Source organism: Gavia stellata, chromosome 23, assembly GCF_030936135.1.
Source record: "Gavia stellata isolate bGavSte3 chromosome 23, bGavSte3.hap2, whole genome shotgun sequence".
Lineage (NCBI taxonomy): Eukaryota > Metazoa > Chordata > Aves > Gaviiformes > Gaviidae > Gavia > Gavia stellata.
This window is the reverse complement of record NC_082616.1, coordinates 2,180,692-2,324,103: the sequence shown is the minus strand read 5'-3', so window position 1 is coordinate 2,324,103 and position 143,412 is coordinate 2,180,692. Positions and strand designations below refer to the sequence as shown.

Genomic DNA, 143,412 nt, shown 5'->3' with positions numbered 1-143,412 from the left:
TAGGACTTTGTGTGGCTTTTGCTTGGCGCGAGAAGTGCCTTTGCTGCACGTGCTTTTTCTTTCCAGAGCTGCCTTTGGCCGGGCAAAGCATCCCTGCAGCCCCAGCAGAGAGCGAGCAGCAGGCAGAAGCCTTGCCGCAGGCCCCCCCCTCTCTGCTCGGGGGCCTCAACGGAGCTGGGGGAGATGCGGCGGCGGAGTCTGAAAGGGGAGAGGTATGTCAGGTCCCCAAACACCGGGACAGCGTGTCTGCTGGAGGAGGGGAGTTTCTGATGAGGCCAAGTCGCTGCGGTGCCTCTGCCTGGCAGCAGAGCTGGGGTGTGTTTGGGTCCTTCCTCCAGCCCCCGGGATGATACATAGCGAGGGAAACTGGCACGGTTCTTTCTCAAAGGCACTCGGCATGTGCCTCAGCAAGCCAAAGGCCCACAAAATGCCAAGCAAAAGACAGAGGGGCGGAGCTGTCAAGGCCAGAGGGCTTTTGCTCAGGTCCTACTTGGTCAGAGCCTCATGGAGTCTATTTTGGGGGGGCAGGGGGCCTGTGCGAAATGGGGCTGATGCAAAGCAGCCCAAGGGGTCTCCTCTGGAGAGGTGAGGTAGCGATTTGGCAAAGAGTGGCTTACCGCTCCAGGTTGTCCTTGCCACCTGCCAACTCCAACATTCCTGTCGTAGGCACCTCCAGCTTTGCCTCCAAGCACCCCCGAGAGCGCGGCAGACTCCTTGGGGCGCCCAGAAGAGCTGGCGAACCTTTCCAAGGAAACAAGGTAAAAGGAGTTCGCTTTGGTTCGAGCGCGAACTGGCTCCGGCGGATCGTGGCTTTCCCTAACTCATGCCACTGGGGGATGGAAAGGTTTGCAGGCTGTCCCCAGGAGAAGAGAAGAAATGGGAAGAGAAAACAGCCCTGGGGAGAGCAGAGGGAAAGCTGCATGGAAGCAAAGAGGAGGAAGAGAGAAGAAGTTTTGATGAATAAAGCGAAGAAATGCTGCAGGAAGGCGCAGAGGGCCAGGAAGCCCAGGTGTGTAGCAGGCGCCAGCGGCAGCCCGTAGCCAAGGCCAGCACCGTCTCTCTCTTCTGGGCTGCCAACAACTCCTTGTCTAGTGTGTTCCCAAAGAGAGGGGAACGACATCCTGCCCCTTCCTGCCTTTCTGGATTTCTCAGAGCTTTCTGACTCTCTCGTTGCAGGTGCTGATTCGTTTTGGCCGGCTGAAGCGCTGGGACTCCTCGGCCCCCGCAATAAAAGCACCTTTTCTCTCTTCTGCCTGTGTCTGCCCTAGGCTGTTGTGGAGTGGGGAGCTGGTGTTTTGGGATGAATCCTCGGGGAGGGGTTGGGGATCGTCCCTCGTCCCAGCATCCTTCTGAGCGGGCATGAGGGCCGAGTTGCGGTGCTTGAGGAGCGAAAGCCGAGCACAGGGTCCCACAGGAGGGCGGAGGCTGGAAGGGACCTGTGGAGGTCATCTGGTCCAACATGGCTCCAGCAGGCTCCTCCCCTGGAGCAGGTTGCCCAGGACCACGTCCTGGTGGGTTTTGGGGCTCTCCGGGGAGCGGCACCCCGAGGTCAGAGCGAGGGCGAGACGTGGGCAGAGCGCGGTGGCCAGGGAGGGCTAAAGCCCCTTCTGCAGCCAGCGTCCCCTGCAGCTCGCTGTCCCCTGCACCCGTCCTCCTTGCACACTGATGGTCGGGCAGTTTCCTCAGAGCCCACAAACTCAGGGCAATGGGAGAGATGAACTTCCACACCGGGTGGTAGAAACACCTCGGCTCACCCACAAAGCTTTTGAAGCGGCTCCAAGAGCAGGCGGACTGCTGAGGCTTTTGTGCGTCCCGGGCTGAGAGGGGGGACGCCCGCACCATGACGGAGGAGGAAGGACGAGCACTCTCACCATCAGCACTCTCAGCGTCAGTAGGTAACTCTTTTCCTCAGAAGTGCACTAGTTACAAGTTTTGAGTTAGAGATTGCTCGTTATGAATTATAGAACTTGTCAGTTCGAATCCTAATTAATTGAGTGCTGAATGAGTGAATTCATGTGTTAGATCAGTCTGTACAAAGGGGTTTGGTCTCTTCTCTGCCAGGGTTTTTTGCTTGTTTTCCTAATGAGCTCATAAAATATACTTGAATTTATAGAGTACCTTGTCCTGTAAATGTTAGAGATCCAAACAGACCGTGACACTGCTCAGTCCAGAAGAGGCTTCCTGTTGCTTTGCATGGTCAGTTTGTTTAGTATTTTGAGAAGTTCTACAGAAAATGTACGTCATCTGTACGTTGTAAGACCTGCCTTAATAGGTTGTTTTTACAGAGCTTGCTGCAAATGAATCCTGGAACATGGGATTCACATTTTTACATTTTATCTTCCAGCCCCAGCATTTAAAGTTATATGCAGAGCAAATTCTGCGCTCAATTATATGTGGGCAATGCAGTGCCTTTGTGTGTTTACTGGACATCACTAGTTGGTCCAAAGTGGTGTGCGTGTTTTGGTGCATTAGGAGCAGGGTCAGCATCTGACTGAGTCCCAAACATCTGCAGGTACAGCATAAGACTGACAACCGCCCTTCATCCTCCAACAGTGCCTTCAGATGACCCCAGTTCAGTCCGCACATCTGCCCAGATGGGGAACGAGGCCATTCCTGAGACGAAAAGGAGGGATGGAAACTGCTCTTGGTGGGTTTCACTGCCTGTGTACATTGGTTTCAGGTGCTGTATTCTCACGTGGGACTTGTTGCAGTCTGAACTTGTCTTTCCATCTGGATCATATGAGGTATCCTCCATTAGCGACACTTTGCTCTGACAGGCATCCTGCTGTGCATTGCAGCAATTCAGAGCTAAATAATTTATTTTGAAAGCACGTTTTGTACTTGACTTAGAAAATGGAAGAGAACAGGGATATTACAGCACTGAACTGTGGGGTGGACAAGTATGTTCTGCCCTATAGTCTCTAAGCATTACACTTTGCCATCCATTGTTTCAAAATTGCTTTCTCTCCCATAATTATCTTCAAAAGAGAAGGCTGATCCAAAGTGTTTTCTTTTTTTTTTTTCAGGGTGGTTCATTGATTTTTATTTTTAATAATAAAGGTGAATCAACAAAAGAAAAAAAAGCACGACCATATATTACCTAGCATTTAAAATAGAGAGAACGCGCATATGTGCCACAGCACACTTCATCTGTGGACATCAAAGTGTCTCACGGAGGTCATAATCCTCATTTCAAAGATGAGGAAACAGAGGTGCTGAGAGGGAAAGTGGCTTAGCAGGTCAGTGCCAAAGCGGGGCAAGAGTCTCCCGAACCTGTACTGCAGGCAGAGATGAGGGAGCAGAGGAGAACAAACCCGTCCTCACCTCATCAGGGCAGCCCGGGTCCCAAGTGCAATGAAGGCACAGCGACACTGCAGGAAGGGCAGCAAATCATACCACAAGCTGTGGAGCCAGCAAAGCCTGGTTTCCTCCGGTTTTGTGTCTGAAGGGTAGTCCGGGGGTTGTCTGATGTTGGCCTTTGATGGTGCAATCACGGGGTGCCACTGTGGCCTTTCCCTCACTAAGGGCACTGGTGGAGTCTGGTTCCTCAGCTTTGTTGTCTGTTGTCCCAAAACTTTTGGGTACTTGAGAATTTTTGAGCCTTTCTGTCAGGTGTGATCATCGTGAGCCAGTGGAGTCACAAAGAACACGTCGTTGCATGCACACACACATGCATGCACACAGAGACATGGCTGTCTTGGCATTGCAATATAGGGGGTACCTTATCCTATGGAACTATGCCATCAGTCAACATTTTAATATTGTAAATCTGCGCTTTTGAACTTTTTTTCTCTGTAACAGAGTTCTGAATGTGGATAAAGGGTGGTAGAGCAAGGATGTTCGTGATGTTCATTCAGTAGCCACTATTGTTTAACCTTACGGGAAAATGCTTCCCAAGGGGAGACACAAAATTGGACTTCCAGCTCAGTAGCTGCATCTTCTTTGAGCCCTGAGAGACTCACTACGAAGTGAGACTCATTCAGGTTATTCATTTGATGAATAACTTGAGTGAGAAGACTTTTTTATGCCTGCAGTCATGCTGCCTTGGGTCATGGTCCTTTCGTATCTCATTACCCAGAGAGGGAGAGGCTGAATGGGAATTTTGGTGTGAAATTCTGAAGTAGTGATTTTCAAGCTTTCTTGATTTGTGAGCTCTGAAAATACTTTGGGCGGCTGTTCAGCCTCCCTGATGGTAAACTGAAACTTACTGATAAGAGGTTGGTTTTCTTAGCTTTAATGGACCTGTTAAAGGTAGGCCATGGATGCCACAGGTCTGCTGGCCAAAAGTTGAAAACAATTGCTCTAAAGAACACCCCTGGTATTTCAGAAGTGCTTCTCGTGGCTCAGGAGAGAGCATCTTTCCCTCTGAGGACTAGAAGACAGCCGCTCCGTGAGTCTGTAGAGTTTCATGTCATGATGTGGCTATGAGTTAACTGAAGATCTTAAAGTGGTTTTCATAAAGGGATTTGCCTCTGAAAGGTAGACACAATTTGGGGAATTCTCCCTCTCTACCCATATTGTTGGAAGCAGCAAAATCAATGGGAGCCAGCACCCAAGATCAGAGAATCACAGCATCACTACAGTTGGAAAAGACCTGTAAGATCGTCAAGTCCATCCACCAACCCAACCCCACCATGCCCACTAAACCATATCCCACAATGCCACGTCCACACGTTCCTTGAACACCTCTAGTGATGGTGACTCCACCACCTCCCTGGGCAGCCTCTTCCAGTGCTTCACCAGAAGCTCTGTCTGTAGGAGAGCATCCATGCTCTGGTTGTGCATGCATGAAGACATCTGTCTGGGCTTGCCCCTCGCGCCTGTATGTGTGCAGGGTGCTGTTGGACATGCTGTCCTTGGGAGGTCAGCTCATGGCTCAGGGAACAGACTGTCCACCTTTGTCGCAAGCTGCGCTACACAGCTGGTGGTGACTGTTCATGATAACTGCTTTGAAATGGCTTGCGGTGTAACCTTCTGATTAACAGCGCATCCCTGTCTGCTTTCTGCTTCTTCGGACAGGAGTTACAAAAAGTGGGTGGTAGGGATAAGTTGCCTAGCTTTGACATTCACCCTTTTTGACCTTCAACTCTTTTTTCTTGATGAAGTCCATGTTACTCACCAATTAAATAGACACAGCATTGTTCTTAGCCCACAGGAGGGTTGTGAGAGTTTTAATTATAAACTCTTCTAGATCGTCAAGTGAAATGTGCAGGTTAATGTTACTAGAAAGCCTGCAGGTTCTTCGCCTTGTGTGTCTCTTCTGTGGTGTCTGCCAGCAGACCTGAATACATTTGCTGCTCAGATTACTAATCTCAGATGTAATTTATCAGCTGAACAGGCTTTTGTTCTTCGTGTTTTAAATATTACAGTGCATTGTATTATGCAACCTGTGATAATACTGTTTAACATCTCTGTTATTAGAGCATCTCTTCATACTTTTGTTGTTACAGGTCCCAGAGGCGTTGTTTATGGGCAGACCTCAAAGACCTGGTAGCACTTCATTTTTCCAGATAGGAAAACTGAGGCCCATTTTCCAAGCAAAAACTCTGAGTCAGTGGTGTAGAAACTGGGTCTCCTACCTCTCACATGTTTTTTCTCCAACCACTGAGAAACTGTGCTTTCAAAAGCACTGAAGTCTATAAATTACAGGACCTCAACACGGAGTTTGCAAGTGAAAGTGAGTTTGCTAAACAGAATTTTTTTCTCCCTCCACGTGCTGTGAGTGACACTTCCACTGGGAGCTGCAGCGGGTGGGGTCCCCCATGTGTCTGGTTACTCTTGGCGATTTATCTGGAGGGAAAAGCCCTCACCCATTAGGAATGGCTCCTACTCTACTGGTTGGATATTGAATGTTTTACATGCCCAGGTGCTTCACCAATATTCTTCTCTTAATGCCGAGGCTTTTCGCTGGTTACCAATATGTTCCTCGGAGCAGCAAGGCTTTACAGGCTGTTGTTCAAAAAGAGTTATTTGGAGAACATACAGAAATGGTGGTGGAGAAGGGATACCTGAAGATCCGTCTTCTTCACACCTTACCAGGAGAATATCCGTATTACTGGGCTAGGTGGTTCGGGTCCTCCATCTTTTCTGTTTCGTGAACCTAACGTTCCTCGCTGACCAATGGTCTGATGTCAAAATGAGACAAGAAATATTTCCCTCCCTCCAGCCAATGTGGGTGCTTTAAAAGGAGGTGCTGGCTTGATCTCTGTTAGACTGAAGATGACAATTCCATGTCTGCCTTGCCTTTGGTGAGTGTCCTGGTCCCCTTGGTTGATGCATCAAACTTTGGCATGGCAATGTGAGAGGTAAAGCAAGGAACAATCCTCTTTTGTGCCCACGTACCGGTGGGATTCACAGTCCACCTCAAGGAGGCAGGGGACCCTTTTCCTTAGCTTTCCTTATTGGCCATTTTATGTGTTAATTGCAATTACCCAGCAATTATGGCACCTCATATTGGAGGTGTAAGTGAGTAGCTGGGGTTTGGGCATTTCACTGCTGGAGCCAGGCACCTGGAAGGGAGGTGTTGGAGTTGCTGTCACCACACCTAAACCCTTTGTCAGTCTGGGGCCAGAGCGCCCAAGGTGAGTAATTGTTATTGATGGAGGAGATGCCTTGTTTGTCCACTGAATAAATAAAGCAGATTTTCCAGCTGTTCCCTCCTCCAAGTCTCTCACAGCTCCTTCCAACTTCCCCACATCACTCCCTTTTCCTAATCTCCCCATCTTTTCTCTGTGGCTTCCTCCTGCAGTTTCAGCTCTGGCGGGCAACTCCCAGGCTGGTACGGTCTTCCCAAGTGAAAAGGGCTTTCCAAGGGCAACCTGAACCTCCCGAACGATTGCCTGTACAACCCTCTTCCCAAAATTATCTGTGTCAAAAAGTGATGGTTTTGCCTTGTGTTGCAATGATCATATTTAATTGTTAGTTAAGTATCGAGGTCACCAGCCACTCCTATTCCTAAAGTAGCCTTTTAAATGAGCAGTGCTGGAGGGCAAGGGCATTTACTGACCAAACCATCTGCAGAAGAGTCGATCTTTCCATTTGCCCTTCAAGGCCAAGGTTGCCGTATTTTCCCAGAACCTGTGACCTGAATAGCAAATTAGTGTCCTGCTAGGGTGGCTGGTCCTGAGGTGCCCATGTTTCCTGCCACTTGTTTCAGTAACTGCAATGATTTCAGCATCCTTTTGAAAAACAATTCAGACAATCCGTCGGGTCTTTCCAAAAGCAGAAATGCAGCACGATGGGACACACCAAAACCCATTTTGAAAGTAGTACACTAGTTAAATGGACAGACCCCACGGACACTCTGGGTCAATATACAATAACAGCAGCGCTGTATGAAGCTTTTATTCCATCAGAGCAGCTCTATGACATTGATTTGTGCCAGAGAATAGCTGGGTGGCTTTTTTATGTGTAAATCCACTTCCTAACCTGGCAGGCTTTACAGCACAAAAGTGTCAGCAAGATATTGGTGCTTGTTTCTTCTTTGTGTTCTGACAGGGGTATGCGTCTGGTCCTCTTCGCCGAGGGTACAGCTCCTTTAGAAATGCTTTTTGTGGAAGAGCTTTACTTGGGGAAAGAGTTATTTTTAATGCCAGTTTTATGCCATTCCAATGTTAAAGTCTTTGCATAGCAGAGGTACATGTGGTTATTCTAGCATAAAAATGCGTGTGTTTGCATGGTTCTGGGAATCAGTATGAATTATGCTAGCAAGAACATGTTTTTTGTTTATATGTTGGGAAAGCCAGTACTGTAATTGAATATCACTCTAAACAAAATAAGCCTGGCACTGTTTTTCATTCACAGGCCACCCAATTGAAATATATCCTCACCATCACCATATCAACAAGGGCAACTGTGAGGGGTCAAGTGAGTTGGAGTCAGACTCATCTCACCACCTTCAGCTGTCCAACTCCAGCACCAACAACTTCATACTGGAGACTCTCTGTATAAAGGATTTTAGGATGGGATGAACCGTGGTCTAGAATAATCTGTTTCCATCTGCTGGGTTATAAAGGAGCACAGATCTGCCGCTTACCGTGTAAATATCCAGTATCGGCTAGATAAATCCTGTGTCTGACCCCTGAGATCCTCAGTAGGTCTCCAGACTGCCAGTCGCACCTCCCACTCACCTGGGCACAGTGCCCAGCAGGTATACGGCACCAGTCCCTGCTTAGCCTGTCTTAATTAAAAACAGCTTTTATTATCTGATCGGTACCGACAGAGTATAACCCGCGACACAGAAGGCTCCTGCCCTGAGGACGTTTCTCTGTAGACAGATGGCAAGCAGAAAATATGCCAGAAAAGCTCTGCCTTGGAAGGTTTGCGATTCCTTTCCCCTTCAGACGTAGCATCACTGCTGGCTGATGCAGGCTCTGGTTACAGAAGAGGTCTTCAAGGCTAAGGCAGCGTGGAAAGCCTGCAAGGGGAAAACGTGAAACCACGGGAGGGAAAAAGACCCAGCTAATTAGCATTCACCAGTGGGGATTTTATTTCAGCCCGTCCCTCTCCCTCTGTGCTTAGCACTGTACGTATACACCATGTAGGAGAGCAGCTCTGCCCAGGGAGGCGTAGCATCACACAGGCAGGAGAATGGGTGGGGGACAGCACGTACTCGGCTTAATTTTACAGACTCGAAACAGATTTTGCTAGCTGACGTCATGACTTGTACAGGGTTGGCAGGGATGTTGGCGACAGAGGCGGTAATTAAAGCCCTGGCATTCCAGCCCGAGGCACGGTCATGTCCTGCTTCATCTGAAGCAGAGTTGGTCTGACACAGCAGAAGCCTTACGGAACCAGGCCAGATTTTCATTTTCAGAGCAACAGTTTCAGAAGAACTACACACGCAGGATTTTTCGCTATTTATAAGCTGGAGAATGAGTGTACTTCTGACCCCTTCTGTCCCACACTTCGTTAGGTGGCATGCACGTCAGGGAACGAGGGCTCGTCTTCCAGCTCACTACGCAAAGCTTTAATTTGCATCCCCTCTTTGTTTTGCATTGGGATAGCAGAGGTTTGCACTGGCATGCGAGACATTTTCTTATTGCTTGTCTACAACCGCAGTCGCATTTCGGAAGCATTTTGGCACATTGCCCCGCTGGCAGCCAGCAATCGCAGTAGCAGCTTCTCAGGCTGAAATGTTTTTGTTGCAATGCATTAGCCCATCTCTCTTATTGCACAAGCTTTTCCTTTTCCTCTCATCTCTTTTGGCCATATCAGAAGGTGTGAACTCTTTTCACAGAATCACAGAATCACTGAGGTTGGAAAAGACCTGCAAGAGCATCAAGTCCAACTGTCAACCCAACTCCACCATGCCCACTAAACCATGTCCCGCAGTGCCACGTCCACATGTTCCTTGAACACCTCCAGGGATGGTGACCCCACCACCCCCCTGGGCAGCCTCTTCCAGTGCTTCACCACTCCCTCAGTAAGGAAATTTTTCCGAATATCCAGCCTAAACCTCCCATGTGGAGTGGGCCTGAATAAACACTTGTTAGGGAAAAACTCAATGGGAAAGACTCAGTGTGTTTCTCGGCTTATTATTTTGGCTGACACAATCTCTTGCAGATGCGGTATTACAATAACAACAGCGCAGCAATACACTTACAAGAGTATGGTGCGTGCAAACCGTGATTGGTTTCAGTGGGAAGAATTGCACCAATGTGCCTACCAACCCCTGATGTGTTCATTGCCTATCCTATGAGCATGCTTTTCTTGTAGACGCACTCACCCTGTGGTTTCCTAGAAAACAGAGGCTTAAAACTGATAGGCATTTTCTATCATCACCTGAATAACTCTTAAAACTGCGGGATAATTAAGGTCAAGTGCTTTAATCCATTGGTTCACTTTTCAGGCAAAACTGTTCATTCAACCAGAGTAAGGATAATAGTGAGTTCATCGGCTGTAAATCTAGGGTGCAAAGTAAAATAACCACGTCGTAAAACTTCTGCCCTGTTTCTTCCCACCTATTCTTTAGACTATTCATCTATTTTGGATAGCTTATTAGCTCAAGACTTTAAAATCATGGACTACATGGGGGGGCAAGTATGATATGCACATGCAGCACCTTGAGGTCTTGATATGAAGCAGGGGTGGGAAAGGCAAGACGTTGGCATCCTCGGTGAGGAATGAAGTGAGCTAGAGAGCAGCAGGCTGGGGGACAGGGCATGAATGGTTTGGGGATCACTGCCCAAGTTCAAAGCACTTAAGCCTTTAATTATGTATTTAAACCCAGACCCAAAGCAGTTAAATACCCGCACAAATGTAAAACTTGTGTCACCTAAACAGGTGGCTCTGTGCGTTGCTGAGTCAAAGCCTGCACGGTGAGGTGGGTTGTGGCAAGAGGATTTCTGGTCTATAGGCTGGCACTGACTGAGGCCAGCAGGTCAGAGCTGGTTGTAGAATCTCAGCTGCGAATGTCAAAGTGTGTAGAAGCTCAGTCGCCAATTAACATCTTTAATCTTGTTATCTCAAGCCTTTTATCTTCAAATTTTCTTGGCTGTTTGTTTGTTTTCTTTACATTTGTTTACATATACCGAACGGAAAGTTTTTCTGGAAATGCTGGTATGGCTTTTAACTGTAAGAATGATTCACTGAGAATAATTAATTCAAAGATCTTGGCATCTCTTTTCCTTGTAATCTGGCGGTGGATATTCTGTGATTTTCTTGGAAGGTTTTTCCCCCTGAATGTGCATGTTTACACTCACACCCACACAGACTCACACACATTTGCAAATGCAGACACTTCCCTCTTCTTCTTTTGGAGCTTTTACGTACTGGAGCAGCACATCTGACCTGTACGATTAACCATTTCTGCTATGTATCTCCTTCATTTGTGTCCGAAAGCACGATAGAGCTTTTGAGGTTTGTGGGACCCACCCTATAGGTTTTTGTCCATACCATAAACCCCCCTAAGCTTCCAGCGCAGAGCAGGCACACGCAAACCCTGCTTCAAGAAAGGTCTGTGCTCTGTGCTAACTCCTCCAGTTGTTCAGGCTCGATCTGGGAGACTGCTGCCCGGCCTGGGTCAAACCAGGCTTTTTTCCAAGGAATTACAGAGCACACATCTGCTCCCAGGGCCCAGGACTGTTCCCCAGCATTGCTGAATTTATTAAATAATGTTGCTGATATAGAGGTTATAGCTTGCTCACGTTTTAATATCTATTAGCAGCAAAAGCGGTGAGGTCTGCCTCAGACTTTGTAAGCCCTCAGGAGTATTACTTAGATAGAAAATTAAGCCTGGACCTTGCAGGCTGTGAAACAAGCTCATACAGAGCGTAAGGGGTAAGATTTCCCCCCGGTCCTGTACACGAAGTCCCTCATGAAACCCGGAGTGGCTCATCACTTTAAACATCAGTAATACTTGAACTATTTGCTTTGTAGAGCTCCCAGTTTCACTTGAAATTTAGGCACCTAAAGAGAAAACAGGGTGCTAAACACCTTTGAGGAGCAATAGCTTATTTTTTCCCTTTGTTCTGAAAAAGGTCATTTATTCAATGCCAGAATCCCTGTAGCTTAGTACTTGGCACTGTTATTTCAGAAGTTAAAAGCTATTACGGTGCTTTTTAATCACCAGTGCAGTGAGACAAAAAAACTAGTTGCTTTGCAGTGATGGTCATATCATTGCAATACTGACAGCTCCCTTAGGACCTGTGCAAGGTAACTAGCAGGCTGTAGGTGAGCTGGGTTTAGCCAAATAAATGCAATGTAAGGAGCCCGCAGCAGAATATAGAGCCACTCTGTAATTATGCTCCTGGTTTTTCTGCCTTGTCTATGAAACAGAGTCACTGGAACAGGACAACTTTTATAAATTCAGGGAGGGCCAAGATTATTATAACTAACTATAACAACACTTAGCTCTTTGAGGGCTTTTATCCAAATGTCTCCAAGCCCTTGCTCTTCACAAAGAGAGATAAACATAATTATCACACTTCTAAAGTGGGGAAAGCTGAGGCTTAATTAACTACTCATGGATATACAGCAAATCAGTAGCAGAGATGGGAACAGAAACCAGTTTTCCTGACTCCCGTTCGTGCCCTAGTCACTGGATCCTGGTGCCATCTCTATCAGTTAGCAACCGCAGCAGGATAAACACGACAAAAAGTCCCAATGGGATAAAGGTTGCGGTGGACTGAAGAGTACCCAGACAGCCCCGTGGCCATCTGAACCGGCTCCGGGATACACCTATTGCCTACGGTCTGGCATTTAGTGAACCTGGACCTGCATCAGGAACCTGCACGTTGTATGTGTGAGAGACCAGTTTGTTCCTCATAGTTTTGTCCTTGTAATAATCCTAAAGTTTGCTTGCGGGAAAGGGTTCCTGCTGCGGCATTGCCCACCCAGCTGCTCTCCGCCTCTCCACCACTGCAGCTGTGCTAACCTGGGACTCCTGGCTTTATCCCAGGCGGGAAAGTCAGTGGTCTAGGATGGAGCCACAGCGATATACACCCTCTGCCATCCATTTAGCCTTCTTGCTTTCCAACCTGTGTCACTTTTGTTCTGATCTGCCCCTCACCACCCATGCAGTCTCAGCTGAGACCTGTGGCTACCAAGACCTGTGACCACCAAGACCTGCGACCACCAAGACCTGCACTGGACAACTCCTTGTTCCTGAAAGCCGAGCCACGCACCTGGAAGAGGTGGTTGTACTAAGAGGTGCAGAGATGAGATAAGCCAGGCACCGATTCCTCAAAGGCACCATTTAGCCGTTGTTCTCCCAAAAGGCTGACGGCAGAGAAGGATAAGCCTTAAAATGTTCTATTCTGAATAAACAGTCCCAAAGCAGAGGAAGGGATCTCTCTTTCACCCCTCTTGCACTCCTGGGCACAGAGCTGTGCTGGGCTGTGTCCTCCCCATGCACCACCAGGTATCATAACAGCTCTAGAAGTCAAGCTGCTCGCGGCATCTCCACAGGCTCTCTGAAGGTCTTTCCACCCATCCGACTTAGCTTTTTTTTTAAATTACAGTTGTGATAGACGTTGTCTCAGCAAATGAGGAGAATTCATCGCTACACAAGGGACACCATTCCTGTTTTGGGTCAAAATGTAACCTTGAGTTTTTGCAATACATCAGACTCCTCTCCCTGCAGCTCCCCGCGCACAGTGGTGTGTGTCTGCAGCCATTTAGCTAACTCCAGGAAGCAATTCCAGTTAAAATGCCCACAATGAGATTTTTCTAGCATTTACCGATGCCATATTACATTGCAACAGTGAGGCTTTCAAAACAGGAAGGTATTTCTACTCCAGGCTGAAATAACATGCTTTAGCACAGCCAGCGGATAGCTGGCTGCTCACACCCCGGGCAATACCTGCTTTTGCTGAGAGTGGAAGTAGGTACAACCGCGGCAAGGGGTGACTCTGATGGCAGAGAGAAACCTGTAAATAGGAATCGTAGGTTTTGCTTCCAGCCACAAGCAGAAGACCTATTTAGCATTTGCTCAGCTTACTATAGGACGATGTAGTTGTCGTTTTTATCCCTAAAGCTGAAGGGTGAGTGAGGATGGGGCTCCAGCCAGGCACTGTACTGCAGGAGGAATACAGCCCCAAAGGCTTCCGCAGGAGAAACGCGGGATGGGGCAAAGGGACTAGCAGAAGCACAACACCACAAGGGCAGAAAATACGCACGTGCTGCTGTGCAGGGAATCAAAAAATGATAGAAAAGAAGGGAATTGGCTGCCTGTAGCAAGCTAGAAAAAAGTCAGAGGAGGGCTGGAGCTGAGACTCCGGTTAGAAAGGAGGTTCTCTGAGGCCACATCTATTCTAGTAAATCAATCACACCCAGGGCCTTTCTCTGGTGATGAGGTCAACTGGCAGAGAAACGCTTGTGTCCATACCGTTACACTCTCCCAGCTGTCAAAAGATGATGGCTGACTCCACACGGTCTCCTGGGAGCTCTTCCTGGCTTTTGTTAATTCAAGTCATGCCCAGAAACCTTCTGGATGAGCGTTAATTTGCACAAGCCAGAAACGTGCCAGGGACAGCCCTGACAATTGAATTTCAGTGCCCAGGTCCAGTATTGGTCTATGGTCATACAGGCAAAGCCTTTGCTGTGGCTTCCCTTGCCTGGATCCCATTAACTCCTTCCTGCGGGCAGCTGCCAGCCCCTCCGAACCACAGGGGTGGGAAAAGGCACCACGGGGATGCCTGCCTCGAGAGAGGCATGGGTTGGGTGCGCACATGCACACAGCTGAGGGGGGTTTCCCTGTGCACCTCTGGCGAGGGAGGGCTTCCGACGTGAAGGAAGGGTGGACTTGGCCAGGCCAAGCATTGAGTGTAGGCTACTCGTTGCAGCAGACTGATGGAGAGCGATCATAAGAGCCCTGGAAGCCGTGCTGGTGGTGTTGGAAGCAAGGTAAAGTAGCCCTTTCCTACAGCAACAGTCACTCGCCTCTGCCCATTTCACCAGCCAAAGCAGTAAGCCAACTTTCATCCTAGTCCCTCCTTCCACTCCTGACCAGATCCCAAAGGCAGCAACAATCAGTTCTGCCTCTATGGCCGACAAGCCGTGAGCTGTGTCTGGTTATGCCACCGTCACATGTTCTCCAGGACAGAAACGCATGTGGTGGACACTTCTGTTCCTGGTTTAAATGCACCTTTGAAAACTTGCTGTCTCAACTAGGTTGAGTCGAAGTGGTTATTGACATTTTTGGATGCTACATGCATATACATGCGTGTACATATATGTATCCCCGATTTAAGATTCTCCAGGGTGACTTTATATTCATGGCTTTCAGCTCAGATGGCACTTAAAGATACCCACGTGCTGTTTTTTGCCTCAAGTGCTTAAAGAGTGAAGCGGAGACTCTGGCTCCTTGTTCTGGTGGTAGCGCGCTCCGTCGCCCAGCTGCCTTCTCCAGAGAAGAAATCTCAAAAGAGAGGAGCTTGAGGAGCAACGTCCAGTAAAGGCGCTTATTTGTGAAAAACAGCCTGAAGACGGGAGGAAGGCGGCAACTGTCATCTGAAGGTGCTGTAAGTGGAGATGCTGCCGCAGCCCCCCTGCACCCCCTTCCACTGTGCAGCTGCCAACAGCTGTAAGAGGAGCCCTGAGCGTGGCATGGGTTTCACTGCCATCGCCAAATCCAGAAGCTATTCTTGAACACCACCTACTGGCATTTTCCCTATTAACTATTCTCAAGATGAGCAGCTGTGCAGGGTGTCGGCGTTATCCCAAGTCTGGAAGCAAAAAGACAAACCTGACCTTCCCAGACCTTTTCAATGAATGTCCTGCTTGTTTTTCTGAGAGTGAGGAACCGCCCCGGCGCCTTGTGAAAAGCTCCGTTGCGTAAGGGAGGGATTTTTACGTGGGACCAGGAAAGGGGATGCCGATGCCAAAAGAAGTGCCGTGAATGGAGGCAGGTGAAAGAAACAAGAAAAAAAGAATAAAAATAGGGAGAAAAAATGTCTGCAGGCGCTAGTGAGGAATAAACTGCAGGTCTTCCCTACCACAGCTCTGGGGGAGGGGGCATTTTATACCCATTGAGTGCTAGTCTAGATAGCCTTTCAAGACACGGAGTGTTTAATTCCATGATTTTTCTTTTATCATCAAGGTTTATGTGGCACTGAGAAAAAAAAAATCTTTTTCATTTTTGGCTGCAGCATTTTAAATCGGAAAAGAAGAGGAGGTACAGCTTCTGCCTGCTCTGCCTTTTGGCACCAATACCGAAAAACATAGTGCTGATGCTAATAATTCTTGACAGTCACAACAGCCAGACAAAAAAAAAGAACAAAGGGCCACAGTGGTCAGCCATCCTCATTTGCGCAGCGGGCAAGGGCCACGCTCGACCTCTGCATGGTGCTGCTGCATGCAATGGGAAGGAGCCTCCCAATTGCAATTGCTCCTCATGGAGGACACAATCCTGTTCTTCCTCCAGCTTCCTGGCCATGACCTGCTGCAGCTGTGGGGTTTCAGTAAAACAACCCAACAAACTCCCAGTGCACCCATGGGTCCTAATTGCTCTGACCAGCCTCAGCTGGGACCTCCACCCACACCCTCTGCCCAGCAGCTCTATTTAAGCTCAGCCTTGCAGCTGGGTTGGTGTCTGGTTTTGCTGTTTGGATGGGTCCTCTGGGGCTGTGCTGTAGCTTGTCTGCAGCCTCCTTCACTGACTGTGAACCCTGGACCTGGTGTGCCCCGTTGCCGTGTCTGGGGTGCTGATGGAAGCTGCTACCAGCACCCAGCTCTGCTCAGGGACTGTGGTTGAGGGCACTGCCTGTGCTGGGGTCTCTTTGTGTGGCAGTGCTGCTCTCTGACATAGGTAAATGCTATTGCTACTCTTCCACTTCTTGTCCTTGGATAACTATCTCCTCCAAGGTTTTCCAACAAAAGTTCCTCTTGTTACATCTGTATGTATTTTCCTGCTTGTATTTGTCTCAGAAGCCACCTTATCTAATATTTTCCTCTGGGGAACAGATCTAGATTTAAGATAACAAACTGTTTCATCTTCTCATAAGAAGAAGATGGAGAAGCCTATGATGCCATCATCTGCCCAAGGCCTGTTGAGGCTCCTTGTTGCCTACCACAGGGTTCCTGAGCCTGTTCACCTCCTTGCTGTCTGTTAGGTTTCTACCCACAAGCTGGTTTTTGCTTTCAGTTAAGTGAAGATTCAAGCCTGCTAATTTTCTTATATCTATATTCCTCTTTTGTTCTCGCAATGGTCTCACAGGTTTTCTTTTTTTAAGTGCTGTGGATGAGATGGTTTCTCTGAAGCATCTCTGCAAACTGTATTGACTGATGATGAAATCTTGCTGTCTGCGACTGCCATGAAAGAGTAGTTTTGAGCAACAAGCTGTATCTTTATCCAAGGCACAAAGATCCCCCAGTTAGTCTAGCCGGGGGGCCTTAGCTTAGCACTCATCCTTCGGGCATGGTCTGAGCTCTTTTCCAAGCTCTGTTGTTTTAAGAGACCAGTGACCTTTTGGGCATAAGTCTGACTCTTGCTGATGGTTGGGAGGGCAAAAATGTAGCAGGGCTGTTTTGGTGCTGAGCATCCAGGGGTCCGAGTGAACCACCAGTACCTGCAGAGATCCTGTTGGCATCTCTGGATCGCCTCCTGCTGACGGCCAGCATGGTGTAGGTAGGAGAGTCTGCTGAGGCTTTGAGGGGTTTTGTTTGGTTTTCAATATTAAAAATACCCATTTCCTTTTCTGTTGGATGTAGAAGTTGATGTAGAAAAGTTGTATCTGGCAGGTGGAGCAGCCTTTGGAAGTGGAGCTTCTTCAGTATGGTGCACGTAGGGTGTCATCCCAGAGCACAATGGCTTTAATATTAAAGAGTTTTATGAAGTGATCATGATACCTCTTCCTCCAGAAAAACTGGAATTCTCTTCCTTCAAACCCTTCCACTTCCTGTTGTATGGCATATTGCAAAAGAAGGCTTTCACTGCTGTGCTATACCACCCAGGGCTCTCCTTTCGGATGAATCCTGCCAAGTGAGAGATGCGTTCCTGGAAAACACTCAGATGTCTTGAGAGCAGGTCTCTGGCTCAATAGTGTTCTCTGATTGGGCAAGCGCTCTTCTTACGGTGAGTAAAATTGGAGGAGATTTATAGCCTACACTGACATAATGTTATCCAGCCATGACAGATAGTCCTTTTACCATAATGAATGGTGGATCTAGTTGTTATTACTTTGTGTTATTACTGTAACAGGTAGGTTTGAACTACACTTGCCACAAAGGATGAATGTGTTGGGAAGGAAAACACTGGAGTTGTTGTGGTTTAAACCCACTTAAGGAAAACTGTCTTGCATGTCATGTGTGGACTATTCTACATAGCAGAAAAAACCTTGCTGTTGGGGTTTGCTCTTTTCAGCATGCATTTCCTAATTTTAAAGGTGGAATTCATGTGTTCTGCTTCTTATATTGTTGGTGAGGTCTCTGAGAAAGTATCTGTGGTGAGAGTGAGTCTTTCAATAACTAATATTAGCCCTGATTCTCCTTGATTCCCAGTTGCTTACAGGTAGTTGTTCAAAGTGGGTCTTATATCTGCTGGTGTTTATACATAGGAGCTTTGCAGGGCCACGTGGTAGACTGGCAGATTATGTAGCCTATAAATAATCTGTTTTGCAGTAATAACTTATGTCTTTAAAAAAAAAATACACTTGGTGAGAATGATGTTGTGTAGACCTGACTCTGTCATTTCCACAGACTTTAAAACAAAATAAATCATTATGTGCCTCAACTTGTAAGACAGTCTGAGCTTCTAACACTGATGAGAGGGGTGTGGGGATTGACCGACCAGCCACCTGTATTATGTGTGGCCCACACTACATGCTGGTAACGTGCTTTAGACTGTGAGACTACCAAAGCCCTGTACTGATGGCCCTTTCAGACATTTAGAAACTAATGCAGAAGAAAAGGATGTTGTCATATTATCCAGAGAGCTGGCAGTTCAGCTGCGGGAGTGAGCTTGCATTGATGGCACTACTAAGGCTTTGTGGATTTTTGACTCCAGACAAGCCTCAACAGAGTAACCAGATCAAAACTGCTAACACCGTAAGTTTCACTAAAAATTAATTAGGAGGAAGGGCAGGCAGTGCTTTGAAGATTGAGTTGCAAAAAGTAACACCATGATAACCCTAAAGGGTGTTTGGACTAAGACAACGTGGGTTTTTGGTGTTCAGTGGAAAACATGGTAGGAGGCTGATGTTGCAGAGTTGATGCTGCTTTCCCAAGGTGCCCAGGGCTGGGAGTCTTGTTGCCTTTTTCTGACACTGTGGGAGCTCAGTCCTCATCAGTTTGCTGATAGTGGTTTTCAAAAGAGGTGGCTGATCTTGCTATTGACCCTTCTGGGCCCCTCACTCCAAGAAGGTGATGGAGCGTGTCCAGAGAAGGGCGATGGAGCTGGTGAGGGGTCTGGAGCACAAGTCTGAGGAGCGGCTGAGGGAGCTGGGGTTGTTCAGTCTGGAGAAGAGGAGGCTGAGGGGAGACCTCATTGCTCTCTACCACTACCTGGAGGGGGGTTGCAGAGAGGTGGGTGCTGGTCTCTTTTCCCAAATGCAAGAGACAGGACAAGAGGAAATGGCCTCTTGTTGCCCCAGGGGAAGTTTAGGCTGGATATTAGGAAAAATCTCTTTTCTGAGAGAGCAGTGAAGCATTGGAAGAGGCTGCCCAGGGAGGTGGTGGAGTCACCATCACTGGAGGTGTTCAAGGAATGTGTGGATGTGGCACTGTGGGACGCGGTTTAATGGGCATGGTGATGTTGGTTGATGGTTGGACCTGATGATCTTGCAGGTCTTTTCCAACTACTGATTCTGGATGCCTGTGCTTTAGGCACCTTACGTTACCTGAGGAAGGAACTCCAGTCCTTCCGAAGACCAAGCCTCTTCTAAGGCATCTCAAGTCCAAAAGAGAGGTTACCCCAAATCACCAGATGCACTGGGAGCAGGTCCTTATCTACACCTGTGGGAGTAGACAGGTCTCAAGTGTTCTGTGGTGGGACCTAGGAACCTTTGTAAGCTGAAAAAATCTTCTGTGAGAAGTTTTCACCTCCTTGAGATGTAAACCCCCTGTCTCTGGCTGGCTTTCCATGGGCGTGCTGGGTCTCCAGCTTGAATGAGAAAAACAGTCTCTTGTATGACCCTGGAGAGGCTGCAAAGCGTCCTGTGAGGCTCTAGATACGTGGATGCGCATATATGTGTCTTCATTAATAAATGCTTTTACTGTAGGCCAAAATGACAACATTGTTTGCAGTTTTGGCTTCCTTATGCTTCCTGCTAGAGCTCTCTTTCTTCACTTTTAACATAACCAAAATTTCTTCTTTGGCTGCAGTTTTCCGTTGTTGCTGCTGTTTTCCATTGTTTCTTGCTTGCCTTGGGCTTAGCTTTTTTTCCGAGAAGTTATAGTACAAAAGGTCTTGCTGTTTTTGACTAAGTTTACGAGGAAACTGATGTTTTGTCTTAAATTTCTGACTGAAATAGCTGTCTGATTATCTTAATGCTTCCATGTTCTGAAAGGTAGCCTGGAAATTTGGCTGGAAGATCAACCTGGAGTGAAGGGTGTGCTTTTGTGCCTTTGTGAAAAGTAGCCAAATAATTCCATCAAGTTACAGGTCTGTGAAAACCCTTATGCACATCCTTGTTGTGGGAGAGGAGAGGGTAGAGGCTGGCAGAAACAGCCTTTAGAAAAGGTATTTTCCCTAAAAGGGAGGAGATGGGGCAGTTGCGTGGAATGATGAGAACTGAGACAAGTGAGCGGATGCACAAGCAAGGGATATGGGAAAGAAGACGAATGAAGCTTGTATGGTAATGTATACATAGAGAACTAGTTAAAGGGACTGCTGCCTAAAATTTGCTGCAACATGCAGAAACCTTCGACCTCCCTATATCTGTATGGCCAGCCAAAAGCTGTGCAATTTGTTGCCAAGGTTGTCCCCTGCCCTGGTCCACAGAAAGTCAACAGTTTTCAACTTGTATTAGCTGTGCTAGGATCTCCTGTGGTTAAGACCTGCCTGATGTAGAGGTTTTTAACAGAAATACTAATACTGGTGTGAATGGAAATGCATGGCTGAAGCCACTCCTTTAACCCTTCATTTGCTGTTTTTCTAGTGTCATGTATTAATGGCTGCAGAGCCACCCCATGTGTTTCATGAAAATAACCAGAGGACAAAGAACAAACTGAAGCCTTAGAGATAAGGTGACAAGATGATGACTAACAGTACTGAAGCTGTGAAATACCCAAGTAAGGATAACAAAAGACTCAATTTTGCCTGAAACCCTTGAGGAGCGAGGCACAAGATACACTGCTAAAGGGTATAAAAGATGCAGCCAAAAATCAGGAGGAGCCCAGGAGATGCGACGAGGCCACGATGGTGTTATCCCATGTGCTTCTTGCTGCTCGCAGGTGGTCCTGGCCAGACTGATTCACACAGCTCTCTGCATGTGAGTATGTTGATGGGGGAGTGGGTAGAATCAACTCATTGGAGTCTTTTTTAATAAAAATCGCCTTCCCTGTCTGTAAGGTCTTGCAATGAATTTTGTTCCACTAATTTCCCACAGAGATGGAACTAAATGTTCCAGTTCTGCTAATGATTCGTGTAGGAGGTGATATATAGCCATGTTATATATATTGCAGTTGCCTTTAAAAAAATATCTAGACAATTAGATTGCAAAATTGCTATGTTAAATGAATATTCATGCCAAAGTCAGGCACTCAACTGCTGCAAATTGAAATTGTCTGTTTAAGCTTCATGCTGCCCTCTTGTAGGAAAACTACTGGAATCAAAATGTTTGCTGTGTTCCTCATTTTCTACATGCTCAGCTTGAGATGCACGTTGCCCATTTGAGAGATGAGTTGAATACTGTCAATTAGAGGTGACACTACTGCATTTAAACATATAAAGTGCCACAAAAAGGCTATAAAGAAAATCAGGCCACCCAAGTTACAAAGCAGGCTTTCTGCGTGAGAGGTTCTTGCTGACCTGGATGCTGCAGCTATAAAATGAAGGCAGCTCTCTGCTTTCCCAGAAGTCAGAAAAATGTGTGCTCTGACTGCTATCCAGGTGCTTTTTCTCCCTTTCTTTCTGTCTCTGTTCCTGACCGTGCTGGGTGGCCATGTGGGCTCTGCAAAATAGCTATCTAAACCACTGAGGGCTTATAGACATCTGCTGTGCTGCTGTCAGTGCAAGGGGCTTGTATCCTGGGTGCCTTTTCCTCTTTCTCATGGAGTTGTGGGAGGAAAAAAATAATGCTTGTGAAGAATTCAGGGGTGGTAGTGGTGAGGGCAGAGAAAAGCTGCCCAGGGGGCTAATGTGTCTGTATTCTTAAAATCAATAAGGATACAGAAGTGATGCTTGCCAAACAAAGTACTGAATGGATGCTGTGGGCTGTGTGTCACTCCTTCAGTGACACAGAGGAGGACGTGGGGAGTCCTGTGAGCAGCAATAGTGTTGTGTGATTAAATAAAGCTTACAGAAGGAAGCTATCCAGCCATATAAATGTGTCCTTGTTCATCCCTGCTTAACTCTGCTGGTTTTGCCATCTCTTCACAGTCACCCTGTTCGAAGGGGTGGGTTGCACAGGCCAGTTTCTGGTTTCTTGTACCTGTGTCTTGCCTGCCAGCTCCAGAAAGTGCTGCCTGATGCTGTGGTTGCTGCCTGCCAGATGCTGCTGCAGACTCTTGGGTTGCCCTTGAAGAAGACAAACCTCCCAATGCTTAACCAGTAAGTGAGAACATCTGGGGAAAATATTTTCTGTTTGTCTCATGAAGTTTAGCTTAAAGGCAGAAGTGCATTGTCTTTTTTCCCCTCTTTCTCCCACAAAAGTGGGGCAGGGGTTAGTTTTGTGTTACTTAAACATTTACAACAATGTTCTTGATCTAGAGTGCAAGGAAAAGATTTGGTGGAAATCAGTCAATGAATTTTAGCGTGGCAGTTGCTTTAAAGTCTGGTTGAAAATAAGTGGGTAGTAGATTCCTATTACTATTCTTGCTCTTTCAAACCTACAGAGTTTTCCCTGCTGCTGAAGGGTGGATCTGTTCTGTTCTTCAACAATAAAAAGCAGATTATTTTCCTTCTTAAAATACCCAAAGGGGATTGCTAACACAGATCCTCTTCACTCTGTGCCCATCCTAGTGTGCCCAGTCAAATCTCATCCCTTCTAGCAGCGTGGAAAGGCTAATCCCTGGCACCGAAGGCACCCGGATTAACCCACTGCAGGATTAGGATACTTGAGCTGTTGTTAGAAGATTAGTATATTTGGTTCTCAACATTTGCTGAACTTGGCCTGAAAATGATTTCCAATGAGGTCACTGACTCTTGGGTGCCGGTTTGCCTGGTGCATCAGGGAAGGCTGGAGTTAAAGCAAGTGGCCGTACAGATTAAGTGGGAGTGCTGAGTGTGCAGAATGTGTGTTGGATTTAAACCAACCATTGCTGCTGATGGGGACAAAAGGCTTTGGTCTGGTCCAGAGCTGCTGAGCCCCTGCCTCGCTGGGGAGTGTTCAGGGTAGCTGCGATGGCTGTCTTGCAGTTCAGCGTGGGTCAGAGGAAAGCGTTTCTGACTTGACCCAGGGATCCCTGCTGCTGGCTGTGTCTGGGACCCTCGCATCTGCATTTGGGACGCACACAGAGCTGCTCGTCAGGTCAGCTCTTCCTGCCCGTGCACATCCTTTGGTGTTGAGAGCTTCTTTTCATAGGCTATTTTTTATTTTGAGTTGCTTGGCTGGAAGGAAATATAACCACTACCTTGGCACTAGTTTTGTTCAACTATCTGTGCTGGTCTCCAGATGAGAGATAAACACTCTGTCCTAGGTGAGACTAGAGTCTTCCTTGGTGAAGAAAAGTACCTGTTAAATGGTTTTTCTGGAGCTTCCTGCTAATGAGAGTGTGTGCCATCAAGTGGGTGAGCTGCCCACAGATGAACTTGTCTCAGTTCCTGCACAGTGGAAAATGAGTTTATTTTGAGGGCAGGGCCTCCACAGTGGTACCTTTGGGTAGAAAGCAATTAGTTTCCACTTTCTGTGCTGGGACTCAAGCTGTCTGTGCTTGTAATGTCTTATTTCAGCTACTAGCAGGAGGATTTGTGTTTAAAAAAGATCTTCCTCTTGTCAGCAGGGCATTAACTCGGGCGCAAAGGCTGTTCGCACTAGCTCAGCACCTTGTAAACGCTTACACTGCTTCCTAGTGCACGGGGGAGCGACAGTGGAGCTGTGGTCCCATTGCAACCAGTCCCGTTATTACATGTGAACTGGTGTCTCAGGTGCACTGACACTGGTGGAACGCACCGTGGTGCTGCAAGGAGTGTGCATGGGGAGGGATGGGCATGGTAGATTTTTTTCTTCTTGAAAAGCAACTTTATTCCTATTTTTTCCTCTGGGAAATTAAAATGAGGGCTCTAAAGGTAGACCCTTTAAGATTTTTGGTAGTAAAGGCAAAGTATGTCTATTCCTCTTTGCTTTTCAGTGGAAAACTGCCATAAAAACTGTTAGCTGGGAACTGTTTTCCTCTAGCATCACAAACATGTAGACGTGGCACTGCAGGACATGGTTTAGTGGGCATGGTGGGGTTGGGTTGATGGTTGGACTTGATGATCTTACAGGTCTTTTCCAACCCTAGTGATTTTGTGAATACAAACATACATGTGATTCAAAGCAGTTTGTCTTAAAGTACTGAACGCTGGCTGTGTTGTAGAATTCAGTCCAGTGATTTCATTCAGCAGTGTTGCCGAGTATCTGGATTTCAAGACACATCCTTTTGTGAACGTGGATCATATCATGCTTCCCTTTGTGTGTGCAAACATTAACAGCCATTTCTTGGCTGAAATATATATAACTGCATTTGTCACTCATCTGACCATACAATTTTCTTTCTCAACAGGTCAGCAAGGATATTCTACTGAAACCCATGTGGAAGACATTAGCCTAAAAGCTCTTTCAGTGAAGATACACTAGAAAGGTAGGGCCTTTCCATAAATGCTTGCTTTGAGTTTGAGGCTGGTATCTTAGAGCTGTAGCTTTTGGCAATGCTCTGAAACCTAGTGAAGCAAGAGACATTCAGTTTTAACACATTTATAAGCACTAATTACATTCCTCTGTACTTTACAAGCATACTTTGGGGGATCTCCATAGAGCTGCATGATAAAATAATTTTGAATATTTTATGCAAGGCCCATGTTGCAATCTATTCTGAAAAAAACTTTTGAAACGCAGAATGTGCGCCTAAAGCTTCTGCCTGGCTTACTGTGGCAAGAGCACAAGTCTGAGGAGTGGCTGAGGGAGCTGGGGGTGTTCAGTCTGGAGAAGAGGAGGCTGAGGGGAGACCTTCTCGCTCTCCAAAACTACCTGAAAGGGGGTTGCAGAGAGGTGGGTGTTGGTCTCTCCTCCCAAGTGACAGAACAAGAGGAAACAGCCTCCAGTTGTGTCAGGGGAGGTTCAGGCTGGGTATTAGGAAAAATCTCTTTCCTGAGAGAGTGGTGAAGCACTGGAAGAGGCTGCCCAGGGAGGTGGTGGAGTCACCATCACTGGAGGTGTTCAAGGAACGTGTGGACGTGGCACTGCGGGACATGGTTTAGTGGGCATGGTGGGGTTGGGTTGGTGGTTGGACTTGATGGTCTTACAGGTCTCTTCCAACATTAGTGATTCTGTGATTCTGAAGAGGACAAGGCCACTGCTATGGTGGCACTGCCTCCAGTTGTCTCACTGAAACAAGACAGATGCGTTATGAAATAACCAGCAAGAACACAGGACAGCAAAGTGTGCATTGGTTCTCCCACTTGGCCAATGTTTCCTGCATGTGGAACTTGCCCTCCATTTAGATCAGCACGGACCTAGCTGATCAGCTGTGCCTAACAGGGGTCTGTAAGATAAAGTTGTCTGTATTAAGAATTTCAGACCACCCGTTCACTGGCTGAAAATGTAATGCCTGGCATCATGCTGAGGTGGTTTGGACTGTCTGATGAGTAAAACAGTATATATGCATATATACACTATATATATATAAAATGGGCCATAAATAAGACATCGTCCAGTGTGGAAAAAGTGCATTGCAGATTTTAATACATTAGGAAGTGAGGGCCATATGATGTAAGTAATGGTTCTGCTTGTATTTCAGGCCATACTTGCTGTAACAGTGCTTATAAATCTGTAACCTGGATGAAGGCTGTTCCTAGGACACAGGGAGAGTCACTCCATGCATCTGGGGGACACACAAAGTGTGGGGGGGAAAAGGGAGAGCAAGATGCTAATGCTACCACACTGTGAACTCAGGCCTTGGTTTTCTTCAAGGACAAGGTTATATATGAGCAGCTCTCGTTTGTGATCATGTAAAGCGTGATGTACCCTCTGGCTGATATGAAATAATCATACTTAAGCCGCTGGTTTCCTCATCAGAATACCTTCAACAGGGGAACCTCAGACCTACACTGGTAAGGTAGGGAATGGCAGTGTTGGCTGGATGCCCTGCCCTTCCCCACAGCTGGCAAACCCATGTTCATGTAGGCTTTGTACCCCCATCCCAAAGGTCAAGGAAGCCCCAGCAGGGTCCATGCCCAGCCCCATGGTGTTGCTTCTAATGGGTGAGAATAGGTGTTAATTTATTTACTGCCTTTGTTTGACATGGGGGAGTCCCCAGCAAGGCTGTCAACTTGGTAGGTGCTGTAGTTGCACAAGATAAATAACATTTTGATGCAGAAGCATGTTTTTAATGGGCTATAATAGTTTAAATTTGAGGGGAAACAAGCAGAACTATAAACTGAAAGGAGTGGATGTGATGAGATCACGGTCCTATAGCAGGCAGAGATGCAGGTGGAGACGGATCAGCTAGTGTGGCTTGCTCTGCTTCTGTGGGACTGGCTTGCAGTGGGAGCAGGAACCTTTTCTGTATCTGAAAAAAAATTTACCTATGGAATATGCTTGAAACCAATCCCTAAAAAAATTAAATCCTTAAAAAGTCCATATAGCACTTCAGATTTAGGGTTATCTTATCTTTCCTTCCTTTCTGGTTCCAAGATAAGGAAGGTTCTCCCTGGGGTTTCTAGAGTCCTTCAGATCTAGGAATTACTTCAAATCCAGCTTTGAGGTCATGTTTGGGGAATTTCAATAGAGTATGCGTTCCACTGCAAGGTATAGGTGTGAAGTATAAAAATACAGGATTACTATACACGAGCTTGCTGTGCAGGAGAAGTTACTTATATCTATATAACATTTAACACTATTAAATGCCGCCTGAGTGCCAAGTCCTGAGAGGAGCTCAACTTTCTGCTCCCTCTGGGGCTACAGGAAGTTTTGTAGCTGCTCACAGGATCCGTACCTTGCTATGTGTTACATCTCCAGCTTCCCCAAACCTGGGCTGTTTCTGCAGTTACCCCTGCAAGCGTCCCCTCTCCCGCAGGGGAGTGCTGCCTTAGCTATGATTTTGAGATGCGATATTTTGCACGGGAGCGCTCCGTTTCCCTCCTTGTGGCAGAGATAGGGAAGGACGAAGCAGGAGAGAGCCCGAGAGCATGCACTCATTAGCTTTTCTCTGCCAGCAAGTTGGGAGCGTGCGTTGCTCCGGCTGTTATAAAAGGCCCTTGTTAAGTAATCACATTTCTCTTGCATAAGTGCCTGGTTTTGGGAGGCTTTATCCAATTGGAGGCTGCAGCTCACAGACAGAAAGCGTGTCTAACTACTGTGATTTTTAAATAATGCATGATTATTAATCTGCTGAAAGTTGTATAAAATCTCTTTAGATAAGGTTGGGCGGCGGAGACTCCCCAGAGCTGGTGGTAGCTGAACTACAGCTGTAAGACGCTGCCAAAAAGCCTGTGCGGATCCTTGTGAGTAATATTTCTGATACTTCTAAAGGGTATTTGCGACCGATAACTGCAGGCAGGGAAATATTGTAGACGTTTATTGCCGGCAATAAATTAGAGGGAGGCAGGAGGTGAGAGACAGTAGTGAAACTATTGACTGGTTTTAAAATAAGTTTTTCCTCCTGGACTTTCGTAAGCAAGTGTGGGTTTCTCTGAAGCTGTGTAATCAAGTCTCTTCCAAATATGCTAATAAAAAAGAAATATGGTGCCAAATTCAATTACAGGACTGTCAGGAGAACGTAGATTTGGCCTGACAGTGAAATCGAAGAACAATCTAGTCCTGTGTATTGATTTGGCATGGCCAAAAGTTGGTGATTACGGAAAGAATTTAACAGGACAAGTGTACAGTAATATTTCCTCCTACATTTTCCTGGCTTTCAGAAATCTGCAGGTCAGTTGTATCATTTCTGACTCAGGAAATCTTTAATAATACAACTGGATTTTTCTTTTCAGAATTTACTAGTTCACTGTATCTGAAGATGTATGTTTTGGGATTTGATACCTTGAGTTAAATGAGTTCTTCCACATAGGATTTTCATCTTAAAAAAAAAAGGGTGGTCTTCAGTTTAGATGGAACTGAGAAGGGAAAAGCTTGCATGGATTTACAGGAAGCAGAATTTCCCCTCCCACTTCCTTGTCATGTGTCTGGATGCAGCTCAGTCCATGAACAAAGCCTGGAACTATAAAACCATCCACTGAAGTGGGAACTGGAATTTATTAACTCAACGCTGAGCAGCTTGGAACAACTCAGTTATTATTCCTGCCAACCCCGGGAGGCATTGAAGTGCCATTATATAGAAAAGGCAGCTTAAGTGCTGAGCTGCGAGGGGAAATAAAGCTGTTGCCTACAGCGTAGATGCATGTATGCTTACTCTTACAGGTGGCACAGAACTTTTCCTTGATAGAACAAATGCTGGACTAATGGGGATTACTTGGGAGAGCTCAAGTCACTACTTACAAACCTTGAAAAAATGTAGTATGTAGATTTTTACAATATATTATAAAGTTCTTGAGACCTGCTAAAGTATTTCAATCTTATTGCAGCTGGTAGAGGAGGAGGTAATACCACCATGAGAAGAAATGATTATTTTGTAGGAGTGATAGGATTAAAGAGGTACATGTGAAAAGCTACACTGAACTAAAAGGCATTTGTCCCCAAAGCCAGATTTTAACGTTTTTATTTCCTCCCTGAAGAGGGCAAAACTGATAGGGCTGTTTGTGTCAGTAAAGCTGCAATAGTGATGTAAAGCAAGCTGGAATCCCTCTTTTACACTTGCTCGCTAATGATTTCGACCTTAAAACCTTTGCAATACATCCATAGGCAAACCTGAGCTATGTCTCTTGCATTACTCCGGTAAGGGATGGGTGGTGGCAGAGCAGGCTGCTTGCTGGCTGTTCCGTGGCTTCCCATTTCAATTCTGCAACCCAGCAAGGCCTCTTTCCTTCTGGGCTTCAGGGTTCTCCAGAAAGCAGGCAGCCTTCCCAGGTGTTTGTAGTGTTTGCTCTCCATCTGAAACTCGTACGGGGGGTCTTCAGCCATTGCAGTGCTAGGGGCTCACAGAGGGAGGTAACGGCCAATCTTAGACATCATGAGACAGGTTTTTCCCCAGATCATTGGATTACTTCATGGACCTGGAGACTTTACTGTCTTAAAAACCCATCAGAGACTATTAAAGATGCTACTGCTAGAAATCCTTGAGCTGCTGGAAGAGTATTCTGGGGATGTATCTGTTGCTTGCCATGTTTTGGGGCTATTCTCTGGGTTGCTGACGCTGCTGTCAAGAGGATGCTGGTGCAAAGGAAGATGCTCCTAGCCCAAGCAAGCCTTTTTTAATTCTTACAAAAACACCACAAAGTTAGCGGTTGAAACCGGGGAATTTACTGTGGTAATTCTAAAAACAGTCTCTGGGACAGGGAACAAACCCAGGCACAGGTTAGGATAGCCAAATGATATTTCCAATTCATTGTAGGTAAAATGGACGCTACACACAAGCTGAAGATTTTTGTGATGTTTCTATCTCTGGCTACTTTCACAGTCATGGTGATACTGAATGCTGGAAATGCCACTGGGATATTCAAAGGTAATGCAAGCCAACTGTCTCTGTTCAGAGAGGTGGGTTTTGTGCATTGTGTCATTTAATGATAGAAGGTGCCTTAGATGAGATTTGTCACCTCACTGCTTTTCCAAATACACAGTGATCTGTGAAAGATGGAAGTAGCTGGTGCATCTTCCAGGTGTTACAGCCAGGTGCCTGAGCCCTATCCAGTCCCTCAAAATCCAAATAAATGGTCTTGTCCCTAGTGAACCTGGATCTAGCGGTGGGTCAAAGCCAGTCTTTGCATATACCGTCCTTGTATCCCTGGTGGAAGCTGTTTGGGCTGCTGCTGTGGGTTTAGAAGGCAGTGCTGATGGGTTTGAACAGTACCCAGCTGAATCTCTCGGAAGTGAACATTGTTCTTCCTTCTGGCTTTCATGTGCAACTGGCTTTTCTGGTTCTGTACATGAGGGAAGGTTCTCAGGGCTCCCCATGGGGACAGTGGTCCCATAATGGGTGTCTAAAGGCAAGCCAACTGCGGCACACGGCTTGTTTTCACCAAGGGCATCCTCTCATCTCCCTCAGATCCACTGAGGTGTGGACTAAGCCTTGAGGAAGATTGCAAGGTGAGGGAAATCGGTCTTTCACCACCCTTTAGCATGTGGTAACACTTTTGCCTGCAATAACATTCACCACCGCAGGTCTGTTCAGGACAACCCCTGGAAACATCTCGGCGAAATACAACACTGACTTCACACCAGCTGGCTGGACTTTCCTCATCTGGAACGTCATCTATGCCTGGCAGCTTGCCTGGCTTCTCTACGCCTTGTCAGGGATCTGTCGAAGGTATTTTCCCTGCTTATGGCATAAATGAGGGATAGTGGCTTTTCCCTTCCATAGCTCAGCCTCTTAGCCCCTTTTCTTGGGTTTCCAGTCAGAGTAAACCCACTGCCATTCCTCTTGACACGCTGAAGCTCTGCTGCTGAAGTATCTTTCAGGTTCAGCATCCAAAGCTGGGAAGCGGTTTGGAGGTGTATATGAACCGCTCTAACGTGCGGACAGGTTACAAAGCATGCAAACTGTTCTGTGAGGCCTGATTTCCCCTGATTCGTGTGATCTGACAGGTACCCAGTAGCCGCACCTACCCACTGCTAGACGCTGAGAATCCACGGGGACAAAACTAATGAATTAGGGAGCTAATGTTTTGAGTTCACTTGCTGTTAGAGGTCAGACAATTGGCATTGGGAAGTCTCTTGGGTCATTGAACTGGACTTGAAGCTTTTCCTGGGGCTATGAGATCAATAACTGCCTCATGCAGTACTATGCAATATTTGTAATATTCTGTGATGTCTTCTGTGGGATAGACATTGCAGCCCTTCTGTCAAGGTGGACCATGGACTACTTAGTTTGAGTCTTGTGTATCTCCTGTTTTCATATGATGTGTAAGAAGTTGTGCGGTTGATACTGGCCAACACTGAAAGTTGAGGGAAGAATGAAGTATGTGTTTGTACAAGAGTATCAAGTCAATATACATGCATGTATAACAAATATATACACACCCGCTATTATCCCACGAGCTCTTTTCCCCAAGAACTGGGCTAAAATTCCGTGGCCATGCCGTTGCTACCACCACCAGCGGCACAAGCTTTGCAGCATCTGTGGCGCAGTCCTTAGCACCCACTGAATCTGTGGTGGTGCAGAGACCAGCACTAAGTTCTGTACCGTGGGACAACATTCTCATGGGGAAAGCCCCAGGGACTGTATTTTGTGTCAGAGAAGGATGCAGAGGAGAAAGTCTAATTTAAGCTGAAATGTTTAACTCCAACATAGTCCCTGTTAGTATGAGGAAAATGAGGCCAGGAAAGTTTGCTTGGTCAATGCAGGCATTGTTTTCCTTTCTCCACACCCACTTTTTCCTGGCAGGAATGAACTTGGATGTGTCTACATAAAGCCAGACTTGCTGCCAATACCTTTTTATGTGGCGTGGATTCTGAATAATGGCCTCAATGTTGGATGGTTGTTTCTGTGGGACCGAGAGTAAGTCACCTTTTGTTACGGATGCTTTCTAACCCTCTTGTTGGGACTGCCCCAATACTTCATTTTGTTCTTTCCCCTGTGTGTGAACACTTAATCACCCCTGTAAAACTCTGTGGCAGGCCTTGGCAAAACGTAGCCTTCATAAAAGTTTGGGCGTTTTGTGTGATGTTTTCATCTTGCCCATGAGATGGATCAGTTATTGAAGTCTAAGATCTCCCCAAAGCTGTTCTTCCATGCTGTTTTTCCCCACAGGTAGGACAAGAGTCGTGCCTCTCTTCATAGATACAGTTAAGCTCCTTGCCTTGGATTGTTTTCATAATCACAGTCACATGAAGGGCTTATAATAGCACTGTTGTCAAGAGGTGAAGAAATCAGCTGCAGTCAGGAAAATAACAACAACTTTGTGATTAACAGAGTAAAACAGCAGTATGTCAAAATGAGGGTTACATGTAGTGATTACCTTTATTAAAGGCTGATTAACTTAAGGTCAGTAAAGGCCAGACACTAAAGCTATGAATTAAGGCATTGTGACACCACCGAAAAAAATGTATTGGACATTGTGTGCGTGCATGTATTCTTTGTCCTAGATACCTCCTCCCAGCCCTGGTGTTCCTGGCAGCCCTCACTCTTACCACGTGTGCCGCCCTCTTCATTTCACACCAAGCGTTGAGCACCCATTCTTCATGGCTTGTGAAGGGTCACAAAGCTGAGCTCTGGCTCACCCGCATCCTAGTAGGTGGCCTTTGGGGAGCTGTGCTGTTGGTAACTGCTAAAAAAAAATTGTGCTGAAGGTATCAAGAATGAAAGATGCAATGACAGGAGATGGGTAAGGGAAGATTTCTGCCCTGACCTTAGCTTGTGCCTGCTGCAGGTACGCGGAGGCTTAATTGCACCTCAGTTTCCTATCAGGGGAATGATTCAGAGCAAGGTACATCTGTCGTACTTCTCCAGCTGCTACAGAATGAAGTTTTCAGTGATGTATGAGAACTTCAGCCCAGGCTTGTGTCTGGGGTGGGGAGAAGAATATTTCTTGCAGAGGGTGGCTTCTGTTGCTGTAGCTGATGGTGATGTCCCTGGTATCTGACTACAAAAAATATATTTCTTACATGGGGAAGTATATGCTGCTCAAGGTTTCAAATGCAGCTGCCTGAGTTTTGCCAAATCCTGAAAGAAAATTACTTTTCCGCTGTCTCTGATAAGAGTGGGTGTTTGTTTAGCAAACTGCACAGAGAAAACAAGATAAACATGCTCATATCCCATCACTCCTTGAATTCCCTCCTTGTGCCTCTCTCCTAGCTCAAACCTGCTACCCCCAAACCCTTCCTCCCCATCTGGGACACCTCATTGCAGTTCCTCCCATGGCTGCTGTGTGTGCTTTAACCACCTTTGGTTCCTTTGCCTGATGTTGGTGTTTCTCAGTGAGAAAGTGGGTCAGCTGAAAAAGCACATCCAAGGAGCCGGGAGGGTTTTCAGTGGAGGGGGGAGTCTGCAAATCAGGGATTTGCACCGAAAAGTTCCTACCAACCCTCCTGGAAATGTGTCGACATCTCTTGGCACAAACTGGAAGCAGGCTCTGTTCTCTACGCTCTTATATTGCATTTCCTGAGATACAGTATAACACAGGGAAATGGGAATAGCTGGGTTCCCCATCCTCACTCGGGGTGACTCCAGCCCTCGGTATTGCTTGCCGCAGGCTCCACGCAGCAAAGACGTTTGCTGGGAGATTGTTGAGATTCAAAAAACTCTCCGTGCTTTGGGGTGCAGATGGGAAGTCCCCACTGGGGCTGCAGGGCTTTGTATGGGGAATTCTGCAGCTGCCACTGGGGTGGATCTCTGGGGTACTTTGGGGACTCCAAGGCTTCAACTCTTCTCCATGTTGAGAGACTTTTCCTGCAGCCAGGTCCAGAAGGCTGGTTTAACTGCTGGGTATGTTTAACTGCTGTATGCTGCTGGGTATATTTAACCGAAGGCTACGTTTAACCACTGGGTCACAAAAGACAAACAGGGATTACCTTTTTATCATGTCTTGTCATCTTGCTGTGCTACATGGCAGGTCCAGAATGGGCTGGCGCTGTATGCGACGTGGACCACCATTGCCACTCTGCTGAACTTTGCCATTGTGTTGATCTACAAGTGGAATGTGTCCAATGAGACGGTGTCGACTGCTTCTCTGAGCATCCTTGCTCTCGACCTAGTAATATGGTAAACAACCGCATGAGTTCCCACCAAGCCTGAAAGACCTCTTCCACCTCTCAAAATGGGTTGGACTGTCTGTCCCAGTTCATTCATAGGCTGTGCCTGTACCAACACTGAGTACAAAGGCCTCTGTTACAATTCATGGCAGATGAACAGGGAGCCCAGGCAGAGCTTTTCTTCCCTGACCCTCAGGAATGCCAATAAGCACATGCTGTGGGCCAGGAACAGGTTGTTGTGACTTGCATGAGCCCAACCTGCCCTAGGTTTGCAGGTGAGGGCTTGATATAGAAAACATATGAAACATTGCTTTATTTTTTCCCTAAACCTACTTTAGATAATTTTTTATTAATCTTCTGAATTTTTGTAAATGAACATTTTTGGGCTCTGGTCAAACTGCCCTGCAAAAAAAACCCCATTCATTGTCCAATTCCTTAAACTTTTGGGGGGGGGGGGAAATGTACAAAGAAAATGCTTACTTTAATCACTTTTTTCTTCACAGGTTTTATCTAGAAAACTTCTTTCTTGACAAGTATGTCCGCTATAATATTACAATCTACCCAGTGGTCATAATAGCTCTGACTGGCAGCGCATGCAAGAACGTCTCTTTTTCATCCCCCACGACAAATGGCATTTTTATAGGTGAATCTTTTGGACTGTTTCCAATTCTTGTAAAAGGTGGCCAGTAAACACTTCCACATCTTTCCTGTGTATTAAGGGCAGAAAGACAGACTTGCTTCTTGAAAAGTATTATTTTTGAGAAGCAGAACTAGGGATTTATTACAGGTTATTCATTTTGCAAAGTAAAAAGTAGAGCAGAAATCATGGCCCAGGAGCCTTGGGGTTGGATTCAAACCTTGTGTTGCCTCAAGTTCACTTCCCGGTGCAACATGTTCACCCTAAAATTCTCCATCATCCACTTGGGTCTTCAGCTGGTAGCTCCATCTGAGACAGGGTGGGCCAAAGGAAGAGCAGGGCTGGAATGAAGGCTGTGGACTTCCATTTGCCCTATATAATTTGGGATATAGGAGCAGTGCATAAATTTCTGACCCAAGGAGGGGTTGTATCTGAATTTCATAATGCAAAAGCCTGCACGTGCTCCTCTCCCGTGCACAGCTCAGGCTAGCCTTAACAAGTTTTCCTGGGATTATTTGCTTGCTGCGGGCCACTGCCTCTGAGTTGAGTCTAGTCATCCATCGCAAAAGGGCTTAAGCTGTCCAAATACTCTACAATCGCAGCTTGGTAAAAGCTATGCCATTATGAGTAGTTTTATACTGGCATGAGAGTGACTGAGCTATGTGAACTCTGAATCCTGCTGTAGCAGTTGGAGATGCCTATTCCCACTGTAGGGTCAGCAGAAAGGAGCATGTTCCCACCCTTCAGCCTTCCCACTACCATGCACCAGTGGCTAAAGCTAATTCCTGGGCTGGCACCACCATCGCAGCCACCCCAGTACGTGTTCCCTTTTGCTGTAAGGGCAGCTGGAGCCTGGCAATGCCTAAAAGCAGGATTTAGCAGAGCTTGTTTGCCAAAGGCATGAGGGCACTGGGGAGTCGCCTCCTGATAGTTATGGCCACCAGGAATGGGAAGGTATGTGTGATCTCTGGCAGACAACCGTGTTCCTGCAGTATAGGTGCACTTCTACCAGCAAAACTCCCTTCTGAGTGGTTCCGCTTGTTTGGCTGGTGGGGCAAGAATGTGCTTTTCCCAAACTAGCATGTGTTTCTTTATATAGTTCAACTATTCTTTGAGTGTTTTGTTCATGTAATGCATTTTTTTATTCCTGTGTCTGTAAAGCCTCCCCTTTTAGACATGCCTTGACCTGGAAGCATTGGGTGAGTTTGACTGGGTAGCAGTGGAACTCTGAACTCTATGAAATACAATTCTGATGGGGGGGTAACGGCTCCTATACAGGGGGGTTCTTTTCTCTCTGAATGCCCCTTGTACTGGGAGCTGGGGTATGACAAAAGGCACTGACTTTCTGTCATGCACTAACATGCTTCTGTGTTTCCTTCCTAGTTGTGCTGCTGGCAATGACTTGTTTGATCTTTGCTGTTCGGCTGGGACTAGTCACGTGGAGGCACTGTAAGAGACCGCTGGAAGCAGCAGAAACACCAGACCCATCAGGCGCAGCGGCCTGAGACCTCTGGCATGTTGTGGCAGATACTTTAAGGGTGGGGAGGGGGAGAATTGGGCATCCTGCATCCACTGATCCTTCCTTCCAGTATCAATGGCCTTCTGTTCTTCTCTAATTATTTCTCTTTCCATTCTGAATGAGGATGGCTTGTCTGCAAACCTGTCTTGCTCCTGCGTTTCCTGAGATGGACTAGTCACAGCCCCACCTTGGGTCTACACCCTCCTTCATCTGTTTTGACTCTGGATCAGTGCAGGAGAAGGTCCTTCAGCTGAACAGCCCTATGCGCCTCTGAGATTTGCACAGACAGTCATTCATACTCTTTCCTTGAGATTTCATTTTTCATGAAGTGCAGCTCTAAGCGAGCCATCCCTGGGAGATAAAGGTGAGCAGCGTGAGGTCTGCCAGACCTTTGGTCACTTGGTGCCGGGTATCTACAAGCCCTCGTGGGGTGGGCAGACCCGCAGGCAGCCACTGCTCCCTTTCCTGCTTCTCTTCATCACAATGGGAACAGATACTACAACTCTGGAGACCCATGTTGAAGGTGTCAGCTCTGATGTCCAAGGAGGGAGGCGGAGCGACTGAATACTTCTGACACGATTGCAAGTCTTTGACCTATTTCAGCTTGTAGCTCTAGAAACTGAAGGTGCATTCACTTTTCAGCATGCAGTAAGATATCTGGGTCTCTGCCCTGGTTTTTCCTGACTTTCTCAGTTAAGTTAGTCAGTGTGTCAGCGCCTCTGTCTGTGGACCCACAATAACAGCAGGTTTGGGCTGTTCCTGCTCCGCCTGTAAGACAGATGAGATCTGGGTCAAGTGGGAGCAGTGGGTTCCTTTTCCCTGAGCTGTGCCGATTGAGCACTGCACAATTTGTGCTGGTTGGGGGCTTCCCGCTGGAGGATGGTTTGTAGCCACTCTGGTAGGAGGTTAGATGTACAGACAAGATGATACCTGATCTAGGGTAAAGCTGGCTGCTTCAAAGGAAGCCTGTTTAAGGGAAAAAAAAATATTTTAACTGGTAGAGTGAGTTCATCCTGGATCAGCGCTTCCTCATGCGCTTCACTACTTCTGAGTTGGTATTAGGAAGCCTAAAAGTGGATTGACTGAACTGTCTGACCACCCTCTCTTTCCTGTGTCTACTCGGAGCTGATGGTGCCTCACCAGTGTCTGGAAAGCGTTCGGGCATGGCACATGCTTTCAAATGCTGAGTATCTTGCAAGACTGTTGCAAAGGTAAATTATGCTAAAATAACATGTGCTGTTGTTTACATTTAGCAAAGAACAAAATCAGTGTAATGCAATTCCTCTTGTCATTCCGTCACACCGCTTTATTTTCAAATAAAGCAGCTACTTCCACCATCTTCCACTAACTCTGTAAATCATCTAAAGCGACTGTCCTGGCTCCCACCTTGCTTGTGCCCTGGGTTGTGCAGTGACCCTGCGGCATTGCTGCAGCCGGTTGCCCCTCCCGGGCTGGGCTGATCCTGGGTGTAGCTGCTCCTGCTGATCGCACCTTCATCGCTTGGGCATGCAGATGCCTACATATGACTTAAACTCCTCTGCCCAGCACACCCTCTTCATTAAAGTTCTGTTTTACAAGCTCTGCCTCCCAAAAGCCCAGCTAGTAAATTCCCAGCAGCCTCTCCATAAGCTGCCTTCTTTAATGCAGTTGTATTAAGTCCACTGGGGTGGGGATTAAGGGGTCCAGGCAAGGTGAGGAGTTGGTGCTAGGCTGTGCAGCAGTTAATGCATGAGGAGCCCTGGGAGGTTTTGCATCCTCCTAAGAGCTTTGCAAACAGCTCCTGGACCAGGGCAGCTGCATCGCCTTTCCACAGGGCATTAAAGAAAGCCTTCAGGAGCTTGCTTGGTGTCTGTACCTGATGGCTGTACTGGCCAAATGACTAGAAACTATACCACAGGATGCGATTAATGTATTCATTAACTGGGGAGAGTCACCAGGGCTTCTGCAGAGGGAAGTCATGTCTCACCAACCTCTTCGAGTTCTCTGAAGGACTCAAAAATCACATAGGTAAGGGTGAACTGTTTCATATTGCCACTGGTTTCTGAGGAAGCTCAAGAGCTATGGCATTAAAAAGCGATGTCCTCCCATAGGTGATTAAAGCTGGGAAATAGAGGGGGGTGTCTCTCCACGAAGGGAGGTTGCTGGTGGCATGTGGCACTAGACCTGGGCTGGATAATGTAGTCATTAAAAACCCAGGGATAGTTTGATGATGGGTGGTTATTTAGGATGCTAAAGGAGAAGGTTGACTGGGGAATTACAAAAAGCTCTTGTGACACTGAAAGCGGACAGTGTAAATGATAGATGAAAGTCATTGTAGGTACGTGCTGAAGGATGCTTAAAGGGAAAAGGAGGCTGAGCACATTTCAAGTGACGTGCTTGGAGCTGGCCTCTGCCACCCAGGTGCAAGAGCTTGGAGCTATGGTAGCCATTCCCACCCAAATATCTTCACATCTGGCAGAAGTAGAGGCAAACCATGTATCAGGGATGGTTAGGAGAGGGCTAAAACTGAGAACGCCCTCATGCCTCTCTAAAGCTACCGTGCACCCATGCCTTGAGAGCGTTGTGCTGTTATGGTCCTTGCGCTTCCAGGAGTTTATGAAGGCTTTAGGAAAGGTTTGGAGAAGAGCAATGGCACTATGGAGCGAGAGGTCTCTCTGCCCACCCAAGGAGCAGCTCAGGCGAGGAGGTGTGTGAGCCCCTTTCCCGGGGTTGCCATGCCATGCGTGGCATGGGGCCGGGTTCGGCTCTTCACCCCGCTCCAAAGCGAGCTGCGAGGAGAGAGAGCCTCAAAGGCTTTTTTCTGAGTGCTGATGAGGTGTTGCAGCAGCACCCGGTTAATCTTTTGCAAACTTCCCTGCAAGAAAGCCCCTGGTAACTGCCCCAAAAAGATTAGGCTGAGCTAGCCCCAACCCCGGCCACCCACAAATAAGCTCCTGGCTCCCAAAACCCCTCCGAGCACTATTTCCCCAGAGCTGGGGCAGGCAGAGCTCTAGCCAGCTTTGGGAAAAGTGGCTTTCCTTGCATCCGTGGCAGGAACAGCAGCCTAAAAATACCCTGCCTGCCCATTTTTTTTTTTTTAGCTGGAGGAGGGGGAAGAGGGATGAAAAATAAGTGTGAACCTTCCCATTCCAGCCTTGCAGCTAAAGATAGCCCCAAGGCTGTTTTTAAAGGCCGCCTTTTTCTGAAATGCCTTGTTTTCATTTGTTTTCAAAAACCACCCGTACGTGGTTTAGCCCACAAGAGATTTTTCTTTCAGCAAAGCTGTATTTCATGAAGCTGGAAACCTGCCACCTTTTTAGCAAAAAATAATCTATCCGGCCTTTGTTTCCACGAGCGATTATAGGATTTGGGTGAATTCTACTGGATTTAAAATTTCTTGGAAAGCTGGCAGCCTTAAGAAGCCAAAGCCTAAAAAATTAGTTTCCTTTCTGAAAAGGCAGTTCGGCGCCCTGGCAAATGCTCATGCGTCTCATTGCCCAGCCAGGATGCGACTCGAGTCCCCTGGGCTGCCTTCCCTCTCTGTGGGGCTGGAAGATGGATGGGGCTGGCAAAGCCAGGCATGACGTGGTTCCTGGGAGGTGAAGGTGTACCTTGCTCTTTCTGATACCAAAACCTGGGTTTACGCTTGTCAACTTCTCATGGGATTCACTCTGTGGCTAAATGGGGAGATAGGGAAAAGCAGGGTGATGTGTAAACCACCGATGGGTGGACAATCCCAGTGCTGAGTACGGGGATGCCTCCTCCCCCCGGCTGGGGACAGCTCCTGCCCAGGCTCCCTCCTGCTCTGTGCCCGGCAGCCTCCACCCAAGGATGCCCCATCAATTTAGCAATATTTTCTCTGGAGGGCTGTATCAGCCGGGCTGGACGTTGCTGAAGCTACAAGACAGTTGTTTTCAGTAAAAGTTCCTGGGAAAATCTAATTTGGAAGAATGTCGTATGGAAGAAGTTGTGGGTCAGGGGAAATATGCATTTGAACCGAGAGAGCAGATGTGTTAATTCCAAAGGAATTTTTAAAAAATGGGGTTATAAGGCCCCGGATCAGGCTCTCATTGAACCCCCTGCGTCTTGCAGAGAAAAATGTGCCTCGTCTCTTGGATTAGGGCTCGGCCGGCTCCTCCTCAGCCACTGTGAGAGCGGAGGAGATGCTGGGCTTGGGACAGGCTTCCCTTTGACACCTTCTACCAGCAGCAGCGTGCTCCGGACAGTGCTCCCCAAAGCCTGTCCTGCCCACAGCCCCTGGGCACCACACTCCCATCGTGGTGCTCTTGGCTACAGAGCTCAGGTCAAGTGCAGGCAGGACACTCTCCTGCTGGCCTCCCAAAAATCAGAGCACCCGAGCAGAGGAGACTTTGCGTTATGACCTATTTTGTTCTTGGCTTGACACTACCCTCAGTACTAATTACGTTATATTAAAGCATCCATGAAAAGGTTTAATAAATAAATAAAATTGAGCCTGCTGGAGAGAAGGGATGTTACGCCATGATGCAAAGCACCAAAGCAGAAAGAAGGATTGCCTTTCATCTGCAATTCGGAGCAATTTTGCAAACCCATTGACCGGCTGCAGCCAGGGCTGTTGGGCGTAGCGAGGTAATGGCATAAGCGGCACTGGCCATGCTGGCCACTACCACCATCAGCAGGAAAACATGGATGAGACCCTTGCTGGTGCCTTGTCACTTCTCAAGGCATCTCGTCAGAGGAGCATTAGCCTTGGAGAGGAAGCACAAAGTAGGCTGGATTGAAACATGACGCCCCGAAAGCTCATCCTCTGGAGTTGAAGCAAATCCAGCCCTTGCTGGCTGCACCTCCATTTCCTAATCTGTAAAGCAGAGATGAACAGGACAAGCTTCTCCATGGAGGACTGTGAAGATCTCCAGATAAAAGCGCCGAATACATACGACGATGATTAAAGGCATCGGCGCCCTTTGCTATGCACACAGTCTAAACATGCTCGGGCCATCCCAGGCCCTTTGAAAACTGTTAGATGTTTTCAAGCTAAATATTTATTTTATCTGTGCAGAGCCGGGACAGCCCCGTGTCGGGAGATTAGCTCAGTTCCCTCTGTCAAAGGCATGTCAGCAAAGAGTTACGGGCTTGGGCAGGGCTCATGCATAGGCTGAACATGTGGGAAAAAATGCTGGAGCAGCCCAAGAGCCTGACCCTGCTCCCGGTAGAGCCAGGACACCAGCCGGAGCATGCATTGGCCATGTGATAGCATGATGGGCATTCCCCGCTGGAAACTTTGACTCAAAACCCTTGACTAGCCACACAAGGGTGCTGTGTTTTGTCTCTCCTCTTTGGGAAGAAAGAGTCTTGAAGACCTTTGCCCGGGCAGCTGGTAAAATGTCACGTTTAACCGACTGAGAAGGGATGTTGCCCGCTCGGGATGGGACCGATTGGGGTTAGGGAGCGCTGGAAGCGACAATGACATTAGCTGGTAACTTGGTTTGTCTCGACGTTGTTCTAACAAAAACTTGACCTTAAAAAAAAATGGGCATTACTGGAAAGTATTTAGCTTAAGTGACCCATGACATGAATTATTTTCATCCAAGATAGAAAAGAAAGTGTGTGTGTGTCTGTGTGCGTGTGCGTGTCTGTGTGTTCATGCCTGCGGTTGCTATTGCTTTCCCTAGTGACAACGCATGTTTTGCCACGTATTTGCAGGAGCAGAATAAAGGAATAATTTGCTATGAGATGGCCCCAGGGCTGAGGGAGGAGCAGAGGGATCGAGCAGAGACATCCAAGAGCTGTGCCAGACCAGCACGGCAGCCAGAGCCTGGGCTTCCTTGCCCCAATGCTTTACCTTAATCCCATTAGAAATAGCATGGAGAAAATGTCTGCATGCTGTTGTTGCTTTGGGCTTTGGTCCCTGCCAAAGATGCAGCCTCCTGGGAGACCCACTGCATGTCCCCTTGTTCAGGGGGCACTTTGCACCCTGCAAATGTGTTTCTACCCCATCCTACTACCCTTGGCAGGTGAAAGTTCCCACCAGGCATGGTGATGGACTCGGTATGAAAAGTCCCATCTGACAAAAGCTCATCCCAGACACCTTTAAAGAAGCCTAGAAATCACGAGGAGACACCCATTGCATGCCTGCTAACAACAGCAGGGACAAAGTTGTGGTCCATTTCCAGCATGCCCTTATATTTTTTTATCCTTGTGAACTGGGAGTGCTGGAAGAGAGCAGTGTGATGGGTTTTTGCAGGTATCTCCTGGCAGGGTCAGGAGATGGTCACCACCGTGGTCACCATCAGCTAGGTCTATGGGAGGCAGAGCGATGGGCTTGGGGCATCCTGGTGCTCTGCAAGGTCTCTAGAGCAGGATTGTACCCATTCACAGGAGGGTTGTGTGGCTTTGCACTGGGAGCTCAGGAATAGTGGAGGCGTAGCTATGCAGTCTTAAAAGTGTGATGAGCACCAAAGGGTTGATCCTTGCTTTTGCATGAGATGTGAGCACGCCTTGGGTGCGAGCACCACCTTGCCTTCGTTTATATGGCAAAACAGGCAGAGCAGGAAAACGCTCAGAGAGCACACGCCAAGCAAAGTGCAGGGGAGCCGTGATGGTTGTCGAAGCACAGCGACTGCTGCCGTCAGAGGCATCGGCCATGGCACTGGCTGCGCCTTCTTCCCCAGCTGCACCATCCCCATCCCTGTGGCAGCCCCCTCCCACACCACATTTTCACACCAGCCGGCAAAATGCTCTTTATGGGGGGGAATTTTTACTTAATTTAATTGATTGTCAACTAACACAAACTCCTAATTCTTGGTTTGGTAATAAGAAAAAGAAAACATAAGCAATGACATACTCAGGTAAACACTCAGTGATGCACGAGTTGATCAGACATCTATGCATGGACTAACTGGGTGCCCAGGCATGAATTAAGTAGGTGCTCATGCATGAGCAAAGAGGATGCTCAGGTGTGCACAGGTTGAGCACTAATGCATGAACTCCTCGAGCACCTATGCATGAATTAATGGCTCGCTCATGCTTGAGCTGTTTGGGTGCTCATGCATGAAGTAATTGGGTGCTCATGCATAAATTAATTGGGTGCTTATTCGTGAACTGATGTTGCGCTCATGCATAAATTAATTGGGTGCTCATGCGTCAAGTAATTGGGTTCTCATGCGTGAATTAATTGGGTGCTTATGCATGAACCATTTGGGCTCTTGTGAATAAATTTATTAGGCACTCATGCGTGAATTAATTGGGTGCTCATGCATGGATTAAATCAGCGCTCATGCATGAACTACTCGAGCACTCGTGCAAGGACTAATTACCAGCTCACAGGTAGCACAGCAAACCCTGCAGTTCATGCCTGATACACCGCTGACCTGCAATGGCCAGACTGGCTTAGGGCTACACGTGTCCTCCATCACCCGCTGAGCAGGTAGAGGTGTTGCATGGAACGTTATTGTCTGATCGCTCCTTGACACCCAGCACAGGTCCCACACACCAGTGATGCTGTGGACATTTCTACCCCTAGGCAAGAAGCCACTGTTTGGATGCTTCTGACGTCTCTTTAGGAGGACATCACCCAGTCTGCTTTGGGATAATGTTTTTAGCTATCTCCTCGTGCTATCACTCCATCAGGCACACAAGCTCTCTGACCTGGAGCACTGGGCTCGCCTAACCAAAAGCTGATGGGAAATGACTGGCGTATTGTCCTCATATATAATGCTAGTCAGAAAAATGCACCCTACTCAAAATAGCAGGAAGAAAAGCTGCTGGCGTGGTTTATGAGGATGGGTGGAAAACCAGGAAAAAACACTGTTGTCGTTCCTCAGACGAGAACATCTTGTTCGGCCAAATGCAAAGGCAGTCCTTGAGGGTGCTTCTGCAGAGACGAGGAGACGGGGCGATGGCACTAATGTTGGTGCCTGGCTGGGAAAATGGAAAGGAAGCATTTGATAATTATCGCAGCGTTACCACAAAAGGTATGCAGGCAGCCTCGTAATGAGGTCAGGACTTCTGCAGCATCTGATCCTCTTCCCTTTTCTTCTAGCACCGGCACTGTGTGGAGGCAGGGGACAAGACGGTGGCTGAGAGCACTCAGCAATGCGATGCTCCTGCCCGTATCCCGTATCCCTGGAGGCAGGGAGGATCCCTGCCATCCTTTGGGAAATTTGGCCTCACAGCTGCCACCAGACCGAGGTGTCCCTTATGCTAGAGCAGCCCCAGCCCGCAGTGGCAGTGGGGACACTAATGCCAGACAGCAGCTGCTGCCTGACCCTGCAGCAAAACCAAATCCTGCAGAGCCAGCCGTGGCTGCTTACGGATTTCTCTGCTCTCTGCAGCAAGTTTTTGAGCACAATATTGGTTGCACGTTATCGGCTTGTATAGGGAGGAGCTGGAGCAAAGCAAACAGCCATCCCCAAAATGCCCATGACACAGTGATGCAGCAGTTTGTGCTGCTGAGCTGTCCTGGTGAGCTGGCTCAGATGCTTGTGCCCACGTCCCCGCGTGGGACACCAGCCCTGCTCACCACCCCGTTTTCTGCCTGCAAACCTGTCCCCGGGGCTCCCCCCCGAGGGTATAATCCAGGCAGAGATGTTGCTGCATTACAAATGTGCAGGTCATAAGCAGCCAGGAATTGCAACCCGAGCCTCGGGGTGTGTACCCCAAGCATCGCCCCGCAGAGCCTGCGTTACAATCCTGACAGGTTTTAACGTGCCGGCTGCCTATCGAGGGCGACTTGCACGTAGACATCCACTCATGGATGCAGAGAGCTTGCTGTAGTCAGTCAAGATGATTTGAAGCGGCATGATGGTGCGGTGAGATGGGGTTTTATTCAAAATTAATGAACCCTTATATGTTTCACGTCTGTTAAATGGGAGGAAGCGAGCAGCACGTGTCCCAGGGCTGGCTCACCAACCCTTGCGCTACATGAAATGTGCGCTGGAGAGATGAATCTGAGTCCCACCTAAAACCTCCGGTGTTAAGTTAAAAAGCACTTTCCTCCCACCTGCCTCGGGGAACACGGATGTGTTGGTGGGGCGGGAAGGCAGCAGGGCTGCAACACCTTCAGCGGCTCAGCCAAGCGGATAGGGCTATCTGATGCCCAAGGGCAGGGAAACGACTCCCAGCAAGCCTTTGACCTGGGGCTGGCGTAAAGGGAGTCCACACCAGGAAAGAGGTAGAGCATCTCTAGGATGAGACCGACTTGTGGGGTTCCCTATGACACTGCCTTTGATGTGTGGAGCAGGGAAGCCCATGGGGGAAAAGGAGCTTCTACTTCTCGCCCTCCTCCACTGACGCTGTCCAGATGCAGAAGTGGTTGAGCATCTCGGAAGACGCAAGACTTGGCATAAAGGGTTCGGATAGCTTCCTCACCTGCCCCAGCAGCCTCCTGAAGGCTCCTTCCCCATTACTCATCTCCTCACACCCCTCTGTAATCCTCTTGATCTTCAAACATCTCTCAAAAGGGAAATATACTTGGTGTCGGGCAAGACTGGAACGCTTGCCAGCACTCTGCCTTCCACGGCAGTGGGACGGGACGTGGTCAGGCAAATGACTCCAACTCAGCTGGTGAAACAAGTCTTTCTTTTTTTTTTTAGCTTTTCCCTCCTCTGATAGAAAGGCAGTTCTCTGATGGGATCTCCTTCCTTTCAATGCCAATCGATCACAAATCAAAGCGATGCTGGATCTTCAGCTTCTGGAACAACGCTTGCTGCTGCCAGTTGCTGCAAGCAGCATCTCCGGTGGATGTTACCAGTGTTCCTTTGATCGGTTCTGCACCGGATCCCAGGATCTGCTCTGGGTTCGACCTGGTGTATGGACCAGGAAATTATTTTTCAGGAGGCCTGGATGGTGCCAAGGCTTGAAGGGAGTGCACAGAGAGACCCGGTCAGCCCCAGAAAAATTGGGGACCTGTTGCCTACAGGAAGGACCTACTTGAAACCTTGCAGAAACAACCCCATTCCCCCGTGGCAGCAATGCCTGCTTAAGATCCGGCTCGAGATGCCTTTAAGTCTGGGCCCAATTATTTTGTTACACTGAAATTATACTAACGATGATTGGGAGGGTGGCAGTGCCCGAAACCCCACGTCTGAGCAGAGGATTGGCTTTTCACTCTTCCAAAGCCAATCTGCTTGCTCAAGCTTTCCCGGCCGGGGTGTGTAGAGCAATAAAGAGCTTCCTGAAAGCTCTTGACAGCTTGTCAAAGGGGATGTCTTATGCTGTGTATGCTGAAAGCATCCATGGCACGGAGTACAGGCAGCCTCTCTGGGGGTTTTGTTCTGCAAAACTGGCTTTTAGGAAAGACTTGTTGTTGGGCAATGTTTTCTATCTTCCCCACGGGGTCTCAAACAGGCTTCAAAAAGGGCAACAAATGCAAAAACTTTGACTTGGGGGTTGGAGGCTTCAGGACGAGGAGCCCCCCCCCTTGGCAAAGGAAACGCAGGAGACGGCAACCAGGTGAGAAAACTCATCATTTAAACCTTTAAAATCCTTTTTCTATCTGGACCAGCCCCATCTCCCTTGCTGGGTAGCTCTTTGGCACAGTCAGAAAGCCTCTCCACTTCCACGCTGTACATAAACACATGTCATATTCCCTATCAAAGGGTGATAAACACACTCTAAGTGTGTTTATCTGTTGGCTGACAAGCTCCGCTTAAGAGCTTAGTTTGCTAAGCTTGGAAGAGGCATCCTCCCTCCCAGTGCACTGTGCGGCTTGCCAGGCTGATGCCAGGAGGGTGCTGGAGAGTGTCTGGTACTTCACAAGGGCAGAGCCGGTCATTCAGCCCACTTCGTGCTTCAGCTCTCTGCAGCTCCCCGGTCTTGGGATGAGGCAGCAGAGGTTGCATTTTATTTGATATGACAACCTGCCCGAGCCCGCAGCTTCGGCTGCAGGCAGGAGGGCTGGCTGGGGCTGGCATTTGGGTTTTGAAGGGGCGAAGGAGGAGGCACAAGCACTGTGGTCCTCTGCTGTGACCGGAGCCGCTGAAGCTCCCAGGGCACTTTTGGAAGAGGCTGCCCACAAAGCATGTGCCCGCAGTCGTGGTTGGAGCGTGGTGAAGTGTCCTCCTTCAGCTAAGTCCTGGTCCGGGCAAGGTTGGACATCCTCTGCTGGGATGTGATTCCTCTGTGGATGGGGAATCCGTGCAAACCAGGACCTTCCAGGCAGGGGGCAAATGGCCTTGCCCTTCGCTCTGTCTGCTCGACCTCCTCTTCCTCTAAGCATTTCCCATTGCATTTCAACACAACCCGAGAGATGGCTGCTTCTCCAAACCCCACTGCCACCATGCAGCAGGCTTTGCCTCTGCAGAAAACATCCCCTGAACAGACCTTTCTCCTCCCACCTAAGCCTACAGCTGAAAATGCAGCACAGGAGAAACACGCTCTGGCTTGTGAAGGAGCTTTCAAGGGAGGGTGGAGAGCACCATCTAGTGAAGGTTAGCGAGGAAACCATCATCTGCAAACCTTTCCGAGAGGAGCTGCTGCCTGTAGGACAGCAGGCTGGTGCAAGCTATGTCCTGCTCATCTTCTCCCAGTGTTTGCATGGGGGAAACTGGTCCCAGCAGCAGAACAGGTGGAAATCAGGAGGGAGTGCCACTTCTTGTGGGTCTTCTTTTTCTATCTTTCTCCTGTCCCTCCCGGAGTGAACAGAGCAGCTGGGACTTGTACGGAGACAAGCAACTCAGTTTTGCTCATCTTGCAGACACTGTCCCCTCTGGCTCTGCCATAGCCGAGCAGAGTCCTTTGTGAAAGGGCTTGGGGAGAATTTCAGGTGTCCTACTACTTCATGTGTTTGGACCTCGAATTGTAGAGGAGGTTTTGTTCTACGAGAGCTTCAAAGCACCCAAACCCTCTTTCCTGGTGCTCTTTTTTTGATGCGTGACCTCTCTTTACCTGCAACTTTGGCCCGAGCAGCTGGAGAGCTGAGATCCCTTCACAAAGGCTGTGAGACGCTGCGGACTTGCCTACCTGCCACCTACAGTCACTCTAATTAAAACCTTCAGGATGAGTTAACATCTCTTTTTTTTTAATGGACGTGTTTGAAGTGTCTCGTTGCTTTGGGCAGTCTGTGCTGTAATGAAGTTATTAGCAATGAAACTTAAGCTTTACGATCCCCTTCATGACAAAATATCTCAGAGGGCTGTCAAGCAGGTTTATTAGAAAGTGAAAACGCCTTTTGATGCAAGAGCAGCCATAGATGTCTGAGGACAAGTCAGTAACGGTAAATCACTGCCACCACTCTCAGCCAGGAGCAGTCTGGCCGGAGATGAGCTGCACCGTAGGTCACTGGCTGGGTCATCCTCCAAGGCTGCTCCTTCACAGCAGCACAGCACCGCTCCAATGATGAGTTTATCCTGGTGTCTGAAACTGGGAGCTTCATGGTGGGATGTGTCTCCTGGTGGTAGCCCCTGCTCTGAGTTCCATTGCCCATCTAAACCTTCCTCCCCCGGAGGTGCTGGCCAGTTGCCTTTAGGCATCTCCTGGCTGTAGTCCTGCTGCTCTGACCTCAGGACACGGTGCTTGGCCCTAGATCATTCCGAACGCTCGACAGGATCTCCAAGCATGGATTCAGCTCTGCCTGCACCAACGAAGCAAATTCACTTCTAACACCCCTCTCCCCAAACCCTGCTTGGCTTAAGCAATCAATGTAAACAACCTTCTTGCAAGCCCAAGGGATGTACGGCTGCCAGATACGTCACCTCAAGGGCTCTGCTGTCTCTGACCAGATGCATCATGGCACCAGTGCTGTCAGTGCCACAGCCTTCAGGAAGGACAGACCTACAGCTCCTGCCTTACACAGCGTCAACGCCCTTCGGCAGCCGGTCGCTGTGCCGGCAAATGCCAAGGCTGGGGGCAGAGCCGGGGACATACCGTGTCTGCCCCTGCCATCCCCCTTGGCAGAGCTGAAGATGCTCACGTTGGCTCAAGGCAATTTGGGGATGCTCTTAACGCCACCCCATGCGAAGCAGGACCTCAGGGGAAGGAAGGACTGTGCCCTGGGGTCCCATCCACCCCCTGCCCAAGGCCATGGCGTGGCCATTTGCTGGCTGTGCAAAACCCTCTAGAGGGAGCCCCGATCCCAGACATCCCTGACCAGGGCCCCACGAGGCCACAAAGATGCTGTGTGGGTGTCCAGACGTAGGTTTCGTGGGGTTTTTTGTTGTTTTGGTTTGGTTTTTTTAAGGCTTCACACTGCCTTATGGTCTCACCAGCCACAGCTACAGGCTCTCTTGCCCTCTTTGAACACTTCCCCACGCTTCCGCCTCCCCAAGTGCATTGTCACCACCCTTAGACCTCACTGAAGGTGGGGTGAAGTCTTTCGTGGGGTGGATGCTGCCCTTGCATGGGGAAACCTCCTCCCATGGGCGTTGCACTCGCAGAGGGCTGGTACTGTGCTGCCCTGGCCCCAAAAGCCAGTCATGGTGGTTGCAGCATCTTCAGCAACCCACTGGGTACCACTGGGTGCACAAAGCCCCCCAGATCCCACCAGGCCAAGGGCAGCCACGTGCATTAGGGATCTCTGCTCACCATGCTGTTTCTCTAGACTGTGTATCAGTGGGCCTCCCAAAACCTAACCTCTGATTGCGGAGAGGTGATGGAAATTTCTCCTGGCTTGAAGGTAATGGGATGGTGCTGAAGCATTCTGGTTCCTGCAGCTCCGAGCACAGCCACGACCAGACCTCTGCAGAGGGCTGCCAGCTCCATCCCATGCACAACATCCCCTCTTGCCAGCCATGGAGTTCAGTGGCACTGAAATAGCCTGAGAAATACCCTTTTTCTTTGCTCACTGGCCAATTAGCTGAGCCCCCATGCCCAAAGCTTTGCTCTGTTCCATGTCTTTCCCCTCCTGGGCCCAGCAGCAAACTGCACGGCTTCCTCCGCTCTGCTTAAAGGTGTGTTTTTTCCCTTGAGGCTTGTTATACCTTTAATGAATTGCAATCTGTTATGCGGTGTTATCGCTTCAGGGAGACCATAGGCACAAAGTAAATCCCATTAAGGCCAAATTGCATTTTCTAAGTGTTTATGCTTTTTCCCTTTCCCCTCCCTGCCTTTTGAACTGAAGCATCCAGGCTCCTCTCTGGAAGGAGGCATGTTCCTGTGCAAGCCTTGACCTGAAGAAAGGCTGAGCTAAACGTCCTCCTTGTAAGCATAACCCCTTCAAGGGCTCCCCATAGGGGATTTCCCTATAGGACCCCATGGCCAGAGGAAGAGCAAAGGAGGCTGCAAAGCCCACCCCATGCTCCCTTAGGTGTGATCCTTCCTCACTGCTTATTTTCTTGCAATAGCCAAGAGATCCGGCTTTAAAAGCTGGATGCTGCAGTGTGTTTTGGGGAAGGAGGACGAATGAGGAGCACTCTGCTAAATAGCAAGACTGGGCGCTGTGCAGCGAGCCCAGCGCAGTTCAGCTTGCTTGGATTTCTTCCCACCAGCCAGCGTGGGGTAGCGCACGACACACGTGCACCGCGTGGAGCAAATACGCTCATCATGGCTGTGTGCTCGCTGCAACCGAGGATGCTGTTGAAGCCGTTAAATCTTTAAAGCCCTTCAGTCTTTAATCTTGCGGATCCTTGAAGCTGCTGGATGGGGGTGCCCATACCTGTGATCTGATTTCCCATAACTGCTTGTATTGGCACTTTGTGCTAGGGCTGCTCCCCAGAAAGAAGGGGGACCTCTGCTTCGCAGAAACGATGCTCCTCGCTCTGCACTCAAATGATAGAGGTTGCACATGGCCACGACACGCACAGGGTAGAGGCGGCAGGAAACGATGCTGCATCAAAGCGACAAGGAAAACTCTCCGGCAAGCAGGAGGTGTGATCCCCACCTCATGCTGGAGTGGGACTCGGAGCATTTTGGGGCAGCGGCCATCCTTACTGGTATTTATAACTCTTCACACAGCAGGGCCCTGGTCCATGGCTGGCTATTAGCGAGCCCCACAGTGCTCCTGTGCAAGGAGCGCAGCTTTGTTTCCTTCCAGAAAGGGGCCCTGCGGATCCCAGCGCGGTGGCTGCGTTCCCAGCCCATGCTGACAGCCAGCCCAGGGCAAGTAGGAATGAGCTTCCCACGGAGAGTTGCTGGGAAATGGTGAGGACCGGCCTTTTGTCCCTGCCTGGCAGGCAGAGCACGGTGCATGAAAAAGGATGCTCTGAACGCTGTGTTGCCAACCGCTGCCCACCCTCGAGCTGCTCGCTGAGTCCAGCGAGGGGTCGTCGTGGACCACTTTAGTCACTACGCAGGGGCGGGTGTGAGGCCAAGAGGTCCCGTCCGGGTGTTCAGCCAAGAGTAATTGTGAGTAGTTTCAAGCCGAAGTCTCTAAGCATTCCCCTATTTAGCATGGTTGAGACAGGGCTTACAAAGGCTTCTTTAGCTGTCCCTGTGGCTTCTTGCATTGGTTTCACCTTTTACCAGGTGCGTGCAAACAGGAGGTCCCACGGGAGATGCTGGATCTAGAGGGATCCCAAGTGAAATAGCCAGGGCAGGACTTGTGTGTGCATGTGTATGATAAAAGCACGGGCACGGACAACTTCTTCCATCAATCTTAGCGTTTGTACCATGGTCTGATTGCATATTGAACGGCAAAAGTTGCTTGAGCTCTGAAGGCAGCTGTGTGCCCATCCTGCTGCAAGCTGTCCCCAGGCAGTGTTTCATCTCTTCTGCCACCCCTCTGTCCTCCTCCTGCCACTCTGGGCTTTGGGGTCATCCATCCCCAGCATCCCCAGGCCATGCATCTGAGCAGCCACTGGGTTAACTGGGAACAGCAAAGGATGCTGCTCGGTGCCACTGGAGTGGCTGTCCTTACCAGCTGGGCTCTGCCCACGGTAGCTTTGAGGCTTGCAGTGATTTTCTTCCCAGTCCTCACACCTCCCTCCTCATCCTCAACTACTTACAACATCAAAGCCCTGAAGTCTCCACTCCTCCTTTCTCGGGAGATCTGGTTTAGCCGTCGGTGAAGGATTTACATCCTGATAGAAGGCTCACTGCTGCCTGTAGGAATAAGTCCCACGGATATTAACCATATCAGGATCAAGACCCTGTTGAATTGCCTCCTCCAGCCCGGCTGGATCTTCCCTCCTTTCCTGCCCGGTCCTTTATTCATTTACAAGCGCTGTGAAGTCCCGACGCGACATCTGATTTCCATCTAGTTGGACAGTAAACTGACATTTTTCTCACGGTCTCTGTGCTCTTGTGCTTTGGGTCTTTGCCAAGCACTCCACATCTTTAACTTGCCTTTTTTTTTTCTTTCAGACTGCGTTGTCCTGGCCCTCCCTCTCTTCTCCCCCCCCCCCCAGCCTTTAAAGGAAGCAAAATAAAAAGGTCAACAAGAAGAACCAGGCTCCTTCCAGGACTCCCCAGGGATGAACCCGTTCCCCTCCCTCCATGCCAAGTGGCACCAAGATGCTTTCCTGCAGTCCTGGCGACAGCGGCTGCTCAACTCTCTGCTCCAAAAGCAGGAAACATAGCAGCTGGTGCCGATAAAAGGAGCTGCTCTCTCTATCCCTCCCATTTTTCTAAGGGGTCTGCCGCTGCTCGGTCACAAGTCACTGCCCCCAGTCAGTTGTCAATGCCAGACAGGCGCACAGATACGCTGCACATTATTTTTGCTTCCCCAAATTCTGGGTAACCGCTCTCATTTTAGAGGACAAGTGGGTGTTTCTCTCCCCACGGTGCGGCCGGCAGCAGCGTTGTGCTGCTCATCCGCTTCCAGCCATCATGGGAAAGCAGAGCGAATGCAACGCGTACCCTCGAACTCCCTTCCTTTCCCACAGCCCCGTGCCTTTTTGCTTTCTGCTCTGTTGGCCGGCAGGGTGGGAAGGAGAGAGGAGCACATCCTGATTTCCCCCTCCCCAAAGCTCTTTCTCCCTTTGTCCTTTTGACACCCGTCCCTTTGACACCCGTCCGGCCAGCTACGGGTACGGGGATGCCAGCAGAGATGCTGACCCAAGCACCGAAGAGGTGGCTCCAGTAACCCAAACACCGAGGTGGTAGAAACTAATGCTCATAGCAGAGCCTTGCAGCTGGCTGAACGCAGCAGGAACCAAAGCAGTTTCCCCAAAACAGCCCACGGTATCTTAGAAAAACAATCAACCACAAGAGCACCCTCTACTCCCACTAACTGCTGGCGTTCAAAGGCACCATGGCTACATTATGGTTGGGGCTCCGCTAATGATTCATATCAAATTGCAGTGCCGTGCCCACTTTCTTCTGCTTGGAGACAACCTCGAAACAGAGTAAATCTGAAGTCATGATGAAAATATCTTTCTGGATCAGCTGCTTCGTTTGGGCAGGTCCCATGGCTGCTTATAGCCATCCCACTTCATGCCCAGTGTGAAGACGTTAGAGCAAAGAGGAACCAGCATGAGCGTTTGCTGGCTTCTTCCTCTGTCATCTGCCATGCCGCTGCATCGCTATGTCTTATCACTTCAAGTATAATGCAATTATTAAGTACTGCTGGCTGCTACTTGGGTGCCAAATTCATTTAGCCAGCGAAAATTGAGCTTTGTTAGCTGCCCTGCCGTTCTCCGTAGCGTTTCTCCAGCCCCGCGCGGATGAGTCACTCCTAAACCCGCAGCTGATGCAGGAGTCATTAGAAATGACTAAGCACTTTAGGAAACGAGCCCTCCGGTTTCTCAGGCGGCAGCTTTGGCCGTGCTTTCATATCCCAACACCCATCTGCCATCACGGCGGTGGGCTAACGGGGCTGTGCATCCCCTCTTCGCACGTGGGCATGTGTGTGTAAATTTGCTCTTGTGCAAAGACTTATTTTGATCCCAGTGAACCTTGTTCCTTCTTAATTTCCTCCATAAGAAGCAAAGTCCCTTGGGTCAAAAGGGCTCCCTGTTTTACGCAGAGGAAGTCTCGTGGCAGCATAGATATATGGCCTTGCCATCCCAGCCCGACTGATTTTTCTAGGAAAAATGATTAATTTTTAAATTGCATCATGATTTGAAGCAGCAATAGGAGTCTTTACGTAAGCAGTCAAATGCTAAGCTTGCCCTCAAGTTTTTATTAAGGGCGTGATGAATCTCACCGGTCAGTAATGACTTAGAGTAAAGGCTGCTCACCTCTTTACTTGGACGTTTTCTGCTCCCGCTCATGAAGATGTCTATTTGAAGCCAGGTAATTGCAGAAATGTCTGGCATGTTACAAAACAGCAACAGATTTGCTTGATTTTTCTTTTAAACTGGTCTACTTGATTTCTGTATCCCAGAGGTTGACAGGAATCTGCTAAGACAGCAACAAGTGTGTTTTGATGGAATTAAAAGCATCATTTTCTCATTCTCCTAACTGACAAAAACTCTTAAATGTGCTGGATATACGACCTTACCTCTTCTCCTTACCCCAAGCTGTCCCCCCATGGCTGGGACAGGTTTGTGGGGGGCCACCACAGCACCCTTGCCCCAGCCTCTGCCTTGGCCAGTCTTGTTACCACATTGAACAGGCTGCTCTCGACATTTTCCTTGATTTTAGGCAAAATTGCAAAGGCAGCAGGTTTCATCCCATTCCTAGGTCTAATCCGCCAATACCTCCTGGTAGCAGGCGGGACTCCTGTGCAAGCCTTTCAGGAGTTGTTGTTGGACTTGCACTTGACAAGAGGAAATGGCCTCAAGTTGCACCAGGGGAGGTTCAGGCTGGATATTAGGAAAAATGTCTTTACTGAGAGAGTGGTGAGACACTGGAAGAGGCTGCCCAGGGAGGTGGTGGAGTCACCATCACTGGAGATGTTTAAGGAACGTGTGGACATGGCACTGCAGGACATGGTTTAGTGGGCATGGTGGGGTTGGGTTGATGGTTGGACTTGATGATCTTACAGGTCTTTTCCAACCTTAGTGATTCTGTGATTCTGTGATGGGTCAAAGAACTCTTAAGCCTGACTCATTTCTTTTCCCTCCCTCTCCTGGATCAGTTTTACTTCTTTCTGCTGTCGTGCATGAAATCGCTGTCTTTTCCAAACAAGAGGGCTGAGCTTTATGCAGACATCCGGGCACCTGAGCACTTGCACTGAAATTGGTGGGACCTTGGTGCCTACCTGGGCGGTTGGCTCCGGCGCAGCACCTCGGGCCATACCAGCAGTGTTATTTGGTGTCTTCTGATTTTAACACATCGTCAAGAAAGTCTTTTGGCTGTGTCCTGTGGAGACTGAAGGGAAAGACAGGGTGGGTTATGCCGGAGGAGTGTTGCTTCCCACCCAGGCAGGTCAGTGCAAGGTGCTGGTGCAGCTTTGAGGTGCCAGAGCACCACGGCTTAACGATGTCTCTGCTTAATTACTGGGACGCTTATAGGTAGAGGAGCCTGTCCCTTCACCTCCTTTGCCTGTTATCCTCCTTTTGTGAACATTTATGGAGTCTAGACAGGGCTGGGACCCACACATACAGCTTCTCCTCATTTTTAGCTGTCTGGATGAAAGCCGTGAGCGCTCCATGACTCACCCTGCTCCCTTGCATAGGAGGAAACTTTCATTTATTGCTTCCCTCTGTTATAGCTTCTTCATGTAAAACGGGTCCTACTGGAATGCACCAAATCCCTGTTCCCGGGGATTTGGTGCACGGGGCAGCGCCAAGGCTTTGCCCTGCTGTAGCTGATGGGGGGAAACCAGGCAACCCTCCCTTTTTCCATCTTTTTTTCCCCCATTACATTCGCTCCACATCTCTGCTCCACGAGGGCACCTGGAGGCCATGCCATGGCTCCACGGTGGCTGGAGTTTGGTTTGCATCTGAAACGGAAATAATAATAATAATAATAATAATAATAATAATAATAATAATAATAATAATAATAATAATAATAATAATATCATAGTAGTAGTAGTAGTAGTAGTAGTAGTAGTAGTAATAACAACAACAACAACAACAACAACAACAACAAAGAGGAGGAGGAAGGAGAAGTAAGGAGACAAGAGAAGGATCTGGAGGAATATGGCACACCAGGGTCAAGTTGCATTTCAGCCCCTCTCTATTTATCGTCTATCGTTTTTATTAGCAATCTTGGAAAGAAAATGGAGTAGAAGCGTAAATCTGAGCTTGAGATGTTTTTCAGTAGCAAGCTGCTCAGTGTACCTGGTTTTCAATAGCTCTCTCATGTGGATTCTCTGATGCCTTATACAGGCTGGGCTAACCTACAGCCTTTCCCCCAGCGGAGCTATCAGTAGGGTTATTTTTGAATTTAATAACCACCCATGGCTCTCTGTGAAAACCTGTGGAGCCTTAATAACAATCTTGGAGAACACTACCCTCCGCTGCAGCTTGCTGAAATTAGGCAAGAAGTGCCCCAACTTAATGGGGACAGCAGGACCATGCCAGCAGGTATACGCCAACTCCTAAAAGAAGCATTTGCAACCAAAAAGGAAGGCTGAGGCTGACGTTTCCTTGGACCCAAAGCCCTGCAAAACAGTGAGTGGTGCGGTCCCTCCTAAGACGGGTAGAATAAAAGAGTCAAAACCTTTGGGGTTTGGGGGTAGAGGTGTTTTCAGACACATGCCAGTCCCTGATGCTCTTTACAACTTTAAATCAGTGCTTTAAAAATAGATCCCGTGATGATGGACCACACCGTCAGGAAATGTCACTCACCGTAGGACATGGCAGATGGACATTCGTATGGTATCATGTAATGATTTTAACGGGTTCTGCCTAAAATGGGACTTGGTGCTAAAAATCAGACTGTACAAGGTTACAGCGAGTGCCGGGTTCCCTCCGGCAGAGCCTTGCGAGCGGAGGAAATTCAGCTCGGCAACAGCAATGAGCCATTGTAGCCATAAAAGCTCAAAATACATCCCCAAAGGACAGCGTGGGACTTTGCATGGAAGATTTCAGGGCTGTCCTGAGCAGGATGAGCCCATGGCAACGTGAGGGTCTGGCCTGGGGACGTGTACGACTCCCATCCCTCAAGTGATGATGTGAAGAAGGGGTTAAGAAAAGACTTATTTTGGTTGCAGACAAACCAGTAGCAACTGAAAATAAACAAGCAAGACATCAGCTCCCATAGAGCTTTAAATAAAATGCAGGATTTTGAAAAAAATAGTTGTTTGTTTCAAGCACAGCTTCAAGGAAGGTAGAAAAACCTTTGATCTCCCGAGCCTCTCTGCAGTGCAGCTTTCAGTTTCAGGTGTGCGCCTTGTTGGGCGTAGATCTTAATATAGTTATTTTCCTATATGCTCAATGCAAAAAGAAAAGCTCCCCTGCCTCATCTGCAATAACAGCCGAGATTTGATTTGATACATTTAATTATGGCGGATGGCACAACCGATTCCTTAGTCACTAATAAATGTATGAGGAACATATGAATAAATGAGCTATTACACTAAAAAAAGCCCAGCCCTGAGGAGGTATCAAAACAAGGATGAAAGCCTTTCCTGAGGCACTTGTGTGGCACTCATGACATCGGAGGGACAGCCTCACTGCGGGTCACGGCTCTGGTGCAAGACGTGCAGGCATCGGAGAGCTCGGGAGGTGATGGAGGCAGTGGTCCAGCAGCGCCCAGGATGTTTTCCTTTGAGGGATGTTGCTTCATCCCTACCTACCTGCTCTGCAATTCCTCATGCCTTGGTAAGCTGGACCCTCCCATGAATGTGAGCCCTGATGCCTCCAAGACCTGATTTTTAGAGGAGGGACAATAGGGATGGATTTTTTTTTCAAAAGTACTTCTGGTTCAGTACAATGCCGCTAAGCAACACAATGGTTTTGAGCTCTGTTTTCTCTTATTCTTTCTGTGTCTCTGATTTCAAAGCCCTTTTTTTTTCCCTTTAAACATACATAGATTGCTTTAAAGAGACAGCAGCGTTTCCCTGCTTGGCTAATTAAGCCCAAAAATTTGCGTTCACTGCATTAATGCAGTAGGCTTGTCTGGTCCTTAATGTGCACAGCGATAACTCCGTGTTGCAGCACTTTGATCGTGCCTGGGCATCTCTGCAGCGGCACCCAAAAGAGACCCCACTTGGTTAAAGGGTGCGGTGGGTGCAAGTCCTCCTGCACAGCTGGTTGGTGATGACCAGCGCTGGGTGTGCAACGGGGATGTGGGGTGAGGCTCTGCTTGGCTGGATGGAGGAGCAGATGATCCCAGCCGGAGTACCCCCAGCCCAAGGCCACACCATCCCTGTTCCCCTTCCCTTCCTACCAACCCAACCGTGCTTGATTCCTGTCTGCTCTTTCTACTCTCAAACACACGTCCTACCTCCTCATGTGAATTTTGGGGGTGACACCCTTGGGGAAAGGGTTCAGGATGTGTGGCAGTGTCATCTGCAACTATACAATGCCAGCTGGGTGGAGAGCACTCATTTTTTTACCCAGCAGGGTTGGAATGTTAAACAGATACGTGGTAGCTGAAGGGATAATTTCTTTGACCATGAAGAAAGTGAGCCGTGCATGCCCGAGGGGACATGGGACCCATGGGACCACGGGCACAGCTCGTACCCTGATGCAGGAGGAGGTGATGTGGCTCTAATGGGGAGAAGGAAGAGAGAGGACAGCAGTGACAAGATCACGTGTTCATGGAGAGATGATAGGATCCCACGAGGCAGATTTAGGGACCTGGGTGGTTGGTGCTGCAGGTGAGGTGAACACAGTCCTGTAGGTGGGTTGGTGGCATAAACACCGTCCTTCAGACAACCATCAGCAGGATTAGACCATGGCACTTGGGCTTTTTGGGCAGGGGGCTTTACTGGGGAGAAGAGGGACACGTAAAGGAAGGAGAGTGAGCAAACAGTTGCGTGAAAAGAAATGAACGGGGACAAATTCAATGTGACCTGAAGGAGTCACCAGAAACGTCGTCCGAGGGAGGCTTGTGGGAGGGGGAAGAGGCAGGGAACCCATCGCTGCTTGAGGGAGCGCTCCGGAGGAGCTGGCAGCCTCGAGGGAAGCAGGACTTTAGCTTGTCCCTCGATGCAAATAAATTGCACCGAGTCCTTGCTCACACTGGCTCTGCTGAGACTCCTGGTGCCCAGAGAGCTGCCGGGGTCAAAAGAGCAAGCAAGGTCCACGGTCATCTCTCCTGCTGCTCCTCATGCCTGCGATGGAGCTGGGAAACTGCCCCAGTTTCCAGCCCCCAGCGGTTAATTCATCAGCCCCCGGCGGTTAATTCATTCATCAGCCCTCGAGGCTTTTCCCCTGCTCGACCCACCTCGACAGCAGCAAGCAGGGCGCAGCTCCTCATCACCTCCTCCAGCTTCGCCTGCTCCAACCCAATCTGTTTTACATTGATGCAAGAAAAAAGCTGCACAAATTTGTTTAGAAACAGGCCCCTCCGGTTATTTCCAGCTACTCCGAAACTGTTTGAAACCGTACACCAAGACCTCCCGGTGCTGCTTTTTCCCCGTATTCCTATTTTTTTTGGCCTTGCCTCCACCCCGGTGGCCTATTTCTCCAGCCCACCGGTTGGATGAACCACAGCTATGCTGCACCCCGACCATGCACACGGAGCTGCTGGGAGGAGGCAGCACCCATTGCAGCCCCCAGCTTCCCACCCAGCACCTCCTCAGCCAGGCTGCAGCGCAAAAAGCCAAGCCCTGAAGCAACGGCGGCAGCGGGGTGGCAACAGCAGCTGCTGCGTTCAAGAAAAATTAGCAAATTCTCTGCTGAGACAGAGAATTTGCTCCCCCTGCTTGAACGCTTCAGTCAGCTATAATAATAATTATATATTATTAATAATTATTAATATTATATTATTATTGTAAGTCTAAGAATAGTGTCACTTCGCCATTGCATCACTACCTGTCACCTCGCAGCATCTCGGTGTTGCAGGCACCTCTCTCGTGGACCAGTTTTGCCGCAGCTGATGGATCCCGGGAGCTGGTTTTGGGGTGTCTAAGAGCTGGCAGTGCCATGAGCTGGGCACCGACTCGCTGCGGTGCCTCGGGGACAGGCTGCTGTCCCCAGGGTCCCCATGGGGTGATTGAGCTGCACGTGTGGGCTGGGGTTTAGGATGCTCCCAGCGACCACAGCATGAGCGAGGCATCCAGAAGGAAGCTTCACCCTTGGCTTTCTCTTTGCCTTTGAACGGCAGTAGCAGGGTTTTCACCTCCCGTCCTGCCATTGTGTCTGAAAACTCAGCAAAAAAACCCTAGCTGCTCGCTAGTGGCTTGTGGCTCAGTGCTTGGCAAATTCGGGCACCGGTCCGGCAGTGCTCAGGGACCTGCTTGTCTCTCGAGGAGTCCCAGCATCTCCGGGTGGGGAAATGCTGTGTAATGTGATAGGAAAGCACTTATAAAAAACATATGTCTGATGTCTTTCCTGTAGGCACAAATTCTCCAGACGCTCTGTTTGCTCCCTCTTTCTCATGTCCTTTTATTCTGGAGGTTAAGAAATATATTTTTATCTTCTTTGCCATCTACTCCCCCTCCTTCTTGGCCCCACACTTAATATCAGTATCCTGCTCTAACACATAATGTAGCATCTGTCTGGGCAGTTGTTTGTGGTCTGATCTTATGTGATGTATCGTGTTAGTGGGAGGGTCAAGTCGAAACTGCTTTGTTCCCTTTCATGTAAAAGAGCTCTGCCAGTGTCCTCTGTGAGAGATGCTCCGTTCCGGTATTGATGCCCCATCAGAGGTGTAACCTGGTTGAAGCACCATTTTCTCACCCTACGCGTGAGCATCCCAGCTCAGCACGTGGAGAAAGTGTATGGGGCTTAAGGGAATAAAACCTCGGGGATTTAAGTATATGCCTAAGGTTTAACAAGCGCTTAAGTGCATTCCTGAACCGGGGCCTGAGGGAATGACGTTATTGTATTACCCAGTCTTTATGGGATTGCCACGGTCCGGCGGGAGCAGCCAGGCAGCCGCGGAGGTTTCCTGGGGCACTGGGCACGCGGCTCTCATGCATTCCCTTCAGCGTTAATTGGGTTGGTTTTGCCTCTCAGGACAAGGAAAGCACAAGGAAACCTGTGCTGCGGATGCTTTCGTGGTTATATCTGTATTGCACACATCTTGCTTTATTTCCCGATCATCCCTCGTTGGTCTGGGGGAAAGGGGACTCTCGCCTGCATCAGAGCAACAAAAAGCATCTTTTTTGGGCTGTATATGAGGAGATGCAAAGGTGACCCTATGGCAAAGGTGTATTTTCATAGAGGCAGGGCTCCTTAAATAGGCAGCTTTACGTGGGGGCTGGACCCCGCTGACTGCTGAGACCCCTCCGTTCCCAGCCAAAAGGACCCTGGGGCCAGGTTCTAGGATTTAATCCCAAATTTCAGAAACCTTTTCTGAAAATAAATCTTTCTGCTTGCTCCAAAAAAGCAGCGAAGTGCCGTACCACGGACGCACGAGCACACGCACACGCTTGTGCTCGGGGAGGGGGGAGGAAGCCCCCCGGGCTCGGTGGGCTGCGGGAGCGGGGGAACCCCCCCGCCGAGCGGGTGCTCGCTGCACAGGGCTCCCCAAAACCTCCTTACGCCTCCCCCTGACATTTGTGCCTCACAGGCACAGCGGCTGCCGTGTTAGAGGCTGGCTGAAATGAAATGTTCAGGAAAAAATAAAGTCAGGGTGAAACTCAGTATTCAAGAAATAAAATTATGTGCAGAACAGGGCCATGGCCAGCACATAGATTCCGTGCAAAGGGTGAGAAATCCCCAGATGATCAAAGTGTGTCATTGTGCCTTCGTTTTCATGCTACATGGCTTATATTGATATTTTTCCATAATAAATCAATTTTTTAAAAAACATGTTATTAAAATTAAACCATTTTAAAAAAAAAATGCTTTAAAATATCTTTGGCTTTGAAATGACCTTTTCTTTTAAAAATGACTTCAATCCTAGTTGAGCATGGGGGAAAAGTTAGTTTTCAGGGGTTAGATGACTTGGAAACAGAGTCAAACAACTTTGCTTCAAGTTACACACAAGTGCCTGAGCCGAAACAAAAAAATGGGGGTTTTTTTGCATCAAAAAAGTTAAACCAAGCCTGAGATGGGGGTTGTGGGTTCTTTTCCTGCAGCACCAGAGGAAGAGGAGGAAGAAGAGGCTCCAAGTATCCCAAGAGTTTTTCTGCAGTCGGGGAGTTTTCACCCAGCCGCACATGGCTGCTTTCCAGCGCAATAAACTCCAGCGGCTGCAATCTCAACTCAACTCCGATCGCTTTTTAAGTGTTTTATCTGCTGTCCTGACATGCATCTTTTATTGCCAGAGCTCTCGTAAAAATGTTTTGAAGCCTGTCCTGCTAAGTGGGTCCCCAGTTGAGGGGGTTCAGGGGTTGTGCTCTTTGGTAAGGGGGGACACGTGCTCACGCGCCCCCCGAAATCAATGAGGAACAGCAGCCTGTCCTCTGGAAATGCTCCTTTGAAACAGTTTCAGAGTCTTCAGCAAAGGCAGGAGGAATGGGAGAGTTGCTTTTGAACACGCAGACATCCCATGGCAGGACAGATCTAATCAAGGTCTATTAAGACCTAAGAGCAAGTGCAAAGTGCATCTTGATCCCCTCCCTCCCTAAGGGAACGGATGAAAATGGATCATGCCCCCTCCATGGTGGAATGATGGAGAGCACCGAGGAGGCTGTGAGTGCTAACTTTTCTTGTGAAAGTTATTTGGAGCATCTCTCCTGCTATTGCAGCTGAGATCAGCCCAATGGCTTGAGCTTTAAATTCAGTGGTGGACCAGCAGCGAGAGCCCCTCAGGAACCACCAGCCTGCGTGTGGACCATCTGCCTGGGGTCACAGACAATTTTTTAAGTCTCATTTTTTACTATTTTTTTACTATTTTACCTATTACTTTCCAGCTTTTGGTGGCCTCTGAGTAAATAGCCACCACCACTGCTTCGCAAGCCCTTTCATGCTCTTACACGTATCATGTTTTTTCTGCATGCACTATTACTGGACTTGCCTGGTCCCCAGATATTTGTGTGCACCAATGCGTATGAAGAGGTCCCCTTGCTTCAAGAAGAAAGTCCAGCAAAAAATACCTCTTCTGGCAACCTCCGAGTCCTTCCCCCAGCACGCTCCTGAGCTATTTGAAGGGATGCCACAGGAGGCAGCACCAGCCTCTTCCTCTGGTTATACTCGGGACTCGCTGTGGCTTTGTCAAGCAGGAAATATTTCAGAGGCGTATGAAAATCGTTCCTGAACTTCAGTACATGCTTGAAGCATGTGAATTTTCCTACCAACTACTTCCCTTAGCCACCTCCTCTTGAAATGCCAGCTAATCCTGTCTTCAGGCAAAGCAACCCCCTCCCGCTGCCTTTTGCAATGGGAAGCAGATCCCTGCCTGCCCTCAGACTTCCTTCTATTACCATAACTCCTTCTCTCCCCATTAGAGCTGTTTTCTTTAAAAATAATGAAAAAAGCACTTTATTTTTTGGCTCACCTATCCCTAATGCTCAGCTTTCCCCAAGTGCCCATTCGCGGGCACCAAGAGCCTTCTCTCTGCAGGGCATGGTGGCCGGGGGCAAGGGATGGGCCGTATCCTGTCACGGTGCACAAGGTGGTCCTCAAGGCTTGTCTGAGGCTGGTCGATGGCTTTCCTTGGCGGGGTCATGGGAGAGGCTTTCAGAAACTGCTCAAAGACCCTATTTTGTTGAAATGGGTAAGTTCAGAGACAAGCTGCCAGAGGCATCAGGCAGGAGCGCACCCAAATGCTCAGCTTGCAGGTTTTGTAGATGTTGCTGAGATAAAGACGTGCAACTTGTTGAGCCGTTCACATATGGAGGGATTCATCCCTGGGTATCCACGTGGAATAACCCTGCCATGAGATGTGTTTATGTATGTGATGTGTTTACGACTTCTGTAAACCATTTTCAGAGTCATAGAAGAAATTATTTTGGGATGCTTTGCGCTGAAGGCTACTTCTCCATGGTGATAATTTCATGTTCCTGCTGTGCTCAGTGATCCCGGCTTCGAAATAATTGCAGTTTTCAGATACAGACCCCCTGTGTTTGTACCTGTGATAGGGTGGGTTGAGTCTCCTGACGGTGCTGTCACCAGGCGTACAAATCTGGAAGCTGTGTTGCATGCCCGGTTGCGATGCCAACCGAACACTGCCCTTTGGAGAAGGGCTTAGCTCACACCCAGCCTGGAGGGATTAAGGGAATTAGCTGTTGTGTTGCGTTGTTCACTGAGAACAGCATGTTCAGCATCACGCACAGTTCACAAGAAGATGCAGACCAAACCTCGAGGAGTTTCCACCCTGCAGCCCTGACTTTGCTTGGTACCAATGACTACTTGCCGTAATTTGGCTGGCTTGCGTTTCTGGAAGCTTTTTGTTAACAGACCAAGTCTCCAGGTCCCTCAACCTCCTAAACTAAGCAGATCTGGACCAGAGACATCTCTGGGTCAGCAAGACAATTCCTCACCTTTGAAGCCCGGTGGTGACTTGAGCACTGCGCGTCCTGACCCCCAACACTTCTGCTCTTGGACAGCTGGCAGCTGAGAAGCCACCAAAGGTCGGTGTCCTCAGGTCACACTGACAGAGGCTCAGATGTCAAGCCCCTTGGATGGTGTGTTGGCTGTGGTCCAGGCTGGAGGACAGGCTCCAGAAGGAAGCGGTGCATGAGCGATGCTGCCCAACATGGATGGATCCAGCTCCTGTCCCCTTCCGCCTTCTTGGCACTGCTTCAACAACCCTGTGCTTCCAACAAGGGGCCACATTGTGACTTTGCAAGTGTCTGCACTGACATCTGCCAAGCAAGGTGCTAAGTAGCATGACTAAAGGAATCCAGAGCTGGCCCTAGGATTGCCAAATCTCTGCATTTGACTAGAAGCGCGTAGTGTTTTTCACTAATGTCAGGTGCCCATGGAAAATATCACCCAAGGTCTGATACCTCAATCCCTTCTTGTCCCTCACCTGTCTATGAGGGTTACAGGAGCTCTGGGGCCCAAAAGCACGCAGCATGACCTAAAACGCAGGTTGTGGGATGCCAGGGCTGTGCTTGCACCGTGAAGAGGAGGGAGAAGAAGCCAAACAGCTCAAAGTGCAAAGCAGACCCACTGCTGATGCGGTCGGTTGTGCAAGGCTGGCTGCCGTGCAACCTCTGCTCATGCTGTGTGTAAATGGACAGGTCTCCTGCGTCCATGCAAGAGCACCCAATTCACTTAGGCATGAGCGAGCACCCAGTGAGTTTGTGCTTTCACATCCAAAATAATTTATGCCTAAGTGCTCAATTAATTTACACATGAGCACCTGAACAACTTACGCATGAGCGTAAAGAGGCGTTAACAAGTGCTCTGTGCAAAAGGGAGGACCTTCGTGGGCAACAAGCAGCTTGTAGGGCTGAGCTGGGGAGCTGGAGCAGGAGAAATGAAGTTGGTGACTTGGGAGAGCAGAGCTCTGGGGACACAGAGGGAAAAAGTGTTGCATTTATAATGGGCATATATTCAAACTGCCGTAATGACCTCGGTTTTGTCTTGGAGGGACAAGGCCTGACATTTGTAATAAGTGCAAGAGGTGGGGTTTGCAATGTTTAGACCGCTATAGTCTTCCTGGCTAAGTGTTTTGCAGGGGCAAGAAGTTTGCAGCAAGTATTGCATTCAGCTTTTTACAGCATTAACCCCTCCAGCCTGGTCCGCGGGGACAAGGGGTGAAGTAATGAAAAGTACATACATTTGGACTTCGATAATGTTGACCCTGATAATCTAGTCTGTGGTGCAAGGGGTGGAGCTCGTAACAGATAAAAGTTCGGGCTGTGATGCTGATAACCCCCGGACTCTGGTTCCCGGGAGGAGTGAAATTTTCGTGGGCACATGCACGTGTTGCTTCAGCGTTAATCCCTCCGGCTGGTCTGCAGGGAGGAAGAGTGGAGCTTGTAATTGATGTGTATTAAGATTATGACGATGTTGAAAGTAAAGTTGATAATGGATTTGTGTTTGAACAGCTTTTAAGGATGAGCTTCAAGGAGAGGAACAAGTTGGGCATGAACTGCAGGGATTAATGCATTCGCCCATGGGCACTAATTAGTTCACACAGGAGCACACAATAAATTCATGCATGAGCACCCGGTTAGTGCCTGCACAAGCACCCAGATAATCCATACCTGGGCAACTAATTAATGCACACATGAGTGCCTGATTAATTTACGCATGAGTACCCTTTCAGTTCATGCATGAGCACCCCAAAGACTCATGCATGAGCACCTGATTAGCTCACACATGGGCACGCAATTAATTCATGCATGAGTGCCAAATTAATGTATGCATGAGCACCCAACTGGTTCATGCTTGAGCACCTAAACAGTTCTATATCCAAAAGGGTGATGAGAAGTTTGTGTTAACTGGCAGTAAAAGAAATAAAGTCAAAACTTCCTGGGTCAAGACTGTTTTACCTGCAACACTTCTGAGCCCTGCTCACATGGCAGAAGTGCAGCATCACGTAGGACCTGTCGCTGGGCCGTGGAAGAGGGGTAGAAAGTAGGAGGCAGGGGCAGGTTTTGTCCTGACGGCGACTCTGGGATCATTGCCTGGCTTGCTGTGTAAGGGGCTCCCACAGCGCGACAGCTGGGGACGGGACTTTCGGGGGCATCCCCTTCTTCATGCCTTTTTTCCCTTTCCAAGCAGCTCCCAAGATGAGTTTGGTGGCACAAGCCATGGTCTGAAAGGCTTTACAAGCCTCCTCAGCCTGGACTTTTGGGGGACTGTGAACTCCAGCTGCAGGCAAATATTTTCTTTAGACAACAAGCTCCAGGGCTTTTTTGGCTGCCAACTTCTAATTGCTTTGCGGTGATCACATCGATAAGAGATAACCTGTCATTACCAGCTGCTCAGAAACCAGCCATTGGGCCAAGATCTGAGTTTTGGCTACTGTGTTTTTCAACTCATGGAAGCCAGAGCATCACGATCACGACTGCCTTTGCCCCATGAACATCATATGGGGGTCGGCTAGTTCACCTGGGGCTTTCTGTATGGCACGACATGGCACAGGATGCATCAAGGTAGGTGTCGGGTCGGATGGCCACTTTCTCGCTCTCCGCAGACACGTGGAGGGTGAAACTGCTAGCTCAGGCAAATGGCAACCCGCAGTTAACCATCAACACTGGCCTCTATTTACCTGTTTGGGTGTTACTGTAGATGGTACTTATTTGGTTGTTGGTTTTGTTCTGTATTGCATGACTGAGCAAACATAAATAATTGACCGTGGCAGGGATGAAATGACAAATAATAACCGGGTAAGAGCAGGCATATTTGCACAAGAAAGAGGCAAAGTAGGTGGTGCCGATGTTGGAGGCATTAAACTGAGTTAGGAGCAAACTCAGTGCAAAGTCCCATTTGTTTCCTTTTCTTCAGTGTAGACCTAATTCCCACTGATCTCGGGTAACTCAGGGAAACCCAGCTTAAGCTTAGCAAAGCACTTACAGAGCTTCACAGGACCAATTTCAAAGCTCACATCTCCGAAAACAGGCAGCGTTCAATGGAGACACGGACCCTGGAGGCCAAATCCTGCTTTGGGCTTTGCTGCGGATGCTCCTGGACAGGGAAAACCAGTTTGGCGTGGTTGAGCCTGTGAGCGTCTCCCTTTGCCGGAGTATCCAGCTCAACGCAGCAAAGCACTGGGGCTCAGACAGCGTTCAGGAGGGAGAGGATGTGTCCTTGGGTGCTCCGATGGGTGCTGAGCCACTCCGAGGTGTCCCTTACCGTCTGTCCCTGCCTGGCCACGGGTGGAGCTCCCTTGTCCTGGCATGGTTGTTTTGGGGCTGGTGTTCCAGGGGAAGGTCTGCTTGCACCCTCGACCCACCTTGCAGGTGACGGCTGTGACTTTGTGGGGTGCAAGGAGGATGGGGTGAAAGCTGCACTCCTCATCCGGCTCAAATAATACATCTCGTCTCACGTTCAGGAAAGGATGTGGTATTCCTCTCTCTCACATCTGCTGCCCACCTGGGATGTTGGAAGTAAAACCCTTTTTCTCTCCCCTTTTCTAATCTTTGTTGTAAGAGAAAGATTGTGACTTCAAAGCAAAAAGGGATGGGGAAGTCTAACTTTAGGAAATCTTAAAAAATAAACTAAAAAAAGCTTTTTCTCTTCCCGAAGCCTAAACGAAAATGTTTTGTTGTGCTTTTTTTTTTTTTTAAAGTTATGCCACTTCTTTGCTGTCCCAGATAGAAGTGAGATGACCACAGGGACCGAACAACCCTTTGCAGTGACTGCCCGGCTCCGGGATGGAGCGTGGGGAGGCAGTGGACAGGCGGCTTTGCTTGCAGAGCAAGCTTTGCACGAGTGCCCTGGTATCTGCTAAACACCCCTCTCATAGCTGAGGTCAGGGAGAGCTGGCAAAAACATTTTCTCTTCCCCACGCCAGATTTGCAACCGCTCTGCTCCGGCTTTGCCAAGCACCGTGGCAGCGAGAGCTGGCGAGCCTTTCTTGAAACGAAAGCTCCATGGGGCCGGATGAAGCTTGGACAGGTCCTAAATTAATAAATGTAATAGTAAAAGAAACCCACACCAGGGCAGTGACTTTAATGGAAATAAGCTGCTTGACTTTGCCCTTGAAAGTTTATGGCGTTTAAAACAATTGTAAACATGTCAGTGTACATGGATACGGTTTCTATAGCAGCACAGCAACAGTTAAGGGCTTGCTCCCAAACATACCCCAAAGGAAACTAAAAATAGTGTGTCTGTTGTATCGAAATCTGTATACATATTCGGGAAGACATACAGAAACTAGGGGTTTGTGAGCTTCCATCAGCTTTTTTTTTTCCCCCCCTTTTTTCCCCTTTTCTGAAGGGGGACTGGGAGGAGGGTGCTGGATTAAGCAGCAGCGTGAAGGGAGGGATGAGCCCGATGCTGACGGTCCTCTCCCCGCTCCTCCCCGGCCAGGGCCAAGCCGGGAGGATGCCTCGTCCTCTCCTCCCCGCCTTGGCATAAACAGACCTGCCGGCCAACAGTAGAAGAGAAATGCAGTTTTCATCTCTCTGATCTGTCCTTATCAGCACCCGGTTGCGAGCGATGCCCGCGCGTGCCCGCTGCTCTGCCACCGCCTCTGCCGCAGCCTGGAAACCAGTACAACTGCTGGTTTTTGCTGGCAGCGCCGAAGGGCTCGGGTACATCACGTACATCACGTACCCCTTCCCTTCCCGCAGCGCGGCAGGGTGCAAAGTGGGGTGCAGTCCTGCCCGTCACTGCAGTGGAGCGGGAAGGGCAGTGGCAATGGGGTACAGGCTTGCGCGTGTTTGGGAATTGAGGGAGTTTTCTCTTGCCTTTGAAACAGAATTTAAACAAGCTCGGGAAGCTGGTTGCTCTGTGAAGAAACCGCCTCGCTTGGCCAGCCCGACCCAGGGTCCCACGTCCATTTCTAGGGTGGCTTTTGTCTGGCCCAGGGTCCCACGTCCCTTTCTAGGGTGGCTTTTGTCTGGCCCAGGGTCCCACGTCCCTTTCTAGGGTGGTTTTTGCCCAGCCCAGGGTCCCACGTCCCTTTCTAGGGTGGTTTTTGTCCAGCCCAGGGTCCCACGTCCCTTTCTAGGGTGGTTTTTGCCCAGCCCAGGGTCCCACGTCCCTTTCTAGGGTGGTTTTTGCCCAGCCCAGGGTCCCACGTCCCTTTCTAGGGTGGCTTTTGTCCGGCCCAGGGTCCCACGTCCCTTTCTAGGGTGGCTTTTGTCTGGCCCAGGGTCCCACGTCCCTTTCTAGGGTGGTTTTTGCCCGGCCCAGGGTCCCACGTCCCTTTCTAGGGTGGTTTTTGCCCGGCCCAGGGTCCCACGTCCCTTTCTAGGGTGGTTTTTGCCCAGCCCAGGGTCCCACGTCCCTTTCTAGGGTGGCTTTTGTCCGGCCCAGGGTCCCACGTCCCTTTCTAGGGTGGCTTTTGCCCACCAGCATGGTCACCAACAGCATCTGCTCCAGCAACTCAAGGTTGCCTTTGAAGCAGAGGGAACTGCGTTCGTGTGGTTTTGCAGCAGGAAAAAGGCAGTGAATGGCCTTTCTTGGAAGGAAGGCATGTGCTGCCCAAGAGGAGCCTTCAGAAACACTCCTGTGGCTACATGGGAAGGTTTTGCAGTGACAACATCCTTCTCGATAGGAGTGCAAAAGTCCATTGCGTTCCTAAGAAACCGCGTGTTGTGTGTCACAGCAAAAACCGAGGCACACGACAGAGAAGCCAGCTAAAATATACAGCAGATACAGCAAGTCAGAGCCAGCACGGAGAAATTTAACTTGGTGCAAAGCAAGGATTTGGAAGGTAGAAATAAGCACTCGGGACCTGCCATGGGCCATCTCTTTCCCAAAGAACATGGTCTCAATGTTACCTTTTTTCCATGCACTTTCATAGTCAGGAAAACGCCAGTTATAAAGGTTGAATGAAATGCAGGAATACTTAAATCCCATCCTTCATAGTGGAACCATCTGACTTCTTCCTTAGTTTCTTTTTTTTTTTAAAGCATCAGTCATCTCACAGCAAAGTACAAAAGGTACAATGAGAGTTAAGCGCCCAACCACCCCACGGCAGCGGTGCCGTACCCAGGGCATCGTTCATAAACGCAGCATCCCACCAGGCATTCGGGAGAGCCGCAGGCACAAAGGGCATTATTCATGCCCGATATCTTGACCCGCTCTACTCATGCTAAAATCATGCCGCTTTTACAACGTAAAAGCCTTATGCTTTGTATTTATTCTTAATTATAAACAGGTGCCTTCCTACATTTTAAACAAGCGTTGCATGCCATAGCAGTTAATGAGTGACTGGTCCCAGCTAATAAAATCTGCACGAGTGGATTTATTATGGGCATTAGTTTGCAAAATAATACCTTCATAAAGAAACACTGCAGATAAAGGCTTTTGGACTGTGGTCAGTATTGAGGGAAATTGCTTGCTAGCAGGCTGAAATCATCATCTCTCTCAGCTTTTTGGGGGTTATAATTGGGATCCCTCAGATAAGAGTGACAAATGACGCTTAGCATTGCTGCAGCATCTTTAACTACAAAGCAACAACATCTCACCTCTCTGTCTGCTTTTATTTTGCAGAGCTGAAATTCCTCTGCTTCGAGAAAAGGCATCACTGAAAGTTTTGTTTCTGTGTCCCCCGAGCAGCGTACACAGTAAAACGGGAATCGCCAGCTGTAAACAGCACATTAAACCATAAGGAAGGAAAAACGAAGCAGCTGCATCACAGCACCCAATTGCCTTTGCGATCTGCCTGGGATCTTGTGATTTTTCTACATTTCTCCCTGGTTTACGGCGGGTAAAGCTGGGAAGGGCAGCGCGACTGTGACGGTGACCTCGGTGGCTCTCATGGGGGTGGCCCAGGGTCCGGCTTTTCTCTCCAGCCACGCAGCCCTATGCTTTGAGAGGTGGCTGTGGCACCACGTGTCCTCCTGCCTTTTGCTTTGCCCTTCCAGCTGTCACACACCCAGCTTTTAGGATACGACTACCCCCAGCGTGACCTGAATTTCTGTTTGTTTGGGGAAAATCGGTGCTGGGGCAAAAACACCCTTTGGCTGAAGCCTGGTTATGGCATCAGCTATGTGTTTTACGCAACAGGAGGTGTAGCAATGACACCATTCCTGAGCCAAGTGGGAAGACAGTGCCATAGACTGAACTTCTTGACTTCACCTGGTCCTCCCTGCACGTCATCCCCTCTCCCCACTTCCACTCAGTCATTACCCTCAGTGCCAAAGGGAAAAGCTCTCCCCACCCCAAGACATCCAGAAAAAGGTCATGCCCATGCTCAGCCAGGGTTAAACTGCACTTTTGGCTTCAGTCTTGCATTCCCAGCCACCTCCGTACAGGCTATGCCAGAGGAGAGCCCAGACACACTGGCTCCCAGCTGATTTTACTCATGGGTTATTTAAAGCAGACATTGATAGCTCTGAAGTCGAGGCAGCCGAGCACGGCCGCCAGTGGCTAATGAAGGTGAATGTCAGGAGTCATCATCGAAGTGATTAGTATAATTAAACCGGGCTGTGAAACGCCAGCACGAGCAGCAGTAAAGTCCCTCTGATGGGAGATTTGTTTCACTGGATTGAAAACTAGGTGCTTCCTTTGAGTCTCCTGATGCACTACCTATGGGTGTGCTGGGTTTGGTTTTCCTTTGGTTTTCCTGTGCATCAGCCCTCTTGTTCTGACGCAGTCGCCGAGCGCTGCCCGCATCTTGGCAGCTGCTCTTGTCGTGACTGTGGACAAGCTGCTTCATTTTTTCTGCTCTTGCTTCCCCAAGTTGTAAAGCACAGATGAAAATATTTAGCTGCCTACCTGACAAGGCTGATGTGCATATTAATTAATATTTCTCAAGTGCCTTGAAAATTGCCAAGTATTATTGCTACATAACAACTGTTGCTACGTAGGGAAAATTCCTGCCGCCGGATCCAGGCGCAGACACCGCACCTACATTTCCTGGCCTCACAGAGGTCAAAGCCCGGCTTTGCTAAGAGCATGCAGCCAGAAAAATCCTCCTTTTGGCCTCTCCAACACTTTGCTCATGTTGCTTCTGCAGCTTTTGTTATTCCCTTTAGTACGTTGGATGGTGCAAGACAACTCCATCAGATGCATCTGTGTGCCCCATCCCAAAGCAACACAAGCGATGGTTTCTGCCAGAGCCCGGGCAGCAGCTGGTCTTGGCATGGCCGGGCTGCATCAGAGCACAGCTTGCTCCCGTTGGGATTTGCCGGGCTGCTGATGCCGGGCGGCCCCGGAGCAAGCCCGCCTTCCCTGGGTGATCGGCTCTACCCAGAAATAGTGTCAACACCCAGCCCTGAAAAACTGCTTGGCTGCCGCCGCCGAGGCAGCAAAGCAAGGGTGGACCTGCCGAGCTCTGATACCACACCTTAGTATCTGAGTGACTCACGAGGCGCTCCACAAGCAGACGGTTTCATTTCTCTTCCCCTTTTTGCACAACTGGGGTATGAGTTTTTGAAAAATAGCATGTTTCCCCCTCCATTTCCTAGTTTTCCTGCTGGGAAAGCCTTGTTTCCCATGGCTGTGAACCTTGGCTTGGTGGGCATTGTGTTGGTCATTCCCACCAAGGAACATCGGTGTTGCTGGCACGGAGAAGTGAGGTGAGCTTGGATTATGGCAGTGGCTCTCAGACCATCATCACGCCTCAAAGACAATAGATATAGTAATAAATTGTGTCCCGGGTGGTTTCCTGGTCCCGAGGCCGGCTGGCAATGTACTACTGCTGTCAAAGAAGTCTCCTGGAGCCCCAAAGAAGGCGGCCCCATCCAAACTGCCTCCTCCGAGTAGTCCCCAGCTCACATGATTTCCTAACCATGCCTGGGCAGCGCTTGGGCTCGTTGGCCTGGTCCAAACCAATGCTGAGGCTCTGGCACAGGTTATTTTACTGTCACGGACACAGCCAACGTGTTTTAGGGGCCGTTTATCACCGAGCCATTAGAGGTCATTTGGTGATGGAATCCTGGGAAAGACCTCCAACGGTGGGTGGAACAACGTCGCATCTTCCTTGGGATCATGCAGGACCCGATGGAGTCACCAGAGCCCGGGCTGGTGGGCAGGCAGGGCTGAGCATTTGCTGGGAAGGTGGGATGCTGGCTCCTGACCGTGAGCCTGTGCTTTCACGGCTCTGAATCATTCCGGGTTGCAGCAAGCTGCCATACCCCGAGGTTGGGACACCAGCTTGGGACGCGGTGTTCTTCATTGTCCGGATAATATTCGGAGCAAAGCTTTTTCCTCACCAATATCACAGTGATTTATTTCAGGTGAGCCCAAGTAAAACTGAGGGGCTGCAGGAGAGGAGTTTTCCCAGGTGAAAGGACAAGATCATGTCAAACAAGGTTCAGTGATGGTAAATGCAAATTAAAGCGCAATGGCAGGAAATGTTTTGATCTTTTAGGTGAAAGCAAGGGGATTTGGTATTGACTGTATCAGACCAGGAATGAAACACAGCTATGAATGGCCGAGTCTTGACTCCAAAATCCAGCAGTGCCCCTAAAAGCGAAAAAAACCCCCAAACCAGTGGTAGGATCCAGATGCAGAGCCTGAGGAAGGGGCAAACACAACGGGTACTGGCTGGTCTAGAGAAGAAAGATCAAGAGCTGCTGCTGGCCCTGTCCCACGGGACCCTTCAATTAAATGGAGAAAATGAGAGGCATGGCATACAACCTCCGAAGTTCATTGCCCAACGCTTCTGCAGCCGGTAGGAGCCTTTCAGTTCCTCCCCCAAAGACGTTACCCACATCACCGGCGGCGTCTGAGCCACCGTTTGGGTAGCGCTGGAGATACCCAGAGGAGACCTGGCGGGTCCAGTCCCAGCCAGGCCACTGTGGGTCTTGCTGTAGGCATCTTGCCGTAGGCATCTTGCTGTAGGCATCTTGCCACCCTCAAAATGGGTGGAAGGGTTGAAGATGGCCATGCCGGTCTGGCCCCGGGGGGACTTTTAATCAGGTCCTGGCTGCAAATCCCCCTTGAGCAATGATAAAACAAACCTTGTTTTGACAAAGCCCGTGGTGGCCTCCTTCCCTTTAACTTCTTCCTTGGACTGCAAGCCTTCAGCCAGCCAGAAGACACCATGTTAATCATATTTGTTGAGTGGGAAAGCTGAGGAAGGAGTATTACTCTGTTACCACGCAGCTAGCTCATGTGGCTTAAATCATAGTTACAACGGCCCTTCTGGTGTATGAGTTCCCAGGCAGAAAGCACAGGATTTTTTCCATAACATGCGGAGGGGGAAAAGAAAAAAAACAAAAAAAACAAAAAAAAAAAAAAAAGAGCTTTGGCTGCCTATATTGAATGCAAACAAAAATATATAGACATCTGTGGTTTCGTGTCTTTTCATGGGATTCGAGGACTCCAAAGCTGCTTTGTTTCTTCAACTAACCATGGTTAGACAGCGTGGACTTGGATGTGGTGTGGAACGGTCTCTAAGCAGTAAATCGGCAAGTGGAGCAGCAGCACGGTGATGTGCATCGGCCAGAGATCTGTCTCCATGGTGCCACGGGTGTGCTGTGTGCAGTGGGTGCTGCTCCTCTCGAAGGAGGGTATGAGAGGGGAGTCTGAATCATCTGGATGGGAAATGGGTGCTGTGGGTGTCCCCACAGCTTGCCAGTCCTTTTAAAATACGGGTAAGGTACCATCTCAGCGCATCCATCATTCATGCTCCCGTGCTGTCTGATGATGTTCTGAGCCAAGCCGCTCCGTTTTTCTCTGCCTCAGTTTCCTCATGTGTAAAAGGGGCTGTGGAGGTCACCTATGAAGTGGACCCATCCTGTGGGCACTGGGAGCACTCACAAGCTGATGTTTATGTACTGATTTTCTTATTACATCAACCTCCAGACTGATACACCAGTTCTAACAAGCGACACGTGGTGTTTTCATTTCGCCTAATTACGCGTTTAAATATGCCTTGCTAAAGTAACACCTGCCTCCTCCATTTTGCTGGTTGTGTCGTGGGTTGGGTGAGGGGGAGATGCTACCACATCCTCCTCTCTGGGAAAATGCACGGGGCTGACGTCCTTCCAGCCAACAGCTTCAGAGATCGTGCTTTAGAGAAGAACAAAAGAAAAAGAAGGGCATGAAAAAAAAAGAGAATTGAAAAAAATGTATTAAAAAAAAGACTTTCATTTTGGGAGTGGGTGTCTGGAGAAGCTGAGATGTGTGTTTGCATGGTCCATGGGAGGACCACTGTGAGGTTGAGCACATTCTCCCATCTGAGCCACCCACGAGATGCTCCTGGGGTGCTGCTGGTGGAGGGCTGACTGCGCCTCGCGGGGTGCGGTTGGCGGGGTAATCTGCACAAACGCTGAACAAACTTTCCCTCTAGACCCACAAGCGAGGAAAAGCAATGAAATGTACACCAGAGCCCACGGGGTGCGATCCCGTCCTCAGCAGAGGGACAGCAGGAGGCTTCATGTCACAGAATCACAGAATCACTGAGGTTGGAAAAGACCTGTAAGATCATCAAGTCCAACCACCAACCCAACCCCACCATGCCCACTAAACCATGTCCCACGGTGCCACGTCCACACGTTCCTTGAACACCATGTGCTGCTTAAGCTCCTCTTTTGCGGTTGTCTTCAAAGGGAGGTCCTCTGGAAGGACTGCAGGTTTTGTCCTTCATCATTAATTAATGTACGTCAGCGGACACGTTGACATGTGTCCATCTGGGTGGCTGACTGCGATGCAACTGCCAGCAGCATCCTCACTAAACACCGTGCTGGTGCGGCAGCTCCGTCCTTCCCTCCTCTCCGCCGTTATGAAGTGCCCCTTGATTTTACATCTCTGCAAATAGGCTTTGGGAGGGTAGATGTTTGCTTATTAACTCAAAGCAAATTACATTTCTAAGAACCGGTGGAAGAACATAATTTAATCGGCGCACACGATGGGCCTGATTGATTGCGAATGATTGCACAGCCACCCCTTTGCTCTGCCTAAGCGCAGCGCAGTTGCAAACGCACATTCCCACCGCTGGGCATGGAGAAGGAGGGACCGTCAGGGTGGTTTGTTTTTTCTGCCATGATTTAATGTTGAGTCCTTAATGGACCAGAGGTTGAGTTTGTAACAAGCCGGAGGAATTAGCACGCTGCTTTCGAAGAACCCAAAATCTGATCACAGAATCACTAAGGTTGGAAAAGACCTGTAAGATCATCAAGTCCAACCATCAACCCAACCCCACCATGGCCATTAAACCATGTCCCACAGTGCCACGTCCACATGTTCCTTGAACACCTCCAGGGAGGGTGACTCCACCACTTCCCGGGGCAGGGAAGATCAGGGCGATGGCTGCGCTCTGGGTTACAGCATCGTGTCTTATGGTTGACATACTCCAACCTCCTGTCAGCCAGCACTAAATATTGATTGGCTTAACCCTTCCAAAAAGGAATTCAGCATTGACATGTAATCTCAAATATTTTCACGTGACTGAAGTCTGACTAATGACTTAATCACAGCTTGTGGCACCGAGCCATGGTGATTACCCACGCAGGCATGCACAGCAGCATGTCGTGGCACCGGCAGCCACCCAGCGCCCTGCCGTCATGTTCGGTCCCGGCAGCTTCGGTCCCCGATGAAGTTTGGTTGGGTGTAGGTTTGAATCCCTCCAAACCTTACAGGCTGGATGAGAAAGGCAACGCTAACCTCCACTTCGCAGCCTGGGGAGGCGGCTGGTTTGGAGAGGCGTAAGGACACCCCTTGGGGACACAGGTTCTCCCCTAGGAATGAGGGGCGTCTCTGAGGTTTTGGGAAGGACTTGGGGAAGTATCCTTGAACTCGGTTGAACTTGGCAGCCCAGGTCTAGGAGATGATCTGGGCATGGCCGGGAGATGCACTGGAGCCAGAAGGGGAGTTTTGGACCGGCTTTTGGGGATGCAGGGTGGCGAGCGGCGTGGCCAGAAGCCCAGCCAAGCCACCCTGGCCGGGGGGTCATTTTATTTAATAATATAGACAGGAGCAGTGCGGTGTGGATGAGCCGTTGCTGTTGGGGCCATATGTCGTTTAAAGCAGCACAGAAACCTGGCCAAGAGCCTTTACTGTTTCTTGGTCGCTGCAGAGAGATCACAGGACCATACGTGCTCTGATGGGAACATTAGAGGGGACCATGTGTTATTTTATTTTGCGTCTGACTCAGAAAGCCTGTTCGACACGAACGCTGGAACAGTATGTGGCTGTCAGAAAACAGAAAATAGTTGTTTAAATATCAAAGATGATTTCAGAGCTCCACTTCGCTGGGCGGCAGCTCCAAGTTTCAGTGCCAGGAGGGAAAATATGGTCTGAAATGAGGTGGATCAGCAGAGGTGATGCTCTACCTACCTACCCTCCCTTCTCCAACCAATTATCCATGGTGCTGGGTCACCTCAGGCCAGCTTGCCTTCCCAAAAAAGACTGAGTCTTTTATGTTTCGGCTCCTTGCTGTCTCACCATGGGGTGGTACAAGCTTACAGGAGGTGGGGAGGTGGTGGGAACACAGGGAAAACCAGCCCCCGGGCTTGCTGCCAGCAGGTAGCTGAGTTATGAAGTCCAGCTTTTAGCACCAGCTTCTCCAGACCTCTGGGCATGTCACGGAAGACTGTACACCTCGAGTGGTGGTTGCTCTTTTTCCATAGCAAGGGACATGTGTTAAAGCTAAGGAAATACCAAAAGCAGCCACCAAACTCAGCCGTTTCCTCTTTTTTTTTTAAAGTGGGGAAAGAAAAGCTTTCTGAAAACTGTTCCTCCTACAAGAGGAATGCTTTGTAATGCTGATTCGTCTCTTAAGCTTCCTCTGAACTGTGTTTGAGAAAGAAATGAACCCCGAGGCAGGACAGAGATCCGAAGGGAACTTCGAGCCGGGCTGAGCCAGGGAGTTGTGTGAAGGATAAATGCTTGCCCGGATTTAAGAAGGGATGGGCCCAATTCATGAAACAGAAGTCCATCAAAGGCTGTTCATCACGAAGGTGCTAATTTAGAGTTGAATAAAAGAGGGTCAGCGATGGGACGCGAGCCCTGGTCCTGCTGCGGATGCTGTCCCGGGACAGGGCCAGGATCGGCTCCGGCACCGCTGGGGTCTGGGCAGCGGGGACAAGGCTGCAATGGGAATACTGGGATACTGGATATGCCTCATCGGCGCTTCGGCTTCTGTGGGAGGACAGCACAGCCGGGGGAAATCAGGGAAGAGCCTCCAAAGGGTCAAAGGCATAAACCCATCGGCTGCTGCAGAAGAGCGCAGCGGGAGAGAGCAGCCCAGAGCAGCTCTCGGGAGCCGAACAGGACCCCGTTCAACAGGGCAAGGGGACCATTTGATCTGTTGGGACACGAGTGCTATGGGCAAGGCAAAGCCCCGCGAGCTCATCCTCTCCCCCCCCGGCTTTCTTCGGCATCCTCCACGGGTGCTTCTGCCTGCTGTGCCTAATTCCTGTACGGCTTAGTAAAGTAAGCATGGGACTGCAGCGTGAGGTCTCCTGCAATCTAGCCCCAGTACGCCACAGGCGTAATATTCACCTCTCCGTGCCTCAGTTTCCCCTAGTAAATTGGATCGTAATGAGATCTATTAACACTGTCATGTTACATCACATGTGTGGCAAGTGATTCATTACACGCAAAGCTCCGAGCACGTCAGGCAGCACGCAGGGGTCAGGCAGCACCGTGCTCATCCCGGCGTGATGCCTGTCCATGATTGCAGCCGCTTCCCACCTATCCCTCCCCTTCTTCCCCATCCCACCTCTCCCAACTTTCGCCCCCCATCCCGAAGAAGGAAGCGCCTGCTCCCTGCGAGGAGAGACGTGGCTTCTTCCCAGGCGGGACCCAGCGGGATTTCGGTGCCGGGGCTCGTGCCAGGAGCTTCTCCACCCACACCCCCGCCGTCACGCACTGCCCGTCTCCCACGTGCCCGCACGCGTGCTCCTTACTCCCTCGTGGCTGGGTCCCGTGGGAAGCAACACCTCCGGCAGCTATGGGGAGATGCAGACGCTCCTGCTCGAGGGCGAGGGTCCGACTTGCCCAGTAGCGAAGGATTAGGGGGTGCTGGTATCGGTAGCTCAGCAAAGGGGAGATTAAAGGATGCCTCGATCAGAGGGCTATAAATACCTGGGTTGGAAATAAAGCAGAGATAACCGGCTGCCGAGCGCAGAGAACAAAGTTGCGGCAAATCCGAAGGCAAACCAATAACTGCTCGGTGGAGAGCTCAGTTTTAACACCGGGCTTTGTTTGCAGTAGTTGCCAAAAGCAGGGGTGGATTTACCATCAGGGCTATTTCTATCTCAGGTGTGGAGGCTTCTTTGAAAGAAACACCGCCTTTGAGGTAAAAGCTATTTTCGGGATGCCCGGGGTTACGCGCCGGAGGTTAGAAGGGATGATCACCCCGGCCCTGTTGCTCTCATAATCTGGGAGCTGCGAGTTCTATCTCTTAATCTCTCTTTAAAAATCCCAGGGCCAATGAAACTCAGGTTAACAACTAGTAGAGCTGTGCTTACACAGCCCGGCACCACTAATTATTTCTAACCCTTGCTAATTCTCCAGCAGCTCTGGGTGCGATGGCAAGGAAAGCGTCTCCGTTGACTTTGTGTGTCGTGCTGGGGCAGGACCATGGTGTTTTCTGAGCCATGTGGTGGTAAAAGCCCCCCTTTCCCTTAAAAATCTGTTTATTTTTTTCTCGCTACATACAAGAAAACAGAAATAAGTATGAAGGCCCCATCCATGATTTCCCTTAAGCTACGGAAAACCGAACAAAATCAATTAATGTAGACTTTCTTTCCATTGCTGGAAGGGTCTTTCAGCTGAAATAGTATCTCAAGGTATTTATTTTAAGAATATATTTTGCCCAAACAAATGCTCTTGGAGGAGCACTGGAATAGTCGTCATCGGCAGTACTGCCGGAACAGCCCATGGCACAGAGCCATAGAATCACAGAATCCCAGAATCACTAAGGTTGGAAAAGACCTGTAAGATCATCAAATCCAACCACCAATCCAACCCCACCGTGGCCACTAAACCATGTCCCGCAGTGCCACGTCCACACGTTCCTTGAACACCTCCGGGGATGGTGACTCCACCACCTCCCTGGGCAGCCTCTTCCAATGCTTCACCGCTCTCTCAGGAAAGAAATTTTTCCCAATATCCAGTCTAATCCACCTCCCTGCCTTGCTTGAAAAATGTTTATTTATTGTTTATTTACTGGAATATATTTATTTAAGCGCACCCACACACATAGCAAGACGTATCTGGACAGGATCGGGGCAGCACGCCATGGCTTATAATATCCAGGATTATTTATTTCACTCTGGCAAAGAAACGAGGCTAAAAACGCGGGGCCAGGAGTGAGTCCGAGCGGGGTCGGGCGTTCGCGCCGGGGCAGCAGCCGCTCTGTCCCGTTCATATTCAGTTCCGAGGCCGTGTAAGAGCCTTTGAGCATCACCCCTGCCTCCCAGCGAGGGGGTTCCTTATTCGCAGAATCACACAGGATCACAGAATCACTAAGGTTGGAAACGACCTGTACGATCGTCAAGTCCAACCACCAACCCAACCCCACCATGGCCACTAAACCATGTCCCGCAGTGCCACCGCGCTTGATGTTGTTATTAAAAGGTAAGGAGGCTCTGGTTTGCCGATGCGGGGCGGGTTGTTCCTGCAGAAACATTCCTGTAACAAATATTTTGGAGGGTATAGTTGTATCTGTAAGGGATCCATCGGCTGAAACGTCCCTTGTTCAAATTGGCCGAGCGACGCGAGGCTCCCGAGCTCTAAACACGTGCGTGGTCGCGGCTGCTGGTGCCGGATCCCAGGTGACCCCCAAGATATCGCCCCGGCGAGGATCCGAGGGCCAGGACCGAGCGCCATAAATGTGCCCGTGTGTTTGGAAACCCAACTGTTACCGGAGGAAGGGAGAGCGCCGGCAGCGTCCCTGCCCCGGGGAGTGCTGCCACCCCCTCCGCAGCCTGGGGGTACCCAGCTGCCCCCCCGGCTCGGGGGAATGGGGGGCTGCGGTTCGGGGTTTGCTTGCTGGAGCTGGGCACCCTGAGGGCAGGAACCTCGCCGCCCCCCGCGCGGTGACGGCCCACCGTAGATGAGACAGATACGTCTATACATACATGTGCTATATATACACACATGTGTATTTGTGTGCATGTGCGTACATATATGTACATGGATGAATATATGCGCATGCATAGGCAGATACATATATGCACATATATATACAGATACACATATATACATATACACACATATATATACGCACATATACACACAGACATATGCATATTCATGTGTGTATACACACACACATGTAAACACACATATCTACATACATACACACATCGTATACAAACATACATACACATATATACAGACATCATATACAAACATACATACACATATATACACACATATACATGTACACACATATATACACATATATATGCACATATATACACATACATACACATATATACACATATATACATACACACTTATACACACATATACACACACATATATGCATATATGTGCATGTATACACACATATACACATATACACACACATATATACATATATACACACATACATACACATATGTACATATACACAAATATATAAATATATACACACATATACACACATATATACACACATACATACAGATATTTACACACATATATACATATACACACATATATACATATATACACACATACATGTGCATATACATGTGTGTATACACACATATATACACATATATAAACACACATATATACATATATACACACATATACACACATACATACACATATACGTGTGTATACACACACATACACATCTATAGACACATACATATACACACATATATACACACGTATGTGAATACATATACATACATATACACACACATATGCATATGCATGTGTGTATACACACATATATAGAGACATATACAGATGATTCTGTGTGATTCTGTGAGACTGTGCGTACATACACACGTGTGTACATACGTGTGTACATACACACACACACGCCCATATGCACATGCACATCTGTAGGCACATACACATGTGCGTGTATATACGTGTGTGTGTATGTATACATGCACACGCATGTATGTGCACGCACATCTGTAGGCACATACACACGTGTGTACACACATGTACATACACACGCGCGCGCACGCCCCGACGCGCACCCTTAGAGGCGCGCGCAGGCGGCGGACCTCCCCGCGGCCGGCGCAAGGGGGCGGCACTACAAGTCCCGTCATGCCGCGGGGCGGGGGCGGGGCCCCGCGAGGCGCGACGCCCCGCCCCCGCCCCGCCCCCGCCGGTGGGGTGGGCGAGCGCGCGGCGGCCGCCGACCCAGAGGGCGGGCGGCGCGGTGAGGCGCGGCGGAGGCGGCCGAGGCCGTTGTGAGGGCGGCGGAGCCGGCGTCGATCGGGTTGTTCTCTCCAGCCGCTTCCCGGCAGCTGCCGCCGCGGCTTCCCGGCCTGTCGCTCGCAGCGCCGGCCCGCCCGAGCCCGCGGGGGGGCGGGGGGGAGCGCTGCCGAGGCTCCTTCCCCTCTCGCCCAGCCGCCCGCCGTGGGGCCGTGAGGAGACGGAGGCTGCCCCTTCCCCTTACCCCGCTCCCGGCCTCTCCCCGCCGCCTCGGGGAGTTGCGACTGCCGGCGCGGGGTGCCTCTTCCGCCCGCTTCCTTCCTCCCTGGGGTGAGTATCGCGCCTGTCGCGACAGAGCCCCATCCGCGCCCCCGTATCGCGCGGGGGGCGGCGGGCCGGGGCCTGCCCGGGGGCTGCCCGCTTCCTCGGGCTGCTTCCCCCCTCAGCCCCCTGCCCCCCCGCCGCCCTGCGCGCTTTGTGTTGCGCCTCCGCAGGGCTGCCGGTTTGTTGCTGGTTTTAAATTAATTCTCTATTTTTTTTTTTTTTTCCGGGGGGTTGGGGAGTTTGTTGTCGGTTTTGGGGTTTTTTGGGGGGGTTTTTTGGGTCTTTTTTCTTTTCCCCTTCCCACCCCCCCCGGAGTTGAGCCCCGCTCTGGGGCTGGATGTGCTGGGGAAGCTCTTTGTCATGGAGCGGCTGCCGAGGCGCCTGCCCTCGGGAAAAACATCCCTTTAGGAAAAAAAAACAGGAAAAAACCTAAAAAAGTCGTTCAGGATTTGGACTCCGAGGGGGTGTTGAATTCGGGGGGTGGGGGTTTTTGGCGGTGGTGGTGTTATATATGTATATATTTGGGGTTTTTGGGGGGGAAAGAGTCCCCCTGAAGTCCAGGCTCCATTGATCGCAGCCCCCTGTGCCGGAGCGTTGAATGGGAGCAGCACGCAGGCGGGGGAAAAGAAAACAAAGGGGGATTTTGTTTTCCTGCTATTAACCTGCAAAATCTTGGTGGGAAAGCTTGCTGCCTTTTTTTTTTTTCCTCTTTATCTCTTCCAAATTTGATGTTGTTTTACGCTGGAAGAATCCACATAGCCGGTAGATGAGTTGTGTCTTTTTAATTTTAAGCTTCTTGGGGAAATTGCAAGGTTTCTCTCCCGAATCCTCAGCCTTGGCTCTTTTGTGAGCAGCCTGCGATCCAGTGCAACTTTCGTCGGGTTTTTCTTTTCACTTTTTTCCCTTTTTTTTTTCCCCACGTAGTTAAATAATGCGTTTTCAGCAGAAGCTAATGGCAAGGGGACATTTCTGCCTGTAACAGCCGTGGAGAAGATTTTTAAAAGGCAGCAGAGAGGACCAGAGGTTGTGTCTTCCGCTGAATAATTTTTTTGCTTCTTTAAAGGGCTAATGATATTTTAAAGCAATTATTATATTTTTATACTGAAAGCTTTTTTTGTGTTTTTTCTTTGTTTTTGGTTTAACTCCCCCCTCAAAAACTGCAGCTATTTCACCTCTGCAAAATGCAGCTTCTAGAATACAAGCAAGCAAAAAGCAGTCCAGCTGTAAAGCTCGTGTTTCTGGCCTTCCCTTTCAAAGGCCACCCGTTTGTTTTTGTCGGGGACTCCTCTACCTTGAAAACACACCACTTGGCGAGTAAAATTAAAAAGCATTTCAGCTAGAGAGAGCTGGTGGTTCTGCGTCCGAAGGACGATGGGTTTATTATATTTTCCATTTTGAGCGCGTGGGGGGAGGCGGGGGGAGAGCTGGGGGAAAAAAAGGCTGTTTCCGGTTTCTGTTCAGCAGCTTTTCATATATATTTTTTTTAACCAAGAAGCAGCCAGATGACCTGTTGATGATACATCTTCTCTCGCTTTTTATGCCGAAAGGCGCCGGTAGGTTAGTGCAGATGAAAGCTTCAGCCGAACGGGCTACCGAGATTTTCGTTTGCGTGTGTCGTCGTGCGGTCCGTGTGGCTTTGTAATGTTTTAGGCTGACAATTTCAGAGTGAGTAATGTAGTGCCAAAGTTCAGATGTCTGCACGGGACACTTCCCCCTCTCCTCTTCCCCGCCCTCCTTCCCCCCAAGAAAAAGCCCGGTTTGTAGAAAATTGTGCACTCAAAGTTGGAAAATTAGACCCTTTTCGTGCCTCGTAAGATAAGCATCCTAACTCCTTTTGAAGTCGTATGAATGGCCAGGCAGGAAGCTTTAGGAATGCGTTTTAGTTGTATATAGGCACCTACTGGGTACCTTAAGCTTAAATGTCTCCTATTTCAAATGAATTCAACTTGTAGGAGCACCTACGTTGTGCTGAGTGTAGGCTTGTGCAGTGTGCCTAATGAATGTTTCCGTTCCTACTAACCGCTGAAACGTGTTTCTCAACGCAGCAGGTCACCGTGCTCGTGTTTATCTTAGAAATTGAAGTTTTGAGTTAACTACTAGTATTTCAGTTAAAGCAGAACTTAGATATTAGCTTAAAATCTATCTGCTACAACCGTTTTGTATTTTGGTATCAATACTGGTTTCTATTAAGAAACAAGGCATGGAAAACAGGATCCTTTCCCTTCAGGATTTATAGCTAGAGACTGTGTGTTTGTAGATGTAAAGTAGAGCATCATCTGCTTGGAGCCAGTGGTATTTAAAACTCTTATTCATTTGGAAGGAACTAATTACAAGTGTATTTTGATATAAAATGTCTTCTCAGACAGGAACTCTGGAACAGAGGAAAGCAGAAAACCCGAAGCTGTTTGTAGATGCTAATCCGTGCCCTGAGCTAAAAAAGGAAGAATGAGGGTGTTTCATGAGAAATCAAAGTCACCTTTAAGTGCATACTTGTAAGCGAAATTACACAGTTGATTAAGAATTCCTGCAGGATGCCAGTAATTGGAGGTACATGTTGCTAGCTGGTCACTGTGCGCCGTGCTGGTTAGATCGTAAAAGTTTTGACTGTAGGTGGCATCGAGAAGAAAAAGGCCAGCTCTTTTGCTTCCCAGACGTTCATTCCTTAATCTCCAGATTCACGGGCGTGCTGACAAACTGTCAAAGGAAGTGACAGCAAAGTGATGGTGTGGGAAGTATGTCGAGCACTGCTAAATGCTGCTGAGAGAGTTTCAGTGGAAAAAAGTAATGTGTTTCCATCTGATCTAGTTTCTGTTTCCTTTCAATCTACTGGTTAACAGGATGCACCAGTAAATCTCATGCTCCTACTGTAGTCCCCTGGTTCTACTGAAATTAATATTGCATCCCCGACTGGGCCCGGTTAGTCTACCTAGATGGAAAGATTCATGGGGAAGAAGATAAAATAGCAATTTAGTTCTGATCCTGTGAGGTGCAAATCGTGGGCAGCTGGTGGGGTGGATTTCCCTCTCCCTGTGCTGCTGTAGGCTCTCCAGTGGGAAGCTGGAGGGGGGCTGGAGCAATACGGTTGCATCGTGGTGCATTCTTTGTGGCCTTAATGTTTTGCAGTAGATGTGGCATTTAATAGTCACAAGTGATTGTAAGTGTTTCTTGTTTAAAATGTTTGAATTGATGTATTCAGAAACCTGCCTTTCAGGTTAAAAAAAGAAAAAAGTTCTTTGGCATGCTAGAAATCATCCCTAAACTACAAAAAAAAAAAGCAAACTCTACCCCGTTGCTGCTTTCTCCTAAAAGCAGTAAAAACTATTGACCAGAACTTGATTTGCAGAAAAATTCCAGCCTTGCACTATGAATATGTTCTTTTCCAAGCATCCTGTATTTATATTAATTTGAAAAAGAGACCTTGCTTCAAGCAGGAAGAGGTTTTTCGGTGCTTTGCACGAGTGAGTGCAGAGCTTATTGGCTACCTAGGTGAGCCCTATGCCATGGACTTCTTTTGCTGACCCTTGTCATGTGATTGGGAGCACCAAATGTTGCTGGCTGCTCAAAATGACCTTTCTGGAATAACCCTCTAGTCGTGAATGGATGTAAAATAGTTGACTGGAAACTGCAGGCTCTATAGGAGAAGTCTGTTGTCCTCTGCTGGCACCCTGTGCTGAAGGTAGGTGGTCATCAATACCAGCCTTGCTCCGGCAGCGTCTCCTGGCTGGCGTACGAGGTGTAAATGCTGTGAAGGTGGTGTTTCAGGACGTGGGCTCAAGTGTGAACTAGTCAGCAGCTTGTTTGATTCAGGGTGAACGCAGCACCTGGGTGCGAGCGTTTGGTTAAAGATTGACGGTATCCTCTGGTCTCTGCCATGCAGGAACACAGTTCTGTCCGTGAATTGGTAATAAAAGTTAATCTGCTGACCTTGTTTCTTAATCCATGCTGCTGAATTCAATCAGAGTGACTTGACTGCCACCCATGGTACATACTTACATAAATGCTGAATTTTGGGCTCGAATTGCATGTGCTGAAGAGCGGAGTGGACTGAACCTTGCAGTGCATTTCTGGCTGTGGTTTCAGGATTGGGAGTGTCCTATAATTTTACTGTCCTAATTGGAGGTACCTGGCAGTTGTCAGAGTAGGAGCAGTCAAAACCTCTTACTCTGACCCCGTAATTATATCCCTGCTGGGAAGAGGATTTGTTCGATTCACACTCACGTTGCAATACTTTCCTTGTTCACCAGCATGTTGTAGAAGACTTTGGATATGTGTGATGTTGGCTCAAAACGCTCTTGATCTCCCTTGATGTTGGCTATACAGCTGTGTCAACCAGATGTTTTTCTGTGCCGATCCTGTTTGCAGCAGATTAATTGCATAAATGTGTTTTTAGAAGGGGGAAAAGCGCTCCTGTTGGGGGAAGTTTTTTAATAGTACAGAAGATACTTGGGCCGGAGAGGTGCTGATCTAGCTATACTAGATAGGGTGGGTGTGTATGTGTTGGTGGGAGCAATTTGCACCATCTAATTGACAAAAGTTAATCAAAGTCCCAGATGCAGGCAAGCTTTTGCTGATGGAGTGCTTTTGTCAGCCTGTTAGTTTATATATTCGGTATTTGGGAAGATAAGCATGGCGGTCTTGGCAGAAAAGCTTTTGTTGCTAAACGCTGCATTTCCATTTGTGGGTCTGGAACAGTTTCTATAGTGGCTGAGGCTCTGTGTCGTAGACAAGTCTATAGTGTAGCACAGAAATGAACAACAAGGAAGGTAGGAAAAGGCTGAAGTTAAGTAGACTTAAACCAGAAGTGACCTACAGCATATTTTTTTTATTATTAGAATAGTTGATAATAGGAATAGCCACTAGAGAATGCTGTTTGGTGGATTGATTGAGGTGTTGGTTGAGTGGGATAGATCAAAGAATATTTTGTAGATGCTTGCAAGATACAGCATTGGAGCAAGTTGGTCAAGTAAGATTCTTTGGGGGATAGTTTATTGGACCTGGGACTCAAGGAGAAGATGGAAAGAAAAAAACCCAACCACAACCCCAAAAACCAGAAAAAGAATAAACAACACAAAACCCTGCTTAGCCAAAATTGTCTTTAAGTAGACCACCATCAATGGATTGTTGCTTCTATTGCCAATTGATTCATCTGCCTGGATGTACTTAGCTGCTTGTATTTCAAGTGTGCAGTGTTTCTGCAACTATATAACCCTTTGGGCTTCATTCCAAATGCTTAAAAATACTCTTTGCTGAGCTGGGATACCCATTTTCCTTTACTTCATGAGCAAGGTGGAGGACAGAGATCAAATCTGAAGGGACTGACAGTTTTCTGTTAAGATGACTGTTAAGATTTGCCGTTGGCCTCGGTGGAGCTCAAGGCCTGCAAGAGTTTCTGGAGTGAGAGCAAACTTTGTGACCTGATTTGAGCATCTCACCCTGCCCTGCTTGCCTCTTCAGTTCTCCTGCTTCATTGTCTGATGGCTCCTCTGAACAGAGTAGCAAGCAACTAGAAAGTAGCAGCTGGTGAGTTAGTTTCTCCTTCCTTTCTGCCAGCTCGTCCTCTAGGATGGTAACCCCTTAGCCTGGGTCAACAACACAAATGCCTTAATTATTCTTTGGGTCAGGGCAGCCAAACTGGCATGTCTGGGTTAGTTCTAGCTTGAAATGTTTCTGTCCAGCTGGTCATCTTTGCCCAAGAAATGATCAGCAACGGCTGGGGCAGCACACGAAGCACATAGGTGGAACAGTGAGCTTTAGGTGTGGGAACTAGTGTGCCTAAGTAGCCTGCACGTATGGGCCCCCTTAACCATAAAGTCCCTTGGGATGCTCTAAGACAACATTAAACTAGTAGCAAAATTAGGGTTACGTGTGTTTGGGGTTCCTTTTCTTGTGTTAAGATTGTCCCTCTCTGATGGTTACAGATCTGCCCCAAAGTACCCGCTTTCCCTGCCCTCAGTTCCTTCTGCTTTTAATGGTTGAGCAGTATTAAATAGTAAAGACTTGATTTTAAAATTGTGCAAACTTGAGTACTTCATCTGCATTTTCTTTGTCTTAAGGCAAATTATTTGTGTTAAATGATAAAAGCGATCCCTGAAGAACTCCTGCTATAAGAAATCTCAAGGCTCCTCTTCAGTGTTAATATGTATACTGAGATTTTGTCTGATGCTACCTTGATATCCTTTCCACTTATCTGAAGCAGTTGTAGTTCAGTGCAATATTTTTACAAGAATAAATATTGCCTTAATCGTGGTTTAACACAAGGTTCAACTGGGAAAATAAGTAATGGTTCTTTTGTCATATTATGTAGCTGAACTATTTATTTGGTATGAGGTTAGGGGAAAAAATCCAAAATGCATCACACGTGGAGGCTTACTATAAAGTAATTCACTTCCTTTTAAAGAACTTGTTGCTCATTTTCCTTCTGTAATGCACCTCTTGGGATAAGCTGCTAATTCTAAAAATATGTCAGTTCCACCATTTCCCACTGATACATTTTTTTCTTTGTTTGGCTTTGGTTTGCTTTTTCCCTGAGCCTCTTTAAATACTCTGAGGAATGCTCAACATGGAAGAAAATAAATGCAAACAGGTATTTCAGTTGCTGTATTTAGACTGCTGCTGTATTTCAAGGCTAGTGGAAGATGACTTTGAACTTCTGTTCTACAGTGAAAGAAAGTACAGGGGCCTCGACCCTTAGCTAATGTCTCAGGTAGGGTATGTGCTTCCTCTTGGATCTGGCTCCTTTCTGCTGGGCCAGTGCTCTGTTCTGAATTTAGGAAAGAAAATGTAACATGCTACTAATGATGTCAGAATCTTCTGATAAAAACTGGGAGAGTTCCTCGTGTATAGGAAACCGGAGTTGTTGACTATTCATGCGTAGGAAAACAGAGTTATGGATTGTTCAGTCGATACTGCTATTTCCATCTTGTAATCAAATCTTGATGGTGATTTGGTTTCAGATTGAGGAATGCCGCTTTCAGAACTCCACAAAAAGCTGTACGATGCCCACAAGTGGTGTGAGTGCACTGGCTGTCTGTGCACGGCTTCCATAGGGATGTTTTATCTTAAACTAGATAGGCTATAATACAATCTGTCTTCTGTGTTTGAGTGGCGGGTGGCCCGATCTTGGCTCTAGGACACAACCTGGGCTTGAATGGCCAACACAAATGAGGCTGGTAAACTTGAGGTAGGCAGGAGGATGAATATCACTTGCTAAAGATTCGGTATATTCAAGAGACTTCATGCTTTTGTCCTCCTTTTCTGCTATAAAAGAATGAATTAAAGCCACATGTAAAGACCATCTCTGTTTTTACCCAGAAAATGTTTCCCGCTTGTTCTCACATTGGGCATAGGTTCTGTTTAATTGGCATTGTAATGTGAAAATATTTTTAACGTCAGTAGTGATGATTAGAAGTTGAATAGTTAGAGGGGAGAAGATAATAGTCAAACTGTAAAACAAGTCATCGTGGCAACACCTAACTTCAACACCTGCTATTTGTGTGTCTTAGGGGGATATTTGTTTAATGTACCTTCAGCAAAGAGCTGGGAGAGATCCAGCTCAAATTCCCTGAAACTTCTGGGGGCAATCAGTAAAAACTGCTTCTCAACAAGGAAAAGATTTAAACCTTTTTCTCAGTTTTTCAGACAGACAGCGCAGAGAAGCAGAAGGCCCAAAAGTAGTCTTTAGGTGTTCCATTTGATCTTTTTCTCACGTGATAATGTGTAGGCAAATTTGTGATGATAGAGCTGGACACTTTGGATAAGGACTGCTTTTCTTGTCCAATCTGCTGTCCCTGCACCACTTAGAGTTAAGCCATTATATATGGGTTTTTTATATATATAAACACCACATATATAAAACCCATACATATAAATAACTGCACTTCATACCCTGGGATTAGCAGACCAAGTTTAGGACAAATTATATTGTAATGCATACTAGTCTGAAGACAGTCGATCACCCATTTGTGCATGGATGACTTTCACGGCCAAGTCATCTCCTCTTGATTCCTGTGGTAGGTGGATCCATCATACCGGATCTCTGTTCTTTGATCTTTTTTTTTTATAAGGTAACTACTATGCTGCTGATAGCCCACATCAATTGTTGTAGCATTCATTTGGTGCTGGATGTGGTGGATGTGAAATCTCATTCCAGTAGAGCTTTCCCTTTTGGTGCAGCGTGAACTGTTGGTTAAGGTTTCTGTAAACTACTCAAGGTTGTTGCAGAGGGCTGGAGTGTGCTGTGGTGAGGGTAGCAGCTGGGTGGTTTTTTCTTTTGTTTTTTAAAAAAGTGCTGCATTATTCTGTTGAGGCAGTCAGCCACCTGCTGACGTTGAGGAACTCAACTTGATCTTGCAAACAGATAAATGCACGAGTAGCTTTTATTTTTATCCATTCATTTTTTTTCTTGCACCTGCACGTATTTTTACAGTCAGTACTGGGGCCAGCGTATTAGCTTTGTCTGAGGCTTTCTGAGCAGCAGATGTGAACATAGAGTAGGTTCTTGGACCTCTCACTGCTGGCTGAGAAAGGCCAGGATGCTGTAGTAAAATGTGGGGGCTTATAAGCCACTTGTGACTTAAAAATTCAAAAGCAGTTGCTATAGCTATGCCAATATATACACACTATTTAATTTTTTTCTTTCATTTAACTAACTATTCATATTTCACTGTTCTGTGAAATACGCGTAGTCAGTAAGGGAAACTCCTACCTCTGGAGGGAAAGTGTTACAAGCATTTTTCCTGCAATCTTTCACTTACTGTAACTTTGAGGAGGAGCTTGGTTAAGTTGGCAGTGTCTAAACAGGAGCAGAGATGAGAGCCTGATCCAAAAGATGAGGGAAGGGTTAACCTTTACCTTAAACCCAAGAGGGACCAGTCGAAGGGAGAAATGAAGAGCTTATTTATTGTGTCAATAAGCACGTGTAGAAAAGTGTCTGATGTCTTTCAGTCTTTTAGACCCCACAATAGCAAGTATTGTAGGCCTGCTGCTGTTATTTTATAGCTATTAATGAGGAGTAACACTCAGATTTATCTGGCCCTTTTGTTGTTACACATTTCAAAACCTCAGTCATCAAGAAATGACAGTTTTAAAGACCCAGGTAGTGCTTGGCTTATGTGTAGAGTGAGATGGCATGAGAGGTTTCTTGCCCCCTTGCCTCGCTCTGGGCAGATGTCAAGTGTAGCATCGCCTGTTTTCTCTTGCTCTCTGCTTTCCCTACCCAGGGCTGGGGCTGTGATCCTTCTGTGCCAGCACCTCGTACTGGCCTTAAAGACAAGAGGGGTGTGCTCCCTCCTGAATTCCGGGGAGATGTGGGAAGGGCTGTGTAAGCCCTCCCATGTATAGTAACAGAAAACCTAACAAAGCTGGAATTGCACTCCACTCCCCTGTCCAACTAGGAGCTCAGTGTACAGGAGGTGTGGGGGGAGAGGAACCTAGGTGCTGGGATGATGGATGATGCCTCCAAAGCTCTGGGTGGGTGTTATGCTGGTCTCCCTTTTTTTGTCCTTTTTTTAATAAAGGTAAGGAACTCACAGGTGTGTTGATGCTTAATTCGCTAATGTTTGGAGGCTGCTACAGAAATGTGAATTAGTATTCAGTTACTAATCAAATCTTGCTCTGCTCTGAGGCGTGTAAACTAATGAAGTACCAACAAATGTGAAGGTGGATGGAAAAATAGTGCAGCGTGAGTTCCCTGAGTTCACGCTTCCCATTTCTTTCTTCTGCTTGCACTGTGTCAGATGTTTAGAAGTGTGTGTCAGTGTGACCAAGGACCAGGTACAGAACGATGCTAAGGAGGAAAGCACAGTGATTTGGAACATGGGGAGGTATAACATCTGTTCATAACCTTTGGCACAAGTGGAACGGATTATAAAATGACAAATACTGATTCTCTGCCAATCGGCATATGCTCAATTCAGTATTGCACAAAGCACGCCAATTAGATTTAATACAAATGTTCCCTCGGAAAGATCACCTTGATTTAATTTTTTTCAGATGCGTAAAGTAGAAATGGTCTGAGGCTCTCTGTTTGTTCTTTAAAGACTAAGTGCTATATTTCTAGCTCTTGGCAGACATTGTCCGCAAGTACTTCATGTTCCGTTGGGCTTATGCCAAATTTAATGTACTGTGTGTACTGAAAGCATCAAAAACAGACTTACTTTAATTTTAGATTTTACAGCTACCATTACTGATTTTTCTTAGAGCTGTTCCATCCAATCTGCTGTCGTTTTAATTTCTTTTCCCTGCAGGAATTTGGGGAAGGATCTTGACAGTCTGTATTTGTGTGGCTAGGGACTGTTTATGTGAGTGAGAGCTGTAGATCAGACATCTCTGCAGTGGCCAAAATCTCCATTTATAGAAGCTAAATCAGCACACTGCATTATTTGTGAACTCCTGTCTTTAATACTGACTGGTATGCTGTGACTAAGGATAACAGAGTCCATCAACTGTTTTTCAAGAAACTTGATTTTTTATAAAAACCTGAGACAGGCAAGGACTGTTACAATCAGCTAAACATACCAAAAATTGTGTACTTTCATTTTGCAGTGCTTGTACGCTGTATGAATAGAAGTCTGCCTGTAACACCTTGGACTCTTCAGGGACAAAAAAGGGAAGAGGTAGGGGGGAGAAACAGAGTGCTAGTAGGAGTTACGGTAGGTAGACAAAGAGAGGAAGGAAATAACTGAGGGAAGGAATAGGCTATAGTGCGAAACAGCCAACCAACATGGGCTGGAGCATTCATAACGCTACAGTCGTCAGGTCTGCTGATCCCTGCCTGACAGCTGTGTCTGCTGGCCTCATATTTTGGCTGTTCATCTTTTATTTTCAACCCTCAGGGCCAAGTAGCTGTGCATAAGCATGGCTTCTGGCCAGGTGGCTCACAGCCCTCAGAGAGGAGCAGGATTCCCTTCCATTGTGCTGGTGTGGAAGAGCATGGTGGAGCCTGGGTTTTCCCCCTCTGCCTCTTTTACTCCTGCTGAGCCTCCTTTTATTAAATGACAGTCTGTTTTGGTTTCTGCTTTGCAACTTCACCTTCTGGTAGTATTGCCAGAGTAAAGTTGCTCAGCTCTTCAGAGACATGCATCTAAGTGGGGGCAGAGGTGTCTCTTGATACAGAGAGACCTAAAATCCCAAGGAGTTCTACTTTTGCTATTAATAGTCATTATTGTAATTGAAGTATGTGGGAATTCCTGGTTAGTCTTTATTGTAGGCTTAACCATGGCATTCGGTGGTTTTTATTAGGCCTAACTCTTATGCCAAAGGATTGAGTATGGTTTTAAGTCTAACTTCAGTTTTCTAGTCCTCAGCCATAGTTTACAGTTCAGACTTTACTCTGTGTTAAGGGTGGTGATTAGTCTTCAGAAGCATCACTTAAGCTTTGACAATCTTCAGATACTATCCTACAGTCTTCAGAGTCTGTATTTTCTGACCTCTTCCTGTCTTCTCATTGCAACGTAGCACACGTGTGCTGGAGTCTGCTGGAGTCTCTGTTGGGACCTCTTCCATTTCTGCAGTTTACCTTTGCCAGACAGTGCTAGAAGATGCTTTCCCAGCGTGTGACCAAATGACCAATTTGGAAGAATTATTGGTGGTAGAGTTTTTGCAACTGGACCCTAAGATGTGTTAATGTTAGTATACCCCATGTTTTATTGTAGCAACTCGTTATGGGAGTAACTTGCATTAATGTTACCAGACAAACTGTGCCTCATTTTTGCCTCCCAAAACTGTTTTGGTAATTTTTATCTTGGTGTCGCTCCTCATAAGAGGAATTGGTGCTCCATCGTGCTGCAGAACCGAGTAGGCTAATGGTGCTTGTCTTCCTTTTGTCTCTCGAGTTGTCCCAAGTCCTGGACCCGCAAGCATAGCAAAAACTGTAACAGAGAAATTGTCGTATGGAGAAATGTACAGGAAGTGACTAAATCTGATGAAGACAGAATAAAGGGTTGTTGCACGCCTGTTTCTGTAACTGAGATAGAATTTGAATTTTTTAGTTTATTGCTGTTCTGTGTTTGTTTTCAAGCTTAATTTTCAAACATCCTTCATATAAGCTTAGTATTAACTCAATATGCATGCTAATAAGATTATTGCTGTACTAAGCTGTCTTTTGCTGATGAATGTAGCTTTTGTTACCTAAAGGAACAAAATAAGCTGAATAGAAGAGCGAGTATAAAGAAAACAAAAATGAGCTCCAAAGTTAAGAATAGGAGTGGTTATGTTCCCCTGTTTTTCGAGACTAAGCACAGCTTTTAAGTGCTACTTAGCAACAAACCCTGTTTCCTGTCATCTCACTATTAATTAGTTCATGCATTTAAAAAAACATAATTTTGCTCTTTTTCTGGAAATGAACACAAAGTCCACTATGTGAAAGGTAGTCACAGTTCTCTGTTCCTGTCCTGTGTTCAGATGCACGCGTGGAAGCTAGTAAATCCAATTGAGGTACAGATCGGGGCGGGAATTTGTGGACACCATGGTTGTGCAAAAACCTTACGTTGTCCAAATGCAGGGCAGCGGGCAGGACCGCTGCTTTTGCAGGCGGGGGTATTTTATGCTGCCTTCAAATCGTTTAACCACAGAATGTGCTCCTCCTATATGTTAGTGGTAACAACTAAGTGCAGGCGTTCCTGCAGGTCATGAGAATAGGTGATAAATAATAGTTCTGTGATGCAGTACTTCTGTCTTTGCATGCAGAGCTCATGCCTCTGCACTAGTGGCCAGGTTTGTCAATGAATAGAAGAATTTATTTTGGAAGGGAGCTCTGGAGATCATCTGATCCAGCTCCCCCTACTCAAAGTAGTTTGAAGTTAAAGCCAGCTCTTTCATCCCTTTGTTTTGCATGGTCTTAAATAGCATACAGCCAGGGTGTCGGCTGACAATAGTTGTCTAATGCTTACCTGCAACTGTCAGTCTTCTGTAAATGTAAAACTTAGACTCATCCAGTATAATTCCAGGACATGTTCTTAAATTTCAGTGAATCTGGAGCATGCTGAAACCAACTGGCTGGTAATTGAATTCCTTGAATAATTTTGAACAACTGAGTATTTGAGTTGCTCTGCACTAGGAATACTGATGGGACACAAGAGTATATGCTGTGTTCGAAGACACGTTATTTGTGCTTTTCTCAAAATGCATTTATTCCAGTAGACACTGAGCCAACGTTGATAAACCTCTACGAAACCATTCTTTACAGTGGCTGCGAGCAACAGGTAGACTTCCCACCTCTGCCTCTCCCAGCTGACAGTTCTCAATTGGTGATGCTAGCCATTTGGTGCTAATGTGGATGGGGCTTAACCATATGGTCTCACTCTCGCTTTCTCTCGCAGTGTTGAAAAAAGTTGTCCTGTCTGCACTAGCAGCTAACTGATCTGAACCCATTGTTGACAGCCACCATCATCAACAGGTCATTTTCTGCGAGCGTGGCTTTTGATTATGTATCGTAAATCCAAGTGGAAGTGCGGTTACAATCTCGAGGTTCTTGGACACGGTGAGTTCACATCTACACAGTTGCTCTAAGAGCACAAACTTTTCTACTTGCACCTGAACTTCTTCTCTAGATGAAAAATTCCAAGATAAAATTCAGTAACAACTACTACAATTCCCTTAAAATGGACCTTTTATTTACCTCTTTAAGATTTTGACTGAGATGAGTTGCTAGAAGTATAAGTGTAGAACAATCCAAACTATTAGTATTGTCTTGCTGTTACTGTCCATAATGGTATTTGTTCCCTAAACTTTGTCTTTTTTTAAAGTAAGCGGAGAGAGAATGCTTTCAGTTGTTCATGGGACAGCATCTCTCTAGAGCAACCACCCCCAGCTTTTATAAAACTGCAGATGACTGTATTAGAGACATGCCTCCTAAGCTGTACCAAATTGTACTTTCTCATGCCCTAATGTTGGATTTCTACTGACGGTTGCTTCCAGAGGCTCTGAGCTGATGTAATTTTGATGGCCTGCTGAGAGCGATGCCTTCTCCCTCTCATGCCCCTGGCCTGTGCGCGCACACAGCCTCGCTCCCCAGGTCAGCGTTGTGCAGCCCTGTACCCTTCTTTGCTCCAGACCTGCTGACCAGAGCTTTTTTATGAGCTGACTTTTCTCACTAACTTGAGAGAAACAAATTTAATCGCAGTTTTCTAAGAGGCTGAGGAGTTTTCTAAGAGGTTCAGGGGGCTGTGTCTTAAGTTTTGTCATTAGACTGACTATATACCCTTCTCATGTGGTAGGCTTAAAATTCTTGCATTGCTTTAGCTTTGTCTGTGAATGTATCTGTGGCTTGTTCTTTTTCCTTAGCCCTCTGGTTTGAGGACAACAGCTGCTGCCTTCTCTCGCTATTGCTTGCACCAAAGAAATAATATGGCGTTGTGGGAGCATCAACTTTTCCTTGCTTGGACCAGCTTTCATACCAAGTTAATGCTGGTGAAATAGAGAGTACAACCTTAAGTACAATGGGTGTGATTAACAGTGAGAAGACTTATGGCATATCACTTTGAAAATGTTTACGGTCGTCTTTTACATCTCGGGGGATTGGCGCAAGTAGGCATGAGATGCTAATCATAATAATGTTTTGCATGATCAAAGGTACCAGAACTTCAATGGCTGCTATTTTTGTTTCAACTGCCAAAGTCCTAAAACTGGTTATGAGCAGTCAGTATTGGTGGCTAACAGCCCAAAACATTTTAAGTATAGAAAACTCCACTTCATTATTTATTTCACGTGAGTTTGCTTATTTCTTTTAGTTTCTGATCAGCTGTATATTCCACTTTGCCTCTCGGTTTTCTGTCAAGTTTCTATCATGAGTGAATTTTATTTCCAAATTACTTAACTCTGCCAGTACATTTCAAGATGAAGCTTAAAGAATAGTACAGTGTGGTCTAGAGCTTTGATAGTAGTGTAACTGTTAGAGCTTTGTTTTATCAACTCAAGAGTCTCATCTGTTAGGAAGAAGTCTCTATCTATTGAAATATGGTGAGACAGAGAGGACTTACCATGTTCAAGTACTTGTGTATAAGCCAAAATACTTGCAATAAACTCTTAGTAAGAGTGTCGTTCCTTAAGAGTTGTGGAACACAGTTGAAGCTGGTGGCTTGGGAAGCTGGAAGGTACCTGGCATTTGAGTGCTTCATCTCTTCAGAAAAACAGTACACAGCTTAAATACTATAACTGGCATTGAGCGTTGTTTCTGACGGCACTGTAATTATTCTGAAAGTCTGGGGCTTATCCAAAATCAGAGTGGTGAATTAAATTACACGTCCAGCCCAGATCTGCTCTAGTACAGTCTTGCTTAGGTAGGCTGATAGCGATCTTGCTTACGCTGGTTAATGCAGTTGAATCCTTACTTGCACCTGCATAATAGGGCTCAGGTATCAGGTTTGGCGAGGTGACCTGGTAGATGAACAAAACCAGAATTTGGACTTCAGTTTCTTTTCATTGCTAAGTATGCTTTTACTTTTTTTTTTGCACAGTATGCCTAGAAACAAAGTCCTGCTGCTAAATACAATTGATCATCTGTTAAACAGATGAGCTACAAACCTCAGTTTTATTTTTGCGAAATATTGTGAAGGCTTAATGTAATAATAAAAAGAGAGAGAGAACTCAGTCTGTTGCTACATTACTGTGCCAGGAAATAATTCTTCCTCCCTGACCAGTTCCTTAGCTGTTCCAGCCGTGGTATGATGTAGTTTTATTTTTTTAACAATGGCTTTATTTAGATTATCCTTCTAACTAATGGTTTTGGCACGCTTTAAAAAGACACTTAAAGAGGAGGATCTTGTTGCAGTATTCCAATCTGGGCTAAACTTATAGGCTGCAAGTTGTTTTTATTTTTTTTTAATTTAATTAGAGATTCTTCGTTTGTACCACAGTAAAAAACATTATAAACCGTCTTTGGAGCATGTTGAGTTTGCAAGCAGTTACTCGACAGGCTGAAGTTTTGTCAAAGGATGCAGTCTTCTGTATGCTGGAGCTGTTTTAGATTACTCTGTGCATTTCTGGTTGGAAAGAGATTCCACATTGCTTCTGATTAACAAGAAAGCTTTTCTTACGATCTTTGATTTCAGTTGGCTGCTGCTTCACTGGGAGTTTTGATTGTAGTATTTCAATGCCCCTTTGTGTTAGGTCTTCTGCTATCTTTGCTTAACTTTTGTGTTTTGTACCTTTATTTTTGCAGGTAAAGACAAGGCTTGCTGCTTCAGTGTATACAACTATAGTGGTATTGTTTTGGGGGTGGAGATTGCAGCACTTCTTTATCTTTTTATCCAATTTTTACATTTTAGGTAGACTTCTATATCAAAAGCTAAGGAATAAGCACCATGCTATAACTTTGGGAAACACAGATATTTAAATGTCTTAATAAAAAAATTGCTAAGCAAAATGTGAGGATGTTGGGATGGAAGTCACATTTATTGTGATTGAATTAACCTTTTCATTTTGCTGAGTGAGGGAGGGTGACTTGAAGAGAGGTCTAGATACAAAAGGCCAGTAACTCCTAAACTCGCACCCCTTAATGTTAGGCTCAGTCATGTTCTTAAAAGAAGGACCTAGGACAAGTAACACACAGTTACTCCCACAGTTTGACTTTCGCAAATCCCCGTCCAGCAAAGATGAGCATGCTTAGTTTCAATACCAGAAGCAGTAGAAAATAGCTCTCTATCACAAAACTGGGAATGTGCAGTTATTCCCAGAAGTGGGGCTTTGCTCCACAGGCGCTGAGCTCTAAGTAATGGTTCTCGTCCAGCGAGTTTCAGGACTGAAGCTTTGTGTCAACAGTTGCGCTCCTGCACTTTGGCTACGATGTTTGTATCCTTGTCTTAAGTAATTTAAAAAAAATAAAAATCTTATTTCTAATAAGAGATTGGTACTATAACTTTGTTAGATTTTAAATACAATAAAAATTATATAGCTGTGTATCTAACATTACTGATACAAGTTCTTTCCCACCATGTTACTAAGCTATACTTTCAAAATAAAAAGCTTAGATCACAGATTGGTTTTAAAGTGAAGACTTTTTTAGAAGATAGGTTTTTTTGTATTTGCCTGTTTTTATTGTTTTTTTAATTGTTCTGCAATTAAAATGAAGTGCCTCCCTTCTAACAAGGGAAAAAAACCCTCAGTCAGCTTGGAAGTGGTTACTAAAAGAAACATGCTTTGCCTCAGAAACTAATAAAGTTATTGGAGCTGATACACTCCTCATTATGTTGGTTTGGTAACATTCTATAGTGTTGATAGTATTTCAGAGGTGTTTGGTGCTGCTGACTTCACATCTTTTTTGTCCTAGCAGTCATGTTTATGGACAAGGAGTAAGTATTATAAAAGAGAGGGTAGAGGAGGGCGAGCTTGTGACAGTGCTGTATTTATTTGTATAGTTCAGAGTTTATTTTGGGGACATGTAATTCACACACTTCCATCAGTGAAACGCTAAAAGTACAGATTGACTTCAGAGTTTTAAAGAGTTTAAGTACAACAGTGGCTGCAAAGCCAGAGAAAGTCTTTTCTTTCCTTAAATACTACTTCTACAGCTGGTGTTGAAGTTGCTGATGTGAGACTGGACATGCTTGAAAATTTTGTTTTTGAAATTTTAAATAACCTGCCACTAAGTTGCATCAAGGCAATACATGCTGCTAAGGCAGCAACTTGCCTATTAGTTGTCTCAGCTGATCAGCCTGGCAAACTCAAATAGCCTTTGTCCCGCTTGCCCGATGCTTCATAAACTCATCCTGGTTGTTTAGTGTCACATTGGCTGCACTGACTTTGCCATATTGGTAGTTCTTTAGTTTATTTAGTAAGTCTGTTGTAGAGTTCACTACTTGAATGGGGTTCCTTAATGTTTTTTTTACTTTGAATTTGCATTGGTCCAGGAGCTTGAGTGTGGTCAGACATCTCTGCCGAGTCTGCGTAGTAACTTCTTAACGTGTGCCGACTTGGTTGGTTGTGGCTGTTCGTACCCTCTGTAGCTGTATGATGTTCTTCTGCTCTGCAGACAGGTGACATGAGACATCCTTAAGCAGGAGGGTAACTAATGCCAAGCAGCAAATTGAAAGTGAGCAGGACTTCTACAAACCTTTATGAATGCGTGTGAACGAGGCACTGCTGTGCTCAGTATGAGCAGCTGTTAGTAATTTGAAGAAATGTTCATAAACAGTGTCAGTCCTGAGAGGGCCGGTCTACCCTTAAAAACTTGCAAAGATACTTCTGAAGAGCCAGATTTCTTGGAATGAATCAGTCTGCACTGAACAGCTGACTAAAAAAGGGCAAGTGAAACAGCTCCTCCATACTAGATTATTACTGTGAACTTTGCTATACCGGAAAAACAGGACTTGAGGTTTCCACTGGTACACAGAGGTGCACATGAAAATATCCAAGCAGTAGTCTGTTGGTAGCCTGTATGGGTATGCACACCGTGGGTTAAAGTGGAGACTTCTCTCAAGCTCTTTCTCAAGATTCAGAAAGGAAGAAGTCTGTATTATATTAACCAGTCACTTTGGTTAATAAATAAGGGCATGCTGTAAATCACGTGAAATTGATTTCAAAACTGTGTAAAGGACTACTGTGTTCTGAATCATCTGGTACTGTTTAAAAATTACTTAATCGTGGTGCTGTCAAAACTGTGACTTTTTGTGGCTATATGCTCTTTTCGGTATATTTCCCCAACAGTGTTTTCTATGACCTGAATGGAAAATTTTTTTCTTTGAGAGAAAATGAGTAATTCTTTACTGCTTAAAGCCTGCCTCTCAATGCATACAGGTACAAAGTGCAAAGCCAAGATAATTGCTAGAAGTGAGTTTGCAAGTGTTAAGATACTTGTGCATTTATCTTTGTACCCCAGAGAAATGCCTGAAATAGGAAAGAAATGTAGATTTTCTTTCATGTGTGTGCAAATTCAAATCTAGCCCAATCTGTAACTGCTTGACTACACTTGGTTTTGAGGCTTCTTCAGGTACCTTTGAAATATGAGCTGGTATCTACAGAGGACCAGAGTCCTAGCCAGGATACAGCTTTAAGCATGTGTTTTTTTCAGAAGAAATTATTGAGCTGTTTTGCTTGGGAACATTATGTGGGAAATAAGTAAACTTGCATTGGATGATGATAAATACACTGAACTTGTGTCCCTAAACCTCAATTTTAGGAACCTTACCGATTTCTAGGCCAAATCTTGAAGGCTTGTATTCACACAGAATTCTGTTGAGGTTGGTGGGTCAAGGAAGAACGTATTTTTTTTTTGTCTTCAGGAGCACTTCCCTCACTGGTAGAATTACTAAGAGTCAAATTGCTGTCTTGCTAATGTAGTTTCGTTAGGGTTAGTGATGTGACTTAACATCATTGAAAATGCGAGGGCAGTCCATGAAACTACCAGCTGAATGTTTTAACGCTGCTTAGCAATGGGTGCACACTTTGACTATTGGTGGAAAAGTGTTCTGCCACAGTGACCGTCAGTATCCCTGTACTCTGCCAATTTAAAATTACTTTTGTCTTCATATGCTAGATTTTTGTCTTAATTTTGTTTCCTCAGTGACACACTCTGAGAGGACAAAAAGCAATACAGATTCTGGAGAGTGTGGCTGTTTTAAAAAACAAACATGCTGCTATCTTGGTACAAAAATACCTTTTGGTGTTTTTCAAAAATGTATCTTATATGACCCACACGCTTTGAAAATATTTTTCCATCACAGTTCTTCTGGTTATAACTGAAGACTATACTAACTTAAAGTTGCCATATTCAGCTAGATACCTTCTCTTATTTGAAGGTAACCTTTTTCTGTATACATAGCAAATTGAAAACTTGAAACTAGTGACAACTTGGAAACTTCCAACTATAAGTCAAAGGTTAAACGTAACGATTTCCTTAGCTCTTAATTGAACTGGACCATATGGTCAGACCAAAGTCCCTTGGGTCCCTGCAGAAGTAGTACAGCTCCATCTCTGTGCTCGAGGTATTCTATCCTTGGCTTTTTTTGGTGAGAATATATTTGGCGCAGTAGTGCCAAATGTCATATGTGACAAGAGCCAAGAGTACCTACCAGCTCTCTCCTTGTACCTGTAAACAAGACACTGGATTGCTGTATCAACCAAGGCGTAAAATTTAGGGATGGCATCCCTAGCACTGAATTCTTACTACTCTTTGGGAATGAGCTTTTTGTTGTTAGGTGTTAGTGCTCGCACAGAGGTAAAGGAAAAGCGCGACTGCCTGTTTATTTTTATAAGCAGCAAACCTCTTATCCAAATTGGATTAGAAGTGTAGGAAGTAAAGTATTGCTCCCCTCTAGATGTGCTAAGTCATGCATTGCCCATGGGATTATAAAGGAAAGAAAAAGATAAAATCGAATAGCATGGTTTTTTTTCTCTGAGCAGTAACAAACTGGGAACAGGTAGGTGGTCTAACATGAGGAGGTGGAGGAGATACTTGAACTTTGTCCTGTTTGAATTGCTGGCTGTAGGAGGCGATTAACATGGAAACGTCAGTGTGCAAAAAGTTAGTTTTGTGTTTGTGTATAAATACAAGTTGTATTAGCATAAAAGCTCGTTCACCTTACTCGTAAAGAGACAGCTTTTAATGTATCTGGAGATACTTCAATGTACCTCTATTAGAAACCTATTGCATATGCGAAGTAATGAATTCTTGTTCTCTTGGGTTGTTGCCTAAAGTAACTTTTGTTCCGTACCTGAGCTCATACAACACTATCTAAAACATTCCTAAAAAGACATGCTTGAATGTCAGAAATACAGGTAACAGAGGTACCGACCCAGCTATTTGTGTATAGGCTGTAATATATTCTATTAGGCCACTCTAAAAACCTGACACCTGGCTTGCAGAGAGCAGGCAGACCTCTGACAGCTATCCAGAGGTATGTAGGTCATATGCTTTTATATGTAAATGCTGGAGGTGATATGTTTAGAAAGGGCCAGGTTTTGTACCTTATATAAGGACTGTCCAAGGTTTGAAGTTACGAGGAGGAATATAGTAAGATGGTACATCTATTAGCAGTGACTTACAAAATACTCAGGTATGAACTACAGAATTTGGATGTTCACATGCAGAGGTGAGGAGAGCGGTGTGGAGATTATCCAGCACTTTTTTTACTGGAATTTCAGATGAACTACAGTCGAAATGGTGAGTGTCAAGAGTGTAAACAGCGTGGTGAGGAATTCAGGATAAAGCACAGGGAAACTCTACTGGATAAACTTGGCTTTTGCGCTTCACGGCTTCTCCGAGTGAAAAGGTACTTGCCTTATTTAAGAGACCTATTTGTGTAATGTGGGAGTTGAATAGAAACTGTACTGAATAGTTTTTAAACTTTGTCCCTCTTAAGGGACTTCTTTTTTTTCTTAGAATGTACTGAATACTTTTTCCATTATTTTTTTGCTGATCGATGTGAAATGTTTTTCATCACTGAAAGTGAGGCAAAGATGTGTTAATACTTCTAGCGACTGCCTGTCTTAACTTTCTCTGAAGAAGTCCATGGTCAAACAATCTAGCTTTGTGGGAATGAAAACTTTCAGGTAATGCAGGTTCAGCTAGTTCTGCTAGAAGGTACCTTAAAAGTTTTGCAAGCAGGAAAACTGCGTCTTGGAAATGAATTCAAATTGGGCCTCTCTTTATTTAGGGGAAACCATAATACCTGAAGCTCAGTGAATCTGTGAGTTCTGCTGTTCAAAGAACGCAGAACTACAGCTAAAAAGTTCTTTGAGGAAGTGCTTGTGCATAGCCTAGGTTAATTGAACTTGCAGATACAGTATTTGGCTTGCAGAGTGTTCAAGATCCAGAAATGTTCCTGGAGAACTTAAAAAAAGTATCTTTCACAATAGCTGTTTCCAGATACCTGGGAAACTCAAGTTTACTGTTTTGGAAGGAAGCCTGGTGCAACTACATCTGCGTGTTTCTGACTTAGCAGATGGCTTACATCAGTTTGACCTTTTGGGAAATGAATGTGTTTTCTTCAGAATGATGCCTTACCTATCACCCTTTCAGTCTTGGATTTTTAGGAATCCAGCATGTCTGATGCTTCAGGCCATTCTTGATCAGCCAGGTGAAGGACCACCTTAAGAGCAGCTCAATTCCCAAATGTCTGTCTTGGGCAATGATTGCTGTGAACAGAGTTCTGTAGTGTCAGTGCTGAACGGCTTATTGGGACACATTTCTCTTGTGAAGCTTGCTGTAAAACACAGGGTATGCTGTGGGTCTCACCCTTTCAAGTGTTTAATCAGCCCAAACAATCTTTGGTGTGGCTACAGCAAGCTCTCTGCAGTCATTTTTGCCAATTGTTTTATTTTAAGCAAATGTTGAATCTAACAGTCATAGGAAGGCTGTGAACAAACACGAAGCTCCAGCCTGGTCTGCAAGACTGCTTGTCATCCGCAGTTCTCCAGCGTTCGGTACGCCTTTCCTATTTCCTGAGGGAATGTGTGTTTTGAGAGGCCGTTTCATACTTAAAGCTCCCAGTCTCTTGCAGTAATAGCTTGATATCTGGGAAGCCAACTCCTGCTTTAAGTAGGAGGTTGGACTAAATGATCTCTTGAATTATCCTGTGATTCTGTGAAGTCCCTTATGAGGAAAGGAAGTTGAAAGTACTGAGTTGGTACGGTGCTAAAAGCCATGTCTGCCACTAAAGCAGAGATCAAACTGAAGACAGAGGGACAACTATTTTTCAGTCTGCAGGATGAGATACACATCGATGGTAACATGCTGTCCTTGAGTAGAATGGCTTCCCTGGTGTACCCGAAGAGCAGGCACCCAAAGATCTAAGGGTGGAATAGGACTTCATAAGAAACGCTCTTTAGGTTTGTCTGATGGCAAAGGATGACTTTTGTCATGGTAAATGCCTCTCTGCAGCATGATGATTTGTTGCCTCTTTGTAACTAGGCTGCTGCAGCTTCAGCGATGAATTGCTCCGCAGTTGCCTGAGGATCACCATGGTTGTTGGATGACAGGCATTTCAGAGTTGGCAAATCCCTTTGAAGGAGATTTTGCTGTGCCTTAAGAACTTGAGATTCTGCTTAGATCTCTTGTACTCAGCTGTCCTGCAAATCTAATTAGCGTCTCCCACCCCTTCCAGAAGTGGTCAGTGTGGAAGAGTTCATAAAGTACCATCTACCCTTCATGTTGCAGCAACTTGAGATGCAGCAAAGCGTTCTCTGAAAGCTGTAGCTATAACAATGGACCTTTGTTTTGCTCGGCCCTGACAAGAATTTTCTTACTACTTGCCACAAGGCACCGCACAGTAGTGCAGGGGATTAGGTCATTTCCTTCCCTCCTCCTCTTCCTGCAGATTATTTGATTAGCATTTCTATTGTATACTCTAATTAGCATGTTCTTGGCTTCAGGCTGTTCCCCCCCCCCCCCATAATCTCCTTAAAACACTGTAGTATGACTTTATTACTGTATAACTTGGGAACTCCTTGCACAGAGATTACCTGTGACATAACACAATGAAAGATTAATGGGGTTGGCAAGTCAGTAATCTTCCCTCTTTTCTTCCCCCGTGCACCTGGGGTTAGAGTTCTGGGAACCCCCTAACAGCATTCACACTTTCCAAGGCATGAAATACTTGTCTTTTTGGGGCATCGCTGACTTTGAGAGTTCAGCCACTGACTTTGTGGGAAACAAGTTAAGGTGGTGTATAGTGCATGTTCAGCCTTCAGTATTGAGTGTACAAATACACTTCCCCTTGGGACCATTACAGATCCTATTCTTCCATGTTTTTCCTCTCTTTTCTCAGTGTTTCCTTTGGTCTCTTTTCCTCTGTACCCTGTGTGTGGCAATTTCAAGCACTTATCCTGTGTGGGGTTTTTATTCTACTCCCTCCCTGTTTTGTTAAATAAAGTTATCAACAAAGGCATGTTTAAAATGTCCGTCTTGAAATTCAGCAGTAAGGTACTGATCAGGTTAAGTCTAGGGTGAAGAGTTTGCCACTCAGGCTTCTTGGCTGTCTGCATGCTAGGGGACATAGCATTGCCCTTAGCCCGCATCTGCAAGGCTGTCTTTTTAATTGATATAGCAAGAAATGCATTCCTTTTCAAAGCTCATTTTGAGTGTCATATGAAATCACGTAATTATATCAAACTGTACGGCATCTGCTTGTGAGTCAGATAGAAGAACATGACGATACAGCCCTTTATTTTTTTAACAACTTCAAGGAAAGAACCTCCCCTGCAGTTAAGCGTCACTTCATGAAATTAGCAGTGATATCTTGGGCTACAGATTTCATTGTTTCAGTCTGGCATGGTCGGCAGCGTCTCTGCTCCAGGGAAATTCGGATAGCTTGCCTAGCGACAGCACGCTTGAGGCATTTGCTTCTTCCTCAAGGCAGAGCGTGGTTCTTGTGTGGAGTGGAAATCATTAAACCCTCCTCTTAATAAAAGTGAGGGACAATGTTGACACAAGAACAGATGAGTAGAGCATGTCTGTGAGTAAACATGAGCAGGGAAACAAACTGTTTCAAACTCTGCAGGGTGAGGTTCAGAGGCAGCCCGTAGCAGTGGGGCTAGGGGCATAATGAACCCCAAAACGCTCTGCTTTAAGATGGGGCATGCTTAGTTATGGAAGGGGGATTATGTGGTGCATTCGCCTGATAGCAGAAGACTGCGCTCCAGAATACTATGGGTCACTAATAGGAAGGCAGGTGGGATGTAGAGATAAGAATTGTTATCGGTGGCAGGCTGGGTTGGGCAGTAGAAGGCATATCCACCTGCAGTTGCTCACTCTGTTACTTCTGCAGCATAAAGTAATCCACAGGCTTATTAACCTGGACTCTGATGGTGGCATCTGTAAAATGAGAAGATAAAGGAGCCCTAGAAGCAAATTAGTCCTAAGGTCTGCTTTTCAGACTGAACACTTGAAACAGTGCAACTCGAGTGGTACGGCTTGTGAGAAAAGTAATGCAACCTGGAAATGGTCATACCAATGTAACTTACCGCTACAGTTAAATTCCTGAATACAGAGCACCTTTTGTACTCCTGTTGCAGTATCTGTGTGCTAAGTGATACTAATACAGTCCTGATAGTGGTGTTTTTTTTTTTTTAAAAAGGCCCTTAGCCCTGATTAAAAAAGTGTTAAAGCTGCTGACCTTGTATAGGCCAGGACGAAGCATAAAATACTTGAAGATGATGGGGGAGGTGGGATTGGGCGACTCTTCCATCACAGCGAACGGTGCCATTTTCAGGTTCTGCTAGTTACCAGCGGAAAAGCTGGCTTCACGTGCCAGTAGAGTGAGGCCATTGATTTTTGGCAAGGAGGAAGGCTCAACTTCAATCTCAAGATGTGGCTTGATGAGTCTCTGGCTTTACTGATAAGATTGATTCAGAAGGTTCCTATCCCCTCACTCGCATTGGTATAGTGGGTTTACAGAATAAACCCACAAACAGATTAGCAAAATGATTTGGGTTTAAATAGTTGGGGTTTGTGTGTTGTGTTTTGGTTTTTCCCTAAGCCCTTTACCAGTGTAGTACTCTGACAGCTGTGATAATGACCGTACCATCTCAGATCAGTATTCAGTAGCGTGTCCTTTTTAGTGGCCAGAAGAAGAGTGGGAACAAGGGAGCGCCTGTATGTCGATGTTCCTCCAAGCGCTTCGCAATGTTCAGCAGCTGTGGCTCAATCACTTCTGTGGAGCAAAGTGGTATCTTTGTGCTTAGTAATCGATGACAGGAGAAAAAAAAGTGTCTTTGAGCCTATGTACAGTTTTATTATCCAGAATATCTTATGGCCAGGTGTTCTGCGGTTGAGTTTTTCAGGTACGTGACAAGATCCTGTAGCAGGACAGCCTTACGGTATTACTTGGGCAGAGGTTGGTTGTGGAGTACAGGTCAAGGAGAGAGAAAACATGTATGCATTCACCTTGTTCTCAGCAGTGAAGCTGACTTTATGTAGAGTTGCAACTTACTCTGTGTTAGGGCATTATGAACGAAAAACTTGTTTGACAGTGCTTAGCTTTGAGTGCTGCTGAGTAACGCACCTGCCCTCCCTGCCTTCGGTTTGACTCCTACGACTGCACGGCTGTGCCGTGAGCTGAACTGGGAAACGGATCCAGCTGAAAAACAGCTGAGCGAGTAAACCAACTTTTAAAAATGTGGACAGATCAGGGGAACCAGTCCATAAAGTTGTGCTTGCAAAATTGAGGTGGCAAGCTGAGGAAGGAGCAGCAGAAACAAGAGCAATAGTCACCTGTAAAACTTGGAGATGTTAAATGTCAGCCTGAGTACACATTGCTTGAGCCAGGGTAACCATGCACACCTTCTTGGCCCACTACAGCTGTGGTGTAAAACTTGATGTAAAGGTTAAGCTACTGTGTTGTATCATACTTGCAGCGGCCTCGGAGCGTTTGCCTGATCAATTCTAAGAGGCAGTAACTTGGAAGCTGTGGTAACTTGATCACCGTATTATGACTCAGACATTTAAATGATCCCACCCAATGGCTTGATGCAGTGATTTCAATGTTAATGGAATAAGAAAAGAGCTCAGAACCGGGTCTGGCACGTGCAGATTTGCCTTTCGAAACATGCATCCTACAGGAATGAGCTGTTACAACATAGCTGGCCATGGGAGTCCGGTATACACAGGTGGTGTCTGCAGGTGTGTTGAGTGTCGTGTCCAATTCTGTAGCATTAGTGAAAACAGGGATAGCAATGCCTGAAGAGTTTCTGCCAGTTTAATTCTCACTGTATTAAGAAATCACTTTTTGTGTGGGAGGTGAGGAAAGCTAGCTGGGCTAATAAGTGATGATTAAAAAAAGGAGAAAGAAGGTATAGCATGCATGGGTACAGTTATGTAAGAGAAGCGCAGAAGGAAATAGATCAGTGTTTCTCGGAGAACCTCATCCACAGAGCTGCCAGGGAATTGGGCTGCAGGATCATTCTCAACACACCCTCTGCTTCCTTTTTTCCTTTTTGGGGCCAGAGATGGATGAATTTATGGAGCGGCGAGCAGGATGCAGGCTCTGACTCCAGCCAATGGTGCGTGGCACGGTGGTGTTTACCTAGCTTACGCAAGGCAGAGCCAGCCCCTCTTTAGTCAGAAGGCACTACCCACGGCTTAAGTAAAAGCACACAGAGCAGAGGCACTCAGTCTGGCAGTTGCAGGGGCTTTAAAGGAGTTGGTGGATTTCAGCTGGTTCTAAACAAGATCCAAGGGGTGGGTTTTTTCTTCTCTGCAGAAATACTGAAAGGACAAGAAGGTACTGGTAAGTGCTCTGCATGCCATCACTTTTCCTTTCTAGTGTTGTATTGTTTCAGTCTCTCTTCTAAAAGCCTCCTCAGTTGCAGTGTTTTTCAGTGAGAAGTTGAAAGATAGTTCAGTGATGTGGTCGAAAGGAAATCTGAGAACAGGCAGTGTCTGCGGGCTGCCCTTCCACCTAAAATAGGAAGAGACATTCAAAGCGCATCGTATAATAAATGCTTCTTGTTCTTAAGAAGTGTCAGTCGCTTCTCATTTTTTAGGGTGCAGAGCAAGATGCCTTGAAACGGTCAGTGTTATCTAATAAAATCATACCAAGAGGAATTTCTCATAGAGCTGTTAAATATTTGTGTTGTCTGAACCAAAAAAAAAAGGCTTTAAATGTAATTGTAACTCCTGCTTTTGCAAGATGATGTAGTAAGCTATGTGAAAAGGCTCTGGCCTAATACAAAAACCTATTTAGCTGATACTTTGGTACATAAACTGCCTCATCAGAAAGTCAGAGGCTCATAAAAAGCAAAATGGTAATGTTCAGATCTGTAGAAGAAGAAGTCATTGTGGTTTTCTGGAAGCACAGGGTCCTCGGCGGTGTATTCTAGTTCAGGTGCATCAGACACTAGATCTCCCTGGGCTCAGTCATCAAAGCATAAAGAGCTCCATCTATTTGTGTAACAGCCCTTTTAAAAGTCAAATGTTCCTGGTTTGGTATAAACTCTTAATGTGTATATGGAAGTTGTGCTTCTGTCACTTGACTTGCAATGAAAGTTGGGACTGCTTATTTTTAAGGTAACACTGTGTAATTTGTCTTAAGGCAGTAAGGAGGATAATTTTAAAGGATCCTGTCTGCAAAGTTCTCTGTATCAGAACCATACTTCTGCCACATTGTACCGGTGTTGTACAAAGTTTTTTGTTTTCCCGCTTGTACTTTCATAAGGCACTCCCTGAAGATGCAAATAGGTAGTGCTATGGCTAATGAACACCTAACGTTCTATTGGCATGCCTCTGTCGTATTGTTTTATGGCTTTATACATTACAGGCTATATAAATAATCATCTGATAATCTGAGCGTGAAATCAAAACTATCCCTTTTAAACAAAACATAGAGTTTGTAGTAACAGCTGAAGTACAAGTATAGCCAAAAGCTCATGTAGAAAACTGCAAATTGATCTTAAGGAGCTCGTGTGAGTAACTTTCACAGGTAGCTCTGCTGATGGAGCAAGTACAGCCTGTAGCGTTTGGCCCTGGTGCTGCAGGGGCGGTGAGCAGAGGAGCTTTGCCTGATGCGAGGTTGTGCGCTTCGTCACTGGTATATCCGAAAGCTGACGTGGAGGACATGGGTGGTAAGGGGGTGTAGACCACATGTACGTGTAGTTTAACTGGTGAAGAACTTTTACTCAGCTAATTAAGGTTATAGATAAAATTGCAGTGACAGCTTTAAAATAGACACCTTGTGCTAAAAGACAAATGTTTTCAGCTTCCCACACGCAGTCTGAATTACATCATTTATAACCTGTAGGAGGTTATCGTGGTTTCCTCAGGGGAGAATCAGCTGTTACTTTTTGTAACTGAAAAAAATGCTGGATTTTTTTTTCTGGGGAATATTTTCAGAATTGATTTTTGTCAATCTGTTGGAGTGGATTGTTAGCGGTTACATAAATCTTCTGGGTTTAATACACCCTGCCACGTATTCATCCCATCGACAGCAGTTCAGAATAAAAGAACTGAAGTTAGCAGAGGTCTGATTGAAATCAGGCCCCTGTGCTTAGATGGTTTCTTCCATCTTCTGAACAGGAATGCTATTTTTGAGTACTGTCATAAAGTACAGACTTTCATATAGGTGCCTATAATAGAAGTCTTGTTCTAAAACACTTGCCTTGTTCATTGAACAAGGATGCTTGTCCTCACAGTGCTGCTCCTGACTTTCCTAAAATTGCTAAAAAACGCTCTGACTTGCTTCTGAGGCTGGAAGAGAACTTGAAGCAGGACACTGGATGCCAACCTGACTAAAACTGCTGTTTCTTAGACTGGAAAAAGTTAGCTGTAGCCTTGGTGCAAAGCAGTAGGTTTGCTCTTGTGTATCAAGTTAATGCCCCCTTGAAAGTGTCTACAGGCAACGTGCCCTTTTTTTTCCATGTTGTGACTCTTGCATGACTTGTTTCCAGGATGACCAGCCTACTAATGGCAGATGACCGTAAAAAGATGCTTTCATTCTGTTTATGAGAATGAAGAACGCCTCTACTGAGATTTTACAGATGTTCTCAAGGCACAACAGCAGATAGTTGTTGCACTGTTTGATGCTTGGTATCCTGTGCAGGAGAGACTGCTCATTTCAGAGCTTGGCCTTGTCTTCTTTTCAATGCTTTCATATCATAAGACACTCTTGTGTGTATAGTGGATGACTAAGCTTATTCAGAGGTTAAAAAAGAAAAGGCGAACAGTATAGACTAAGGAAAAAATAAGCCATATAAAAGCAAAAGGCTGGACTGATTTTCCATACTCCCAAGGCTTATTCTTTTTTTTGGTGCTGAAAAACTCCCTTTTCTAGAAAGGAGAAAATGAATTATCCTTCCTTAGAAAGGCAAAGTAGGGCTACTGATCTAAAGTGACAATGCAATTTGAACACATAACAGCTGCATTACTATACCTTTCCTGGACATCTGTGGTGAAGGATGCAAGCTGTAGACTGGATCTGGCTGATCCCGAAGGGGGAATATAAAACCTGCTGAACTTAAAGTTCCAGGTAAGTTTGTGAAGGAAATGTGAGTTTGTTTTTAAACTGGAAACTGGAAGAAGTGTGAAAACTACGGCTGATGAACACGTACTCTTCTGCATGCTCTTTTACCCAGGTGATGGCTTCAGTAAAAACTAGTTTAATAAAAGCTTCCAAAAAGATTGCTGGGAAAAACAGTTGAAGGAGAATAACTTTCCAGTGGTGATTTAACCATCATGTAGAAGAAAGTGATTTCTCAATCTTTGTCTCAGCTTTCAGAAACATAGTGATGCAAGGAGCGGATTCCTTGTTGCTTGCACCAGCGTAGATCAGCAACAACATCACTGATATTGATGGGGACTCGTAATCAAACAAGAAGGCAGTCTGCTGGGAATTACTTTGGTTTTTTTGTTAACTTCTCTCTCATTACTTATTGCCTCTTCCTTCTTCCATACTTGCAAATATCTTCATCTTGAGAGACTAGTATTCTGCACAGATCCTTTATACAAGTCTCATAGTGACTTTAACTTTGATATTCTGGTCCTTTAAATTTGGAAGTCAAGATTTTGCCTTTGAATGGATGAGATGTAACCATAGAAGAGAATATGCAGCACTGAATTACTGTGCATGCATTCAGAGGAGTGTGGTTTCTGATCTGGCAGCCGCAAGATTGCCTACTGGAAATTGGAGTGCTAAAGAGCTTAAATGTGTAAATGAATGTTGGCAAACTTGGGTCCTGCTTGTGTTTTGTCAGGTAACTGCACAATTCTTTGAAGAGCGATATGTGGTTTTAAATCCAAATAAAGCTATGGACAGTGATATGTAAATCTCAGGAGGATAAGGATAAAATTTTGTTTCAGTGGTAATGGAGTTGCTCATAATTTATGTCTAACTGATCAAAAGTGCACCTAAGGTGTATATTTCAGTTGCTTGATAAAATTGTGTTGGGCTTCCTAAAAAATTAATTGTATTCCTAGAATAATTCAGGTTGGGAGGTTTTCTGGTCCAGTTCCCCTACTCAAAATGGGACTGGACTGCCTTAGATCAGGTTATTCAGGGCCACGTGCAGCTGAGGTTTGAATATCTCCAAGAATGGAGATACCACAGCCTCTCTGGATTGGTTTTTTTCCCCTAATAGCTAATCAGGATTTTCTGTGTTGCAGCTTGTTTGTTGCCTCTTGTCCTGTCACTGCATACCTGGGAGAAGGGCTGGATTCTATTTTGTCTGCATCCCTCTGATTTAACACAGAATTGCTGAGGGAAGAGCTGGATATGAGAATTGCAAGGGTAGTAAATGGAGAGCTACAAATAGCAAATTGTATAAAAATAAAAACGTCAGTAGACAAGCTGTCTTGTGCTTTATTTCTAAAAGCCAAAAAAAAAGCCAAACCCTAGAATATGTAGATATAGAATATAAAGAAGATAATATTATAAAAAAGAAAAAAAATCCAATTTTTGCATCTGAATCAGCACATTTTTATTTTAATATACTCATTGACAGAGGACTTCTTTTTATACTGTGAAAGTGGGTTTTTTATGCAGTATTTTAGAAAAGGGCTAATCTGGCACTAACTACAGTTGCTAGCAGCCTATAATGCTGGCTCTGTGTTTAGAAAATGATGGTAATTTATTACAAAGAGACTTTTATTCTAGTATTTTTAGCTCACAGCCGAGTGTTTAATGAATCTCTGCTTGGGCTCATTGAATTTATGGTCTCCCTTCCCCCTGGCCCATTTTAACCGTTAAGATACTGCTGCTATTGCTGCAATTCCAAAAGCTGTACTTGGTCTACTAAATAGCGAACTTACAAGGTGCTGTGCCTCAGTGCAAACAAGATCTGAAGACTTTCTCTGGAAGCCACCAAAGACTAGTCGCGTGTGAGTCTCATGATCAGAAAAGGCAGCTGAATGATTGAGGATGGCTGGGAAGCTAAAGCTGATAGTTCAAAACCAACCAAAATTCATTATATCTCTCAATTCCGCACTGAAAATGGCATGTTCAGTGAAAGTGGGCAGACTCCTAAACTCTTCATCTACTCTGAAGCATGGTTTGCTAGGTCTTCTGGAGAATAGTCTGCCTCCAGATTCAGAGACTAGTGTTTGAATGTGACCGGAGAGTACAGTGAGACCACTTTCCCTTCTGCTTGATTGTAATCAGAAATCTGTGGCTTTTTTTATGCCGTAGCAATCTTTGCCTTCTGTGACTCAAGTGAATATTGAACAAGAAGGCTTGTACAAAACTGGATTGCCATTCCTAAAACAAATTTAAAATACTTTTTCAGTTTAGAAACTGAAACCTCAAAACAGTTGCCCGTGGCTGTATTGTGCAAGTTACCTTCCGTGAGCTTTCTCCCAGCTCCAGAGGAACCAGTGGTAAGAATAAAAATGTATTACTTGTACATCAGTTTTTCCTGTTCTAGTTTGCTATTTTTGAGACTAAAAGGTGCTAACTGGTACCCGTCATTTTTGTGCTAACTGCAAATAGTTGTGCTCACCTCTTACCCAATCAAGTAATGACTTTCCAAAACTGTTGTCCCTGTGTGCAAGTTGCTTTACTCACAAAATCTTTTCAATTCTATAATACAGGACTGACACAGGTAGGGTTTTTCAGGCTTTGGTCTCTTCTCTGTAGCAGAAGCAGAGATCTTGAGGTGAAAATTTGCTGTGACCAGTTCTATGATTTTTGGAAGAATGTAGGGTGGAGTGGGATCTTGTAATTAACACCTTACTCCTCATCAGCGTGGAAGGGTTTTAGAGGAGTTTTGGAACAGTCGGTTGTTCAGAGCCTACTTCAATGAAGCCTGCTCCACTGGTGGCCGGAGATGCTGCTGCAAAATTAATGGTCGTGGCAAAAAGCTAACTTGCACCTGGTTTGCTCAAGCTGTCAGGTCCTTAGTTGTATACTGGCACTACAGGGCCAAGTTGTCTTTTTAACATATTTAATTAGCCTTTCCTAACACTTTTAAGAAGTCCCTTGTAGTATTCTAGGAATAAAAACTGGACAGATTATTCTACAAGAGAAGGCTCATTATATAAATTGGTGGATCCTTCCTCTCAACTCAAGAGCATTCACTGCTGTGAGTTCTTAAATGCTTTATCCAGCTTTAAATGATCCGTAAGCCTGCTCTGTTTCAGGAGCAGAGCCGTTTTCCCACTGGAGAGGAGTCTAATAGGCCATGGGAGAACACTTGAGCTTTATTTGCAGACATCAAATTTCACTTGGACTAGTCTTTGGGACCTCATTGGGAGAATGTAATTAATCTTTCTTACTTCTGGGAAGGAAATGAGTCTTCCTTTTGGGTACAGTGCTTCAGGCAGATTGTACTGGGTGAGAAGTAGCACGTATATTGCGCTGATTTATTTTTTAGGGACTCAATTTTGTATGTGCTTGCGTTGAAGTTACTGCATGTTAGTAGCTGTGAAAGTGATGTGTGCAGCTCAAAAAGGTTCTGAGACATATTTAAAAAAATGAAGTTCAAACATTGAAACAATGCCTTTGAAAATGTAGGAACAAGCTCTTTTACTAATGGTAGCTCTAGATTGCTAACTCTTGAACCTTCCTTAAGTCAAATAAGAACTGGGTTTCCATCATATCTGCTGGTCCCAAAATAAACTTGGCTGGATTTCTTTAAATGTGAAACAAAAAAATGTATTAAGGGGGAGTTGGGTGTTAGGTGTTGGACACTTCTCCTTGTATTGAGACTTTCTAGTTAACGCCTTGCATTGCTGAAGTCTGTCACTTGGAACTGTTGGCCTCTTTTATGGTTTCTGCTCAGTTATCTCCTAAGAGGAGGTTACTGGCCACATGTTCTCTTTAAAGGACAGTCTTTAAAGAGGAGTCTCCTTTAATTGTTCACATGTGATTACTTTTAATGAGACTCAGAGGCTGACTCACTGGGAGATGTATTTTTTACCTTTCCATGAAATTGTTCACTTGGGTGAATGGAAGAGAAGTTATGCCAAACCTTTTCTTGTACTAATGGGAAAAGTTAAAGTTATTTTTAACGGTTGCCTTCCCACCTTCTCTAAGTGAATGGATTAGCTCTTTTTCAAACACCATAGTGTTGGGTGGATACTATTCAAATCTTTTTTTTTTTACCCTGCCATGGTATTTACTAGTCGTATGCTATTTCCTAATGGGCGGTGCTGTAGATTTCATTAGAGTGTTTCTTAATTGTTAATGGTTGTCATTTGAATTGGCATTTATGTATTCTAGCAAAGAAATGTGAAGCATTGCATGTGAAATGCAGTGGCCAAGATGAAGTAAGTTGTATGTGGAGAAGACTGAAGTGCAAGAGAGAGACTGCTGAGGAGCTCAATATTCGATTAGAAAATAGGTTAATCATTTGGGGAGGAGATTAAAACATTAGGAGCTGTTTTTAGAAGACAATATATAAGCAACTATAATCCAAGAAGATTTTAAAATAAAGCAAAACAAGAAATGCTGAAGTTGATAGTAGAAATACTTCATAGTAAGTATATTTTTATCCTTATATCAGTATACAGATACTTAAGATTTATACTCACTGAAGTAGAAATACTTCAGAAAGGAGATGTGGCTAGAGAACAGAGCTCTGTTAAGCCCTAAGAGCTAGATAGTTTCGTATTAATGTCAGTAAACCACCCCTGCAGCGTCTTCGAAGGCACATGGTTTCAGAGAATTGCTGGTGTGGTGCTCCAAGGAGGGTTGTGATGCCAGGAGGTGAGGAAGACCCCAGATGGCCATAGCAAACATGAAAATTGTGAATATAGTTAATGTTGTGGGGCTCCATTTGTCAAACGGGACAATCCCCACTTCGATGTGTTATGGCTACTGGCAGCATAGGAGTTTAAGGTCACACTTTCATTAAAGTTTGCTTTAAATTCTGCATTTTGGAATTTTAAAGGCAAAACCTTGGGCCTCACCTACAACAGTAAGTACCCTCACTACCCCAGTTAATTTACTGCTACACGTGGGTCAGCAAACTAGAAATACTTCTGAGCAAACTATACTGCTTTGCTCTCTCCTGTGCTGCTGTTGTTATTCCTGTGTGACGGGTGGGGACCGTTGGATCACTATAAGGCACTTCCTGCGCCAGCTAAGTGATGTGTACCATAAGGCTTGAAGCAGGATAGCTGCCTAGTGAAAATGCACACTGCTTCAAAAATATATCGGTCTAACTGTTCTGTAGACTGGACACAGACGCTTCACAGTAGAATTGTACAGATCAGGTTTATTACAATGCGCTTACACATCTAGCAGTGGGTCAGGATACCCTTGTGATAATGTTACATGTGTGCTAATCACAAAGACAGTCTTCAGGTAACTTATTATTCCAAGCACCACGAAATCCACTGTACCCAGACTTGAGAGCAAAGGAGAAGAGACTTGGAAAATAATGAGAAATGAAAGGAAAAACAAAGGTTTCAGTTTAGCCTCCTGGTTGTATTCTGCAGGCATCACAGCAAAAGTTTGGAGGACAGCAAGGTATCTTTGCATGTATTTGTGTGAAGCCCTCCCAAATATGTGGGATAGCATGTAAAAAGGCGATGAAGGCGCATACTGAATTTTCAGATAGCAATGTGAGCCAATTGCAGGTGGGGGTCAACATATCCGTGCTGAACAAGAAATTGGTAGATTGAGAAGAGATCTTGAAGGCCAAGCTTCTCTGTGAAGGAGCAAAGAAGATGAGGAGAGGGTAGAGGTCAGGTCAGTAAAGGGATCTTTGCGCCAGCTTCTGAACGAATGTGAGCAGGGTGTTAAGCACTGTCACATCCTTTTCTCTGTTGTTAGGACAGGAGATGAGGCAGATAAAATCTGCATGGTGACATCTTTTCTGCTAGTATCTACAGTCTAGTTGAGGTAGAAGAAAATGGAGATATACAGCATTGTAGTCGTGATAGAAGTTGATGACAGGATACAAGAAATGTTACGTGGGCCAAAATGCGTATTTGAATGTTAACCATCAGTACTAAAAAAACTTAATAGCTTTTTGAGTTGGTATGAAAACTTATTGGGAAGAACCAGGGGAATGTTCTTGTTTCTGTTAAAAAAAAAAAAAGCCTCAAACAGGCTAGCATCAGCTTTATCCTTTATCGAGCAAGCGCTCTGTTGGGTAGGCTTTCTCTATAGGAAGGTCAGGGATGGGTTGGGTAGGTTAGAGGTGTCTGGAAATGTTACTAATGAGAAGCTGTAAAAAATACTAGCCCGAACTGTCCCGCAAAGCAGAAGTATGATGAAAAATTGCACTTCAAGAGACTGTTCTCATTAAGAATTATATGGAATTCCATCAGGAAATCTCCTTCAAACAGCTGTTTGTATCACTTATGTCTCTAGTTAAACATGAGATCACACTGCAAACCCCAAACTTCTATGGTAGACTCGCGGTCAAATTGTCATACAAATTCCTTCCATCTGCAAATCCAGAAATTTCTTGGAAAGCTCTGGATCGGATACTTCCCATGAAAACTTCTACCACTCTAGCTAATGGACTGGTCTTGCTTTGTTGGTTTTTTTCTTTTAAATTTAATCCCTGTCTGGCTCTGTTTCTTGATAGTTGAACCAAACATACTAAATGAAGCTATATACTGTTGATACTAAAAACTAGCATGAAGGAAAACAACTGTGGATGTTTTATCAAGGCCGTACTGGAATTTTCTAAAAGCACTTGTGGTTTTTTGTGATCTGGTAGTTCTTCCAGGCAATTAAACCTTAATTGATGTGGTTTTATATGTATGTTTTTAAAATTATTTCAGGCCAAACCAAAATATGGAAAAGACAATATATTGTATCTACTGCAACAGATAGGTGTGCAGGTTTGTGTAAGTGACAGATTTGAGTCTCTTCTCTTACACTTAATTTTATCTGTTTTTACAGGAAATAATGAAAAAAGTGTGCCACAACTCTTGATCAGAGACCTGAAATTTGAGAAGAAGTCATTAGCTAAGCTCATGTTTTCTCCTGATCAAGAAAATCATCCATCAAAAGCACCAGTAAAATATGGTGAATTGATTGTATTAGGGTAAGTGTTTATGTCTTGGTTGGAAGTGAGAAATGAAGGTAGGATGTTGGGGTGCGCTTTAAAGCAGGTAAAATGCAGGTTGCTGTGAGAGATGGTCCCACAACCTCTCACTTGAGCTCCCTCCTTTGCGCAGTGTATCTGGTGAGCGTGCAACTGGATGTTGAGTTGATCAGCTTTTCTTTGGTAGCTGATCTCACGTAAGGGAGGGAGTGGAGGGAGGGCTGCCTTTTTCTGTGGCAACCAGGCGTTATATGTAATGTGATACGTTGGAAAATCGCACTGCAGTACGCATGCTTTTTTGTGACAGCCTGAGCATGGAGGTAGGACTCTAAACAGTTGAGTAGATCTAAGTTTATTTTTGGCTCTTGTGTTCTTCCCAGGTAAGTGTTTCATGACAAAGGCAGCCAATTTGTGAAGGCTTTGCAAATTGATTCCAGGTTGTACCTAGACAGATGACTAATGTGGAAGGAGAGGTTTCCTAAGACTTCAAGTAAAACGAAAGGACTTTTACAAGAACGTGGTCGCTGACTCTATAATACCCAAGTGCAAACAGAAAATTTTAATAAAGCAAGTTTGCCGGCTGGCCTGTTTATGTTGACGTGTTCAAAGTGAGGGTCTGAGGGTTTTCTAATGGATTAAATTGGAGTTTCGGCAGACAGCATATCTATTTCTTATGGGGTTTTATTTCAATCAAAATTCTCTAAAATACCGACCCTGGTGGAGAGCTAGTATTCAGAATCTTTCATTTACAGTGTGAACACATCATTTACAGGTAAAGCTGCAGATAGGCATATGACCTTACTTGTTTTCATGTTTGGGACTCAAGTCTCTTTCACTTGTCAATAGTAGCTTTGAGATTAATCTGGGTAGCATTCCTTGCCCTACAGACTTTGTGTGTATATGGTGTAATTCTGTGGGCATGTTTCAATACTGTGTTTATCAATTCTCAGATTTAAATAGATGTGATTAATTGGAAATCTGTAGTTATTAAAACCGTACTAATTAAGAAGACTTTGTGCTTAGAATGAAAGTTCTTGTGGGTCTGTATCTCATGAGAAACTAAGTAATACAGGAAGATGGACTTTATTCTTTTTCTGTGCTTTTTGATAGGTACAATGGGTCTCTCCCAAATGGAGATAGAGGAAGAAGAAAAAGTAGGTTTGCTTTATTTAAAAGGCCCAAGGCAAATGGGGTGAAACCTAGCACTGTGCATATTGCCTGTACCCCTCAAGCAGCAAAGGTAAGCTCGATTTGTCTCGTTAAGTCTTATTTCTCCTGGTGCTGTCTAAAGAGTCCGGTGAAGTCAGTGCTGTTATGCTGAGATGAAATGATGTAAAGAGCATGAAGTTCTGGCTGCGCAAAGAATGGTTGATGTTTATCCAAGGTTTTTTGGTACCTGTCAGGGTTAGCAAGAAACTGTTCAGCAAAACAAATCTGGTGCCCAGTCCTTGTCGTGTCCAGAAAGAAAAATGTTTATGTTTGAAACATAAATGTTCAGGGCACAGGCTAGTCATGTAAAACACTTTCTATTTTGTTTTCCTTCCAAGCTCACTACAGACATCTGTTCTAGCCTTCCTGTTTTCGCAGTCATTCACGCTTTAGGGCTAACTTTGCTTCACGTGAAGCTGACTTCTAAGTGATCCTTTGCCAAAGCTCTGTGTGCATTTGCTACTCCATCCAATGGGTAGGCGTTCCCCAGGGACGAGGACAGGTGGGTTTCGCAGGGCACATTTTACACTGCTCGTAATCAAGTTCAGAGTTCCCATTAAGACGCAGTAAAGGAAGGGCATAGGTCCTGAAGTTGAATTGTATTTCCTGTCAAAACTAATAGAACTAAGGTATTACCATGAAATACTTAAGTATTGTGGTGATTCAAGTGTACGTGCAATTGTGTTCAGTAAGAAATGGAGCATTTCTACTAAAACCAATGGAATTTGAGAATGCTTAGTGGTTGCTTAGAGATCTCCGGTTCGAGATCAGGCCCTTGAACAAATACAGTCGTGTTAAGTGTTTGACTCCCTAAATACCTTGACACTTAAGAATATTGATTTCTAAATTCAGGGAATGACAAAGTATTCTGAAATCAAAAGCATTTTTCTAACCAAACTTATTGTAATAGAATTACCTCTATAGGAGATCTGTGAAAAGAACATTTATTTTTGCTAGTTCTTTATGGTCTTCAAGTAAGTGCTATTTAGAAGCACTTTTAGAAGAGTGCTTGTTCAGTTCCTCTAGGTAGTCGCAGAATGAAAATCTAGACTAACAAACTGAAACCCAGATTACTTTGCTACAACTTCTGCAACCTGTGCTGAGTTTCTCCATTTTACCCTGTTTATTTACACAAAAAATGTAACAAGTAGTGGTGGTATCTTATTAATCATCACTGATTTTAGTATGAACTCGGATCCCGTTTTTAGAGTGAATTCACTAAGTTTTTGTCCTCACTTTGCTTTGGAGAAGTTCAGGCTGAGAAGGCCATGAAGGTGTTACGTCCAGTTTTATTTAGCCTTTGCACTCAGTTGTTTTGTTCTTTTGTGTCAAGGCCAGCATTGCTTCAACCCAAAGCATGACTAATAATATGTCTTGGTTACACGTATTTTGTTGCAGTGTGCAGTAAAGAGACCAGTTTGGTCTGTTGCTGAATCAATCCTGCAGCTTCTTTTAATGGCCAGGACAGGTTTTTGTGAAGTTTAACTACAGGTGTGTCACTAACAACCATCTGCCTTAATGCATTAATTGAGCAGAACAAGAGCCTGGTTATATATATTGTCTGCTTTGCTGCTGTATGCAGTAGAGTTATTGTTCACTTGTTCAATAATATTTGGTGTTTTTTCCATAGGCAATAAGTAATAAGGACCAACACAGCATCTCTTACACTTTGTCTCGCGCCCAGACAGTAGTAGTTGAATATACACATGACAGCAACACAGATATGTTTCAGGTATGTGAAGTAAATAATATAAATGTATTCTTGCTTTTGGTAGTTTCTAACAGGACATCCTCTCAACAGGCTTTTTCCCTCAGACCCAAGAGTTTGCATGTGTCACTTTCTGCACTTTACTATTCAGAGCTGTTTAATTCTGTTCATTCCCAAGGCTGTCACATGAACAAGGCTGTGTATCTGTGCATCTCTTTTAGGCTTGGTCAGAGGTGAAAGTTGTTGTTCTGTGACTAATGCACAGGATTGTGGTTTTGCCTTTGATTGCTGGTCTGCAAGTCACGTAACCTGTCCCCTAGTCTCTCCTTGCAAAACGAAGAATGAAGTGTGCGGTTCTCTTTAAGCGCTTGGAACTTTGCTTCTAGCATTTACAAAGGGATTTGGGATCAGCCAGTTGGAGACGGGGTAGAAGAAATACAATGTGAAAATACAGTTGACACAACTAATATGAAAAACACCCCTAACTCCTTTAAGCAAACCCAGAAATAAGTCTAAAGCACTGGGAAATGGGGAGAGAGGAGGCCCAGTTCTGATGTGCTGGCAGTTCAGAGCAACTTTGCTGCAGTTCCTGTATGTATGTGAAGGAACCACAAACGCATTTGCAGCTGTGGTGTGCGCGCTCATATCTTACAATTGTTTCCTGTTTTTCTCAAAGGGAGGGGTTTTGTTTTGGGGGTGTTTTGTGTGCTTTGTTCCTTCTGATTCCTAGGCTGATCTTGCGTTGATTTTTTTTTTTTGGTTGTTGTTGTTGTTGTCGCTAATTTATGGTACGGAGTTTTGCTGTCACAGCATTTAGCTGTGACGCCACTGCAGGATCTAAGGAGGTGAGGTGTTGGTAAGTGGTGGAGGAAGCTGCTATGCAACTGCAAATACCTACAACAGAGCAAAAAGCCTGTAACGAGCTAACTGCAGCATAAGCTATTGTTTGTGTAAGTGTTCTCTCTTCAGGCATGCTGTGGCATGTACGCCGCTCTAAAATTGCCAGTGGTGATCCCTGTGTGCTGATGGGTTATCCTGCCTAAGAAGCAATAGAAAAATACATTCTGACAAAGCAGTTTCAGTCTCGTGAAAGCTCCCCATCCAAAATGCACCTCAGGCTTTTGGGTCTCCTGCCCAGCTGTTGATCAGTCTTAATATAACCAGCTATTTTGTAAGAGGCTGTTGAGAGCTTTGGAAGTGAGTGAAAGGTAGTACTGTGTAAGTGGGCTTTAAGCCTGGCTACATGGATGTTTGGGAGAGGGATACAACTTCTCTTCATGCTTTTTAAGGAAAAGGACAAGATGAGTTGACTGGAAAAGCAGTGAAACCTGTGCAATTCTATCAAACCCGGCAGAGTTGTGTGGGGAGACTGCAAAACTCATTCTTCCATGCGATCAGAAAAGAAGGCACAGCTACTAAAAAAAATCTGGCTGTAGTCAGAGGTTGTGTTCCTGTTGTGTGCATGTTAATGTAACCCCTCCCCACCACAAACATCTTATACCCGGTCTTCCCTGACAGATCTGCTGCATCTCAGTGCTCCACCAGAGCTGGAGAGTCAGCTCATGTAATCTAATTTTCCTATATCTACACCTCCACCTAGTTTGGCATTGTTCAGAGTATTCTGGGCATGCAAAGCAACTGAATATCACTTTTCTTCCATCTAACTGCTGTTTCCTAGCTGTTTTGACGCTGCTGCAGCTGGTCCAGCTGACCTGAGTGTAACCTTTCTGATGAGAAGGCCTTCAATGGGAAATCATCTCAGAATTGACTTAATTGCATCATTTTATTTCCCCTTCCTTCAGTTGGCTGCACTCAGCCTTCGGAATAACTTTGATCACATGGAGGTGGAATAACTCATTGATTCAGATTAGGCTTTAGAAACCTAAATTTAGATTGGTGGAAGGGAATGCTTCAAACTGGAATGCCATGATTTTTTTCTTGATCACTTTTAAATGCTTTGAGTTTGAGTATTCCTAGACCCAAAGGCAAACTTCTAAACTTCTTTTTTTACAATCCCTTTCCAGATTGGTCGGTCAACGGAGAGTCCTATAGACTTTGTCGTAACAGATACAGTTCCTGGAAGTCAGAGTAATTCAGATACACAGTCTGTGCAGAGCACTATATCACGGTTTGCCTGCAGAATCATATGTGAACGTAACCCTCCTTTTACAGCAAGAATATATGCTGCAGGATTTGACTCCTCAAAAAACATCTTTCTTGGGGTAAGAGAACTCTTTCTTTTTTCCTCTGAGTTCAATGCAGGCTTATTTTTAAACTGATTCATAGCTCGACTTCAGCCAAATTAAAAGTTTTCATTGATGTGATTTCTCTTAGGAGAAGGCTGCGAAGTGGAAGACATCAGATGGGCAAATGGATGGACTAACCACAAATGGAGTTCTTGTTATGCATCCCCGTAATGGATTTACAGAAGACTCCAAGCCAGGGGTGTGGAGAGAGATATCGGTGTGTGGGAATGTGTTCAGCCTCCGTGAAACCAGATCAGCTCAGCAGAGGGGAAAAATGGTAAGAGTAGCGACCGATGTTTTATGCAGCCTGTTTAAAATGGGTACAACCATAAGTGGTACAGCTTGGGCATAAACAGAGGCTGGAACCTGCCTCATTCAGTGTAGATGTCACCTCTGTAATTAGTTACGCTGACTTCTTATGTGTCTGTTCATACGTGAAGGTGTCTTGCTCAACCTGAATAACTGACATTTATCTGCAAACTACTACTTAATTGCAGATCTAGACTGCTCTCCTAAATTGAGTTGCCAGCCTCTTCTGCAAACTGTCATAGTCATGTGGACATTATAAAGAGTATTTTTGTGATTTTTCCCTCTTGAGTTAATGCTTTTAAGGTTTTCCCACTTTTCCTTTTTTATAGAATAATAAAGAATAATTATATTTTTACTGACACATGCCTATATACCTGGGTATCCATTTCCACCTTGGCATTCTGAGTTTTCCTCTTGGTTCCAAAGCATTGGTGACATTTCCAAGAGATGGTTGGGTTTAGTATGACTTGGGATCTCTTAGCAAAAAGAAATGCTACGTGAACATTTAAAGTGATGCATTTAGCTAGGAACGCTGACAGCTGGCTGCTTCTGGAGGAGAGGAAAGCCACGTGCAAAGGTGTGTTTGAAGAAAACAGTCTAAAATGTGGTGGAGGACTAAACAAGACTTATCAAGAAGTCTTTTTAAAGAAAAAGAGGGGAGGGAGAAGCTTACACTGGGCTCTTTGTGTGTATCTTGTATAGGACAGTCAGGAGCTGCTTGAAACTTTTTGTCTGGATCTTCCAGGCAGATCTGTATGATGAAAGTGTCTTATGTTACTCTTCAGGTAACCTTAAGTGACACCTCTCTCTTTGTCCCTCACAAGGTTGAGAACGAAACGAACCAGCTCCAGGATGGCTCTCTAATTGACCTTTGTGGAGCAACGCTGCTGTGGCGCACTGCAGAAGGGCTTTCACGCACTCCGACTGTCAAGCACCTGGAGGCACTAAGGCAGGAAATAAATGCGGCAAGGCCCCAGTGTCCCGTGGGGTTTAACACCTTGGCATTTCCCAGCATGAAGAGAAAAGATGTTGTAGACGAAAAGCAGCCGTGGGTGTATCTGAACTGTGGCCACGTCCACGGCTATCACAACTGGGGAAACAAAGAGGAGAGAGACGGCAAGGATCGCGAGTGTCCCATGTGCCGCTCTGTCGGCCCCTATGTGCCTCTGTGGCTTGGATGCGAAGCGGGATTTTATGTGGATGCAGGACCTCCAACTCATGCGTTCAGCCCGTGCGGACACGTGTGCTCAGAAAAGACGACTGCGTATTGGTCCCAAATTCCTCTTCCTCATGGTACTCACACTTTTCACGCAGCCTGTCCGTTCTGTGCGCATCAGCTGGCTGGTGAGCAAGGTTACATCAGACTCATTTTCCAAGGACCTCTTGACTAACACATGTGTTACCAAGGACTGCAGTAAACTGATAAGCTAAGCGATTCCGATTTTTAAACCAACTGTTTTTCGTATTCTCTGGGCTTTGGTTTGCATTAAGATGAAGAATTTTTGGGTTTTTGTTATGACAGCTAAATCCCTCTCTATCGAGAAAAGTCTGGAAAAGGAAGAAACGGGGGGAGAAGGGGGAATGCCTGCTTTTTTTAGTTCTGAAGAGGTGAAGGAAGTGGTGTAGAGTGAACTTCGATGCCTTCCGTTGAATGGGTTTGAATCATGTGCCCACAGTGTTTGAAAGTTGTTTCATTCTTTTTGTATATGGAGGGTAAATAGTTCAAAGAACATTAGTTTACAGCTTGGATGCAAACGTTGTAAAATATAACGTGTATATTAACTCTTTTCTATTTATCTTTATTATTGAGAATACGTAGAATGTTTAGAGAGTAGCATGGTCATAGTGTGTTCATCCAGCAACTGGATGTGTAGAGTAGTTTTGGGTGGAGAAGGACGTGAGATGGAAATGGTAGAAAAATCTTTTTTTAATCTAAAATACTGAGTTCTTAGAATAGTTAAAATGCTTTTTAAAGAAAGCTAATGCAAATTATGATGGCATAAAGGTGTGCTTTAACCACGTTGAAAGCTAGCTAAGAAGGACTTCTTAAAATGTCTTTTTGGTAGGACTGTACTTAAGATCTGGTTATGAGGAGAATACTTACCAGAATCTTTGAATATGCAACTTAGTCTAGATTGAGGATTTTTTCTCCCTTCACGCTAACACATCTCTTTATTTAGCATTAGTGACGTTTGTGAGGGTTTTTCCAATGTTAAACGTTAACAAACCTGAAAGATGAGGCTTATTTTGCTCCTTGCTGTTTGGGGCGGGGGGCGAGAGGAGAGGCAGATACACCCGTGCACGTGTGTGGGGAGCAGGGAGCAATTTCTCAATCGGCCACAGTCCCAACTCGCGACAGGCTTGTCAGTCGGATGTTCTGCCTTTCTCCTGGCCCGTTGCAGACTGGCAGACGTGGGAGCCACGGGCTTGCCTCGACCCTGCTGCGAGGCGCAAATACTCGTCTGGGCCACGCAGGGAACAGAGCTGAAGCCTGGTGCCCTGGGGACGCGGGCCTGCGCCCTGGCATCCCTGTGCGACTCGTCACCGTCGGCAATCCGTGAGGGGAGAGCTTGAGCTGGGACTGGACGGGACTGGTAGGCCTCGGGTGGAATGCTGGCGTGAGGTCTGCTGGCGCCGCGGTGGGCCCTGTTAGTCTCTCTCTGCTCTCCCCTCCCTACCCTTCCTTTCCCTCGGTATCCACCAGAAAAGGCCAGTGCACTACGTCCAGCTTTGCTGCTAACCCACCGTGCTTCATGGCAGATACACAACCTGACCTTTTTAGGATTGAGTTGAGCTTTTTTGGCCAGCTTCATACTTCTTTTTTTTCAAAATACGTACTGTATAATTGACAGTAGCAAATTTCTGTACTTTATAGCATAGCTTTAATTTTTCCTTTCGAAGCCGTTCTAAAATTTTCTTGGTTTAAAGAGAGACTTATGTTGCTTAGATGTCATGAATTATTTACTTTGTCCATTGTTTCTCCATTTTTAAAAAGAAATTATATATATTGTTTGGTTCACTCAGGAAATGCATGTGTCAGGAAACCTGTATTATAAGTTCAGTTAGCTGTCATGTACAAGTAACTGCTGTTACTCCCTTTCCATAGAAATATAACTGATTTTGATATTTTCCAGATTATATGCATTAAGTAATGAAACTTATGCAGCAAGAAATCCCTGTATTGTAGTTGTTCTAATCATTTTATTCAAACTATAGTATACTGTAGTTTAATTTTTATTTGCAAATTAATTTATTCAAACTACGTGAGTAAACACTTTTCAAAAATAGAAATTCTGGGATTGTCTGTGGCTTTGTTTCCAAGAGATGGGAAAGGCAGCTGGAGGAGGCCCTCCGTTGTCGCCTAAGGTGTCTGTTCTGCACATGTGGATTAAGATCACAAAAAAGAGGCGACTGTACAGAGTTTACATGTTGTCATGGATTTGCAGGGCTCCTTTCAGATGTGACCTCTCAATGTGTTTTATATTTAACCCTACATGAACAAAGGCGAGATTGTTGTTCGACAGACATAGTTAAATGATCTCATAGTCAAATGTAAGCAAAAGCTTCAACTAAGAGGCCTGGACTCTTCTAAAGTGCCCGGAGCTCTTGATTCCATCTTCCACAAAATTGGATTGATGCTTCTTCTCTGGTCCTGATCTTGTTGACTACAGGGATATGAAAAATCAGAAAAAGGGCACGGTGGAAGCTGCAAAGCAGTATGAGTAATGTAAAGAGGAGTTGTGAAAACAGATTGAGAACTGGATGGTAGCAGACATGTGGAAAGCGGTGTGCTCGCCCCGTGTCGCAGGCACAGCTGGGTGCTGGTCTGGAGCCAACAGTGCCCTGGGGTACCTGCACCTCTGACTGGAGAGGGGAAGAAGAGAGGTTCATGCCCAACACACAACCATTGTTAAACCTCTACCCCATTGAGATGATACGTTACGCTTTCATTATACTTCTCTACCTCTGCCTGTGCCCTCCCACCCCCCAAAAAAAAGAAACACCGCAGAAGAAGGTGTAGTCTTAGCAGAACTGGCTGTTTCGCTGGGTAGCATTATGCTAAGATAACCCTTCCGAGTCTGTCCCACATTCTCTGCCTGTTGTATACTTTTTTGACCCAAGCTGGGCTTGTTAATCCCATTTTTAAAAGGGCCGAACATGGGCACTCAAATGCCTCAGACACAGAAATTCCACTGCCAAAAGCGGGACAGTGGTGGTTGAGTAGTTTGAGGAACAATTTCCATACAACATGCACGCTAACTAAAAGCAGTAGCTTTGACTGCGCTTCCCTATTTGAGTTCCCCCGGGCTTCTATTCTTTCATAAACAATTTAAATAGAAGGTTTTGTACTCTGTAATCTGTTAAACGAATGTCAGATTAAAAGTGAAATGATCCCTTTGACTCGATCAGCTGACTGAAACACTCTGAGCTGTAAGGCCTTTGCTTCTGAACAAATTTGGGACCTGGGAGAAGCACAAGAGGTTGCACCGTGCTGCCTTTTGAGACGGTTACAGCTCCGCTCGTGTGCAGCCTAAATCAGCCCCTTGTACCTGCAAAAAACAGCCCTAAATGAGATCTGTGGCCTTAACCCGATTTCAGAGGTTTGTTCGAATGGAAAGAGGCATCGATGATGCAACCAGCAGATGGGACAGGACTGTTCCCTGGGACATCACCGCAAGCGTGTGGAACTGATGAGGGAATGCGTGTGGAAATGAGGTAAGTGTAAGCCCTTTCCTAGCCTTAAAGTTTTGTGAAGATCTGCAGAAGCGCATCTGGAAGTCCGCAGCTAGCTTTCTGCAGTTGGTTTGTGCGTGGCTGCTCTGTTCTGCGCAGTTCTTTGTGTGTTGTGTAATGCAGGTGATTCAATGAGCTAATTTACTTTTCAGCTGTAGGAAATGGCATGGATTTAACACGGGTAAAAGGCAGCAGCTTGGCACAGCAGCTGGCTAATGAAGCCCTTTCTCTTTTTCCAAAGCAGAAGTGGGACAGCTCTTGGTGCGCTGACTCGCAGCAGGGCAGGAGCATGTTGACGGGGAGGTTGCTGGGGGCTTTCCCTGGGAAGGCGGTGGGCGACGGAGCGTTCTGTTCCCTTCGCTGACTCAGTCATTGGGTTCAAGCAATGCCACGAGCCTGTGGTGTGGCTCTGAGACGCGTGGTGCAGGCTGGGGATGAGGTTTTTAATCCCATCAATGCCAGGCTTGTTACGCCTGCAAGAATGAGGCTGGTATCCTGAAAGGTTTAAGGACATGATGAAGTCACCCCAGCAGCCCTCCGGTATTTGAAGGCGCTCTGTAAATCCCATAATGACCCTGCTGTGGCATGCTTGATCTCTTTCTGAAGAGACACTTTCCAGGCCCGATTCTAAAAATACATTTCTAGTTTTACAATATAAATCTATCACGATGACTGGAGCTACCTGCACGCTGTCTTCCAGCCTGGATTAGGCCTGGTTGCTGTTGAGTTAGACCAGATTTCCTGGTCCTAGTCTTGGCTCGTGCAATCCCTGCTTCCTTTTCTGTAAAAACACTGGCAAAGCTCATCTATTTTTAATTGTAGCACTTGGCTTTAACATAAGGGCTGTGATCAGCCTGGAAATGCAGCTTCCAAGGCTCTTTCATGGCTACGGGAGATGACTTGTACATGCGCTCTTGCGCATCCTGTGAGAAAGATCTGGGAAAGCATCTCTGCGGGAGCTGTGGTGGTTCCTGTGACTTGTGTCAGGGGCCCTTTGGCAAGTGTGGCCTCTGCACGGGCAGCAGCGAGCCTGCCCCTTCCCGGGTGCTGCTTCCCGGGCAGCAGCAAGAGCTCAGGACCCTGTTTTCTTGCAGAGAACAACCCTGTCTCAAACTGTGCTGTTCGGATGCGGTATCCCATGGTAACGTACCCGGTGACACAAGCTGAGCCAGGGAAACACCGATGTGTGCTATGGCACAAGAAGCAGCCGCCTGCTTCAGCTGTGCTGGGTGCTACTGGTTGTCAGTCTGGTCCCGTCTCCCTCCTGAGAGCAAAAGGGTGGCAGATTTAAAGAGCAGAAAAAAAGTGCTTTTATTCCCTCCAGCCTAAGCTGCCCTGTGAGAGCAGCCGTCCCGAACACAGCATCAGGGGACTGCAAAGCCTGTGGTGGGACCGGTGGCTTCGGACGCACCTGAGGCTGTGCGTCAGTGCAGCGTTAGGGACCAGCATTAGCCATAAGCCTCAATGCCTGAATCTTTTATGTTCTTGTTGGTCCCCCTGCGAGCTGCTGCCCATCCTCCTCCTCCTCCCTCCGGCCCTGGCAGATACGGTCCATTCTGTGGCCGCAGCAAGCAGGCAAATTTGCAGAAGCCGGCCCCGTTCGCTTGTGTGGGATCAGGTTAGGCATCGGCTGGGGCTGCATCGCCTGAGGCTGAGCTCAGGGGATGCTGAGTGACCGCAGGCGAAGTGCCGGCTCTGGCAGTCCGGAGTTCCTGCCCACTCCCTGGCTCCAGCCTTCCCCCAAGATCTCCCCGCATCTTGGCTGCTGCCGCGCAGAGCAACAAGGACGCGGCGGTGGCAAAATGGGTGGACGGTGCCAGGTCCTGGTGTGGAAAAGGGGGGTGGACCATCAACCTGGTGTCTGAACTGTAGAGCAGGAGAGCTGGCAGTGGTCCTCCGGGTCTTCCTGCATGAAAAGCATTTGGGTCCAGAGTAATCGCTCTTTCATGTTTTGGTTTTCAGTGGTGGATGTTAAGTGTGTGCCTGGGAGGAATAAGAACAGCACAAGCAGATGTGACACTGTCCAAGCCTCATAGAAGTTGTGGCTCGGAGACTTTATGCCACCTCTTGGTGGCATCCTTGGATTTTTCCTCCTTTAATATAACTTCATTTGAGCTTAAATAGGCTTCCAGCACCTGAAATTCTTGCAGCAAGGAGACCCAAGACTTGGCTGCACACTATGAAGTGCCTCTTGTTTGTTTTGAGCCTGTCTGACTTTGCTTTATACCCAATTTCTTGTGTCACAAGAGGCAGTGAATAACCATTTCCCATTCACCTTCTATCTCCCACTCTTGATTCTGCCACCAGCGCGCCTGGCTCTCCATCCTTGTCCTGCCACCCTTCTTGCGGGGCTGGCGGGAGGGAATGGGAACCAGCACCAACGTCGCCCTATTTTCTGCCCTGTGATGTTTGCCTGGCTCTGCTGGTGAGGACGCATTTGTGGCAGCAGCAAAGGCACCAGCAAATACTCGGTTCCGCTGTCCCTGCTGAGGATCCAGCGCTATCATGCAGGGGGTTGAGACACATCGCAGGGGGTTGAGACACCTCGCATCCTCTGCGTGGTTGCAGATCCGTAAGGTCATCAACTAGAGCAGCGGTTCCCTGCTGCCAGAGGCAACTCCTTTGTAATTTGGCAACGCTTGCAATATTGTGTTGTTTTTATTTTGAATGCTTTTGCTGATTTAGTGTCGCTAAACAGCTCTGAGGCAGGAGTAAATTATTAATCTGCTCTGACTTCCTTCCTCTACCCTGTCTACGTACATAACAACAGCTCTGTGCTGAGATCACTACTGGAGATCTGCTGCCTTTCAGGAATACGCTGAGGGCAGAGTCCTTTGGAGTTATAAATCACGCCAGGATTGTCTATTTTTTCTCTTCCTAGTGGAAAGGTCTCATTAAAAGGCTTCCCTTCCACAGCACTTGCACAGCACATGACGGACTCCTGACGATTCCCCCTGAGCATGAAGCATGAGCAGCACAGAGAGGGTGGGTAGGAAATGATAATTCATATTTTCAGACAGTAGACGAAAGTAGAGTACACAGTTAAATCACTTGGGGGGGCAATCTCCCTTATGTGTATTCTTTACTAATAACTCCCAAGATCATCTTGTCTTATTTACAGCTCATTGTCTTTGTCCTGGTATTTGATTCTGCTTAAAAAAAAAATAAAAAATCAGATTCACTTTTCCTCTGCAGTTGTTTTATCTGCTGGTTTCTCAGTCGTGATCACCGTGGTTAGGATTTTTAAGTGTTTCTATTGAAATATGTGATTTTTTTTATTGCGTTGAACCACATTGGCTCGACTCAGGCCCTGCAAAATGAGTTTTGGGGTTTTTTGGTCATCTCTTCTTCAGCCTAGATGGGGTTTCCTTTCAGTCTCTCCTGGAAAATGCTGGAAATGTGAGCTGGTCAAGGATAAGGGAAGAGCGATGGCTTTCCTGGGCTCCTGGGAAACAGCCACATGAAGGATGAGTCTCTGTGTTTCATCTCTGGGCTGAGGGGATCCATTTCTTTCCCTGGATCCTGCTCAGATCCCCAGCACCTCCCGCTTCCCAGCCCTCCGACACCTGTAAAATAACTTTTTAATACGACCACCTTACAAATGGGATCTATCTGTGTTATTCCCTTTGGTTGGCAGCAGTTTAGGAGCTGAATGAACACAGTCTTTAGTGCTTCCATATCCTCTTCTCTCCAAAATAATATTTTTAGCTGATCCCAGAAGATTTGAAGCAAAACAAATGCACGCAGCGATATTCTAAACTTGCCTGGATGCAAAGCTAAAAACTGCAGCTTGCTGTCATGCGCTGTAGGAAAGGAATTGAGTCAACTCATCCTTTCCAAAAACCCATGCTTTTTTTTTTCTGTTGTGTGGGAGGAGGAGAGAATTAGTTATTCAGTGGAACGAGGACAATTAAAAGCAAACACAGCTTCCAGCGATGCCATCATCTGTTCTGTTAGCCCTGAGCAACACAGAGGCAACCTGGCTTTTTAATTGGCCTCTTTTTTCTCTCCGGCCCGTGCTTCCAGTTGGCATGGCGGCTGACATTTTCAAAAGTCTCTGTAGGACTGAGATGCAGGCATGCCTGCTTTTGTTTTGCCCGGACAATCACCTAAAATGTGACTTTAAAGGGGAGGAGAGGCTCCAAATTGCGGGGGATTGAGGTGTTACGCTCTCACCTGCCCAGCTTGCCTTTCCGTGGAGTGTTGCCTTGTAATGGGGACGTGTCAAGTGGAACAGGCTGCCCAGGGAGGTGGTGGAGTCACCATCACTGGAGCTGTTCAAGGAACGTGTGGACGTGGCACTGCGGGACATGGTTTAGTGGGCACGGTGGGGTTGGGTTGACAGTTGGACATGATGGTCTTGCAGGTCTTTTCCAACCTTAGTGATTCTGTGTCCATGGGTCCCACCATGGGATGAACCTCTGGTGTCAACCTCCACTGCTGGAGGATAAACGTTGTCTGAGATGGGTCGTGGGGATGCGGGCACCTCTCCCATCTGCTGCCCCTTCCCTGCAGCTTGTGGTCACGGCGGCCAGCTGGGCAAAGCCGGTCCCAGGCTCTGCAGAGCAAAGCTGCCAGGGCCTCAGTTCACTTAATTAGCTTGATTTGCTTCTAAAAGAGACCTAAATCAATCAGAAGGTCTTTTAAATGCCGCATAACAGCACGGAGCATGGATATTTAATGCTTTTTTGCTTATTTGCATTAAAAGTGGATTCAGAACAGCTTTCCTGAGAGGGAGGGTAAGCAATGCCAAAGCCTTCAGCTCTACCGTCGCTCCGGGTGTTTCCAGTGTTACTCAGCGTTTCTGCCAGCGTCACTCTTTATCACTTGGAAATCTCACTCCGCCTGTTCTGGAGCAGGAGAAGCAGAAGGTGTGTGCAAGCGCCTTTGGGTGTTGATGAATCAGGGCTCATGTCGCGCTCCTTGGCAGCTCCTGGCAACTGCCTGCCAGGGAATGCCGTGGCCGGAGCCGGGGCAAGTGCCTTTGCAAAAGAGGGGCTTGACTAGAGACCGTGCCACCCCTGAAGGAAAAAACACCCCAGCCCCCCTGTCCTTAAAACAATATCGCCAAATGCACAGTATTTATACAGTGGAGTGTTTTTCATGCTGTGCAGGCCTGGAATTAGTGTTCCTCACGACAGCATAAATATATTTATAGACCATGTGTGTCTGCATTTTGTTGTATTTTTATCTTTATAGGGTAATGGTTAATAAAGCCAGGCTACATTTATGTTTCTGCAGTGAAAAATATGTTGAATAGTATCACACAAGAGGCTTAGGCTCTGCTGGCCCCAAACAATCTTTCAGAGAGTAATTTAGGGGCTAATTCACACTACAGAAGTATGAAGGTGGGATGTCAAGAGGTTGGCTTCCCCAGGACACAGCAGAGGAAGAGCAGAGCAGCTGTGGGAGTCCCCAGGGTTGGGGGTATTTAACCCACCTTTGCTCTTGGTACTCAAAAAAATAGCAATGCATCCAGTGTATTCTGCGTAGCAGCAGTTTGTGAATGACTTTCCTCGGCCCAGCTTGCCTGGGCATCCTGTATGCGTACCGTCAGCGATCACCGTATGTTTGCTCCCAGATCCTGAGCAGCAATGCAAAGAGGCAGCATCAGGTCCAGGCGTCTCCCGGGCGATTCTGTCCCATCTGTGGCAGAACCTCCCCCGGGGAGCTGTCAGCTAATGCATTTAATGTGAGCTTTTCTGATAGTGGAGGGTGCTAATCTTTTAATCGTAACGTCTCTGCGTACTGAGTCAAATGTCTTACAAAACTCCATTACGACTGCCTTTTATCCGCCAAACTTGTTATCTCAAAGGAGGAAAGCAGCTTTGCCAGATGTGAGTTTTTCTTCCAAAATAAACCCATGTTGATTGGCATTATGTTATTGTCCTTTATGTGACAGCTCTGATCAGCTTTCTCTTTATTGTGCTCAGTATGTATGTCAGATGAGCTGGTCTAAAATTGTAGTTCTGGCTCTCTTTTGAGTACCAGATCTTAGTGTCTCTGCAATTTCCCTACTATTTCAAAGGGGGGGGGGGGAAGAAAACCCAATAAGAGTTTCCAGATTGCATCAAACCCTTTTTTCACAAGTTTTAGCTGCAAGCTTCTTTGCATCAGCTGATTTTAAAGTGTATTGTTCATAATGTAATCACAGATCCATGGAAGGTCCTCTCCTGCATTAGTCTGCCCCGTGGCAGCATCGGCTCTACCCAAATCCTGCTTGCGAGCGTTCATCTCACCCTTTCAACGTCTGCAGATCAATGGAGACTCCACAGCCTCTCCAAGCAGCCTGTTCCTCAGTTCATCTTCCTAGTGAGAAATTGCTCCTCACCTTGAACCTAAAGCCCCCCCGAAGGAAAGCTTTAGCACATTACTGCTTGTTATTGCCTCCACAACCCAAAGCATTTGGAGGCAACAGTTTTTTCTCCCTCCTTCTAGCAGCCTTTTACATATGGGAAGGCTGTGAGCATGTCTCTTCTCAGCCTTTTCTTCTCCACGCTGAAGCAGTCCTTTTGATCTTTCGTCGTAGGTTGTGCTTGCCAGACTGCTGGGGTTCTTCCTTCGTGCTTTCCAGTGTTCAAGGAACATGTGGACGTGGCACTGCGGGACATGGTTTAGTGGGCATGGTGGTGTTGGGTTGGTGGTTGGACTCGATGATCTTACACGTCTTTTCCAACCTTAGTGATTCTGTGATTCTGTTTCCTGAGTTCTGTCTTCAACTTTGCCACGTCTTCCCCGAGGCTCTCTGCTTGCTGAGTGAAGTGAGGAGGTCCCTGCCCATGTCCTGCCGGTTGTATGTGCTTCCTAAGACTCCTACCCACCTCCTCCGCTGGGGAAAAATATCCCGACGGTTCTTTGTTTCAGTACATTTCTGCCCATCGAGAAGCATTTCAGTTTTGGATGCCTGAGCCCCGAATGCTGAGCAATTCGGATCTTCTAGAGTCTTCCTTTCAAGGGGGTGATCCACACCAAAACAACCCTCCGCAAGCAAATGTTAGTGCTGCTGACAGCGTCACTGCCGTGCAGCCCTGGGATGGGGGTAGAGCAACTTCCACCCTGAAAAACATGGAGAGGCTCCCTCCCTGCCACGGGCTTCTGTGCTTCTCCTGGAGCACCCCCAATTCACCACTCTTTGGGGGACAGATCCTGCATTAGGATCGGTCCTACGCAGAACAACAGTCTTACACAGCCGGGCTACTCCCATCTTCCCTGTGAAACCAGCTCATTAATGAAATGAAGCTAGAACTCATCAACTCCCACCCTAACAAGGTAAACTGAAGAGCAAGTTAAGACCAAAGATTTACCTACCATTTGGGCGGTTGGGTTTTTTTTGTTTTCTTAAAGAAAAAAGCAATGCAAAGCAAAAGATTTTATATTCTAAGCACTTGTGCAGAGTTTGGAAATAAAAACGTTACAACTTTCTGCAAAAGGTACGCCTGTTATCGATCGACAGCTTTCCCCTGCATGACACTGAATGAACTCATCCAACAAATGGACCTGGAAGAAAAAAAAAGGGAGGAAAGGTGCCTAACAAGCCTTAAGCCTCTGATATTCAATTTATTAAAACTTAATGATGAGCTATTAATAATGAATGCAGCCAGGAAAATGGGAGAACTGCAGTATAATGGCCTCAAGATTTCTAGTTAGCCAGATTTCTCTACAGAGCTGGGAAAGAAGAGGGCAGCTTTCAAAAGAATGAAAAGGCTCCTCTGAGGGACAGATGTAAGCAGCAGCCTGCAACAGTCTCTGCGGGCTGGGTAGATCGGTGGAAGAGTATTTTAAGTGTTTCTTTCATTAAAAGCTGAACTGGGGGTGGGTGGCACGCACGTCGTGTAAGGAAAAGATGATCGTGAATGCCAAGACCTTGAGTATAGCTAGGGAATTGGGGTCATTTCCTTGCTGAGTAGGGAATTGGGGTGATTTCCTGTGTGAAATTAACTCCTCCTCCCCATGTCTCCCATCCCTCGCCGTACGCTCACAGAAATACAGTCTCCTGCCTCTTCGGCCAGATTTCAGGACCCAACGTACCCATGGTGGTGGCTGTCAGGGACATGCCGAGGGATGTGATGAACGTTACACCTTGAGCATAAACAACTTGCTCGCCTGTTCACCCTGTAGTAACGTTGTCTAGACCGTTTCCTTTGGTGGCTGCACGAGCCAGCGTTATTCAAGTGAAGATACAGCACATCTGTGACTTCCCTTTCCTAGCTGCCAGGCCAGCTGCCTTATCAAAGAGAGAAATGGAGTTGGTTAGACACGGCTTGTTTTTGTAAGCCCGTAGCGGTGGCTTTAGGATCACGTGGGTCTTTAAGGTTAATTAATGCTGTATTTGGATGTCCCCCTAGATATCGATAATAGGTTCTCCGGTCCTGTGGGACCTCGCCTATCTCCAGAGTTTATAAAGTCGTTCACTGATAACCGTTTGATTAGTTTCTTGAGGGCTCCAGAGTAAATTTTACTCGGCCCTGCTGACTCTGAATTCCTCTCATCTCTCTTAACTATTGTTTAAGCTGTTCTTTTCCTCATCTGGCCTGTATTTCCTGTCTCTGGTTGTTAGTATGAAACGTGTTAATAAGCATCTGGATGCCATTAACATATTTTGTGAGAACAGAAGCAGGATAAAAAGTAGAAATTGAAGGCAGAGCCTACGCAGAAGTAAATCTGTGTTCTCTTGTGTTTGCATCAGGAACAACCTCCCAGAAGAAGACACCTTTGCACCTCTCGTGCTTGTAAAACAGGCCAATGGGACTGGTTAATACCAGTCAGGTAGGTATGAAAACACATTATGGACAAGGGAGTTGCCATGTGGTAGTAAGAAATGCCTCCACAGGGTCTAGAGGCTATTGGAAAGAGCTTGGTGTGCCTGTGGTCATCTCAAAAACCCTGTCCCAATAAGCATTCCAGTTCTGGCTCCCAGAGCAGGGAATAAGAAGGGGCAGGACAGAAGAGTGCTGATGACTTTTCTCCTTGCTTTTCAGGGCTGGGTGAATCCACAGAGCGTATCTGAGGCTCTTTTGAACAGTCACCAGCAGATGAAGTAATGTGAGGCCTCACCCACACCACAGTTTATTCAGCCAGCTGCTGTAGGTCGTTTAACAGAGGTGCTTTTTAATACGGCACGAACATCTTATTAAATCAAGCACTGAAAAATGTCACTTTGATTTTGACATGCTACCCACAAAGTACGATGCATTATGTGTTGTTGTCAAGGTGAAGAAATGAATTAACGTGGATTTTTAATTACTTTGATCTTGAACTCTGACAGAAGTTGGAAGGGAAACATCATCCTAGATGAATAAAGAGGTGGTGCAACAGCTGATCAGACCTCTGGTGAGGAGCGAAGCCTTACAAATGCAAGGAGGTGGTTTCGGTCTTGTTTCTGTTTCTAGTTTCTTCGATCCAGTTGCTCAGTTCCTCCGGAGGCTTCTGCTGGCGGCAAGCAGACACCAGGAGACAAGAAAAGACATGTATTGTCTGAAATCCAGGTACGCTTCATTTCTGGAAATTTGGGGAAAGGCTGCCATCTGCTGTAATACAAAGCGGTTGCTGGGAATAAATCTGACCTAAATCAAATCATAATAGTCGCGTTGTAGCTGTGATGCACTTAGGATAGGAGCAAGGTAAAACAAGCGAAGACGAACTGTGCACTTAAAGGCGTGTTGATGCTTTCTCCTAATAACAGCCATTACCTGTCCCTACAAAATCATACCCTTAGAGGAAAAGGACCATCCTCGTGGTCCCCACCTGCTTTAATCCCTGGTATTTCCAGTCGAGGTCAGAGATGGGCAGCGGGGGACTGAGGCAGCGATGCATGGAGCACCGCTCAGGGTGGGGGAACCTGCTGTGAGGGGGACAGGGTGCTGCTTCCTCCGTTTCATCTGGGTGCTCATGATCCTTCTACAGCCCCTCAGCTGTAGAATTTTAAAATGCACCAAGGTGTGTGTTTTTCCTCTCCGTGGTATGTGTGTGATACCTAAGATAGCAAGGAGTTAGCTTGGCCGCTTCTGCATTGCTTCATTGGGGTTCCTGTGGCTGTACCCTCCACTGGTGGACCTTGCAACCTAGAGCAGAGCAAAGTCTAAAACCATCTATAATTCAGGGTCTTTATCTCTGATCTTTAAAATAAAATCTGTACTGAACCCTGTGGTAAAACTAGAATCGAATTCCTATCTCTGGAAGTCCCTAAGATCCCAGCCCTGCTTGCTTCCTACCTTCTCTAAACATCACCAACTTGGTCTGCTTTTTCTGTACTTTTTTCTTTTTTCTCACCTCACGTCATCGCTTGCTTTGAAACTGCACATTTCAACTCACAAGTAATCTCAGAAACAAGAGCTTTTAGTTTGCCTGAGTAAAAACAGACTGAAAGGCCAGAAAGAATTGTTCCAAATAAGAGTTAGCATGGAAAAAGGTGGGAATAAAGGACAGGAGCTCCTGACACCCTGCTTGTTCCATAAAAAGAAATGTACTGCCAGGCTGTGGGGTGGCAACTCCGGCGGACACGTGTTCCTGGAGTCCTTTAAGAGTCAAATACCTCCTCTCACGAATGCCCAGATGAAAAGGATGCACTTAGGAGATGTAGTTTTTAAACCATTTGGGTGGCGTATTGTCTGCCTGCTTGTAGGCACGCGTCTGGCCCTCTGTCAGACGGTGCCTAATACACTAAAATCCAGTAACGTCAGGACGTTTCGCTGGTCCTGAGATACCAGAATGGTTGGAAACAGTGAAGTCTGGGAAGGAAAAGAATTGATTGTTGGCTGTGTTTTGTTACAGTGGTCAGGAGGTCTAACATCAAATACAGCTGAAGAGGTGGTCGGATGAAGGTGGTAGGTAGTCAAGCCTAAATGGTGGAAGCGGACAGAGAGAGAGCGATGCCAATAAAAGAGAGGTAAATATTTGTCAGCAGTACAAAGGTGTGGGTCAGACTGGTGAAAACACTCAGGGTGAGATGCAGACCGGAAAAAGAAATGAGAGAGAGAGGAACTTCTTCAGAAGTATCTCAAAGAGCAGCAGGATTAGAGAAAGAGTCTACAGGCTGCAAGAGGAGAAGTCTTACTTATACCTAGCCAAGCTGGAGGGCTTGATAAGGCATCTTAATCCCCATGGATGTTGTAAGTAAATGCTATAGGTGAATTCCATACGCATCAGGCACGCCTGGTCTTTACACAGTGATTCCTCATTGCCAAAGAGGAGACTCTCCTGTTGTGTTTTTCAATAACTTCCTGTGTCACCATTTAATTTAAAAGCAAAGCCCTGTTTGAGTCCATGGTTGATGATACTGGAGTTGCCGCTCGGACCAGACTGTTTCCCATTACACTTCCCTGAAAGCATCCCGCTAGAATCCCTCCTTTTGTAATGTCAGGGTGGCAGTGGCTGAATTCAAAGGGAGCGCTGCACATAACAAAGCTAGCCTGGAAAGCTGACATAAAAAAAGCCAGAGCCCCTGATGACTCAGGTATTAATGTACTCCACTTCATTAGAATAAGCTGCTATCTGATAAAATGTGCTCACTCCAGATACAGAAGCAAGAGCTTTTAATTTTACGCACCCTCTTTACTGGAGGCTGACAGTGCCAAGAAGAAACTGGGTTAAACGCAGATACATCTGCAGCCTGTCTAACGTGCCGAGGAATGACTTAGAGCCAGGAGGAGCTCCGCTACTACTGCAGACACGGAGGAATAAATGCTGTATCATTTAAGAGCAATGGGAGAGATTTGGCATCCCTGTTCCATGGGCTGTGACAGTGTCTTGATGGAGTCTATGAAGAAACTGTCCTAGACAGAGCCATTCACCTCCACTACCCTGATCCAGCCACTTTTCCTCCCTGCAGGGCCCTTCTTCTCACACTTTGTGCGCTCTGACATGCAGTAATGGCCCGGCTTATTCTCATCTCCAAAGAAAAATGTGGGTATTGTCCTCCAGGGTCAGACCAGGCACCCATCCTGCCCTCTGTCTTGCCTCCAGCAAGGTTACAGCATGTCAGGCGGTGGCCCGTGAGCGCAGAGGTGGGCCAGTCATCTGTCCTCTCTACATGGGTCTGATCCTGAGCTCTAACAGTATTTGGCTGACACGATAAAAATAACCTTCAAAATTGTCGTAGGTGTTCATTTTGAAAGCCACTAATGTTGCCCGATAAAACTGCTATCCCATTCTGCATCTTTCTAAGCTCCTGTCTTGAAAGGTTTCTTGTGGCATTGAGCGCCACGCTCCACTTACACAAAGCATGGAAATGTTTTCCCCGCTATTGGCATGAAAAATTCAGTTTTAATAGCCCTTCACATCACTGAAGAGAAGAAGAGCAGAAACTCTCCATCTGCTTTCTCTGCAGTGTTCATTATTTTACATATTTCTTTTATATCCCTTGCTTCCTCCAAGGAGAGCTTTTCCTTGGTGTTTGGTTGTCCCTATCATTGTTTAATGCCGCTCTTTTAGAGACAAGATTACCCACTACAGTCAGGGTTCCTGGGGGATCTGCCCCTTTAATTACATTCAATCATTATTTTCCCCCATATTCCTTATGGATCCCAATACCTCATTCATTTTTTTTACTTGCAGTACAAGCTGAGCAAAGGTTTTCTGTGAAAGTTTCTGAAAGCTAGCGGTACCAGGACCCTGCAAGCAAGGACCTTCTGAAACACTGCAGCATTCCAAGAAAGGAACCCAGATATTACTAGAGATAACCCAGCTTTTACAATAGTTGGCTACCAGTTCTGCCACCGAGCAGTAATACGCATTTCCTTACTTTTTATTGTCTCTTGCACTTTCTTCTATCTGGGAAAACATCGAGCTACTTTGTTCTTTTTACTGTTTATTTTCTGCATCACAAAACCCACTGTTTCCCCTGTTTCTTTTCCAGGAAGACTCCGCGGAAGACTCCTGAACTGGAGTGAGTGTAGGAAAAAACCCTGTCATATTTCTGTAGTTTTTCAAGAACGCTGATTTAACTCACGTATCTGAAAAAGTAACGGTAGAAGAATTTTCCTGGGTAAAACCACTGGGGATTGGAGTTGTTTATGTAGGAGACTTTTTGTAGGACTATGTCCCACATGCACAGGAATAAGGATGTTTGTCGTTCTCTATCGCTGGGGCACTGTAACACACTGGCAGCACTGAGTCACGTTCTGCAAAGCCGACGTGGCCCTCGGCAATCAGTAAGAAGCAGAGATAACCGAAATCTTACAGCCAGAAGACTTACCGTAAAAGCATACTTTACGGACATAAGTTGTACTCAAAGAGGTAGACAGACAACACATCAAGTGAACTATGGTTGACTGACTCACAATTTCCTCGCCAAACTCTTATCTGCAGAGAACCGTCAGCGCGTTCAGGTTGCGAATGTGAGAGTTCACAAGACCAGCCACGCTGCGTGCCCTGGGGAAGTTTGTTACGGTTTAAACCAGCCTTTCTTCTCAAAGTCACTAGAAATCACCCACTGAGTATCCTACAGTCTGGGGGGGAGGAGATAGCTCGGGCTGGACTGGCGTTGTTACTGCCACCGTGGTGTTTAGGCGGAAGATGACAGTCAGAAAAGCAAGCAGGAGGAGGTAACTGCACGTCTCTCACCCTTTCCTTCTGGTCCACAAATATTATGCAGCATTAGTTTATTCTTCCCAAGGGAAACAGAGGGCTTTGCTGTTAATACAAAATGCAGCAGAACAGTAACAACGTTTAAGTCGGAGATAACGTCAGTGAAGCATAAGGTAGAAAATCAAACAATTAAGGTAGAAAATCAAATAATTTGCTACTTTCCCCGTGCGAGCAGATAACAAGACTCTCTTC

At 46.5% G+C, this 143,412-nt stretch overlaps 1 protein-coding gene across 1 annotated transcript; it reads left to right on the top strand.

Moving 5' to 3' along the window:
- The first annotated feature begins 82,484 nt into the window (after positions 1-82,484).
- On the top strand, positions 82,485-128,155 carry PELI1 (pellino E3 ubiquitin protein ligase 1). Its single transcript, XM_059828493.1, has 7 exons — positions 82,485-82,575; positions 119,286-119,430; positions 120,541-120,670; positions 122,270-122,371; positions 124,372-124,569; positions 124,682-124,870; positions 125,727-128,155. The coding sequence occupies exons 2-7, from the start codon at positions 119,360-119,362 to the stop codon at positions 126,291-126,293; spliced, it is 1,257 nt and encodes a 418-aa protein (XP_059684476.1). The 5' UTR covers positions 82,485-82,575; positions 119,286-119,359; the 3' UTR covers positions 126,294-128,155.
- The last annotated feature ends 15,257 nt before the right edge of the window (positions 128,156-143,412 follow it).

Bases quoted from the DNA above. Each gene is read 5' to 3' on its own strand.
- PELI1 (XM_059828493.1), top strand. From the start codon at position 119,360: ATGTTTTCTCCTGATCAAGAAAATCATCCATCAAAAGCACCAGTAAAA. The intron at 120,671-122,269 runs GTAAGCTCGATT...TTTTTTCCATAG, and splicing joins GTACCCCTCAAGCAGCAAAG to GCAATAAGTAATAAGGACCA. The intron at 124,570-124,681 runs GTAAGAGAACTC...GATTTCTCTTAG, and splicing joins CAAAAAACATCTTTCTTGGG to GAGAAGGCTGCGAAGTGGAA.